Below are 144,179 nucleotides of genomic sequence, written 5' to 3'. Positions count from 1 at the left end.
CTGGAACAGCCTCCCCCAAAATATCAGCGCTGCTCCGACCTAGAAACCTTTAAAACCACCCTTAAAACACATCTGTTTGCTTTGGCGTTTGGTTCAAGTTGAGCTGCATTTTGACTCTATTATGTGTTTTTTTGCTCTTTATTTTAAACAAGCAGAAATCTCTGCAACTGCATTTGTGGTTTCTTTGTTCCACATTGTTTTACTGGATACTTTTAACGTCTTCGCCGTGTTGTTGTGGGATTCGAAGGATTTTTTATTTTTATTTTTTACTGCAGAGAGTCCATTATGGCCCTGAAGGAAGCAGCTTTTTAAAAGTAAACAAACAGCTTAAGACATCTGAGACCTACACATTTCTTCTTCTGAAATACGGAAGAGGCACTAAAAGCCCTGTACAGCTGCAGCATAGTGGAGGAGTCACAAGTAAGCCAGGAAGGGTCAAACGAGGAGGTATCTGGGCAAGACTCTAAGCCACACATGCATCTATCTCTACTATTGTTCTGGTTAATGGAGAATAAAACAGATGAACTAAGCTCTTCCCAGGAGATGGTGAAAGACTTTTGTGGAGCGGAGGGAGCTGCACAGGAGGAAGGAAGAGGTGGAGGAGCTGACCAGTGCATGGGGTCAACTGTTAGATCTCTATGCAGTCAGTGAATTCGAGCTTCAGCAGCATTTGCACATTTCAACCGTCCTTACCACCTTACCCAGGTCGGAAAACACAGGGGAAGTGACATCACCAACAGCTGTTTCAGAAAATACTACACACAAGTATCGGCCCCCCTTTAACTGTTTGACATTTTGCCATACTATGGACCATACACATACATACATAAATATATTTAATTGAAATTTTATGTGAAAGACACACACTAAGTGACACACAATTGTGAAATGAAATGAAATTTATACATAACTTAGACTTTGTTTTAATGAATAAAAAACTAAAAAGTGGGATGTGCAAAAGTACAGGCCCCTTTCTTTTCAGTGCAACCAATTGCCTTCAGAAGTTGCCTGATGATTTCTGAATGATCACATGTTGACCCAACGACTAAATAGAGTCTACCTGTGTGTAATCTAATGTCAGTTCAAATACAGCTGCTCTGTGATGGTCTCAGGTCAGTTAAGAGACTATTGTGGAGCAGAAGCATTATGAAGTCCAAGAACACACTTGACTGGTCCGGGATAAAGTTATTGAGAAGTATAAAGTTGGGTTAGGTAATAAAAAGATTTCCAAAGTTTTGAACATCTCTCAAAGTACAGTTAAATACACCATCCAGGAATGGAAAGAGTCTGGCATCACTGCAAACCTACCAAGACCCGGCCGTCCTCCTCAACTTACAGACCCTGGATGAACTGCAGAGAGCTACAGCTCAGGTGGGGGAAACTGTACACAGACCAACTATTAGTCGTATGCTGCACAAATCTGGCCTTTATGACAGAGCATTTTTAAAAGAAAACCATAAGAAGTCCCATTTTCTGTTTGCCAGAGGCCACATAGAGGCCACATGGTGCCATAAAATGCCTCTGATTGGCGGCGTGGTGGCTTATGGGATGGCACATAGCTCCTTACAGTGCCTCTCGAAAGTATTCATACACAATGAACTTTTGCACATTTTGTCATGTTTACAACCCTAAACATAAAGATTTTATTTTGATTTTTTTACTGAACGTTCACACACAAGTAACCGACAACTGTGAAGTGAAAGCAAAATGATACATGATTCTGTTATTTTTCAAAAAATACAAAACCGAAAAGTGGGGCGTGCATAAGTATTCATACAGCATGAATGAATACTTTGTGGAACCCCCTTTTACTGCAATAGCAGCACAAGTCTTTTGGGGTTTGACTCTACAAGATTTGCACATGTAGAGACTGACATTTTAGCCCATTCCTCTTTACAAAACAACTCAAGCTCTGTCACATTAGAAGGAGAGCGTTTGTGAACAGCAGTTTTCAGACCTTTCCACAGATTTTCAATAGGATTTAGGTCAGGACTTTGACTGGGCCATTCTAACACATTAATATGTTTTTATTGAACCATTCCATTGTAGATTTAGCTTTGTGTTTAGGGTCATTGTCCTGCTTGAAGGTGAATCTCCGCCCCAGCCTCAGTTCTCTTGCTGACTCCAGCAGGTTTTCCTCCAAAATGTCTCTGTATTTGGCTCCATCCATCTTCCCAACTATTCTTACAGCCTCCCCAGTCCCCACTGAGGAAAAGCAGCCCCACAGCATGATGCTCCCCCCCATATTTGACACTGGGGATGGTGCACTCAGGACGATGAGCAGTGTTAGGTTTGCTCCATACATAACGTTTTGCATTTGGGCCAAAAAGTTCAATTTTTGTCTCATCTGACGAAAGCTCCTTCTTCCACATGGAGCTGTGTCCTCCATATGACTTCTAGCAAACTTCAAACGGGATTTCTTATGGCCTCCTTTCAATAATGGCTTTCTTCTTCCACTCGTCCATGAAGGCCAGATTTGTGTAGAGTACGACTTATAGTTATCCCATGCACAGATTCCCCCAGCTCAGCGGCAGGACTTCACAGCTCCTCCAGAGTTATCTTGGGGCACTTGGTTGCATTTCTCACTAGTGTTCTCCTTGTTCAGTTTGTTAGTTTACGTGAACAGCCGTGTCTTGGTAAGTTGGCAGTGGTGCTATACTCTTTCCATTTCTGAATGATGGATTGAACAGTGCTTTGTGAGATGTTTAAATCTTGGGAAATCTTTGTATAACTTAATGCTGCTTTAAACCTCTCCACAGCTTTATCCCTGACCTCTCTGGTGCTCCTTGGCCCTCATGATGTTGTTTAGTGACCAATACACTCCGACCACAGCTCTGAGGGCCTAAAAGAACAGCTGAAATTATACTGAGAGTAGATAACACACAGGTGGCCTCTATTTAACCGTTAGGCCAAGGTGTGAACATTCTGCAGTCATTAGGAATGTTATAAAGGCAATTTAATGCACTCAGAAAATGCTGTATGAATACTTATGCACGCCCCACTTTTCACTTTTCTATTTTTTGAAAAATAACAGAATCATGTATCATTTTGCTTTCACTTCACAGTTGTCGGTTACTTGTGTGGGAACGTTCAGTAAAAAAATCAAAATAAAATCTTTATGTTTAGGGTTGTAAACATGACAAAATGTGCAAAAGTCCAAGGTGTATGAATACTTACGAGAGGCACTGTATGGCCAGTAAGTTAGCACCAGAGGTCCCTAAGCTAAAGTGGCTATGATAGTTAGCATTGAGGCCCCTTTCTCTAACTCCTCCAGCCCAATTCGGACGCTTCTTATCATGGCGGACACTGACGCACATCTGGTTTGGCGTTAGACCTCTTACCAATTTTCGTGTTTTGGGCCCCAGACAAACCCAGAAGGCGCTGCGCCGTTTCAGAGGATCAGAGGAGACTGAAGGCAGCCAGCCAGGTTTCCTCCAGGTACTACGGTTTCCCCGACCTCCAGAAACATACTGGTCAGGTTGACCCACAGTGGCGGCGCAGCTCAGGACTTAGACCTGAACACTATTTTGTTGTATGGTTGTACTTATATTACTAATAATTATGTATTCTACTTATATTGTTTATATTGTGTCCTTTTTGCCTTGCATGTGAAGCACTTTGGGCACCTAGCATTGTTGTAAATGTGCTCTACAAATAAAGTTGACATTTGCATTAGCATTGACATTGTGGAAAAACACCTTGTTTGATTCTATTATGACGGTTGGTTTAATCATTTTGGTGGCAACGTCTCAGTGCAATGAAGCGTCACCTAAAATGTTTTGATGTGTCCGACTATTGAACTGAGAGAAGGTGTAAAACACCAGAAAATAGCACAGACTCATTGGAAACAGAGCAACTAAACGTTTGCTTTATGCAAAATACAAGACAAATTACTTAACGGTTTGCAAAAGCAACAAAATCGTTTGCAAACAATTACATTTCTGTTCTGAGCTATAAAAAGAAATGCATTTAAGAGACTACGAAAATCAGTGAAAAGACGAGCGACTGCTGCGGAAGGACAGGGGAGTAAAATAATCATCCTTTTATGTGATATATTGGCTCATACTTTATGTAATTTGGCTCTGAACGTATTTATTCTATTCCTCAGAGGCGCTGCAGGGGCCCTCCAAACATTAAACACATCATTCACATAAAAAAGATGAGGCTGAAATGAGCTTTACGTGCAAGGATCTGTGTTCAGCTTATCATTCATCAATTGTTCTGTGGAGGAGGAGAAATGACTGAGGAAAAAACGCTCCTCCTTGAAAAGACTGATTTCATTTTGTTGGGGGAAACCATGGACATCTTTACAATAAGTTAATAATAAGATCATTATTTCATCCTCGATAAAACTAAAATAGAAATTCAATTTGACTGACTGTTGAAGGAACAGGACACTGTTTTTCCATACTGAGATATGTTCTTACCTGAGCATAGACGAGTTGGAGCTATAGGAATATACTAGGAGAGGCCAAATGCTAACAACATCTTTGGTCGTTTTGCGTGACTGAGGGCACGCACAAAGACCAGACAGGTACGTATCAACTCGTCTAAGCTCAGGTAAGAACATATCTCAGTATGGAAAAACGGTGGGCTGTTCCTTTAAAGTTATGTGTACCCAGCAGAGGTAGTACTCAGTTACATTTACTCAAGTACATGTACTTAAGCAAACTGTAGTTTTTACATACAGTACTTTTTACTTCCACTTGAGCAGTATTAAAATGAAGTATTTTACTTTTACTTGAGTGAAAAAAAAAAAGGTAAGTTAATCTTTAAGTGACAAATAGGATAGGTCTTTATTGTCACTTTGAGACTACTCCCTCGCATAACAGCATGAAATACATAAACCATCATTTCAAATCTGTATGAATATCATAAAAGTCATTTCAAGTGCTCACCGGTGATTTCCTCACTAGCCTCATGACATGTCCAGTTAAACTTCCAATAGGCAGCCCTGTTCTTGGAATAAATCTGCTCAAGAGAAGGTGGAAGAGCGTCAATAATCCTCTCTCCAGAGTGGACTACTTGTTGCCCAATAGTGCTATGGTAGAAGTCGGTGTGGAGGTTCTTTGGCAGAGCAGCTGGAAGAAGAGCTTCTTGTTGACCCTTCTTCACCAGCTCCTTGGTGTTTGTCCTCCATGTCAGGTCCTCGGAGAAATGGATGCCAAGATATTTAAAGTGTTCCGTTTCTTAATACTTCATTCTGTATATGTTTTCATCAGATTTTCCTTCTTTCACATTATTTCATGTTTTGTTTTTCAGAATTTATGTCACAACTGAAACATGAATCAAACATTGAAGGCCCCTGATACGAATCGACAACTTTGTGCAGTTTCACCTAAGAAACACTTTGATCGAATTGTGTTTCCTGTGGGTTTGCTTTTGATCCCAGAATGCAGTGCTTTGTGAATTGGGTCCTAATAAGGAACGTAGAGTGCGATGTTTAGGAAAAACCCGCTTTGTGTTGGGAACAGTGTCCGATGAGTTGAGAATAAGCTGATATTTGAGATCCTTGGACCAGCCAGCATGGTGGATTTTAACAGACACAAGCCACAATCCTGAACAAATAGATCATATTTCCTCGACGCCACTTTGATAACTGTTCCCCAAAAGCCTGGACAAATGATCGAATGTCCAGAAAAGCCATCCATTCTGAGCCTGCGTAGATCTTTGTACGTCCGTAAGTCAAACATGTCTTCAATATGTCAAATACGCCTGTAGTGCTCAAGAGCCTGTCTAAAGATTTGTATTGAACGAGCCAGAACGGCATAACAAAGAGCAATTCAGAGCAATTACTAATGGGAAGCAGATGGAGAACAAAGCCCATGTTGAAGAAAGAATCGATTTATTGTTCTGTGGTTTGACAAACGCCTCCAAGAGAAAGACTGTCTGTGGAACCAAACTTGTTCGAATACGTAAGACATCGCTTTGCACAGCACCTGGATCGCCTTTGTCAGCAACTTATGATCGTTAACAGCAGGGTGAATATATATAAAAGCTATTCTTGTTTTAGAGGTGTTTTGTTGGCGCTCTGACATTCTTAGTTCTCAAATTTGGCACAAATTCTGAAACTTGACACTCGAAGAACAAACACTGATTTGTGGAGCAGAAGGCTACAAAGAAGACAATTTGAATCCAAGGCCCCCCTCTTCACAAAGATGGCCTCTCTCAAACCATCTCTTTGGCTACAAATGATAACAGACACTCAGCTCAGACTAAAACTTTCAAGGAGCTTCTGCTTTTGTTGCTTCTTTACTTAGTTAATAGAGTTGAAAAAGGTCCACATCGAGACGGGACTCCACAATCGTAGACGAATTTCACTGGACTATATATAATCCATGAATATGAGGTAGGTTGTTGTCGATATAAAGCCACTAAAAGCTACAGAAGAGTAGAGGCATATGGGAAATAAATACATTTAGAGAGTTTAAATACATTTAGAGAATCGCATTTCAACAGCATTTTGCCGGTGTGTCGAAAAGTGAACCACTCCGCCTCAAAAGGAGGGGTCAAGGCCCTGGGGTCTGGAGCAGTTTGCTTGTTGGGCCAGGCGCAACAGGCAGCTACTTTATGATTTATGTTGGAGCTATAGGAATACATTGGGAGAGGCCAAATGCTAACAACATCTTTTCTGACTGAGGGCATGCACAGAGACCAGACAGGTACGTATCAACTCGTCTAAGCTCAGGTAAGAACATATCAGTATGTAAAAACGGTGGCCTGTTCCTTTAATGTTGAGCTAAATGCTTGAGAAGGGTCTGAAAGCAGTTGGAGCTCCAATTTTCCACAGGAAATGACATCACCTCCACTGAACAACGCTAACTTAAAGTATTCCAAACTAACCCTAATCCTACCCTTAAGGATAGTGGAGTTTACTCAAGGTGTTTTAATTTAAAGAAATGTTGCTTGAAATAAAGTAGGGTGACATCAATTCATGTCACTGATCACATGACTCTCCATCGGCTGCGTTTAGACCCTCTTGAAATGTTTAGTAAAACAAAGCTAGCTTATTAGCAACAGCTGTTCCTGGTCTGGGAGTCCTATGAGACGATGCATCTCTTGTTTGGAAACATTTAGAAAGAATCTACCACTAGTAAAAATCCACTGCTTTGCCTTAGGAGTTATTAAAATGTAGTATAGGAGCAAAAACTGGGCAAAAAGCTTCAGTAGCTCTCACTCTGCATTAACCGGCATGAATGTAGCCCCACAGCGCCTCCTGTTGGCCAATTCCAAACCACTGTGGAGGATGACCTCCCTCAAAACAAATGGGTCCCAAGTGGTCTGTCCTGTTCCACTCCTATATATATGGCAGGGCTCTTCAATTACTTTTGTCACTGGCCCAGATTTGTCGGAGGTCATTGGCCACTGGGCCGATCAGTCGGTGAGCCACCACTGCCACCAAACGTATTCATATTTTTGTGATAAATAAATGATAATTTCATTATCATCAATGCTTGAATAGAATAGAATTGACCTAAACACAATAGTTGTATTATATTCCAGCATTTCAGGCTTTAGAAACATTGTAATAACATATTAATACAGAATGATAAAGAGCCTATAAATAAACGAGGACTACTCAGAACTAAACCAGGATTAAACCAGGGCAAAACATGATATATCAGGGCTAAGGCAGGACTAAATCCCATAAACCAGACCAAAGGCCTGATACAGAATAAGAGAGTTACATGTGAGACCAGCTCATCTCAAACAACATGACTAACTCCTGCTCAGCCACTGCTCCTCAGCTGAAGGGACAAGCGCTGACCAAACCCCTGAGCCGCTGTTCTGTCAAGACCTCAAGCTTTATGATAAAAGTGAAAGAAGCTCATCCACATATTCAGCCTTTCTTTTGCCTGTTAACTTCACAAAGAGCATCTCTGCGCTTGTACATTTCCCACAAAGACGTATCGAATGAAGTCGGGGGAGAAAGGAAGAAAATGCACCTGTCAGATTCATGATTCAGATGTTATTTAGTTAAGTTAGAGCCCAGAGAGCGAGGTTTAGCGCTGACCGGTTAAACATGCGCGCTGCAGGTGCAGAACACTTATCCAAAACTCACGCACCATCAGCTTCATCGTCCGCTTTACAAACATCCACAACTGAACTGGTGTTTCTTACCTGGTCAAGCCCTTTGTAACGATGAAGACGACAGGGAAACATGTGGTCATCTGCCGCGGTGCGCGAAGAGAGCTGCTTCTGCGTGGGATAATCCAAACAAAAGTCCAAAAACACGCTGCACACTGTCCTTGTGCTTCGGTGTAGAAAACCTGTCAGTCCGTCCAACGCGAACGTGGCCGGGATGATGCCAAAAAATAGATTTACTTATGGAAAATGAGGCGCGGGCCAGATGTAATTGGTTGGCGGGCCGGAACTGGCCCGTGGGCCGCCTATTGAGTAGGCCTGATATATGGGGTCAAAATCTGAACAATGGACAGAAAGTCTAAAAAGCCAGCCAAGATTTTTTTGGCAGTGGGGATATTGGAAAATACCCAAAACAATATCTCATTTGGTCTTTGAGTAACTTCAAATTGAAAAGTCCTATTGCGCCTTGTTTTTTGAGGCTGAAAGATGAAGAACTCAGGCTAAGGAATTAACACTGAAAATCCTTCAACTATAACTTAAAATACAGTTTTATACAAGACTGGAATTTTGAGATGTTGTAGAAAAGGATAGAAAAATGCATTTTAAATTTAATACAAATTCCGGTATAAATCCAGGACAAATGTTTAATATCCGATATTTGAATAATGTATTGTGATCAGACCAGGTGAATGTTCCTTCATCTTGAAAGAGCAAATCGGCCCAAAACCCATGAAGGACAAGTGCGACTCGCTTTGTATATCTAAAGCCTCGCACGCATCCCTCCACAGGTATTCGCTCTCGTCTGCGGCGCATCACTCTGCCTGCTCTAAGTGTTCTGGACTATAACCAGATTACATGGCGCGTTCGTGTAAACAGCCTCCCGTATCAGGTCCTCTCCATTGTAAACACGCTTTGATCAGCCTTCAAAGCCCGTTCCATTGGCAGACTCGGTGTAATCGGCCCTTCTGCTTTTCTAATGGGGGCGCTTTAGGAACGGGAGCGCCGGGTGTCGTGTTCTGCGTGCTGCCGCCAGCCGGGTCCGCGCTGTCTCCTTCACTATAGACGGAGCTTGAGTTCGGACATCTCTGCTGCTTTTTCGATTCTCAACTTTCTTCTGCTTTCTTCCTCTGCCCGGGCTGCCAAACTGAATCCAAGCAAAGCTTCTCCTTAAATTTGTATGAGGAGAACGTTTGGGGCTTGGGGGGGGACGCTTGAGCAACCAAACATACAAACATTCCAAGGACATCACAGTTTTGCTTGATCAATGAGCTGATGTTGACCAGTCAGACACTGCTCCACTGGCTCTGAACAGAAATCGGGGGTTACTATCGTGCACTTTTACCCAAAGCAGTCTGGATGGGGAAATTACGCACACAGCTACGGTAAAAAGTGGATCTAGCTTGTTACCTGCCTGGTTAGCTAACCCCAAACAGAGTTACGAATAGAGTTAGGAACGGCAAATGTGACATAAGTTGTGTTTCCCTCACACAGATCTCACACATGTTTTCAGAAACGAGAAGGTCTTGGCCTTCAAATGAGGTGTCACACTGGTATAATAGGCTGTAAGCTCTCCCTCAAGACACTTTGAGATTTGGATATGAACAATTGCTAACCCTAAGGTGGCAGCTTAAAGGAAGAGGCCACCGTTTTTCCATACTGAGATATGTTCTTGCCTGAGCTTAGACGAGTTGATACGTACCTGTCTGGTCTTTGTGCCCTCAGTCACGCAAAACGACCCAAGATGTTGTTAGCATTTGGCCTCTTCCAATGTGTTCTTATAGCTCCAAACGGGGGTGAAGTTGTAAGCTACCACGCTCGTCCACGGGCACGCCAAAGACCAGACAGGTACGCATCAACTCGTCTAAGCTCAGGTAAGAACATATCTAAGTATGGAAGAACTGTATGCCCTCAGTCACGCAAAACGACCAAAGATGTTGTTAGCATTTGGCCTCTCCCAATGTATTCCTATAGCTCCAAACGGGGGTGAACTTAGAAGCGACCAAACTCTTCCACGGGCACGCACAATTTCATGTAGTAACTCTCTGTTTATTTAGCTTGACTTCTATATAGGCAGCAGCCATTTTCTCTTCTGCATAATTGATCATATTCAGAGCGTTATTACATAGTAGCCTGAATAGAAGATTTGAAACATTAGTGTGTGTATTCCTTCATAATAGATGAAGTAGATGTTTGGTCGAGGCGGATGTTTCTTAGTAGTCTTTTTCAGAGGCTCATTTGAAAATCTTAAATCTAATCCATTATGAATGCTAACTTTCTGATGCTATTTTGGGTCATGTCCTGTCTATGTGCAAAGAGGAAGTGAGAAATGACACGAGTCCCAGTCACTAGGAGGAGAAGAATAGCAGTATCCATTCACAAATACTCACCTGTTTGGTATGCATGTGACGCACGGAATCGCCCTGACAACACTCTGTAATCCATGTATGGTCTATGGTCTTTTGTGGAAGGCACAAAGCCCACAAAGATATAGTCAATTTTTTCAATATTTCAATATCATGCTCATATTTATGTCAGTAATCTACATCAAAAGTTTCAAATTGATATGTGTAAGTTATTATTCTCCACATTCACCTCTTGCGTTAAAACCAGAGGACATGCCCTTCATTATGGGAACTAAGAAAACTAGCAGCTGAATGACTACTGTGCCATGTAGAGCTGAAACAACTGATCGATTATTGAAATAGTTGAGAACTATTTTTGTAATTGATTAATCGTTTTCTGTTAAACACAGACTGGAAAAGAGAAACAATGACGAGAAAGAAATTAGTATTGAAATGAAAACTGACTAGGTATGGAGAATGTTTTATATATTGTAAATATCAAATATAGTATCTGTCTGTGTCTCAGGACAATTATCCAATCAGAGAGCAGAAGTAGCTCCACTCTTATTGTTGCCAGATCCGAGAGTTTAAACCAGTTTGGAAATAAACTTCCTCAATCCTCCTGTTACTGATAAAGCCCTAATGAGTGCCAGTGCAGACTCCAGTCGTTACAGCTCAGTGGCTGAACTCTGGAAGTTCTTAGCTTTCAAATGAAGAATGCACAAACAGATACTTGTGCTTGCGTTCATGTGCAGCTTTGAGCAACTTCAGCTGCAGAGACTTTTTTTCACTTTAAAGGTGCATTATGCAATTTTTTTCATGCAAAACAAGAGTTAATAGTGTGTGTTTGACTTTTCTGCGGTTGGTGTTTAGCATGCGCCTGCACTTTCCATCCCTTATATCAAGTTCTTTAGGGTTACCGGTAGATTTTCTGGACGGCATACATAACTACAGATCAACCAGCAGTGAAAACTATACCATAATCTCCACAAAACATTTGGTTCTGGAGTGTCCGGCAGGCCATTGGGATGGAATGGAAAGGCGGCATGCTGGGTCACTGAAAGGTCAATGCGCCTCGATTAGCGTTTGACCTGTCGGATCGTTTTACGCAGGAACGCACATGACCTCGGCCACATGGGCTTGATGAAAATAAAAGAACGTTGCCTTGCTAGTGGAATCTACGATCATAAAAATGCCTTTGATAAACTGTTGAGCTGCCTCGGTCAGTAAGAAGCTGTCGTTTTTTTTGTTTTTTTTTTAACTGTGTTTGCTTCTTGCTGCTGCATTATTTTCTTCCCTCGTGCCTGTCGCGCATGTGCTTGGGCACTTCTGTTGTGCCAAATTTGGACCAGAGATCAGTCATTCAGGGCCAGCTCCGTCCTGGGCTGCCCTCTGGACTCTGTGGAGGAGGTGAGGGATAGGAGGGTGTTAGCCAAGCTCACCTCCATAATGGACAACACCTCCCAACCACTGCACGGGACAGTAGAGGAGCTGAGCAGCTCTTTCAGTGGCAGACTGAGACACCCTCAGTGCAAGAAGGAGCAGGGCCTTCATCCCCACTGCTGTCAGACTGTACAAGACTGTAAAGTAACATGTGCAATAACCCCTTTACAGAATACATGCCATTATCCCTGTATTTACATCACTTATCTGCACCACTTTATCAACCACTTGCACTATGACCTAAACCTGCACTGCTAACACTGGCTGTAACATTTTTTGTTGTAGTCTGTTTACTTTATTATTTACTGCTTTTTTGTCCCCACAAAGTCCTTGGTCATTGTATATAAGATACCACTATTTACTATTTCATTGCTTTGTCTTACATTTCCTGCCTATTTGCACACCCTGAGTGTTTGTATCTAATCTTATCTGCAGATACTTTTTTTTCACTTTAAAGGTGCATTATGCAACTTTTTCATGCAAAATAAGAGTGATTAGCATGCGCCTGCACTTTCCATCCCTTATATCAAGTTCTTTAGGGTTTAGGGTATACATAACTACAGATCAACCAGCAGTGAAAACTATACCAGAATCTCCAAAAAACATTTGGTTCTGGAGTGTCCGGCAGGCCATTGGGAGGGAATGGAAAGGCAAAGGAAAATCAAGAGACATCTAAACTTGGCACAATTAGAAAACAAAACATGTTAATGACACGTTTACCTCTTTAAACTGACAGACATTCAACCAAACACAGCCGATGTGCTCAATGTGGAAATGTTGAATTATCTATTATCATCCCGGCCTAAAAACACACCAATTTATCTTTATTAATTTATCTTTATTTTACACATACAAAAAAAAGATCAGGTACAAAAAAAGTCATTTATACACCATAAAAACAATATAGAAAAAAACATTGTGTTCACCGTCAAAAATCGTTACATTTTCATTTTTTCCTTTCAGTCCAAGTCAAGGCACATGTTTCGCTTTAAGATCTTTGTCATATTTACATAGTATGTACTGTTGCAATTCAAATCTATGGGTGTCCACTTATACCCGTAGACGCATTTTTGTACAAAGACATCACAAAGTCACAACAGTTCATACATACACGGAGTACAAAATCATCCTTTGTACAAGTTCAAGTGAGCCATTTTTGAAAGATTTTTTTTAGGCACGTTTGTCTGTACACTTATAGGAACGGACAAAAATAAAATCGACAAAGTAGGTACATGGGCTTGTTTTTGTTTTCAAATAGCTACAAAAAAAGGGAAATTGCTAGCATTAAAGGTGCAGTGTGTAGCCCTTTGGCAATAGTCTAATGGCAACTTTGGGGATTGTAATTGAAAGCTTAGATGTCGTATAGAATTGGGTCAGGAAAAGAAGAGCCTTCATGTAATTTTAAAAGGCGTGCTCAAAAATGCATACGAAGATCCTTGGAGCTTTGAATGTCTGCAGATAGTTTTCACGGACATCGCTTGAAGGTCAGTAACCACAATAACACGCATGCAAGCCGAACCATAGAAATCACAAAAAGGCCTTTAGCTATCTGAGCCTTTTCTTACAAATGCACACTTTTTGTTGCCCGTCGAATCCTGGACATGATTTAAATTGTTGGCCATACAGGGGAAGCCAGGAATATATATGTTTTGTCCATTTCAAGGAATTTATACACTTTCTGTGGTTTCGTTATCATGAACATACTTTAAGATGATGTTTCGTGGCCGTCAGATGAATATCCGACCCGACAAAAAGCAGAAACGTAACTGAATTTGAGTTAGCATCTTTGCTTAGAAGCCACTTTTATACGCCTAATGTAAAATCTCAAAATGTCTGTGCATTCATTAATGATTTCTGACTAGGCTTTTACCACACATAAATGTGGTCGATGGGTTGATAACTGCTGAAAACAAATGGGTCTTTTTTTTTTATGTTTCATGGCTAATGCTAACGGCTAATTGAGCAGGCTAACGGGCTCTGAAAAGTTTCCTGGACTAGCCTACTTGCTAACTGTCCACATATGTTCGAATGCAGCTTCTCTTTTCTATGTGTTTGTTAAGTGGTGATGTCCCAGCTCTACGTCCGGGTCTGTAGATGTGCGAGAAACTACAAAAAACTCTTTAATACCACAATCAATATTTCTGAAACTCAACGGAGAGCTACTGAACATACTTATTTATCAGGCTCAGTAGCCAAAAATGCAGTACCTACAGCTATGAAAGTAATATTTACCAAAATCGCTACATCCGGGTTAGAAAAATGCTAACGGCGCAGCAGCTACGCTAACCCCGGACATAGTGACTTTAGTAAATATTACTTTTTTAGCAGTAGATGCGGCATTTTTGGCTAATGACTCTGAGAAATAAGCAATAACACTCCGTTGAGTTTAAGAAATATTGACGTTTGTTTTTAAAAGTTTTTTATGTTTTTTTTCTCGCATATTTGCCAGTCTGCTAGGACCCGGAAGCGGAAGTCGTGACGTCACACTAAACAAACGTATTTCTATGAGCCTAGCTAGCAGTTAGGTTTTTAGACGCCTGAAAAGTCTAGAAATAATACATAGAATAAACTCAATTTTAGAGTTAGAAGGGGAGTGTGACTAAATGACAGATGCAAACGGCTAGCTAGGATAATTGGTCAAGTTGAAATGACTTCAGGGGCCTTGTACGTCGTAGTCTTCCAAAAGTTACCGTGACGCCTGCCAGTGCTTCGACCTTCAAGAATGCCACATGAAAACGAACTATTGATTTCATTGTCGATTATTTCCACAGTTTGTTGTAATGTTTGGACGGGTTCTTTCATTTTAAGCAACTTCAGTTAATTTTACCAATGTACCTTAAAAGTGGACATGTGAATAACTGAGGCTTCAAAACATTCTTTAGGGCACCATAGCTATGTTACAGAAAGAAGTGAGAGACTGGGTAGGCTAGGACTTTGAGTTGGTGCCGTGATGAATAGATTTTGAGGACAGTCTGTCTTGTCTCAATGACGCAATAAAATCCAGGGCTTACAGTTCTGAGCGCTGCAGCGGTAAGAAGAAAAAAATAGGTATGTTTATGATGTGGGAGCAGTGATAGTATAATATGGTTACAATTCAAAACAGACAATTTAGCATGGTATGCCTCATTTAAAATTGGCACCAAACAATAACAGTGATTAGTGGTAATTACTTTAAGAAAATAGTGGCGCAAAACTGACTTTCACCCAGATCCCACAAATGAATGGAAATAAAATGGTTAAAAAAAACCACACACAACAACTTAAAGACGGGTCAAATGTGAAACGACAAACATGGCACTTAAATTGTCCTTTACAATCAATTACATTGCATAAAAATAAAATGTGCATTTAGACATTTTTTATGTATATCAAACGACTAAACAAACATAAGCAAAAAAATACAAAACAAACGAAAAATCAATCCTTTGTGTGGCATCCATTGTCCATCCATTATTGCTTTGAAAATGAATATCCAGTGAACCAGCTCCACATTCAGCCAACAACTGGCACACATAGAATATGAGTTAAAGTACATGTACAATTTTCCCCTCAGATTTAGTAGATTTGTGTTAGGCCATACACTTAAGACACATTAAATAGCATCTTATCCAAGGTAAAGGGGCATATTCTACTTTTTGGACACTGGATTCAATAGTTTTCACCGGGAAAGTCTGAATAGTTTCCTGTCTTTCTGCCTTTTCCAGGCAACAATGGGCAGTGGACAGAGAATACAGTAGGTGTGTTTAAGATGAAGTGTGCCTGGAATCAAGTCAGACACATCACGGCCCCAAAAACAGAGGGCCGCCTCAGATCATCTCAGGTCTCACTCAGCAGCACCAATCTTGCGTTTGTTTGAAAGAGTTTGTGAATAAAACTATTGTACAAGTTTGCGAACACATTTCTGTATCTCCCACACACACCATATGCCTCATCATCGGAACAAAGAGTTGACTGCCCCTCATACAGTTTGTATCTTCGGATTGAAATGGTTAATAAACAACTTATTTCAATGTAGCCCATATGGCGGACAACACCCGTGACACTTTCTGTCAAATGCTGCATGAAGCAGTTCTGCAGATCAAAAGCAGATCTCTGAGATGAGGAAAGTGAGGAGGCCGCCGAGCGTCAGGGCGACACGTTTCTCATCAAAACAGAAGTCAGACCCAATCATCTGTCAGTCCGCTGTCAGCGCATGTGTTAACCGCACTTCATATCCCATCACCGCTTTGGCCTTTGCAGTTCAGACAGGCGATCCCAGGCGGTGAAAAGTAACCTCTTCGCCTGACACAACTAATGCCTTAGCAAAGCATGCAGCTATAAGACGCTAACCGATACGCTAACTGTGACAGCGGCTAACAGTGTTCGTGCGCGTCCACCCAGAAAACTAGCACTGGTTTTGAAAGTAAAAGTCCTTTCATTTTTCTCATAGATTTCTTTTGTGTGGGGTGGTATTAGAGTTCAAATTAAAGATGGAAGCTAATCAGCGATGTGCTAGCTAACTCATAACCGCAAACACACAATTTTTCTTGAATATATTCGTCTTTTTCAAACAAGAAGTATTTGGTTAAGTATTTAGTCCTTTTAAAAGGTAAAATATAGTTTTATGGTCTGGAGTTAGCACATGGCTAATTAGCAACACCTTTTAGCTCATACTTGAATTTATGAAAAAGTCTATGGGGGAAAATTAAAGGGATTTTTACTTCTGGAACCAGAGCTGGATTCCACATAGGTGGTAGTTTTGAGCTCCATTAACGCACTTAAATGATGATGAATGGGATCAAAATGCTACAACAAAATTAGCATTGTTCAAAAACACAATTTTAGCGCAATGCACCCTTTGTTTTAAAGTTGAAAACATTGTTTTAATTCAAACTTGAGCTCCCATTGTCCCTTTGCCCCAGTTTTTGCTGGATTGGTTCTTGAAAACACCGGTGCGAGGATGCTAGCATGTAAACACTCGGGAACGCTAACGTCTTTCGTTTTTAAACCAGCTGCAAATCTCATCACGACACGACATTGTTCTCGAACAACTTTGCTTTGGAGTTCCTGGCTGCCTTATCCTGTCCCGGCCAGGCGTTTGTTTCCCACTAGCTAGGCCTAGCTAACAGGAAGTCGGCACAATGAGGCAGATAAGGCAGACAGGAAGAGGCGGGATGTTAGCGGACCAGATGGTAGCGGAGCGCTGGTGTTTAGTTTAGGCTTAGCTGATTAGACTGGGTGTATATGGAGTGGACAGGAAAACGCTGACGAAACTTCCGGTAATTGTTTGGAAAGTTTAGGGAAAAGAAGCTGGCGCCAAACAAAACAGAATTAACAGGAGGATAAATAAACTTAATTTAGTCATTATAACAGGATCTGCAAAAGAAAGACACCTAGCTAGCTGTTTACATAACAGTTTTTCTGCCTGAAAGTTGTGGAACGTGCTTATAAACTCATCCTCCATTAAAAGGTTGGGAAAGTTTGGAATGAGTTTAGCCCACACCTCAAAATTTTAAATGTATGCGCGTCCTCTTTAAGCAATTTTGTGCACTCAAAATGTTATATTTACAGCAGGTTGCGCAAAGACTGTAGTTGAGCAGTAATTAGCAAGACAACTGGTCGTTTTAAAGGTAATTTGATTGCTGAAATTATCCGGTTTTATTTCCTTCAACTTTTTAATCAGGAAAATCTCCCTAAGATTCATTATCTCTTAAGGAGAGTCCTGCACCCAGAAGGAACTCTATTGTACATGTTTTAGTAATAACTCCTGTGTGCCACCTAATGACATCAGCTGGAGGTACTGTTAGGTAAAAAAAAAGAAATACTACAAGACAAAGTTGACGGTCAGCCTCGACACCTATTTCTGTATTCAACAATAACTTAATTGAATACATTGTTAGGTGCACCCAGTGAATAAGGTTGGCACAATCATGATTAATGCCGGGCTATTAAACAGTGACCTCAATGAGCTGGTGTTCTAAATGCAGAGGTAAAGATTTATCTGCACACAGCCACCGGCCCGCAACCATCAATTCTAGCCAGTGTTTAAACAATTGAAGGGCAGGGGTCAGGCAGTCCTTAGAGCCATTTTTCACGGTAATTATACTCAAGGTAAAAAGGTTGGGACATTGATCACTTAGCTAACAGTGAGTTTGCCTCAGGTGCTATTTAGAAATCGATTTTTTCACCCCCCCACATGAGGCATATTCCAATAGTTTTGAAAAACAAGAGGCTTATCATTGGGGATATTTGCAGAAGAAATACAAATGTGAGAACAAATTCCTGATTAAAAGTTGGTGGCATTGCAGTGGGCGAGTTGTTTTTATAGGAGCGCACAATGGGACATGCTTGGGTGAGATTTAAAAAGGGGACAAATCAGGCACACTCACGTTTTATAGCTTCAACCATGTTATGTCATCAAAAACAATATGGTTTTGTTTCATTCACGCAGCATTAATTGTTTGCTTTAGTCATTTCTTCAACACTAATGCACTTCGATGTGCATTTCCAGGACTTAATTATGTAGTATTTAGAATCCTGAAGTGACGTCCACATTTTAAAAATCCCTAAACATCGCCGGACTAGATCTGCTTTTCCTGTATTATGGCTCCATCTATTTGTTACCATGCCATCAGCAGAGCTGTGGGAACCTATTTTGATTAGGGGGTGCTGAGGTACAAAATTGCCATCAAAAACGTCCTACACTTATTTCCCATTTATTCATATTGAATGCAATGGACAAACTATCCACCGGGGGGAGTTGCAGCACCCTCGGCACTCTGGGTTCCCACAGCCTTGGCAATGAGCAAAAAATAAATGAAACATTTAAGCAGCATAATTTACACTGCTGCCTGCAGCTGGTGTGCATTTTCACAACAAGACCAGCACAGCCCCATAACAGTAAGCCACTTTGAAGTACACACATTACTCCGATCAACATGGGGTTGTTGTGTAATTCAAATTATGGATATCATTACATTTGACCAGAAAGAAGTTGCGATAACAATGTGCATTGTTTCTTTCAGAGAACAGAATTTGTACTTTGTACTTGCTGTTGCTGACTTTCTGATCAATTCGGCAAATGTCAAAGCACCATGTTGCTCGCTCCTCTTTGTTGCTCTGGCTGGCCTAGTTTTCACAAAACTTTTGTAAACTTGGGCCTTTTACACAACAAACAATCCAACATTTTGAGAAGGAGCTTGGGGTCGTTTCTGTTTGCTTTGTGCTGCTGTTGTAGCGAACATTAAGAATATCAATTGAAACATCTTTTTAGGTATCAACTCCAAGGTCCATATTCTATATTCTATACAATCTGCGCATGGAAGGGTGTGGCTAACTTCCTGTGCGCTCATAACTGGTTCCTGTCCCCATAGTTCACGTAAAATAGGATTTAGAAGCCAAATAAAACTTAAACAAATGTCAAAATGCTTTATTAATTAATTTGTATCTAAAGTAAAATCTCAACATGTCTGTGCATTCATTAATCATTTCTAACTAGGTTGACCTTAACCTGGTCGATGGGTGACAACATCTGATAACATCGTCCATAATTTGTGATGATTGATGGCTAAATGCTAACGGCTATAGGAAAAATACATTGAACAGGCTACTGGACTCTGAAAATGACTCTGAAAGCCTTCTTGCTAACTGTCCGCATATGCAGCTTCTCCTTTTAATTTCTGTGGCTAACCTTACATAGGAATAAGACAGGGACAGGAAACAGGAAGCTAGCTAGAGTTAGCAAGCATCCTTGTTAAGTCATTAGCCTTTTAAAATCCATTGCTATAACTTAATCAAACTTAAACAAATATGTTGCAACATTTAGTGCTTTAAGTGTTTGTCATACTTTTCTATTTCTTCTCATACTGTATTATACCGCCACACTACCCGCCGCCATCGCCTAAAGCTAACCGAATTTACCACTCGAAGACACGGCGTTATTAAAAAACCTCCATCACCTGGACTTTTATGTTCCAATACTGCCCAGTAAGTTGCATATTTTTTGCATTAGTCCACTGTTTGTGCCAGAAAGGATGAGAGGTTAAAGCCATCGGGGCCGTGCACTGTCCCAACAAGCTGCAACTGCCACCGTGCGTTTCCTGCATGACTTCTGTTGGAGTAGGCCTCCGAGAATTGGAACTTTCATCTGCCACAATAACCCCGATGATAACGAAAAAAAACATGAACACGCTTGTAATTCTTTCTGCGACTACAGGGCTCTCGTTTCCTCTCTGTCTGGACCGGCTATTGTCTTTTTGTCAACAGAGAGCAAGAAATAACCTGGGAAATTGGACACTTAGGACATGACTGTCAAAGGCTGTTCAAGTTTCCCCATGTGAAAAACTCGGATTATTATACTTTCTTGAAGAAGCTCAGATTATACTAAATGGACATCCTGGAGCTTGTCATGTTATAATCTCATGAAAATAAATATTCCATGTTTTTGTGTTTTGTTTCACCCATCCATGATCCTGCATAGTGTGTCCATTGCAAGAGCTCAGGACGCTCTGTTCTACCTGCTGATGTCATAAGGTGGTTTCCCTCTTCATCCAAGGAGTGCCTTGTTTTTAGCCCTTGTACCATGAGAAAACACACCCTTATGTTAGGGTTCCCAAACATTCAGTTCAGCTTTACCCAAATCTAAAAGCTTCTCGACTGGAGTTTACAGCCTATAGGCCAGTGTAGCGCCTCATTTGAAAGCTAAGATTTTTTGTCCTCACTTTTTTGTCTGATTTTTGTCATGTTTTTCCATTGCTTTATTGTTGCCTGTTTTGTTGCGTTTTCATCGTCATTTTGTTCCTATTTTGAATTTTTTTTCAAGAAGCTTTTCGATTTGGGTAAAGTCGAACAGGGTTTATGAAGTTAAATCAAGTTCTAAAACATAGAATCAATGCTGAACATATTCTTCGGTAATGGTCACATGACTTTTTGAACTGCTTTGGCAACGGTCCAAATTGTACAACACTTGAAACCCGTGAGTTGGACCTTTTCAAAAACATTGTTTGTTATGATAATAATGAGCCGCTATTGTTTTTGGGCTTATTTAAAAAGTCTTGCTTTAGTCTTTGCGCCCTCTGCTGGCAACAGTGACTTTTTGTGTGCACAGGCCGATTTCAAGATGACTTTTTTTTAAGGACGCCACTTTAAAGGCTTTTGATTATTCAAACTGTTTATTTTCATTTGAATTTTTAAATCCTTGATTGGGTGTCCTATTTTTCCACCACTCGAAAACCCATGGACCGTTTTTAATGTTTGTTTAGCTCTGCAGTGTCTTGGCGTGTATGGCCAGCCTACTTTTTAAAGTTTCAGTTTCGCTTAGTTCAAACAAAAACAAGCCAGGGACATCTGGCTGATCAAACACCCCCACTGTCTTTGAGTAAATAAGATTAGAAAAAAACCTCCCGTGCCTGTTCAGAAACTTATTTTCTTTTTTTTTTTTACCTCAAACAATAAAAAACTCCCTATTTACAAATCCCATCATCAACTTGGGGGGGTATCAAAAAATGAAACCGCCGCTTTGTCTGTGGTCCTTTGGTTTGTAAGAAAAAAGGGAGGGAAAACATCAAAGATAAGACATGATTACAGGCTGACAATAGAAAGTTCTCAAAGAAAATAACGCGGCTTCAGAACAAACAACGACGGGGAAAAAAGTGAGGGATAAGTCGGTTTGACATGGCGATTTCAGTTGTATTCATGAAACCAGGCGCAATCACGCTTTTATGTTTGGACTATTCTGCAGGGGAAGTAATACGGTGTGACTCGAAAATAAGACTTTGAATCACAAACGAGGCTGCGGCTTTAGGTTTTGAAGACTAAGTGATTAGGGATGTGCGCTACTGCAAAAATATCTGATTGCAATGGGCAGTGTGGCATATTAAACAAGGCCAGGAGCGTTGAAGGATATGCATTTCGGAACATGTTTGTACAGGTCTGGACTTTTATACTTAATAAGACCCCATGGAGAGAGGATGTTTAACTTGTTTAGCCTTTTAGAAGTGGACAAAGCGTGCTAACAGGGAATTATCCAGCTTTTGGAGTTTCACATTGAATTACTGAAACAGATCTTAGATACGTTACGGGTTCAGACTTCATGTTTAAGAATTTGATGTCATAGATTCAATGGCATAATGAGCAGTTCACTGTTTAAAAAAAAGGCACAAAAAAAAGCAAACAGAAGACATAAACTGAACCCTTTTATTTCAGATTTTGCTCAAAATTGTACCCAGCTTTCTTTAGTTTGACCATTTTTGTGATGTTTATAGTTTCACTTCCTTATTGGACACCAACAGGAAGTGACATAGATAGAGGCAAACTATTTTAAACTGTTGCCGTGCCGACCATGTTATGTCAATGGGAGATGACTAATGGAACATTACCTCTATCTAAGTCACTTCCTGTCAGTAGCTTGATAATTCAAATAAAGATAACTTTCCATTTAAGGCACACTGCGTAACATTTTGGACTATACTGTTGCCATCAGTGCAAAACATGCTCCTAATGACTGGCTTGACACAGAAAATGCTATTACTGCAGTGAGTAATCAAAGAATGGATTTGGATGAGAACCTAACCTGTTTAAATCTGAAATTCTGCTGACTTTAGTCGACATCTCCATGGAAACGAGCTAGAGACGTGCCCACTCCCGGTAAAGTTACAGCCATGTCTTAGGAGAGCTGAGCCGCTCACAGCAAAATCACATGTTTGTTTGAAGTATTTTTCAATGCTGAAAATATCTGTCATAAAATAAAAGCTTGTATTTCAATTTTATCTTTTGGGTAAAATTTTACGTGGTGTAGCTTTAAAATTGCTGCTTCACTGAAATAAAAATGATGATTCCTACTTAAAACTGATGTTATCCTTCTAAATAACTAAGCTGTCCCAACCCCGCAACCAAGCTCCAAGAGAGGGGGAAAATACGCTAAGCTAGTTTCCCGGCCCAAAACGGGAGACTCGATAGCTATGCTAACCTGCCACCCAGGCTACTGCAGGTGTCAGTTCTTGCCAGGCTAGTATTTCACCTACAAACTATTGTTGAATAAGCTGATCATTTTTCGTATTATTTTATCAGACTCAGAAGATAAACATTGAAAGAAACGTTCCCAAAGAAAAGCCCGCGACCCACTAAAAACAGTTCTGCGACCTACTAGTTGAGAACTTCTGAGTCTGGAAGGTTTTGCATGCGTGATATCGTTAGGTCTTTGTGCTTCAGAAAGACTTATTTTTGTCAAAGAACTGGTCACTCCTCCATTTGTTGGTCTTAAATGTAAATGTACTAAATGTGGTCGCAGACGGCAATAATTTCCTTTTGATATCCCAGAATCATTCGTTCGATTTTCTCCACTTCTGCCAACTGTCACTGCCATGTCAAACCGAAACTGCCGACACCGTGAATATTAACACAAGGCCAGCGGTGGAACAAGAGTCTAATTTTCCAAGATGGACACTGATTGCCTCCAGAAGCACGCACACACACACCCACACACACACACAAAAACCATCCAAGGTACAGTAAAAAATAATTGCCTTATAGTATCTCTTCACTTGTGGAACAGAAATATATGAAAAGACGCCATAGCAAGTGTCACACCTTTCATCTTCCCGCCCGTCAGCAGACGCTTTGTGCTCGCTCCCGTTGTCGAATGTCTTGATGTTACTTGTCAACATCCAACAAGAGGACGGAGAGAGCCTTCAGAACCTAATCAGGACCCTTTGATTCAGCCGGATGCCGCTTGCTTTTGTGCGGCGCTCTAATTGGGTAAGAAAAAACTAAACACGAGGGACACGACGAACTAACGAACTCGCTCGACTTCCGCCAATCCGCAATCTCTCTGCAGTTGAAATCCTATGGCTCATTGTTATTGTTACCAGTTTTTTCTTTTTTTTTAATGGATTTTTTTGTTTTCTCAATGCGTGCGAAAATTCAGTACTGGTGGTAGTACTCGTGCGCGTTCACTCCGTACAGCTCCGCCAGGGTTCGGAAGCGAGGCCCCCAATCGTTGAGGAAATCGTAATCCAAGTTCGAACCGCTGGAGGAGCTGTCCAGGGAGCTGAGGCTACCGGCGAGCGACTCGGGGCCCTCGTAGCCGTAGATGTGCAGGGTGTCGTAAGGGAAGCCGTCCCGGTCGTGGTCGGCTTCGAACTTCTTGTCCTCGATCATGGCGGCCATGTCCCCCTTGCAGGCGGAGGGCTGGCGGTGGTGGTGGTGGGGCTTTTGGACCATGGCGTAGAGGGAGGGGTGCGGGGCGTGCTCCGGGTGGCGGAGCAGAGAGCCGTCGTTGCAGGCCGAGGTGAGGATGGAGACGTCGTAGCTGCAAAACAAAACAAAACGACGTAAATGTATTGATCTCAAACGGCTTTTTCACCTTTTTTTGCGCTCCCCATGAGAACAAAGTTGGTAATTGATTAATTACAGACAAGGCTGTAGGAACCCAGGGTGCTGAGGGTGTTGCAGCTCCCCCTGGTGGACAGTTTACGCATTACAGAAAATATGAATAAAGGTTGGCAATCTCGTCTCTCAGCACACCTAAACAAAATCGGTCCCCTAGAGCTCCGATTGGAGAGCAGTAACGTAAATAGTAAGTAAGTAAGTAAGTAAGTAAGTAAATTGACTAATAAATAATACTGTATGGATCTACACTTTCCTTGAGCGGCATTTTTGATGAGAACTTACAATACTTTGTACTCCATACATTTCTATACAAGTTCTGAAGTAAAACGTATATGCATGTGTTTTGTTCAATTCAAAATCCTCACGATGCACACGCCAGAACAGTAGGTGGCGCTGTTTTAATGTACTGCCAACGCCAGAAACGTACGACAAGGAAAAAGGTTTGTCCCTGTTGTGTTACCGTACTGGTGGTGAATTCAGTTTCTGAAGCTGCACAGTTTGGAAGAATTTGCAGAATTTGGAAGGACTTTAAGAATGAGTTTGGCATGAGTTTGGGCACAACAAACAATTAATCGACTTTGTCTTTCATTGTTTGTAAACTGAGCAACTTTTACTTACAGTATATTGAAGTAATATTTGACCTGAAGTATCTGAACTTTGAAATGGAATCAAGAACTTTTGCAGCGAAGTTCTGGTGGATGTTATCGACTCTCGCTGCTTTGTGGTGCTAAAAACAGCGCAATAAAAGCGTCTCGTGATCGAGTGGGATTTCAGGATCTACCTCATGACCTCCACCTGAACCGAGCACATTTTCTCCTGTTTGGCTTTACCCAAATCTAAAAGCTCCTTAATAAATCGTCAAGAAGAAAAAAAAGTAACAAAGAAGAAATGAATAAGAATGTCAAAAAAGTGACGACAACACAGCAACAATGCAAGGAAAAAGATAATAGAACATACAGTATTTGTTTTTTGTTTTTTTTGCTTTCGGAGGCAAATAGTAACGGCACAATCAAATACTACCCTGAACAAGAGGCTAATCGTTCTCTGACTTTGGCTCAAACTTCTCTAAAAAGTTGAGAGCGACGCTAGTTTTGCTTTCATGCTTTTGTTTTTGTAAAAGCAGCCGTTTGGTTTTGCCAAGAAAGAAAGGGTCGACGAGAGAGTCTTCTGCGTAGGCAGTTTATTCTGCATCCAATTCTGCGCTGCCCTTGAAAATCAAACACAAATCAACAAACGTAGATGCATTCTTTGTGTAGAATGACAGAAAATAAAATTGAATTCATCAATAGACTGACTCGTTTGATAGCGCACTGCTTACGAGGCTATTACAGGTGCTTTCTGCTCACAAGTGATAAGGCGTAACGGCGGCTTGTGTTTACACTTTCCAAACGCTCATTCTACCTCTACAAATTTGCTTTCACCGGGAACGCCGCCCACAATGAAGGATAATGGACTTTATTCTGATGGTTCTGAATGGGAAGGTGTTTTTAAAGGTGATGCCTGTCGGATGCGCTTTTTGTGGTTTGCAGTTAAATAAAAAGGCTCAAACACAGATGCCATTCTTAAGACGGCACTACCACCAATAAGGACTCGACTGGGGCCATTTGTTAGTAGGAAGTAGGGAAGTTTCTTCATGTTTATTTCCTTGGTTTTAGTCATGGGATCTGCTAGCCTTAAGTGTGGGCGTTGCTATGCTTTCTGAGTGCATATTTTCTGAAACATCTTCAGACTTACACACCCAGTGGTTAAAGTGGACTTTGGGAACTGGGTATAGATACAGAAGACTTTTCATATTACTTTTAATTGCTTTATTTTCATTCATTAGTTTGTCATTTGACAGAATAACACTTTTGTTTGTACTCCCTGAATGTTGTGCGTAGCAGGTGAAATACAACATGGTTCTCCCCAAGGAAATGTTTTAACTAAATAGATAGAATTTGGTGCAATCTGTGATACATATGTGATAATAGTTTGCTGATTATTTGCAAATAATTCAATTTCTAACAGAAAGACTTCAATTGGGTACCATCAAGTTTGTCCAAATTGCTGCTTGCTCCGTTGTCATTGCTATAAATAGGCGGCACGGTAGCGCAGTGGTTAGCGCCTCCGCTTCACAGCTAGAAGGGTTCGATTCCCACCAGGACGGGGCCTTTCTGTGTGGAGTTTGTATGTTCTCCCTGTGTCTGCGTAGGTTTCCTCCGGGTACTCCGGTTTCCCCTACCACTAAAAACATGTACAATAGATGAATCACACATGTGCAGGTGTATAGCTGTGTTTTGAAAGCAGACACAGAATACTCAGGAAGGATTGTTTATCTGATGTAAATGTAAAAGTAATGTCTCCCTGTAACATCATGAAATGCAAATGTAATACATGAACAAGGGGGAGGCACTAAAAAGCTTCTTGCTTCAGTCCCCTTGATTGTGAAATTTGGAGAGAAAAAAAAAGTTAACTGCTCAAAAAAACTAAACTACTACTACTATTGTACTTATTTATTGTTTTTTGTAAACTCAATCAAAAATCCTGTATGTGTTTCCCATGGGTCCCCTCAGTCCCTCCTAAATTAAATTGTAAAACCATAAACATAAGGCCGATTTCTGTGAAATAAAAAGTGGGCAAAAGCGAAGCGTAGACTCCGTTTCTGGATAAGTGTATGTCTGTAGAGTTCATGATTCATGATAAAAGCTGTTATATTGAGGTGCATTAAACCTGCAGCCTCTTCAAAGCGACCACAGAGAGTGGACTGTGCAGCTGCCCACTCTTCTTCTGATTGTTCCCCCAGAAGAAGAGGGGGATGGTGATCGTCAGACGTGATTATTTATTTTGTCACTACCCAAGGTGGGGGAAACCAGTCCCACTTTAACCCTTGCACAAGAAAAAATGTATGTAACATCATATACTGCCTCAAACTGACAACCAGGAAACTATATCTTCACAGTTTGGGCACATACATATTTCATTACTAACTGATTTGGTCCAGATTTGGTCTTTCCATAAGGAATATCTTTGCCTCCAGCTAATACATCATCATGACAGCCGAAATGTACGACTGAAATGCAGGATTATGTTTGGTTTTCGGCTCTGATTGAGATTAGATGAAACTTTAATGCATCGTTTTGCATGAAGCGGGTCAGCACACTGCGCTGTAAATAAATATGTTGAAGCTGAACACACTTACAGACTGTAGATTTAGCACAAGTGGAACGCAGAAGATCAAAAAGCCTCGTCATTAGTATTCAAGGGCACAACATGCAGTAGCCACTTCTCTGTTTTTCTATAATGGCCTTCAGAAACAAACAGATAAAACTGCCAGTGAAAGAGCCTGTATCTTGCTGAACGGACTTTTGAGCTGATAATCACGTTCTGTTGTTGTTCCCTCAAATCAAACTTAGAGTAGTGCTTGTTTCATTTTAAAGCTGTAGTTTACACGGACATAGTCTTCGGAGGAATGCACTACTCACGGACTCTCTGCATCTGCTATGAGGTGTCAACAGAACTCTCTGCAGTTCGCGCCTTTGTCCAGCAAACAGCTAAAATACGCAGCGATACCACGCGGCCAGCACTTCCCGTGTATTTTACATGTGAGAGCCGCTCCTTTTCTCCCTCTCTCACTGCAAAAGTAGATCTGAGAGCCTGGGGTTTGAGATTTTGTCTCTCAAAAACAGGATTTTTATCAAAAGATGGGCTAAATATAGACTATATTACAGAGAGAACAGCACGGCCGAAACGGTGCACAGCTTTTTCACCTGCGGCAAGACCTGTGGCCGACTCTGTGGACTCTTTTGAAAAGGAGCTTTTGTTTAGGAAAGCTTCTGACTGATGGGGTTTTTCACTCTTGTTATTTTGTTGGTATTCATTAACCTGTTATCTGCCATCTTAGGGTTAGAAATGATGCATATCCAAATCACAAACTGTATTTACAGGAGAGCTTGCAGTCATAGTGTGATGCCACATTTGAAAGCCAAGACCTTCTAGTTTCTAAAAATATGTGTATGATCTGTGGGAGGGAAACACTGCCTACCTCACATATGCCATCCCTAACCATAACCATAACCCTTACCCAGGGGTACTCAAACTTTTTTCTCTGGGGGCCACATTGCAACTACAACACAGAATTGTATGACCCAGACCAAAAGGGCTCACTGTGAAGTAGAGATCACTAGCCTGGCACAGTCATCCCCACTACTATATCCACAAGATCAACACTTGATTCCAGCCACATATTTGTTTAGCTGTAGTGGTTTCCAAAGTATTCACACTTTGTTTTAATTTGAAAAACTACAGGGATTCCATTTATTTTTATTTTCAATTATTATACGGCTCTTCACAACGTAAGTAGAACACTCCATTGATTTGAATGGGATTTTCCAACGTTCTACCGGTCATTATTTTTTGATAGAGGACCTCTGGGAAAAATAATGACCGCTGCCAAGAGCAACGGAATTCGTGCTTGTAATACAGGTCTTTCATATCGCTCCGCACGTACGTAGTAGCAGACACTATCTCTGTCCCCGTCACTGTGAGAGAAGTTGGGGGAATCGCTCGTGAACTTAACGTGAGTCCGACTTTCAACTTACCCAGAGATTCACCACCAGTCCTTAAATAAACCTTTCGGCCTTCATAAAAGTGTACAAAGTTTATGTTGTGCGTGTTCAGTTGGCAAATGGCCGTATAATAAGCGGGATAATGTATAGGCTTCGCGTCGGGGTCCGGTTCGCCCTGTCGGTACTTATTTTCCCAATAATGACCAGCGTTCTATACATCATCTCTTACATAAAACATCATTGCGCAATGTGACCAAAGTAATAACTGTTGTATTGTTTTACTTGTACTTGTAGTCATTATTCATTTACTCCACACTCTGTGGTGTAACTGCTTCATTTACCACGTGGCAATAATGTGTTGTTTACATCCTGATCTCTTATGTCAGTGCCCCTGCTGGACAAGTGTGGAATTTTTATTTATTTATTTAAGTTGCCCCCTAGTGACTGGAATGAGTATACTGGTTATTTAGTTAAAAAGTCACAGGAATGGGCTAGAGACTTCCTTTTCAGGTCGGGGGCCGGGTTAAATCATCTCGTTGTTTGAGGACCCCCTGCCCTAGCCCCTGACCCTTTACTTACTTGTACTTGCTTATAAACCCGCTCAATGCTGGCAACCCTGTTCTGAGGCGGCTCTGGTGCTTTCTAAAATAAAACTAAATCTTAACAAATGATTTACAAAAACCTATTTTACTGAATATAAATGAGAGAATCCAGAAAACATGATCATTTGGCAATCGTGAGTTCAGCCAATACGTGGCCGGTTCCCTTCAGGCCGAGCGGCTGAGAGATGATTCCACCTCCTCCCGAGTTTTGCATCTGATAATAACGTAGAATGGTTTTGCTGCAGTGTAAACAGCCCGCTAACAAGGTTCTTTGTTCTAACCGTGCCAAAAAAGCTGTGAAATGGTCGCGGCAAATCTGACATTTTTTCATTATTCCTGAGCCGCGTAGGTTTTGACGGTCACGGACTGAATGGGTAATAAGGTGATAGTGAAAAAGTTTAATGGAAAACGTTTCACTTGAGCGGCTTAATTGAAAATCGAGTCAAAATTGCCGTCACGCTGCCAGCGATAAGGTGATGGGGAAGGGGTAAAATTCCAAACTTTTGAGATTCCTCTGCCCTCGTGTGCAGCGGCGACTGACCCGTTGGTGTCCATCTCGCCGCCGCCCTCCTCGTCGTAGGTGACCAGCTGCTCGTGGATCTCGCCGCTGTGCTTCAGGCTGGACAAGTGCTCCTTCTGGTAGCGCTTCCTCATGACGAACAGGATCACGATCACTGCAACAACAGACCAAAGACATGAGATTGGAGGAGAAATATTGACTTGAAAGAGCAATAAATAAGAATAGGTAAAAAGTCATCGAAATAATGAATAAGGAAGGAAGTGTGAAAACACATTTGAAGCTTCTGTTGCTTAAGCATTCATGAGCTTTTTTAACTGGACCACATTGCTAATTCTTAATTCATTACAATGAGAATTCAAAGTAGCCCTTGATTTTTAGCTTGTCAAAATTCAGCGAATGCCAAAATACTACTGCTGCACTATTAAAGGGGGAATATAATGTATTAATTGTATAACTCGTTTTCATTGTTGTATGTCCAGCATTAAAATTGCATATGTTCTTCCTATTACGCAGCCCTAGTTCAAAATACAAACTAGGTCTCATCTACCAAGGCCGTGCAGAGACCCAGAGAGAGGGAAGTGCCACGACATTTCTCTGAATTAGTGAGTGTAACAGTTGGAAACAATAGAGATTTTCAAATTTAAAACACTGGGGTGAGCTCAATGGCCGCTGGCTGCTCTGCTTCATGCCCACGACACTAGAGGCCGCCATTCCTGTAGTACCTCCATATTGGTGCTAGTCCCCCATTGAAAAGCATTGGACTTTAGACACGTTAAAAACAACTTTATCGCCTGGTTTCTATTTTTTAAACACTAGACTAGGCTAGATATTCCTCCTGTGATAACGCTGGGTTAGTCACAATTTAAGAAACCAGGCTGGTTTTCGTAATAAGAATTTTAGAAATCTCGTACTTAATGAGGGTCGGACTGTTAGCATTGGAGCAGCGCGAGCTACACATCACGCTAGGGCCAAGTCTACAGTGAAGATCGCGCCCGTATGCCCTTTTTAGGAACATGCTTCGTCAGAGCTGGGGAGGGGGAGTCTGTAAATCCGCCATGACTTCCCCCTCGAGCGTGGTCATTATGGTAAACGGGGAGGAGTGAGCAGAAGACATCCATTATATTTACAGTCTATGGGTGAGCTGTACACTCTGTAAATGTACACATTACAGAATGTGCCTCGGTACTGCTGTGCATTTCTGTTGTTGTCGAGTGTTAACCATCTCTGACCCTCTGAAGAGGAGACATGGACATTACTTCTTTGGGATTACCATGGCAACGTCCTATCTTGAGTTTTATCATAGCCCTGTGAGCGTCTGGTCAGGTGGTAGAATGAAAGTTCCTTGGGCACTTCGGTCACCTTTCCTCCACTGGTGTATGAATGAGTGAGGGGTTCCTTGCTGTAAAGTGCTTTGAGTGCCTAGCGTAGGTGTAAAAGCACTATATATAGTATTAACTTATATATAAGTTAATACCATTTACCAAGTTCCTGTTGCTTTTCTAGCCATCACCCCACTGCAATAACAAAACATAACAAGTACAGTCACATACATCTGTCCATCCAGATTGCCCTCACTTTTAATACAATACAATATTGTATTAAAAGTGGAAACAATAGGAAAAGAAAAAGTAAAAGAAGAAAGGTTGAGTGTTGGGTTTAATACATTGTTTGGACATTCAGAAATAATTATACAAAGACGTTTTCAAAGAAGTAATTGATCTAAGTTCTATTAGCAAATGATTCCAGTAAAACATGATGACCTAAAAGAAACCATATGTTGTGTTAAATATGTAGGGTAATCACATCAAATGAGAGAGGCTTCAAATAGACTACAACAACAATGTGTTCAGTGATATTCCCAGAAGGCGTAGATGACACTTATGAACACAATACACTGTAGTTTGGCTGCAGATATGAAATCTGCAATCATGTCTCGTTCTGGGGATGAAATATTCCAGGTCGGTTGGTATATTGTTTATTACCACTGTTGCTATTAAATGTTACAATGTACTAACAATCTGTCACTTATGGTAACGCCACCAGGATTTATCTCTCTACTTTCAGCTGCTGATGTGTTAGCGTTGCTGTGAATATGATGCTAATCAGTTTGAGTCTGTGGTTTGCTGGAGAGGATGTGATGGTGAAGGTCACTGTAGTGTTAATGGGGGTGGGATTAAATACGTTTTTCTTCTTCCCACTCCCTTTCAGGCACTTCCTTTCAACCTCTTAAAGCCTTAAAGGGACTATACGGAGTTTAAAAATGTTAAAACTAAGTATTTTCATGCCCCTACATGTTCCAGCCATGTCCGAATGTGTAGAATGAGCTCAGACCTGTTCACCACAACTGCCTCTAAAATCCTGCACTGTCACTCAAAAGGTTCTTACTTCGGGTCTGAAGTGCCGTCATGCACGAGCTTAATATAGAACCCACAGTTACACGTATGACCTGAGGTGGCAGTAGTGAGTATAAAATGACCAACTTGCATCTAGTCCCTTTAAACAAGCACATTTTGTCCAGTTCGTTTTTACCCAGGTCTAAAAGCTTCTTAACTGGATAGTTTGGCCAGTGTAACACCTAATTTGAAAGCTAAGACCTGCAAAACTTTTATGTTGTGTTGTGGCCGTGTTTTTATCACTGTTTAGTTGAGCTTCCGTAGTTTTTTTGTCGTGATTATGTCACTTTTGTGTGGCTTTTTGGTTTTGCATTTTGGTCACTTTTTTGTGCCATTTTTGTCGCTCTACGTTAAGTGGTGACATCACAGCTCGACTTCCGGGTCCACAGATGTGCGAGAAACTACAAAAAAGTCTTAAATACCACAATCAATATTTCTGAAACTCAACAGAGAGTTACTGAGCATACTTATTTATCAGGCCCATTAGCCAAATATGCTGATCCTACTGCTATTAAAGTAATATTTACCAAAATCACTACATCTGGGTTAGCGGAGATAAATGCTAACAGCGCAGCAGCTACGCTAACCCCGGAAGTAGTGACTTTAGCAAATATTACTTTTTTAGCAGTAGGTTTTTGGCTAATGAGTCTGTGAAATAAGTAGGTTCAGTAAGTCTCGGCTGAGTTTCAGAAATATTGATGGTTGTTTTTAAGAGTTATATATGTTTTTTTTCCCGCACATTTGGCGGTATGCTAGGCCTCGGAAGCGGAAGTCGTGACGTCACACTGAACAAACGTCTTATGTGGCTCTTATGTTGCTTTTTCCTCACTCTTCTTCTGTCTTCTGTCGCTTTTTGATTGTATTATTGTTGCTTTTACGTCATGTTTTTGTCTCTCTCTTTTTTTTGTTTTTCAGGTGCGTTTTCATCCTCGTTTCCGTCGCTATTTTGACACTTTTAGATCTGCTTAATGGCAAACTGGAAAAAAGAACGTGTTAGGAAAGTTAGTAGTGAGTTTGGACCACGGCTAACTATTGAAAGTTCACATCTTTCATCATAAGGAAAAGAAAAAAAAATCAGGCCTTTCATTTTGAAGTGAGGCTGCAAAGCCACATCCCAACAATTACCAAAGTCTCCTAAGGCGAGGAGCCGAGCAATATGCGGCAACGTAAATCTCCGATATGAAAAATGGGAGAAAATTATCTGCGCCATTTTGCCCCCGAGGCCTTTCTTTTTTTTTTTTTTTACAAATACCTCACACAGCTCCGCGGCGCTGAAGGAAAAGAACAATCCCGTCTATAACCGGAGCTGCCGAGGTGGAGGGAGAGCAGGTGGAGAGGAAGCCAGAGAGGTTAGCCGGTGCCGGGGCCAAACAAACAAAGCGCGAGCGCGGAAACAGGATAATCAACGCGGAGGCTCCTCGGGGCGCCGCCTCGAGCTCCAGGGGTCCTCTTCTATAGAACAACTTCACCGAGACAACTTTTCTCCATCTGCTGCACGCCGGAGAGAGGGAGAGAGATTCCCCGGTGTTGCGGCGGAGAGACGTCTATCAGATGAAGATTATTAATGGGCATACGGAGAGCTCGGTAATGCGTGGGAGAACACAGACCGTGACGCAGATTGGTTTTAAAATATCGGCTTATTGTTTATGGTTGGCCCATCTGGGTTTGATTAAAGATCCAATTTAAGTCGCTTCATCAGGAATCAGGGTTTACACAGGCAGCAGCGCGTCAACTTTAATGCCGTTTCCGTGCCAACTGCTAGATGTTTAATGCCGCATATGCAAATAATATGCCCGTGTTCCTGCTCTCAACATTGGCAAACATTCCGACAAATGAATTCACCAGGGGGAAGCTTTTAAACTCAAAAGGAAAACAACCGAAAACCTTAGTAAATAATTGTGTGCAATGTGTTTGGGAGCATCATTTATGTATTCAGCCAAATTAGTCAAACAATGTTCTTATTTTCCAAGGGATTTAGATTTAACAGCAGTTTGAGTCCAATTTAATGTTTTTTTAATGGCATTTAAAGCTGCATTATGCAACTTTTTATGTGAAAAAAAAGAGTTAATATCCGTACGTATTTGACCTTGTAGTGACCCAGCGGCTGTATGGCGCCTTTACTTTCGATCATGGTGGTCCAGGATCAATTGTTTTGTAGGCTTTCTGGTGAGAGGCTCCGTCAGCTGTGGAAAACTTCCAAACGATTGATCCTGGAGCATCCTAGAGACCACTGTGATGGAAAGTAAAGGCACCATGCTGACCACTCATACAGCCACTTTTTTCCTCACATGAAAAGTTGCATAATGCAGCTTTAAGGCCTGAACTTTGCCACAGTTCATTTAATGACTGAATGCTTTTTAACCTTTTTAACCACCTTAATCCAGTCCGGTATTAAAAGCTTCTTGACTAGAGCTTACAGCCAATAGGCCAGTGTAACGCATTTGAAAGCCTACTTCATTTGAAAGCTTAGGCCTACAAAAGTGATCTAAAGTGATCTTTTTCTTTGTTGCCCAGCCCTGTTGTCGTCACTTTTTTCACGTTCTTTTTCATCTCAATTTTGCTCCTTTTTTTATTGCGTTTTCGTCATGTTTTTGCCACATTTTTGTTTCTTTTTGTCGCACTTTCATCCTCGCTATTTTTGACGCTTTTTGTCCAAGAGACTTTTAGATTTGGGTAAAGCGAAAACAGGAGAAAATATGCTTGGTTCAGAGGTTAATAGCTTGCAAAAACCGATACCACTTTTTCTAAAACCTATATGAGTACAAGTACTTTGATTTAAGTACTTACCGATACCAAATACCGATACGAGTACAAGGCATTTTCTTCAACAGACTTTGTGAAGTGAATAGACGGTTTAAAGACTGACTTTTTTCACAGCAGTTAAGTAAAGTATGCAACATTTTTAAGAGAAGTTATATCAGAAATGAACAGATGCCATTTTATTTATTTTTCATTCAATTTTATTTTTTATTTTTATTGCACTGTCCATCATAGACAGAACAGCTCATGTCCAAAACCTCCTCAGTGCCTGTGCTTTATTCATTTATGCATTTTTACTTAACAATAGTATTGAGATGATACTTATTATTGCAGCTAAAGGGTCTCTTTTCGCCTTTACTTCAGCTCCGTGTGGATTTTCTCATGTGTTTATAGCAACTTAGCGAGTATGTACAGCATTTTCATTGTTTTGCTGCAGCTCATTTTCGCTCAACGTGGACATGCTGTATGTCTTTAATTTTGTATTTTCTGAGGACTTTTTAGTCGCTGGGTTAGTTTTTCAGATGAATAAGCCCCTGGGCATAAAACGGCGTAAGAATCGCCAAAACTGTTAGCCACGAGTTAGCGGCTAGTTAGCAACATTAGCAACATTAGCCTGTATCTTATAAACACTGCAGACTCCACACTCAACATTTAGCTCTGTTTAAATCCAGCACAGACTCTAATTTGGGGAGTGTTGTCTGTAATAAAGTCAGCTCTGTGTGGAAAATTGTATTTTGTTGCTATTTTCTCTCTTCAGTGGCGCTGCGTCCTGTAGGAGCTCCGGCCACACGTCCAGTGGTATCGGTTTCTGGCATCGGGACCTCAATAATGAGTACGAGTATGAGTACAAGCATGTGGTATCGGCCCGATACTGGTATCAGTGTCGGTGCATCCCTACTTTTCTCTATTGACAAGAGAATGCCATTGACTGCAACAAACACTAACTGATGAAACTTTGGAGTCTGTATGAGCTACTAAAGTGGAAATGTTGTTGCAAGAATGTAAAGAGCCCTAAAGTTTTGTAACGTTTGAGCGTGTACATTTTGCCCGTCTTCTGCTGCGGCTGTTTCCCAGAAAGGAAATGCCCATATTCGGATTACAGCGTCATCTCGTTCACCTTTCGCGATACTCGTTGATACCAACAATGCCATTATTTGTAAATGAAAACGCGTGGGAAGTCGGAGTCGCTTCCTGGAATATCTCCGGCGTCAATGTCATAAGAAATGAAAACTAGTAAAATAATCTCAAACGACCACAGCGTGAAAAATCAGCTTTAAGTGAAAAAAATCCAGCTGTTTCAATTGATTGGACTTACAGGGCAAATGAAACTATATGCTGGAACATTTACAAAGCAGTTAACAGCTCAAAAGGAGTTGACTGGAGGAAGCAATTTCCTGCGTGGTGAGTGGGTCATTTATCAAGACATACGGAGAGCTTAACACACGGGTAAAATATAGACTTCAACTGACAAGACGCTGATATCTACTTATTGGTCCATCTGGCTTCCATTATGAGGTTTTATTTAGACACATGCACCTCCCCGAAGCTTCCACGCTGAAAGTGTGTCCAGCAGGTTTATACGTTCCTGCATTTCGAGACTCTTAGTTCAAACAGGCTTAGTGCGGTTGCTTTGTGCGACTGATACTTCTTCCCAAAACAAAATGGTTTAAAAGAGTTTTGCGGTTGGATCAAGTAAAAAAAAAAAAAAGAGCGGCTAATGCCTGTGTTGAAACGATGGCCACGTTCCGACTGAAACATATTTGGATTTAGGGTCGGGTCAGGTTTCAGCGAGGTTGGGCTGCTGCACGAAAGAACATGGCGCATGATAAACATGCCCAACGAGTCTGCAGACCATCTCAAAGAAAATGACGACACCAAAAGAGATATAGCACATGTTTTGATCACTTTTTAAAAAAAACTGCCACGTTAGTATAAATCTTCCTGCCAAAACAGACAAATAGTGAGTGGAAATGTCTTCGTAATGGAAGAAGGGATGCGCTACCCAAATGCCAAAACAGCTTGTATGGTGCAAACATGATTGACAAGGGCACTTTCGCAGATCAGGAAAACCAAAACACGCAGCTGACAGATGTAGTATCAAAGCTGGGAAGGATAAAAAGTGCTTTAATAAAAGACAAAATCACTTGATAGCCATCTGTTGCGCCGCATCGGACTGACTAATGGTGGTCGCTTCCCCATCGCATTGCTTAAACACTGGATTCATGCTTTCCAATGAGGATGGATATCGCAGCAAACAGGAGACATGGTTTTGCCAGGTTTGGTTCCCGGATTGTGTGTAGTGCCTTACATCGCGGAGTGTGTCCTGTTCAGACACACATGTTTACTTTCACCATTTTGCAAACAGTCTCACAAACTGCGATGGTACACAAGAACCACAGTGGATGGGTGAGGTTTGAACCAGAGACTCTCTCATTGGTGGGTGAAATCTTAACCCACTGCGCCGATATCTTCCAAAAATATTTAATAAAATTTGCTCTCTGACTTTGATCCGTCCATTCAACACAACTTTGACAATCTTGACTTTTTCTCGTTAGTACCTACTTCTTAATATTACTTTGAGCTGGAAGTTTTTAGCCTATTGTGCATGTTTTAGCGTGAAGTTGGGTCACACAGGAGAGCATATGAGCCCCACGCAGAAAGGCCACACCTGAACAGTCATTTGGACCAGAGACTTTCTTACGATGAAGCGAGAGTGTTTGCGACTTTGCCACTGACACCAATAGTTTCTTCTTATGACCGTTTACATTTCCCGGCTGAACAAAACGAACCGATACGAGCCAGCTCAGCATTTGGCCCAACAAAATATCAGTGTCCGAACTGATTCTTTGATAAGGATAGAGGAAGTGCTTAGGACTTGGGAATCATGAAACAAAGAAACTTTTTTTCCCCATTTTTATTCAAACAGCAAAGTTTCACAATCTCTTTTTCAGTGGGCGCCATCACTCCAGAGGTGACCCTATTGTACATGTAATTAGTCTTATAGGAAATCAGTGCACCAACGCAGACACAGGGAGAACATGCGAACTCCAGACAGAAAGGTTCATGATCAAACCGAGGACCTTTGCGCTAACTTTTGCGCCAACATTCATTTATTTATGTGATTGTTTCACAAAAATGTGTTTTGAGAAGGTCAATTCTTTTAAAGGAACGGGTCACCGTTTTTCCATTCTGAGATATGTTCTTACCTGAGCTTAGACGAGTTGATGCGTACCTGTCTGGTCTTTGTGTGTGCGCTCTGTCACACAAAATGATCAAAGATGTTGTTAGCATTTGGCCTTTCCCAATGTATTCCTATAGCTCCAAACGGGTTGACGTTAGAAGCAACCCCGCTCTTCCACGGGCACAAAGACCAGACAGGTACGTATCAACTCGTCTAAGCTCAGGTAAGAACATATCACAGTATGGAAAAACGGTGGGCAGTTCCTTTAAAGGCCATATACCCGATTTTCGGTGGGGGTTTTAGGGTTGGGGGCTTACAAACAAATATCTATACTACCAAAACGCGTCACACATATTAAAAGCTTGGGTTTATTCAGTATGCCGTTGGTTAGCTCTGTTGCCTCATAGCAATGAAGGTCCTGTGCTTGATTCCTGCTAACACAAAAAGAGACCCTGAATCGCAGTGGGACTTTCCTGGAAAAATCCCAAACAATCAATCAGGGGTAGGCAAGTTTGCTTGATAAAGGGACGATTTTCTTCATCATCAAAAGACCAAGGGCCGGATCCTCCAATTATAGGCCCAAGGAAAACATGACTTTCTACAAATGTCAGTGTTGTACATTATATTATGGCCTAAATGGGTGTTCTGCTTGAAGAATTTTTCACATTTCTAGTGTACTTTAACAGGCATTTGATCTCTGATTTGTGTAATTATGTTCCTCAAAGTCATCTCGAGGGCCAGATGTTCTATGATTTAGGTCCGGTTTTGGCCCCTGGGCCTGACGTTGCCTACCCCTGCAATAAACATTAGCCTTCCAAACAGGGTCCACTAAATCGACACAGCTGGACATTTCTCTACTTAGAAGGCCGACGTCTATCGCTGTGGATGTTTGAGAAATCTTTTTCATTTCTGTGCACGTGTTCAGAGGGCAAGACTTTTTCCCTGGGAAGTTGAACGTTGGTGTGTCTGTGACTGAAAAGAAAAGAAATGGAAATCATCTAGAGCTTGGAATTTGTTTCCATATTTCCATCTGTCATTTGTTCGTTTTGGCAACATTTTCTGGAGATACGGTCTTAGCTACAGTCTCCAGGAATTCCTTTCCGTGCCGTTTTTGCATCGTCGTCTAAGTCGACAAAGCATCCCGTTGACAACAGCTTTGATTGAAAGCATTTACTGAAGGAGAAAAAAAAGCGACGCTGAATCGCGCACCAAACGGAACAGACGTCCAAATGGTCCCGCAGCAAAGGCATCCTTCATCGTCTGAACTTCTTGGACAAGGACAGAGGCGGCAGCAGAAGGAAGGACTCTGGGAGAGAGGAGTCTTGGAAGGACGTTTTGGACACGCCGCCTCAGTCCCGATACGAACCGCCCATTAGCCATGCCTTTTAGCACATGCAGCCTGACGAGGGGCACTCATTTCAAACTTTCGCATGAGAAAACCGAACCTTTTTAATCTTTTAACAACACATGCTCCCGAGTTTAATAAGCTGGAGAGATATCAGTCGGGGGCCAAATACGACGGGCTTTCTTCCGCGACTGGGAAAAAAAAAAAAGAAAGAAGAGGAACGTCTTTCTTTGGCGTGTCCGATTCCGCTCCTTGTGAGAAAATTCTGCCCGCGCTAAATTGCTCCGGGGCCGCGCGGCGAGATAATGGCGGGGCGCGTTAAATAGTTAATCGGTCCCGCGTTGGAGGTGTGTGATAAAGGGAACAGAGGGGAGACCCAAAGGGAGAGGGGAGATAGTGAGAGTATTAATAGTTAATGGTGTTTGGTGCCGCTCGATAAGATAAACTTCTCATTAGCGCCGGGGCCGTTCCCACATTTCCGCGCACCGCCTCTACATTTTAATGTTTTATTTTTTGGAATGCCGGGAAGTTGGGAGGACTAGTATTAAAGCCTGGTTAGTGTCATGTGGTCACTGGAGTTGCTTAATGGAGGGTATGTGGCACCATTTTTGTAAACATGACCTACCTTGCGTTGAAGCAAAGCACTTAGCACAAACCGAGCCAAATAAAATGGCTTAACACCTGTCTCCATATGACAATGCAACTATACAGCTACCTAAGACAATTTATCATTTTCATGTACTTTAACTGATATTAAAGGTGAACAATACAACTTTTTATGCGAAAACTTTCTAAACAATTGATCCTGGAGTGTTGGAGAGAACACTGTGATGGAAAGTAAAGGCGCCATGTTGACCACCTACACAAGAAAGATCAAATGCGCAAAAATATCAACTTTTTTTTTTCCACATAAAAAGTTACATAATGCACCTTTAACTGTAGTTGCCAGATCTTTGGGCAAAAAACACTTTGCAAAAAAGAAAGGAAGGAAGAATAAAAACACTTGCTCATATCCGGAATCTTTCCTCAATAAAGTCCTCATGCCACAGTGGTTCCCCTTAAAGCTCAGTAAATTCTGCAGGTTCTGAGCTTGAGTTAAAGTGCATCCACAAACTTGTTCTTGTGTCTTAAGCTTAAGACACAAAATTCAGCTTAAGGGGGTTGATCTAAAGAGCTTCTTTCGGACCGGGCAAAACAGAAGCAGCTCCAATAGGTTGCCTTCACAAAACGTCAAAACATTGTATACAGTGTAGTTTAAAGTGCATATGACACATTAGTCGTTTTTTTGCTAAAACATAGTTGACACAGTTATATTTATGATATTAGAATTACCACCAAGAGCTTCCAACAAATATTCACTTTAAGTTTGCTCCATCAACACAACACGTCCTCAATTCTCAATCCTACAATTTTCATACACCATTCACACCATTCATTGATGAAAATAAGTTGCAGCCCTAGACATATGGTGCGTTCATGTGGCCTGGGGTGCTCGTTTTCCTGAGATGTGACATAATTGTCTCCAGTTGGTTTGTGTTCATGTGGTTTTTATGTGGGAAAGTGGGGATTTTGACGTAATGAAATATTATTTATTACTTTTTATCACTGATTAGTGCTTAGCTCAGTTAATCATTTAACTGTGTTGTTAGCATCTCAAAAGCTGAATATTAGTTTGTTATTTAAAAAATATCACGTAAACTTTACTTTTTACTTTTACAAGGATGACGACAGCTAACAAAAAAGTAGCACTGTTTAATTAAAAAGCTCACATTGGGCGATATAAGAACAAATGAGCTGATTTCCGCATCAGGTGAGGAAGTCGGGAAGCTCATTTTGACGCGAGTTCCCAGTCGTTTTCCCCAGTTGAGCGAACGTTCACGTGCATTCCCCAACTGGGGAAGCCGTTCCCCGAGTTCTCCGGGATCACATGAATGCCCCGATATATAGAGGCAAACAGTTTAAAGCTGTTGCCGTGCCAACCATGTTATGTCAATCCGCTACTTGCACATAACCCATATATAATAATGCCTGCGCCTTGGGAGGTAGCTACGACCTGGAGGCCTTTGAGTGCGAGTGAAGCTACGGCCAAACAATGATGAAAAACAACTTCTGCTGTGCTCGTAATTGCTCCAACAATCGAAAACGTAATCGGGAACTACAAAGCTCTGCACACGAGGTTAACGAGAGCTTTGAACCCGATCGACTTTTCAAAATCAATAGATAAAAAGGTACAGATTTTCTTAAGGTTAGTTTTTATGGTATTTGGAAGATTAATATTAGTCTCTTCGATGACAGCTCACAACGCCATATTGTTTACAGCAGCGAACCCTCCAAGGCGCAATGCATTATGGTATTGTGCAAGTAGCGAATGGGAAACGAGTGTCAAACTGCTATGCTAACTTTACGTCTAGCAAGTGGAGACAATAGTCAAATGATAAGCTCGATGTTGGTCAGAAGAAAGGACTTCCAGCTATAAGACGAACGCGGCAGGTTTGTGAATCCAATCACATCCAAACAATTATCAGGGAAACATTTGGATATTTTCTGTGATTTCTTTCCAAAACTGTGTCATTCAGTTATATTGGCCACTGCTCGGACTGAAAATTGAATGAAACCTTTTGAGTTTCTGTTGTACTCCGGAGCGGGCAGGTTTAGAGTGAAGGCTGACGACCTACGGCTGACAGTGTTTTCCCGTTTCATTCCACTTTTGGAAGAAGTGCTCGGAGCGTGTATTTTCTTTTAATGAATGCGCACTGACCGCAGGGTTAGTAATACTAGTCTGACGAGGCAAATTGGACCTAAATTGGATCTAAATTCTCAGAAAGCGCATCAGCTCCACTGCCTGAAAAAAAAAAGAAGACCGCCACATCAACGAGGTGTGCTCATGCATGCGTGTCGCCGCATTGACAGGTATCTGTTCTTTTGGTGCATGTTGTCATGGGAATAAGTTCCATGAGTAGCTGATTGTTGTCACATCGCTGATGGCGCGGCGTTTAGGCGCTCGCACTCGCGGGAAACGCCCGAGGGACCCCAGGTTTTCAGTCTTGTACTTCCAATATTTTGAAGGTTTTTCCAGAAGGATTTTTCTATATCAAATTTCTGCTTAATTGAGCTTTGAAACCCCCAAAAAACAACAAATACATCTACTGATAACTAGCTTATTCAAAACCTACAAGAGATCCAAAATCCCCTGTGACTAATATGTAGGGCTACAGTACTAAGTAACTTGTTTACCTTAATAAATCCTTTCCATTGTCCCTCTGGGGGTAATACAAATGTTAATGGGATGATTGGGGGGTCTTTCATCTTCCCCTGGTGTCTCTGGCCAGAAAACCACAATTGCAACTTCGCTGCCACCGGGTAGGCGTCACCAAAACACACTAATTGAATCACGAAGAAGCAAACAGGCTAACGGGCAAAGCTAACTTTGGGCTAGCACCACTTAAACAGTATATACAGCCAAGTTTGAGTGACAAAAATGATCTCCATTGTGTAATTGGATGTACAATATCCCTCTGTCCCTTTGTCTTTTCTGTCAGCGTAGTATTTACTTAATTAATGAGTAAAAAACAGCAACATGCTACCACACCTGCAGTGGCACTGATGACCTCTAGGGGCATGAGTTACTAGTACTGCTTTAAAGTACTGTATAAAAAGCAGAAACCAAAAAAAAACCTTCTATTTTTAGATCCAAGTTTTGATGCTGTTGGTCCAGGGACAGCATTAAAGGAAGTGACTGGTTGTTTCAGATCAGATAAATGATTTTTTTATCGCCCATTTTTCCTAATTTTTGCACAATTGTTTTCCCCATTTCCCCCAATTCTTTTACACATTTTTTTTTAATTTTTTTTCTCATTTTCCAATTTTCCCCCCTCATTTTTATTACTAATATTTTCGCTCATAGGTATTCCCAATTTCTATACCTATAATATACATATAAAAAGGTATTGTTCAGGTATCAGTATCGAAAACCACCAGTACTCGTTAAAGTACTAGAATCCGGAACGTTATCCAGCCCTACTAATAATGTCAACAACAATATAACCATACATTTAAATCTGCCTCTGTTGCTATTGTTTTACACATGAAATAGCTGTGTTACCTTATGCCTACAATAATTGCCGCAGATGAATCTATATCCGTCCCCATTGTGTAATTACTAAGTAAATGACACAGTGATTATACACTATATCTTGCACTATGCTCATGTCCCTATAGGCCTACCTCTTCATCTCACACTCAAGCAACGCTGTAGCAATAAGAGTGACACTCTTAATATAACTGCCATCGTGGTTCTCCAAAAGAAACTTTTGATTGGCAGCTCAGAGAGGAGCTTTACTCTTTTATGGCGACACTTTATGAGAGAGAAAATACGGCTTTTTTTTCTGTTACAAGTTAATTCCAAGACAGGCAAATAAAGTTTTGTACATCTTTATCCTGAAATTGCAGTTCTGAATAGAGAGTTAGGCTTTTATTGGCAGTTACAATTTCACAGTGAGGGGCCACACTCACTTTCGGCGACGGTTTGTGACAAATAGGATTTCTGTCATTCTGTCACGGAATGTTTTTGTCTAATTTCCTGTCGGACAGTGTACGGTAAAAAGACTACTTCCTGTCCACATTTCAATGTAAAAACAAGATAGTATGAATGAAAAACTTTTTACATAAAAAGTTGCATAGGGCACCTTTGAAGTTCTATTTTTAATCATTTTTATTTTTATGTTGAAATGTGGACAGGAAGAGGTCTTTACCCTATGCTAGCCAACAGGAAGTTAGCCAAAAACATTCTACTGTGGCTCTTAGGATATTTGTTCTGTGCCTTTTAAAGCTGAGACAATAGAAAGTTGAAGATTAACTGTTGGTTGCTGCCCCAACTTGTTTCTAGCTCTCATAATACCACCTACACATCTTGATTGTTCATATCCATCGATACATGTAGCGTTGTCAGACAAGGGAGCGAAGCAGTGCCGACTGCCGTAGACTCTTACTGAAGATAGATGATAACGTCCATAAATGCAGGCTGGTATAATTAACCCCACGTATTGCTTCCTTTACAATATTGTTCATTTGCATAGCTTGAAAAAAAAATAGTACAGCATCTCACACTGCAACACCAGTCTCAATAACATTCACAACATTCTGGCTCCTCTCAAAACTTGATCTGTCTCTTTCACTTACACTGCACCTTGGTTCACTCCCACTCTTGGCCAGTTAAAAGGAAAAGGCCGCCAACTCCAAAGACTGTACAGAAAAGTGGACTCTCTATTCACAAGGACATGCACAGTACACAGAGCACATCGCCCAGTACAAGGACTCCATTTCTAAAGGCAAATCCACATACCACTCCGGTTTGATCAGTTCAAATGAAGAAGATTCCAAGGCTCCTTTTCTCCCTCATCTCAAACATCACATACCCTCCCAATTCACTTCCATCTCTATTCTCTATTTTTCCGATGTCCGCGGATTTCCCTGGCATTGTTCTAGTAAAGTAAAGTAGAGTAATATGCGTTTTATAGGTTTGAATAAATATGTGTATTTGGGGCACAGCTTGGGGGTAATGATGGGTTCCGATCCCATACCAGTGGAACCTCTGGGTACCTCGCGATTCGATACGTGATACATCACTCATGATATGCTGATACTACAGTAATCAATATACTGCACATTATAACCTGCAATATTTCCCTCTTTTCAAAGAAATAATTATGTGCAGTTTTTAACCTTTTCATGATGACTTCATGAACAACTATGCTCAATATTTTTATGATTTACAGCCGTTTTTATCCTGTACCTCAGCTCCTTTGTTCTTAAAGTGATAGTCTGTAAGATTGCAAAATGAGGAAAGAGAGAGAGAGAGAAATTTGAAACAATCAAGTCCCACCGTCTTCCCCTCCTTATTGGACCAGAAAGCCACTCCTAGTTTGCAAAATGACGACAGCGAGAGCAAACTTTCAAATGGAAATGTTCAAGCTCCGTCCCTCTCCTCTCCTGATTGGACCAGACAGATCAGTTCACAGGAACGCTAATCTCATTGGTCAAAGTTACGGCACTGGGGATTCTGATTAGTTGCAAAGGGAAAACGATTACTATTCAATACTTACAGTACGTCATATTGCAGGCCCAGGCACTAAATACATATACCCAGTCTTTTAAATTTGTAAAATATTCACAGACTATCACTTTAAAAAATAAGTAAACAAATGATCCCCGACTTACTCAATGGCCTGATTAACCGTCTTTTGTCAGTGGCATCACTTCATTTACATTTGAATACACAAAAGGACAAAAGGAATACATTAACCAGGGGACTTTTTGAAAGTTGGTCTCTCCAAACTCTTTGAAATTGAAGTTGACAGAATTGGTACAAAGCCGTGGTGGTTGCAGATGTTTCACCTAAGATGTATTTTTGTATTTGTAAATCTCAATGAGTTTTTACCTGATTAAAGCAGTACTAAGTAACTTGTTTACCTTAATAAATTATTTCCGTAGTCTCTCGGGGGGTAATACAAAGGTTAATGGGATGATTGGAGGGGGTCTTTCACCTTCCCCTGGTGTGTCTGGACAGAAAACCAAACTTGTAACTTCGCTGCCTCCGGGTCAGAGGCGCAATACACACAAATGGAATCACGACGAAGAAGCCAACAGGCTAACGGGCAAAGCTAACTGCAGTCGAGCACCACTTAAACAGCATTTACAGCCAAGTTTGAGTGAAAAAATGATCTCCATTGTGTAACTGGATGAACAATAACCCCTTTGTCTTTTCTGTCAGCGTAGTATTTACTCTCAAGGACAATTAATGAGTAAAAAAAAACTAACTTGCTGTACACCTGCAATGACGCTTATGGCCTCTAGGGGCATGCGTTACTTAGTACTGCTTTAGATAAAGGTTAAAAATGTTTTAACAAAATTGCTGTACTTTTTTTCCACACTGTTTTGGCAAATGTTGCTCAATGGCTGTTATTGCCTTGCGCCAGTATAATGGCAGATTTGTATGGTATGGTATAACACTAAATCTATGACTTCCAGTTCCGAACTCTGAATCCAGATTGATCAGTTTAGATGGAAGACATCTGGATGTGGTTTAAAAATGTGCAGATGTCTTATATCTTTACAATTCCCTCCGGATGCGGCGCTTCATTTAACATCACGCAGTTCGTTTTACCATCAAATTCTGTCAAAACAAGACATGAAAAATATCAAATAAGGACCGAAGCAGAGCTAAAAGGCTGCATCCAAATGCATCACCCCACGTCTGCTCTTTTTTCTCTCTCCATTGTTTCCCCAGCCTCCCGTAATATCTCTATTCTACCAACTATATCCAGTCTGTCGCCCTGGCAACATGACAAGAGTCTTTTTTTTTTTCAACCCTCTTCCATAAACCTAACCAGAGCAGGGGGCTAAGGTGCGGTATCAAAGAGAATGCTAAGCTGTTCGACCGTGGGCATTATTTCAACATCCGCTATTGCATTATTCATAAAACTAACAACACCAGGAGCCAAAAAAAAGTTCCAGGCAAAAAAAAAGGAAAATGTATTTATAGCAGCACACAAGTGAAGGAAGGAGCGCGTCTGCGTTTTGCCCTTCGGTGTTTTTGAAGGAATAGCTTGAGCACAAAATATGACTCCATTTGATTAAGTCAATGAGTGCACAATGTGAGCGGAAAACATGATAATTATTTTGATAAATAATGTGTTGCTATTCAGTCAAACCAGGATATTTTTCTTACCTCCATGTGTGTGTCTTAGCACGCACAACATCTCATAAATTTGGCCCTATTTTGCTGTTCTAAAAAAGCCAAATTATAAGCGGGAATGAGGTTCAGTCAGCTATCGGGGAAGCCGCCGGCGCTTATGCTGCGTTCCACTTGATCTGAGGTCGGAATTTCCAGACAAATCCAGGAAATTTCAACAGGAACTAATTCGAGAAGGTGCATTTAAAGATGACTGTGCCCTACCTGACATGTAACAAGTGTAAAGCTTCAATAAACTGCCTTATTTAGCTATAGTTAGCGGCAAACAATTTGAAACTGTTGCCGACCATATTATAGATACAGACGGCATTGCGTCATAGAAGGGGGCGTGGCTTCGTCGAGGGGAAAACAGAATCTTTAGGGAAACACAATTTTCCACTCTTTTTAGCCATTTTCTGGTGGAATATGAAATTATTTATCACATACAAATAAAGTCAAATGTAAATCGGGTCCATATGGGTATTTTTCCACAGCAGATTGTTCAGTAGAAGTGAAAAAACGGCAGTCGTAGCTTGTGCTAGCTAGCGTTAGCATTAGCACGATGCTAACATGTAGCATCATGTTAGCATTCTCCGTTATCTATGTATCTATGGACTGCTGAACCACTTTGCTCCTCTCCATTCCTTTGTATCTTTATTGTGTAGAAAACTATATTCATAATTCAGCATTTGTTAAAACACTTTTTGAATAATTAGAGAAAGTTTAGATTTTTGTCCAAATTGTTTTCCCAATAAACTGTTTTCAAACATGACCATATATGGGCGAGTTCAGAGATGCCGTCTGTATCTATGTCAATGAGAAATTAGTCAGACTGCTATGCTTTAACTCTATCTTTGTCAGTAGCTTAAAAAGATCGAATAAAAATGACTTCTTCCCAACATTTCTTCGTTAATTTGCTGATTCACTTAAATGAAATGACAATTATTACTTACTAGAGATCCATCCAAATAAGCATTCAAACGTACTCAAAATAATGTCGAAACGGATGAGCTTCACTGCTCTGTTGCTAGTGTCTCAATTAACAGTTAAAAGGAAAATATGAAACTGAAATATCACTGCAGTTATAATAAATACATTATACTACCATTATAATAATAACCGTTCTTGTCTGACTCAATGTTATTATGAAGCATCCATCTCCAATGTTTCCAACCTGGACAAATGGAACGCCACAACTCACCAAAACATTAAATTTTCCGACTTAACTGGAACGCAGCATTAATCCATCTTTATTAATCTTTATTCTACAGTCTATGGTAGCACCCTATGCGATACAGTTTGCCCATCCCTGCTTTATGCACATGCTCCGATGGGCGGGAATGAAAAAATGGGTACATGATTATTGCAGTAAATATATGTCAGTTCGCTACCTGTAAATGCATTAGTGATATGGCCTTGCATCTTGCCTTGTACGAATGCACTATAGCGATGAGAGGGTTATATAAATGTGCATCATTTTAAAGCAACAAAGTCAAACAGCATTTGCATATAAACTAGGCAACAGGTTTTCTTATTCAAATTCCATGCTTTTTAATGCCATTGTTTGCCATTTCTTTAGATTTGCAAACATCCTCAAACTGTAAACTGAGGAAATTGAAAAAAAAAAACAGGAGCAATGCCATTATTTTACAAGAAATTGAAAGTGAATGACCATTTTCATCCAATGTAATAATGACATTTAAGGCCTTCAAGAACCACCAGCACAGCCCTGTATGGCCTCATCTGTGACAGTCATCGGCAGTCAAACAGACAAAACACAGTCGAACACTCCTTACCCAGGATGGTGAGTATGCAGAGCAGGATGGCGATGAGGGCGTGTACGCTGACTCCCATCCTCAGAGCGGCCGCCTTACACTGGGTCGGGACTCTCCTGTGGTCACAGCGACACGCCTGCAACATGTATGGTGATCAGAGGGGGAATTTATTCACAGGATGCATTCGTTGGTATTGATATGTCATGTTTTATAGTTTCCAATATTGTCTGTGAATGGGAAATAGACTGGATGAAAAACTAAATACAACCCGCCATGTTTAACAACAGGCATGCTGACTAATCAATGGTGCCTTTTGCCACGTCAACGAACTTCATGCCCGATCTCGAGTTTTATTAAATACCTTTGCCCATTACGCAACAGAATCCAGGAAACACCGACTTGTGCTTCAGTAGTTGAAGAAACAACCATGAAGCAAATTGACAATGGAGCTGGAAAAGGTTTGGATTTTTCGTATCCCTTTAAGCTCTTGATAGGAACTTGTCCATTCAAGGTCAGTGCCCTGTGAATCTCCACATTTTCAGCTGGGTTTGTCCAAGTGTACTTGCTATATGATAAGTTTTCGATGTATGGCAGAAACTAATCCAGACACAGAGAGGACCGGCGAACTGCACGTTACTGTACGTCTACAGTAATTGGCACCCCGGTGGCTTCACATATTTGAAGTCAATTCCGGGGAGCGCGGTATTGTTTTGTTGACCCTTTTGTCAATGAACAGGGAATATTCTAACTAGGGCTTTGCGGCATCAGGCTTTTAATAACTGGATTATGTTTTGGAATTAGCATAGAAGAGGACGGGGGTTAGAAGGTTTTATCAAAGACCCCATGGAGCGCACAGACCAAACACGGCGTCTCTTCAGTGCGCTGCCTTCGGGGGCTGGACTACGGAGTTTTCGGATTGTGTCTAGGAGACGGAAGAACTGTTTCATTCAGCAGGTTGTCAGAAAGCTGAACTCTCTCCATCCCCTGACCTCCCAAACCGTGGTCCACCCCAGCCTCTCAAGGAAGCTGAAATGTCTTGTAAGTCCAACACTCAAGACTATGCTCTACTTTCAAAACGCATGAAGCTTTCTGTCCGTCCACTCCGTCGGTCACTTTGTTCACCCAGAGCGTGACGTGCGCAATTTGCAACGAAACCATCACTGCTTTCACCTCTTTTTCTGGACTATTTTGGTAAAACAGGCTGAGCTTTAGAAACATGGGGAAGCACAGATACAGGGACGATAATTACACTTGGATCTCTTTACGTACGAAATGGAAGCGTAATTGAGCCTTTTGTCTACTTCACACAGTGTGATGACGGCTCAGGAACTTTTGTCTACGATGGACAACTCTTGTACAACTGAGACTTTGACATAACAATTTCAATTTGATTATAGTTATTCGTACCGCTCTTTCTCAAAATGTTGCAAAGGCCTGACTAAAGCTTTTACATCTGTTCATATTACCTGTTTTTCTAACTGTTTGACTGAGAGTCTACACACCAACATATCAATTTGTTTGCCTAGAGCACATACGAACCTTAATGGCCACGTAGGTGACACTGGTCAGCAGGGGCCTCCCTCCGTCGCCCACCCTCACTGCCACGCTGTAGTCCCGGGAGTCGTCCAGACTGAAGGGGCCCTGCTTCACCACGATGTCGGCCGAGTTATCTGAAAGAGACAAACATGAAATCAGCCTTTTTTTTTTTTGCAAGTCCCTCGGATGAATGAAACGCAAGCCCAAACGTTGTACGAAACTGATGGACATAGACATAGACACATTTACAACCTAATCGTTTTAAAAAGGTCAACGTTTTTTTGGGACCTTGTGCGAGGCATAGCGATGTGTTTGTGAAGGCCAGTGTTAGGAGAGTGAGGCGAGCAGCATCACTTATGTCAACTTTTAAGGCCGTAACGTTTAGTCGAATAATTGGGGCGTCGAGAGTCAATCCCTTTCGGGAGGTGTTGGGGGTCCTCCCACAGGAAAAACTACCTAATGCGTGCAATTTCCTGCATTCTGGTGCATTTTCGCCTTGTGAACAGGTAAAAAATCACAACAGTGCGTAATAAATATACTGTATTTCTTTCCTTTACTTACTCCTTTATTTATTTAATGCTACAACAAATAAAGCACAGAATTACAGGGTCCAACGAAGATAAGTTTGGACAAAAATACTGTATTTTACACCAATGCCAACTTCATTCATAATTTCCAGTGATGACGACATGGCATTTGTCGTATATTGATGAAGTGTATGTCGGATGAATGCAACCTGGCCGTTGAGATGCTTTGTGAAAGATTAGGCACTGTATGACTCGGATTTACCCCTCCTGGAACAGCCACTTTAACTTGGTGGAGGGGTTTGAGCGCCCGAATGATCCTGGGAGCTCTGTTGTCGGGGGCTTCGTGCCCCTGGTAGGGTCTCCCATGGCAAACAGGTCCAAGGTGACGGGTCAGACAAAGAGCGGTTCAGAAACCCCTTATGAGAGACCAACAGGCCTGAGAACCATGAGGAGCCATAAGGGGCTGGTGCAATGTGATTTGGGCAGCTCCAACGGCTGCCCCCAACGACCCGGCAAAGGAAAAATGGATGGATGGATGGATGGATGGATAGACTCGGATTTCGGAGCACAAAGTATAAAGTATAATCCATGGCAAGGGGGGAAAATGTTTTCAATTGCGTTGTTTTTGGGTCTCTCTGTTTTTTTTTTTTATATATATCTCTGTGGACGAGAGTTTTGCTCGACCTGAGATGGCAAAAACACATAATTTCAGGGAGTGATGGGGCCACAGGAGAGATGTACCTCGGTGCTATAAAGTTGGTCCATTTAGCCTTGTCACGATAACATACAATCTTCCAGTCCTGCAGTGCGTGTTCAATAAAAGTAAGTCCTTTCTTTGCTCAAAAACTACAGTCGATTGCACCGAGGGTTCGACAGTAATGTAGTTTGGATTCTCTGTACGCGCTTAACACGCGGTGACAATAAAGCTAACTTGGGTTGTTTTTGAACATTAGCACAGATACAAGTCACATATGGGAAAAAAAAAAAAAAAAAGGATGAAAAATATCGGATTGGGTCCACTTAAGCCTGAAGTCTGAAGCCTGAAGTTCACCAAATCTGTCATCCGCCCCCACAGTATAGCGGCAGCAGCAGATGTAGCTTTTCCTTTAGCAAAACGCATGTCTAATTGGTCTGAATCATCATGTGTCCTCAGCGGAGCGCGGCTAATGTTCACCTGCTCAGGCGGTGAAAGCGCTCAGCTATTTATACCGCGGCACGGCACCGGGGGAGCGCCAAGACAAAATGATTCATTTGGGGGAATTAGAGCTGCAAAAAAAAACACATGCGGCGCAAAAAAGTTATGGTAATGTGCAATCTGACGGATTATGAGGGGAGGAGGAAATATGTGTACAGAAATAACTTACTAAGATTAAGTGTAGACGTTGTACAGTTTTTTTCCCCCCTTTCTTGGTCATAGCTTTGACTAAATCCAACTCAAATTTTTTACATTGTATTTTTGTATTGTGTTTTATATTGGCTACCAGTTACGTGTGGTCAAGGGAAAAACAACAAAAACAATATGAATACAACTAAATAAATTTAAAAAAAACTTCTTTTTTTGATGATGATAGGGATTTCCAATGATTTGAGAGACTCCGGTGTCCCGCACACACTGACCTGGGCTCATTCATTCTGTGCCTTTTTTGCCCCAATACATTTTTTTTGTATAGGTTGCTTTGGTTTTCTATCATCTGGATAAAGTGGGCAAAAGTGGGCACCGGCGGGGCTGAATAAGGTGACTAGACCGACTGCAAATGAGGGCAGCAGCATGCTGTGTCCATGTGGCACATAAGGACTGTAACTTACCTGATAGGCGGGTGGGGCACGAGAGGTATGGCCATGCGCATTGTGTTCTCTCTATATTTTTAGTTGGAAAATTTGCTTTTAATGGAAAATGCTGTTTCAGTGTAAGGAAGATTCACGCTGCCTCCAGACACAGTCGGTTACATCTTCCTCCAATTTTGTTGACTTTAGTGCTGGGGGTAACTCGCTACTTAGTCAATCAATCAATCTTTATTTATAGAGTGCTTTTCATACACAGGTGCAATATATATTCCAATATATATATACAGTTATCACAATACACACACACACCTACACCCCCTACCCTTTACTATGCACTCACACTCACACACAGAATAAAGATATCCGTCCTCAGATTACGTTTTCAGAGTAACGAGTAAAGTAGCAAGTTACTTTTGCATTTGCAGGTAATAAAGTACTAGTTTCCTTTTCAAATCAGTAACACGTTAGTTTGCGTTCACTGACATTATGGAAATACTTACATTATTTTTAACTTACTGGAAAAAAGGACAATACAGATGAAGCTAAAGAGAAAAACCATGATGAAGCTAGCCCTCCCAAACAACAACACAGCTTTTGGCAGGATCAGTCTTTCCAATAATCAACAAACTCGTAGCTGTTATGTGTTTGAGGAAAGCTGTACAATCAATCTAAATCAAGCTGAAAGTGCATTGAGTGTTCAATGCACTTTGTAAAGCGTAAGAGCTCCTTTACAGACATCCTTTTTGTTGAAAAAACACAGTTTTTGACAAACTGTTTACATAAAGCGAACAAAGCTAAGCTTTTATACGTAGACAGTTCATGCCTGTAGTTCATGCTCATTATTGTTGCCTTTAGCAGTAATTTGTCCACATACAAAATAAAGCTCAGAAGCAAATTTATTGGAGCATTCCACATCGGAAAAAAAAGATCGACAAATGAAGGCAATATAAAGATGTTCTTGAAGTAGCCCTCGGCTGACCCCTGCTCTAATGCATTACCTTCATAATAAAGTAACGCAAACGACTTTTCCAGTTACCAGTAACTTTTAAAAGTAACGTTACTCAACACTGCTGTTGTCTGTACTACTTGTGCCCCACCAGCTGCTGCGTCACCGTTGGATACTGACATGACTTGCCGTTCTAACCTTTGGGTGCGCAACAAAGCATTGGTCAAAATGGTTGATTTTGGTTCCACATTTGTATTTCTTATCCATTTGAAATCTTCTGTTCCATTCTTCGTATACTGTTTTCCCCGCCTTTGCTTCATAGCTGGTCAGACTTACCCGCTGCTCTAATTAAAGGGGCTGGAAAAAGTTCTCACAACACACTGACCACTATTTAAAATGCAGATTGCAATATCAACGCTCTTTATCCAAGCTTAACACGCTCCACTAAAAGACTACCGCGCACTTTGGGTGAAGTCCGGGAGACACAGGGGGATAAACCTAGCTCGCGCTGAAATCAGAATATGAAGACCTTTTTTAAAGTAGCAGCGAAACCACAGCACAAAAAAAGACTACAGAGAACAAGTGTCCTAGTGTGATCCAGAGACTCCGCGGTACAGCATGGAGCAGCGACGATATGCTATGGGTTATATTATTATAATCACATAAATAAGGTAGTGTAAAGTTTTCTGCGTATTTGCTTCACCCATGAGTCTCTTCGTACCTTCCAGGACGCTTCGAAGAGTGTGTAAAAGTTGTCTTGACGATAGCTTGAACTTTTTCTTAAATATAGTGATTGTGTTTCAATTTTAGCCAACAAACCACCAACACTTACAGGCATTTTGTCATCTCGAAAGAATAGAAAGCGCAATAAATTAAAAACATATTGTTGGATCATTGGTCAAGCAAGTCTCAAGTCCCAAAAATTCCGACTCCCACCTCTGGTTATGTCAAATATGTAAGGAATCACTCACTCTTTCACATATCACGAGTATCCTTCCACTATTTACTTCACTTACTCTGTCAGAGAGACAAAAAAAAAAGTTTGAAATTGGACACGAGACCGCCCAGAAACGCGAGGCAGCAGAAAATGGCACCGTTTACCAAAGAAGTGATTTAAGAGAAAGCATTTTCAAACCGAGCGCAAACAACGACTCCAACAATGCAACCATTTGTCACATCCAGCCGGGCGGTCATTTCCTGTGGAGACGGGGAACGCTTTATCCGCGACGTCCTGCTCGGGAGGAATTTAGCTGGCACACAATGGCAGGAAGAAGGAGGCTTGTGTACGTTTGAAAATATTGGTCAAGAAAAAAAAACGACTCTGAGGCAAAAAGGCTAAGCTCGCAACGTGGAGCATGGAATACGAATCGAGTTTTGACCTGTTTGCCTTTTACGACGAATGCACTTCCAACAGTATACATTTTTGACATTTTTTAGTCTTTTGAAGTGCTTTTGGACAGCTTGGCATGGTTTAGAAAGAGCTAACAACAGTAGCTGCAAACGATTAGCAAGGAACGATTTGTAGAAGAGGAAATTTGAGCTCTGAAAGATGAGGATGAATGAGAGGATGAATCCAAAGATGTCGCTGGACTTTAAGTGCCCCATATCATGCTTCACTCGGGCTTGTAGTGGACATAATTATGAAACATTGTAGAAAATACCCCTATGTCTGATGATATTATTGAATGCAAATGTTTGACTTGGACAGGATCGGGGCAACATGCTTGTAAGATTGTAAAACCGTGGTGCCCAAAGTGCGGCCCTGGTGCCAAACGCGGCCCAGTTTTTGACGGCCTTCAGGCTTCTTGCTTAGTTAGCACATGTCAGTTACACAATTAGTGGTTGCACGGTTAAACCCCTGCTACAGTGGCCTTCCACGACATTCCAATACGCGGCCCATGATGAAAAGTGTTTGGACACCCATGACAACATCAAGGGAATCTCCACGTGACGTCAAGAGTGTGGGCCGACGTTTGAAGAGCAAGGCGGACTGAATAAGCAGGATTAACGAAATGACATGTTTCTGACAAGGACATGGTACAATTCTGCGGCACATCTTTTAACTGGGAACAAAAAACATGAGCACATCAACTCGGTTTTAGCTTCTCGGCACCGGTTTGTTTCAAAGTTGATTTTAAGGTTGTATTGTTGTATTGTAAAGTTTTAAAGCCTTGATTGGACAAGAACTTCTAACTGCCTCTAAAAGCCTGAGGGTGGATCAATCACCCAGAGCTGAAGTTAAGAAGTGGATGGCCTCTACAAATGGGTAATCATCCCAAAGACACAGCAAAATCCACAATGGACGACGTAAAGAAGTGCAGTCTGAAGGTTTTCCCGTGGCCTTCACAGTCTCCTGACAGTCTCCTGACCTAGACATCAGGCACGAGCTGACTCGAGGATAGACTACTGTAACGCCCTCTACACTGGACTTAACCAATCACTCTTCAATCGACGTCTCCTCTCCAACACCTCCAGACGCTCGCACATCACCCCAGTCCTCCGCTATCTCCACTGGCTCCCAGTCCGGTTTAGGGTGGAGTTTAAGGTCCTAATGTTTGTGTTCAATGGTCTGGCCCCGATCTACCTCACCGAATTAGTAGCGGCCTACCAACCAGCCAGAACTCTGCGCTCCTCTGAACACACCTTCCTGGTCACTCCCAAGTGGAAATACAAAAAGCTTGGAAGCTTGGAAGCATCACTGAGTTGAGTGTTATTAAATCACGGTTGAAGACATCTCTTTTCAGACAAGCTTTCGTTACATAGCCACTGACTGCTGTTTTTCTGTACATTTGTGTTTGTATTTATTAATGTCTATTGTGATTGTTGTTCTTGGTTGGTTGGTTGGTTGGTTGGTTGGTTGGTTGGTTGGTTGGTCATTGAAGACCTGTGGATGGACCTCAAAAGAACAGTGTAGCAGCAAGACCGCCCAGAAACCTCTTAGATCTGGAAGACTTTTGTAAAGAAGAAAAGGCAAAATTCCCTCAAGCTAAAATTGAAAGTCTGTCTAGAAAAGCATTTAAAGCTGTGATACTTGTCATATTGACCACTAGGCCTTAACTCTGCATGACATGGGCACGTGTCTTCTGAAACTTCATGTCTTCTGGAGATCATTTCATTTCTTCCCCTTGCTTCATTGTTCTCATTAATAGAACTTCTGATCCGAGGTGACGAAACCTCTGCACCCCACTGTATATTCCCTTTAAAGCCCAGTATAGTATAGTAAGTGTTGGGCAAGTGTTTTTACTGAATACGCAGGTCTATTTAAACATGCACAATTAAACAAGGTCTTTTTTTTTTGGTGAGGGATCAACAAAATTGGTTAAAAGCTTGACAAAGCGTTCAGGGCCCTCTGGCTATTCCCGTTTCCAAAAGCAAACCTCGGACGAAACTCAAATCAACTTGTTCCTATGCGCAGCGTGTCGCGGAAAGCCAACGCTTATTATTTAGCACGCTCGGCTGTTGCGTCTCTCTGGTGACCACTTCAGATCAGATCACAGCAGAGCGCTCTGTATGCAAATAAACAAGCCCCCTCAAAAGGCTCGCAAATAATGATTGGTCCTTTCATCTCCACTTCCTGAGCCGCTCGGGATCCAAATTAACTGGCCCTCCACAATACTCAATCTTCCGGGGCTCTTTCGAAAACGACGGCGAGTTGATTTCGGTTATGCAAAGCGGGCCCGCGGCACAATGGGACAATGGCCGCGGAGCTACTAACGGGCTACAGCGTGGACGGCCATGCTAATATTCTCTTTCCACTCTGAAAGAAGAAGAGTTGGTCCTGGGGGGAATGGATTTTCACAAGGGGCAGCGCAGACAATAAGTAAATATGAAGAGATGCAAAAAAAAAAAAAAACAGCTTGGCCGCATCGGAACACATTTGATGCACTTTGAGAAACAAAACATGGTGAAGAAAAATTGGAATTCAAGAGTCATTTCACGGCGTGGCGACGAAAGATGGTGTACTTTAAATGAGATAAATGGACAGAATGAAGGCTTCAAATTGATTTGACACAAATATGAGTAAATATGTATATGTATGTTAAGTGTGACTTTACACACAATATTGAGCTACTCCCTATTGACAGTTTCATTGATAAACACAGCAAAAAAAAAAGCTGAAATAACAACAGCTCCACTGCATTCCAAATGATTATGCAAATGATATTTCAGCACCATAAAGGTGAAAAAAACAAGTTTTTCAATTAAACTCATGGATGTTATTGTGTCTCAGGGTTCTTTGAATCACTGACATCAATCTTAGACGCCTGTGATGATTAGTTGTCAGGTTTAGCCCAGTTAAGGGAAAAACTACTGATAAAAGACCTTCCACATTATTAAGCAGACCAACAAGCAATATAGGAAAGAAAAAGGATCTCTCTGCTAATGAAAAGCGTGAAATAGTTGAATGCCTTGGACTAGGTATGAAAACCTTTGATATTTCCTGAAAGATTAGCATAATCATCGTACTGTTAAGAGATTTGTGGATGATTCAGAGCACACGGGTTTGTTCAGAAAAAGGCAACGGCTTCTGCCAGACAAACACATCAGATTAATAGAACAGCTGCTACAAAGCAGCAAACAGGTATTTGAAGCTGCTGGTGCCTCTGGAGTCTCTCGAACATCAAGGTGTAGGACCCTCCAGAGGCTGCAGTTGTCCAGCCTCCCCCAAACTGTTAATTGAAGCTCATGAACAGAAACAGTTGCAACGGGCTCAGAAATAAATGAGGACTCATTTTCAAACAGTGTTGTTCACTGATGAGTGCCGTGTAACCCTGGATGGTCAGATGGATGGAGTAGTGCAGGGGTAGGCAACGTCAGGCCCGAGTGCAAAATCCAGCCCTCCAGCATAGAAGCTCTGGCCCTCAGGATTTTTTTAATGATTTTGAAGATGATATTATTACACAAATCAGAGGTTAAATGCCTGTTTGAATACTCTAAAAATGTGCAAAATACTGTCAAATCTTTAAAATTCCTAAACAAGTCCCCCAATTAGGTCACGTATAGGGCTGGGTACCGTTCAATATCTGAACAATGCTTTGTAGTGGATGGTTGCTGAATGGCCACCATCCACTACTCCATCATCAACAACTCTGTGACGTCAGTAAAGAGGGGGCGGAGTCATGTTTTGGGCCAGAATCATGAGGAGAGAGCTGGTCGGCCCCTTTAGGCTCCCTGAAGGTGTGAAAATGACCTCTGAAAAATGTGAAAAATATGGGGAGTTTCTGACTGACTGCATCATTGACTGCTATGGGCATAAAAAGAGAGAAACTCATGATGTGGACCCCATCTGACCCTGACCTCAACCCTATTGAGAAACTTTGGAGTCTCAAGAAAAACATCTCTGAGGGTGGGAGGCGGTTTTCATCCAAACAGCAGATCCGGGAGGCTACTCTGACGTTCTGCAAAGAAATCCAAGCAGAAACTCTCCAAAAACTCAAAGGTTTAATGGATGCAAGAATTTTGAAGCTGCTATCAACTAATGGCCCTATGTTAAAGTATAACTTTTTGTTTTGATTGAAATAGCTTTTGATTTCCGTAAATATGACCTCCTAATGCTCCTTTGAAAAAGAGATTCCTAATCTCAGTGGGACTTTCTTGGTTAATTAAAATGTCAAATAAATAAAAAATAAATAGTTATTAGCACAAACATCTGTAAATATTCAACTTTGTTTTTTGGCCGGTATGATGGGCCGAGTTCCTGAATTACAAAAAAGAGCAAAGAGTGACTTTTTTGTTTTTACTACTGACATATAGTAAGATGTGAGAAAAATCTTAACATTGACCATTGTGTGAAATATCGATGTTTTCGCCTTCCCGGTGTCACCCAAAGGTGTGCTTTTTTCGTGTATTGCTGCTAATCTGCGTCATCATTAGACCAGCCCCGACCACTGCCTCAGAGCACATTTACACATTTACACTAACCTTTGAATACGTGGGCGAAAGACCAGGGGTCTCGCGGGTCAAATTTGTGCCTTCAAGGAGTGTGATTCAGCCCTCGATGGGGGACTGAGAGCTGTAAGGGATCTCTGTTTTCATTCAACAACGCACGGAATAGACAACAAAAAATATATATTCTAATTATCCAAAATCATTACAGGACATTTGATTAGTCAGCCGTGTCACTGTTGTAACATCAAAACATTCTTCTTAAGGAGAAACACCACAGGTGAAAATATACAGAGGTCAATGTTGAGAGTTTTCTCCCTTGACGTCTTATTTTTAAATCTACATTATAAAAAAGTCGAAAGTCAAATTTTCTCCAAATGAGCTTTTCTCTACAGTCTTGCAACAACATATGCACTTTAGTAGTTCATACAGACTTCATGCTTTAACGGAGAGCAAACTCCAGAAAAGGGAATTGAACCCGGGACCCACCATGCCACAATATTTACATTTCAAAGATTTTTCAGAGGATTTTCTTAATATCCAATTTCTAGCCTGATTTAAAAAGCTCTGAACCCTCCTGTTTTTTTCACTAATAACTTGCTTATTCAGAAACTAAACAAGGTCCAAAATCCCCTCTGAAAAGAAATCTTGGTAACTAATATTTTAACAAAATAAAACCATACATTAAAACATGGGTCTATGCATTATTTAGATTTCATTCCTTATGCTTAAAAAGTGTAGTTTTTATATGAAAATATAAAATGGCAGCAATACACAATATTTCTATCTACACAAAAAGTTTCAAATTGATATCTCCAAAGTTTTTATTTAACAATCAATTCTATCCCACCAATACTTAATCAACATCAGACATTTTTTTGGAAAAAGTTTGGTTCATCCTAACCCATGAGCCATTGTCGCTCCATGGCTGCTTATCATGAAAAGGCACCGAAAGAGATGTCTGGAGGGTTCTGAAAAAAGCGATGTTGACAATGCCCTATGACACTGAAAAAGACAATCCAATCTCGTAGAGGGAATAAAGGTGAAGAAATGTCCTATTACGTGGCAGCAGATGACATTAGCCCCGGCCTGTCGGGACACACTGTTATGAATAATGCAGGTCAGTGGCAGACTCCGACAGGTCTGCAGTCCATTCACACCTGCGGATGATGCCGTCCACTGGGGTCCACAACGACGGAGGACACTGCTACTGTTACTGCGAGGGGACAAACTCTGGACTGGACTCTGAAGGTCAAGGAAAAGGCCAAGGAAGGAAAGTTTGTAAGAGAAACAAGCAAAAGTAGAGACTTAAGGCACTTGAAAGCAGGCCTCCACTAAGGCAACGATCAATACCAAAACATTGCAACCCTAGGCGCATTGAGTTGCCTTGTGTACGAAATGCGCAGAATAAAATAAGTTGCCATACCTTTCCAAGAACCAGCATAAAAAGCTTGTAAATGTATATAAATATCAATCTGTTCATTTTCTGCTCATTTGCAGATCAGTATTTAGTACGTACAAACTACCTTTCCTTACTCCACTTCATTCAGCTTCGATTTGTTTGAAAAATAAAATAGTTTCTCGGTGTTTCGTCTCTCGCCTCAAGAGCCTACGTCAGCAACTGATTATCTCTTGCAGCAGGCTGGATTTATCCTGACCTAGGGTCTTAAACATTAAATATCATGGCTGAAAGCAAACCAAAAGCAGGTTCGTAAGCCACAATTATGCACGTGTCCACTTTGAATTGTAAATCGTAAATCTATGCTTGCAATCGCAGTCTTGTCTGAAAATTTGCCTATCCTATTGAGAGTCAGGAGGTGGACGGAGAAGGTTTCGTGGAGACCAATAATATATATATATAATAGTAAGACCAAGCTCATGCCCGGTGCACATTTTACAATTTCAGAAGATAATTGGATGGGGAAGAAAAAATGTGCATAGTTCAAAGAGAGAATCGTAGCTATGAGCAAAGTTTTGTCGAAGCAGTTTCCGGAGCAGACGGCGTGTGTTTAGCCGAGGCAAGCGCCGCATGCGAGTCCTGTTTTTTTTTCGCGGAAAAGTCCAGGTAAAGTAAAACGCCCATTCATGTCTGGCATATATTATTGATGTAACAGTCCGCTGACAGTTGGCTCGTCCTCAGCCAATGCAATCTCAGATCGTCCGACGCAGGTGAGCTAAATCCCCCGACTGCCCAAACCATACAACTCCCGGCCCCCGAAATGAGATCCCAGCAGGGACACAGCGCGCCGTCAAACCGCAAAACCCAACCTGCTCTGAGTTCTGTTTCTATACCGTCTCTCTGAGCAAAAGTAAACCACACGTCAAAACTTCTTGGACTGCTCTGTGACAGAACATCTCCGAAGTCGCGCATCACATCTCCTCCCCGATAAGGTTCGTGTGGGCGGACAGTACAGACGGCGCCTTAACTAACTAAATAAAAGATTAGAAATGTCCTCCTGTCTTCTCCCTTGCAGCCTGTCTGTTTGCAGCCCGGCCCTCTACGGATTCCATTGTTTGTTGACTGTCCCGTCACCCTCTTTTCTACCCCCCCCTTCCACCCCACTCTCGCTTTGAATCTCATTACACCAGTGTTTTCCATTGTCTGTCTACGATATTAATGCAGCCGCCGCCTTGTCCTGTCACTTCGCGGTCTGGGATACATGCGCTTTTTAAGTCTCTAGCGGGAAAACGGAAGCGTGTGTGCGTGTGTGTGTTTTTTGCTGGTTTTGAAAAACGCCGGTCGAGGAGGATGAATATTTTAGGACATTTCACTTTGCAGACGCACGTGTTGGTTCGGTTAAGACGGGGGGGAGTGAGAGACTGAGTGAGATAGAGGGAGAGTGTGGCGGATTGGGAGATTTCAAAGACTCTTGAGGGGGGACAAGTTCACACTGTCACCGCGAATCAAAGAGGGGGCCGTTGAGTTTTAGCACCTCAGACTGTCGCCGTTCTCGCGTTCGCCGTCTTGCACACGTGACAACATTGATCACTTGCGTCGAAGAGTGCGTTCTGGTCCACTTTCAAGGCCGGAACATTTCACCCACGACTCAAAAGAGGGGCCCGTTTGAGTTTTATACTTTATTGTCCCCATAGGGAAATTTGTCCTCTGTATTTAACCCATCCATCGATGCCACTGGGGCAACCCGTAAGGAGCAGTGGTCGACGGCAGCGTCGCGCCCAGGGACCCATCTCCATGATGTGGAGCCAGGCTGATGGTCAGAATCACCTGGCTGGAGGATCACCTATTGCACATGTTTTTAGTGGTAGGGGAAGGAGGAAGGAGGAAACCTACGCAGACACGGGGAGAACATGCAAACTCCACACAGAAAGGCCCTGTCCAGGTGGCTAAAATATTTTTCCTAGGATACTTGGTAAATGGTGGACATTCATCATCCAATCAGAGACGTATTAAGATTAGGCACCAGCCCACTATCCTTAAGGTTAGTGGCTAGGGCAGGGTCAGGGTTAGGCTGATTGGTCGATATATGTATGACGTTTCACTCTCATGACTTGTGACTGGTTGATCTGCCAACTATCCTAGGAAAAATATTGTCACGTCCAGGTGGGAATCGAATCCAGGACCTTCTAGCTGTGAAGTGGAGGCGCTAACCGCTGCGCTACTGTGCCGACCTAAAAAGCCTTACAGCCAAAACATTTCACCCTGTAAACGAAAGCAAGCATTTCACGTGTCTCAAACGAAATGGGAGATTTTAGAGAAACAAACATGAAGTTAAGAAGCTGCCACTGTGAGTGTTCTAAGTCTTCGCAACCACTTTCAATCCCACTTCTCAGACTTGAGATAAAACCGAGGCTTTATGACATTTTTCTTCTGTCGGTAAATGTGTCCTTTTGTGACTTTGACAGGAGTTCGGCAAATACGCTCCGCACATTCAAACGTTGATCGAACATTTTCCGAGAATTTAAAAGCCTGCTCTGTTTGCTGGTAATAAAGCGAAGGCTGTACTTTGAACCTCATAGAAAATAAGTTTAGCCATCATTTCAAGGGCTCTATGTTGAAGAAAGTATGTTTATTTGGGTCAAGGTTCTCTACTGGGAATGTCTCAAGTGAGTTTGGGTCAGGATCGAAGTGACAAGACTGCTGATACAAGTGGACGGTTTGGGTTTCCTCTGCAGGGTGGCTGGACGCGCACTTAGAGATGTGGTGAGGTGCTCAGTCGCCTGGAAGAAGCTCGGACTAAAGCCGCTGCTCCTTCTCATCGAGCCCCTGTGACCTAATAACACATGCCGGTAATTGAAATCAAATGGAAAAAGACCGTAAGCAAAGACCGTATTGAACCCTAACCTCTCGTAACACATAGCTATTGGATTCCAGATCAATCAGACCTTTAAATTATGCAATTTAACTCTCGCAACTTCACAAACAGGATCCACGGGTATGTGCTTACATTTCCAAGTGAACTGAAATGTGTTTTACAACCAATCAAACTGAACATTTAAAAAATGAAATATGACACACACAAAAACGTTGTGCTCTACATGTCCAGGTGAAGCCAACTTTTGGGGCTATAAACTGTCTAAAAGCCTGTGTTCGCTTGACTTTTGTAGCAAAAGCTGCACCTTGGAAGGCTCCTATAAACTTCTACCACAGGCTACGAAAATAAGTCCATGGGTTTTATGTAAAATTCTAGGATGTATGTTTGCTCTGGTCAAAGTTTTCTGGAGCCTATCACAGTTGTCTCAATCCTGGTTGGACCAGTGCCAGTGAAACACTGTGTTTAGACAACCGTTCAGGCTCACATTCCTACATATGTGAGGTCAAATTTAAGGTCATTCATATATATGAACGCTGAAGAACAAACCTGTTACTTGGTTCAGAGCTATGAAAAAAGTTTCATATCATTAGGGGCAAGGTTGGATTAGACTTTTTGTTGATAAATACTCTACTAATAGTGATATGTTTCTTTTAAGATTTATTTTTTAAAACAATAGGATAGAAGATAAAAGCTGGATGCTTTTGAAAAAGACAATTGCATTTTTTGTCACTCAAGTTCTGACCCAGGTAACAATTTTAGATTTTTAGAACATTTTGGGTACGTTTTTTCCAAGTAATGGGAACGTTGCCTGTAGGTTATGTTTAGTTATTTCGTGGTCATGATGGAAAGTTTTCTGTACATTTATAAAAACCTTTTTTTTTTTTTTGCTTAAATTGCCATTTCGAAACTGCAATTAGTATTTCAAACCTTCCAACTATAATACAAACTTATTTGTCGAAGCTTGTCCACTAACTAGCTTGCTAAAGGGCAATATCAGTGTAAGCCAACATTACATTACCAAAATAATTGAAGCTTTTTCAATTTACTAATTGCCACAATTCAAATTAGAATTGCGATTACCATGTACAACATGCTTTGGTGATAGAACTTGCCAACGTTATTCACATAAGTTGTGGCTTTTTACATTATAAACAAATATGCTTTTAAACTTAGCTGTATTTTGTTAAAGCCTTTTTCTTATACTTCATTGGAAGGCTGCCACAAACATATGGTAACTTATAAAAGTGCAAAAGTTCAGTTTCAGTCGTGATTTTCCTCATTTTGTTTCCTTTTTGCCTGGTAAAGTTTGCTGGAAAAAAATGTGTTGAAATGGTTTGACGAAATTGTTGATAACGATATTACAATATTTAAACTATTATCAATATTTCATGGGATCTGAGTTCAAGAAATTAAGCTATTCAATCCTTGTTTTTCTCGGTCCGTCTCCCTGAATAAAACCAATCCATGTGCCTGAATTTGTTCAATTTAAATGCGCATTTTCCCGACCAAGGAATCAAATCTTCGGAATATTGCGCGGTAACAATGTTGTGGATGCATTTGGGAGATGTGTGGCGATGTGGAAAGGGGGCTAACACTTTTGGTAAAACAAAAAAACAACAAAGCCTTGTATAAATAAATAGCAACTGCCGGTTTATTGGGGAGAAGGCAAGACTAGCAGACTGCGGGAAAAGGTTGGCTGCCTGTAATTACGTTGTCAGTCAAAGTACACGGGCATCCATTTAAAAACTTGTGCCCGCAGCAAAATGTGCTCAAGCGCGGAAAATACAACATGTAATTTATCATACACTCTGATAGGACCCACAGCGCTGAACAAGACTGAACCTTTTTCGTTAATAAGACGCCGAGATTAGTATTTCTGTGAAACCGTTTTTCACTGTGAATTTCTGGAGAATTCTTTTGACAGGCTGGGACCAAAGGAAAATAAAGTTGAAGCGTAAATTCAACGTGCTAGCAACAGATCTATGACTGAACCGAACAGATAGGACATTGATTGGCACGGTAATCCAACAAAAACAAATTTCTACCCCAGGCGGCCGAGTGATTATACTTAAGAACTTGTGAATACTAATATTTGGCTGTTAAAATCTTTCCAAGTAACATCAACTTTTGTCCATGTCAAAAACCAGTTGCCAAAAATATGATTCAGTACTTTAAAGCTGAAGCAGGTAGGTTCAGTATGTCGTGGGCCAATTTCCTTCCATGTCAAAGTACTAGGGACCTCCCAATCGGCCCGAAAGAGTACCGCATTCTCCAAATCCAAAGGTTGTACTTCATATATGACCTAAAAGTTCCCGTTGGTGCTGCCATTGTGCCCGTCCCTTCACTCGTGGGCTATTAGATTCCATTGGACTTCCAGACAGTGCAGTGTTCAGCTTTTAGCGGCAAACGATTTCCCTCGATCTCCAATCAGTGAACGGACTTCGCGCTCTACCGGGACCACGGAAGTGTCGAAACAACGGAAGTGTCGAACCGTGGCAAAAAGATGCAAAAGTGGGCACGGTGGCATATTTATGAATTCCATATACTTCTTTTCTGGCCGTGCTTCCTGTCCTCAATTAAATGTAGACTAAAAGGGACACTGCACAACATTTTGGACAATACTGCTGCCAGCAGTACAAAACATGCTCCTAATGACCAGCTTGACATAGAAAATGCTATTACTGCAGTGGGCAATCAAAGAATGGATCTGCATGTGAACCTAACCTGTTTAAATCTAAATTTCTGCTGACTTTAATCACATCACCATGAAGACGCGCTGGATACATGCGGCCCGTGAGATGATTGAATGTGGCCATTTGAGGAGCATGAATTCCTGAGCATGTAAAAAAAAAAAGTTAGTCTCTAGCCAATTACTGTGCGGAGTTATGGATTTTTAAAGAAATAACCAGTTTGCTCACTCCAATCACTAGGGGGCAGCATACTTTTTTTTTTTAAAAGGAAAGAACTCCACACGTGTCCAGCAGAGGGAACTGACAAATGTGAGATCAAGATATAAACAGCATTTTGTAGCCATGTCGTAAATGGTCAGTCTGCCCCAGGACGGCTGTGGCTACAATAGTATCTTGCTGCCATCGAAAGTGGAGTGAATAAGTTATGACGTCATGTAGCACTTTGAGAAACATGTGACACAGTCTGATGAAGCGCAATAAGTTTAAGCCGTTATTTATGAGGCAACAGAATTTCGGCCCACGACCCTTCAACACCCCTGTTCTACATGGGGTGGCTTTAAAACCTGAAACATAATTTAAATAAAAGCCAAGTTGATTATTTTTCAAGCAATTTGGGCCACTCTTTTAACATTTATTAGCATCCAATTAGCATTAGCTTTTAGCTCCAAGACAAAAAAAACCCCACACATTTACAAACAATGACGTATCAATGAGGTTCCTGTTGTAATGTTGTATTGTTGCGTGACACCGCTAACTCCCCATATGAATAGAAATACATCATGGACAGGAAATGGTTATAAGCACAAGAAGTTTAGCCAATACTAGCATTATGTCGCAACACTCCATGCCCAGATTTGCTATGCTCTTTGATACTAAAGCGAGAAAAATAATTACACTGAGGTTTGTGTTTATAGGGAAGACCTTTTATGCCAGTCTTTGCCGTGTCACAGCCCCAGCAATAACAAAGAATATTGGCCGTAAATCCTACCTCTCCAGCCTGTCCATCTGTAAGACCTCTAGGCTGTCTTGCCATCAAGTGAACGCAACCTCTTGACACGGTGAGGTGGGATAACTCGGAAATTGCTTCTCCTCTCAACAATTTCCACTCCGGACAAATCCTCTCGGGCCAATCAAAACACCGTCCAAAGTTTCTGACACTTACTGCATCAAACTGCCAATGAACATCTTATGAACTCTCTCGAACTCCAAGGTGAATAGTGACCGAGCAATATGTTTTTACAAAACTGCTCGTTTGACACCTTGATTTCTGGGAAAGCATTTTTTTGTCACAACCTTCTGATCCGCAAGTCATGAGATGGAACTTGGAGGATTAGCTGTAGGATATTTCTTGTCATTTGCAACACCGCTAGCTCTGTTTCTGTATACCTAGTAATCAGGTTAAAAGTGTCTGATAGTTAGCGTTAGCATAAAGATCCAGCATTTTCCTTGAGCATTGCAACAACTTCCACAGATAAACATTAGCCAAAACACTTTTAACTGAAAGTGAAAAGAAAAAAAAATAGTAGAGAAAAGATCTGTGGAACAGCCCCGATAGCCTGGTCGCAACTTTTTAATCGACCCGGCTAAGGGTTCTCTTAGTGTCCAAATGCTTTTATGTGAACAATAACTCATGTATTTTTTTGTTTTTTACATTTGGAAATCTCCATTTGTTTGATATAATTTAAAGTTGTTTAAAGCGACACAATCCCAAGCTCCATTGGCTTAGCTACAAGCCAACAAAGGAGTGAGGTCGTTTTGTTTGTAGCCATCATGCTAACTTATAGGTCCAACCAAATGCCTCTGGTATCCATTTTATTAACTCGATTTTATGGTTTCCTGGGGGCAATTATGATTACCAAGGGTTGCGCCTGTGTCAAATCAGATGAATTTGTAGAGTGTTTCCTTCATCCAGAAGGTGAAATTAGCTCCAATATGACCGAAAAGGCAAATGAATGATTAGCAATTATGATAAGTTTAGCCTACAGGAGCAATAACGCACTGACCACATATAGAAACATAGCATGTAATTGTCTGGAATCTTATGGTACTGCATTATAATGTAAAGTGATTTTCTTTTATCCACTTTTAGAGCGAAATGTGTTTATTGGCTACTCTTCCAAGGGTTCTCTTAAAGGCCATATGCCTGATTTGTTTATTTTGTGTGTGCTTACAAATAATCAAAGAGGAAGCCACTAAATGAAAATGTTAGTTGTGGTCTGAACTTATTCCTAAGTTTCCTAACATATTTGTAGCATCCTAATTCTTCACAGGGACGGGCTTATAGACACATTTCACAACTTACTGTGTCACTTATCAGGGTCATTAGTTGCGTTTCCATCAAACAAAATGTGCATCTCTTTAAAATGTGGATAATAAGGCCCTGTCCATACGAAGTCAAGCTGAGGACCAAACGCAAATATATTTTATCAATCCAGTGTATTGTACATACGAGCCCGGTGTTTTGGGGGTCTGTAAAGGAACATTTTCCAAACTAGGTCCCAGAGTGGAAAGATCTCAAAACGCCGTTTACATGGCGCCATTGTTACACAACTTTTACTAAAACGATGACATCACAGCTATCCATAATCTACTGACCTTATAATGAGCTTATAATGAGTTTTACTCATGGATCTATGACGGTTTTAGAAGTAGAAAAACAAAACAAAAAAGTCAGTGTGTGTTTTTGGACTGACAGTAAAAGTCACTGACAGGTTTTTCTGCTTTAGTTACGTCTGAAGAATAAACTCGTCTCTTCTGTAGATCGCAAATCCTTGAATCAGTTTCATTTTCACTGTTCACATCACTTTTTCCACTTCAATCTACCTTGTTCCGAAAGAGTTGCTTTTTTATCTACCTGTAAACTAAAGGAGGACAAAACTAATTTAGCTTCAGTGCTAGAAAAATATCAGGTATAGTGCCTTTAAGTAAGTCTATACAAACAATAGACATCAATACATTAATCGATTATTTGTATATTAGCGTCGACAAACGGGTTAGCTGAAACTCGCCACATGGCTATGGACCGTCCCTTTCCCTGGACAAATATCCCGCCGAGCCGCACTCAGCTTGTGTACACATAAACAGGTGCTTCACGCATGATCCGTCTGAGCGTGTTTGTAACAGGATTGGTACTAGCAGTTCATAGCAGTTTCAGTCTTCTCTCAAATGTTTATGCGCTTCTGGATGTGTTTGGACGTGTTCGAAATGGCAATGTGACCAGAATCTCCATTTCAAACCATAAATTGCGAATCTAAATTGTTGTGCCAACCATATCCCATTACACATTCGCAAAATCGTATCAAAATGCAGTGAGCCAAAAGGAAAAAAGTCCTGTAGTACAATCAAATGGTGTTTTGGAATGGTGTTTGTGTGTTGGTGGGCGTCACTGTTTTGTATTCCTCTCACAGTCTCATTGTTCTGCACTCGCTCCTTTGTCGTCTCTCACATCTTGCCTGCTCTATTCCCTTGTTTATAGCGCATTATTATTCCGTCTGCTTGTATTTAGACTCCTCATCTCCGCACTTTCATTCAGCCCTGTCTTCTTCTATCCATCACAGGAGGCTCACAGGTCCAGATATCAGTGCTAATCGCTAAACAAGGATAAAACGAGCACTGAACTAGGACTATACAATAGGGCGAGGCCAAGACTAAGCCGACCAGGACTTAAAGCGAACTAAACTGGATCTGAAGTAACCAAACCAAACCAGTTTGAATCACACTCACCAGAGCACCAGCAGAGCGCAATGAAGCTAGTTGAGATGATCCAGGATAAGTTTCTCTGGTTAAACTAACTCAGGCACAAGCACATCTAGATAAGTGGTACTAAGACGCTTGTTAGCAGCTGGCTGAATTAACACTGGGAAACTTCACGGAGACAGACTGAAAGTCCAGACCAGTAATCAGATTAAAATTACTAAATCACTGTGAGTGTGTGTACTATTCTGTCATTTTCACATATGTGTCACGTATGTGACAAGTCACATTTTCAGCATGAATAAAACTCATGACATAAACAACAATAGAGGAGAAGAAAGATGGAAATGATGGAATGATCTATGGCAGCATTGTTGAAGTAACTTGTTTGCCTTATAAATCCTTTCTGTAGTCCCTCTGGGGGTAGTACAAGTGTTGATGGGATGATTGGGGGGTCTTTCATCTCCCCCGGTGTCTCTGGCCAGAAAACCACAATTGAAACTTGACTGCCACTGGACCAGAGTCATCAATACACACAAATAGAATCACGAAGAAGAAGCTAACAGGCTAGTGGGCAAAGCTAACTGCGGGCTAGCACCACTTTAAACAGTATATACAGCCAGGTTTGAGTGAAAAAAAAGATTCCCATTGTTTAATTGGTTGAACAATATCCCTCACTCCCTTTGTCTTTTCTGTCAGCGTAGTATTTACTCTCACGGACAATTAATAAGTTAAAAAAATCGCAACTTGCTACGACACCTGCAGTGGCGTTTATGGCCTCTAGGGGCTAGATTTACTTAGTACTGCTTTAAAATGCACATCCAATAACGCTAGTGTTGGCAAAACCGGTTGTCATTTTCATTTTGAGGCGGGGAGGGGATGTCGGCAGCTGATGAATATAACTAATACTTTTAAAATTAAGTAATCAGTAAAGGAGTTATCAGAAATCAGTAATCAGATTACTTTTTCAAGCAATCTGTGGCAACACTGACGACCAATACGCCATCGTCGTCAGTACCATGAGTGTGAACCAAGCAGGGTGTATAAAATGTAACACTCAGTATCAAGTTGAAAAACGTGTTGCAAATGTTGCTAATTGATCAAATCCATGCACACACTGATATTAAAGAATTCTCGGCTTTTTCCTGTTCCACTATTCATTGTTTCCCTTCACACACCGACAGACTTTGGCTAAAAGAGCAGGGGATTCTCTCCTCTGGTCAAGAGGGAAAATAACTACTCTTTCACCTGCCTACGACCACTACTTCTATTTTTTTGGCTCTAAATAATAATAATAAAAAATCGGTTCCTGCTTTCGATACCTTTATATAAAGAAACATTTTATATCACTATACCTAAACTTTTTTTTTAGGGCATAGTACAAATTCCGCGTACAGCCTTAAAATCCATCCTTCCTAATCTCCCACCTCCTCTTTCATCTTTCCTCTCTTTCCTACCACAATCGCCTCACCTTGTCAATTCCCCCCCAGGCGCCAGGAAACGCGCGAGGCCATTTTTCCTTCTGTTTATCTATCTCGGGGTAGAATGAAATAGTAACACTTCACCTAAATGTTCAATCCCGGGCTTTCATGTACGGGTATTTGACTAGCACGCACGCCAACACTTTCCTGGGGCCTTTTATGTACGACAAGGTTAGAGCCTGATCAAAGGTGGTGAAGAGTGCTTCTACTACTGCCGCTGCGGCATGTGTTCTGGGTAGAATGAAGTAAATTTGCAATCTGATGCAATAACGCGCGGAGGTTTGCCTGAGTGGTGCTGGAATGGAAACAAAAGAGGGCTGAGTGGGTGCCCTTGATGCCGCGCATAAGTTTAGATTCACAAAAGAGAATACTGAACATTGCGTACTGTTAGTTTGAAATGGGTTTGTTCAGAGGAAGATAGAGGTTACAGTATCAGCTAACACATGTAATTGAAAAGCTAAGGGTATTTGTGAAACAATGCAGGCTGTATTTAAAGGCACGCTGTGGAAGACTTCACCAAATAAAAGAGTTCATATCCAAGCATTACTTTTATTGCACATGGCTTTATTCGTGAAAATGTCTCATGTGGCTTTACTGTAAACTGACTTGTCTCTTTCTTTTTATTATTGCTACATTATAAAACATGATCAAACAGAATCAAAAAGTCAATAAGGACAATTTCTCTCTCTCTGGCGGGAGGGTGGACCTACTGCGCATGTTTTGGGTTGATGGGCGAAACCGGAGCACCCGGAGAAAGCCCATCCAGACGCGGGGAGGGAAACATGCAAGCCCCAAACAGAAAGTCCATCAAGCCATCATAACACTTATGAACAACAGCTGCCAGCTTTTAGAATGAAAAGCAATGTACGTAATGGAGGCAATTTGCGTGTTGAAAAACCGAGACGCAATAATCAAGCTTATACCATGGTCTGGGTGAATACTCGATTCTGATTGGCTGGTGGGTGCTAACATGCGTGCATTGTTTTCGTATAGACACAGACGGCATCTCGTCATGGAAGGGGGCGTGGCCTCGCCGAGGGGGAAAATAGAATCTTTTGGTTGAATATGTGCTTATTTATCACATACAAATAAAGTCCGGTGTAAATCGGGTCCATATGGATATTTTCTCACAGCAGATTGTTCTGTAGAAGTGAAAAAAAGGCAGTCATAGAAAGCGCTAGCTAGGATTAGCATGATGCTAACATGTAGCATCATGTTAGCATTCTCCCATTTTGACTTCCTTTTTTGATCCAGCACAACAAAATAAAAGCATCATCTTATTCATTAGTTCAGTAGTTCATTAGTTTTCTTTTCTTTCTGCCTAACTATTAACAGACAAAGCACTTAAAATGTGTGAAATTGAATTATATTCTTGTAATGTTGCAAGTGCTGGACTAATCAATGAGACAAGCTGTGTGCTTTTATTTTGACGTGCTGGATTAAAACAGGAAGTCGCTTCTTGGGCGGCGTTGTTATGATTTGACATTATGCACAGAGTCAAATAGTGACTGACAGGAATGGGAATGCGAATGAGATGGATTTTGTGAATAATTTCAAAGCTTTTGGCCAAAAGAAAACTTTGGATGAATGGGAAGTAGAGGAGAGTAAGCAGCTAGGTTAGCCTACTGTTAATAAAATATGAGCTTTCCATTTCTATTGAAAATGGTTAAGGCACTGTTCATTATTTTCAGACGTACACAAAATGCTCACTGCACTTAAGCATATTTGGCTGGATTAGTAAAGTCAAACATAAAACTTTCAGGTCGTGGGACCAAGGTGTAATAGCTGTTTCCTCAAATAGTTCAGCTTCAGGTAGCTAACTAGCTTCAGGTTAAACAGTGTAAAAGTGAAAAAACTCCTGCCCAGGAGTGCTGCAGATCGATGTTTACTTCCACGGAAAAGTGCAGGGTTAGTCCTGTTGTGATTCTGGCGATGTTGCCGATGTTGTTTCGTTGAGCCTGACGGAGATCCTCATAGCAGCGAGACAATGACTCGCTCTGAGACCTTCAGACAGTGTAAGACCGGCTAAAAACCCAATAAAATAGTCCCTGTAGTTTGGCATATTCAGTGAGTTTAGTAAATGAAAAAAAACAAAACATTTGTTATAAAATGTTGCGTTTGTGGGACCGTGGTAAAAGTTTGAATGGGACTAAACTACACATATATGTTCTTTATAGATTTTGTGAGTCAAAAACATAACACAGGTTTAGCTTGAATGGGTCCTGTAACACGTCTGCACCTTGTACACACTACTTCGAAATAACAGTAACCTATTTCAATGATTTTTTTTTAACCAAGTCAAGACTGTAGCGGCAACTCCGTGACCCATGTATAATTCCAATCCTAAATCGTCGTTTCTAAAATCTTACATCATGTCAAAATTGGTACAGACCCCATTAATAACACCAGCAAACTTAATGAAGTCTATAAATACTTTGTAATCTATACGTCTCGCAGCAGCCAGCGGAGTTTCATTTACTCTCTCCCTCTTGGAACACTTCACACTTTCTGTTGCCAGTTTGTTTTTTGCTGGGATGACATACGGGCGTTTCATTTTGTTTTATCATACAGAGCGCAGTTTATTTGAGTTGGCTGCTGCAATACAGTCTTCCTTTGCACTGGCCTTTAATCATTAAGTTCAAGTAAAAAAGTTTAAGTAAGTGCTATGGTCCTGGCCTTGATCTAAAGCAGCTTATTCCCCTCTCGTGGCTCCCGGTACGGCATAGTATGTTCCAAAACGCTTGTTGGAATGGACTGCAGCATGTACAGTTTTGTCGGTGGATATTTTTGCCTCCAGTCGCACTGCGGCGGAGAGGTGAGCTAAGCTATGGATCGGGAGCCTGGACGGTAGGTTAAGAACAGCACATCCTGGTTACGCAATATGGTGGGGGAATGAGGGAGGCCATAGATGTACGAATTAACGAAGGCAGGCGCAAGGGCCCTTTGAAAAGTTTCTGAGAGAGTGTCAAAGATTACTCAACTCTAGGTATGCTTTTGATGAAAGAGCTACATTTTAGCTCAGTAGAACTTCACATAATATCCTAATTAAATGGCCATGAATCCAGATGAACACCCAGCACCTCCTATGCAAGAGCGCAAACTACTCAGCCCCTGTGCCACCAGCCCAACAGATAGAAATAGTTTCTGGTAACTTGATAGACCATGCGCATAGTTTTGGTCAATGCAGTATATTTAAAACTATATAAAAAGTGTGACCAGAACTTTTTTCAATTAATTCCGATTAATTATATATTTATTAGGGGTGGGAATTTCGATTAATTCATTACAAAGATTTTAACGCATTCATTTTTTTAACTCAAGTAATCGTATATGACCCGAAAAATCGGGTCATATACGAAAATATAAATTAGAATTTCTTTCTATTTGCGTGTTTCTGGTACGCCCGTATATCTGACGCACATCCGCCCACAACAGCAATCGGCCCGTTGGGGACTCAGTTTAGTTTTAAAAAACGTCCTGATGGGACAATAGACGGCTGTACTGCTGTGTGCAGGTTGTGTTAAAAAGAGTTCTCCTTCCACCGTAGTTACTCAAGTCTGAAATACCATCTCAAAGCAAAACATGTTGGACAAACACAGAGACGTCCTCGATGCTAAAGTTAGCGTTAGCTCCAGCCAGCGCACTCTGAGCCACAATAACCCGAACACTGGTCAGGATAAGAAATAACACTTTGATTTCTGTTCACAGCAATTGTTAAACACTTAAAGGCGGTGTTTTATGGCCCTTTTGCTTTATTTATTTATAACCTTTCTATAAATGTGGCATTATTATTACAGTTTAATGAACTCTACAAGTTACATGAGTGATCAGAGTTCCTAAAACACCTAAAAGCTAAATAGCTATAAATGCACTTTGCCTCTGTAACTTGAATAACTATACAGATTAACAATAATACATTTGTTGTTGAACTCATGTTTCCAATTTTTGAGTATTTTAGGTGGGAAAAAATTTGTTTTTTGTTTTTTGATTAAATGCGATTAATTGTGATTAATTAGTTACAGACCTGTAATTAACTCGATTAAAAATATATATATATATATTGAGTCCCACCACTAATAAAAAGTATGGCTAGAACTAATTTTCAGTTAATTCCGATTAGTTACATATTTATACATAAGTATGAATATTAATCGAAATTAATCACACTCATTTACTTTAGCGGTTCCGACACTTTTTCAGTTTTCTTTTTCCTGCAAGACGTTGCTCAGGGTTGAAAAAGGCGTAAAGCCAAAAGCCATTATACTGTCAAACTTGTTTATTCCCACAGTTAAGCGTCGACATTTACTTACTGAAAAGGACATTCTCCAAAATACATCAGACTGCTGTTGTCTTTGAAGTGTTTGAAATGATCACACAGGCCTCAGCTCTCCACCAAAATCAGTTCAAATGTAGCAAATACAAAGAAGCATCTAAAATATACCTCTAAAAAATAAACACAACCCCGAAATATTTTATGCTTAAATGCGAATGATTCATTCATAACAAAGGCCATAAATAAATCGATTAAAAATGTCCTATTGGGAGATCGAAGGCCTCAAACAACACCAGCGTTTTAAAGCAAGCTGTATTTTACTGATTAAAAAAATCACAGAGTTACGAGGTGACATTCTGTTGATTTGCACGGACGGGCCTAAAGTAAACCGGGCGGTCACCCTATAACAGGCCACAGTGGCTGCGAGCTAACATTTGCCTGCATGAGCGCAGCATACGTAAGGAGCTGAGAGCATCCGCCGCTTCCCACTTGTGTTATTTAGTGTTTGCTGTTGTCGATTCGAGGCAGCACTCCTTGTCCCAGACAGCCTCTAAATCCCCGTCTGCCCGAGCGCCACGTACGCTTTGAGAAGTTTAAAATCATTTCAACTGCACCAACAAAGCTCCGTGCTTCAAATAGAGCAGCGGCAGTTGGCATAGCAACAAGTTCACAGCCAGCACCTCCTCAGAGCGGCATTTAGAGCAACAAGCAACACAAACGGCAAAGTAAACATATACATGCAGGGCCGTTCGTAGACTTTGGGGGGGCCTTGTGCGAAAGGTTGTCTGATTCTATGATTGTGACAATGTTAACTGCTAAAATAAACTATACTACTACTACTACTACTACTACTACAAATACGAGCAGTAGAAGAAGAAACAACCAAAGTACTCAAAACTGGGTGAATGATGCAAAATACAACTCTCGGTCCGTTTTTTTTCCCATTGTTATATATTTTAACGTATTTTTTTCTATACTTTTTTAATTGTTACTACACTACATGAAGAATTACTGGTTACATAGTTACAATGACTTCAAAATTTGCAAACAGAATTTTAGAAAATAGAGTTTCTTTTTAATAGTTTTTTTACTTACTTTTTTATTGAATAAGATGTACAAATATATACTTTGAGAGACTATGATTCAAAAACTTGTCACTGTGGAATGTGGCACAATTTCTGCCTCAAATAGCAGTAGATATTCAGTTTTGATGGGGCCCCCTAGTAGATGTGGGGCCCCGGTGTATTCGCCCAGCCGGCCTGCATCTTAAAACGGCCCTGTATGCATGCACATATGTAAAAAACAGGAGCACATATAAAAGGAGCTTACTGCCGTGGTCTTTGATGGAGAAGTTGGAGCTGGGGCTGGCCAGGCTGAAGCTGAAGGAGGCCGGGTGTTCGTCCTTATCTGTGGCTCTCAGCGTCCCCAGCACCTGAGCAGGAGAGAAGCAGAGGAGGTTAGAGTACATTTAAATCAGAACATAGTCAACACAATTTTTCACTTCCTCATTGAACATGGGCACAGGATTTAGTCTTTCTTCTGTTGCCAACGATATGCTCAAGATTGAATGAGGATTAGAGCCATATTATTTCTTAACATGCTAAATAATATTGACGGCCACCACCAAAAGCAACGTTCACTTTTCTTTCTTTCTTTCTTTTTTATTTGAGCAGCTGAGTATTCACTGATGCAGCAGTTTTGTTAAGTTTTGTCATTTGCTGCGCTCCTCTACTGGGAGAAGTCATTACTGTCTTCATCTTGCATCCGAACTCGGAGCAATCTGGAGGTCTCCGAGTTTACAAGTTGTAATTACAAGTTTGATCGGCGTTCCAAGGCATTTTTCCATCGGGGCAGATCGGAAATGTACCAGTTACTAGTTGCCTGGAAGCGGGTCTTAACTACAGTTAGGGCTTTTCCACCAAGGTGTTGGTTCTGGGGCTGGTTCAGAGCTGGTTCTGGTGCCGGGTTGGTTCCATACTGACTTGGTTTTCCACCAAAATGAGAGCTGTGCCTATTGTCATCAACGCTTTGGGAAGTCAACATCAAAAATGGAGAAACATCTTACTACAGCCACTTCTGGTTATAAAATACAGAAAAATAAGTTTATGTTTCAGTCACAGCAGCCGTTAACATTTTGATTTCTTCTTTCTAACTCTTGTTTTAGCTAAAGAGCATAAAGCAAAACAACAGTTTCCTCCACAGAGACTGTTTTGGCTTCTCCAAGAAGTTATAAGCACAAACTAAATAATATTGATTGTTTGTTGGAGGAGAGAGCCACGCCCCCAGCTGCTGACATCACTGGTGCTCGTTTCTTGGTCCAGAACCGGTTCTGAAATTGGAACTGGCCCAGAACCAGCACCGGCACCAGCTTGGTGGAAAAGAGCTAAGTGTGTCTAAACTGGGACTACAAATAAATCCTGGGTACCGACCAGGAGCGGACAGAAAGACAAGAAAAATGAAAAGGTCAGAGCATTGCACATTCTCGAGCACTACGTCTCCCTCCATCCACTGGCAGGCGGACTGGAAGCAGCCGGCAGTGTGGCGGCCAAGTGTGAGTGTGCTTTCCACTGGGGAGGAATATAGTGAGCATATGCAGCAATTACCACGCATTTATTATCCACGCCTTGGACCAGTGTTGCATGTAAAGATACGGTTAGGGCCAAAACGTCCACGAGCCAGCGTACAGTAATGAGCTTGTGTCCTGACCAACAGCGTATAAATACGAGAACACATTTATATCAGCTTTGGGATTACGTGGGCGAGACTAACTTGACTTAATTTCATATATATATATTTTTAGTATGCCAATTAAGAAAACGATCCCTGTATGTTTACTTTTAGTTTTGTTAGGATTGTGTGTCACAAAAAATAAACAAAAAACAAAAAACTTTTTTCTTTCTCTCTCTGCCTTTTTGACTATTTCCTGAAAGTAGTGACATACTTGTTTGTCAAATAAGAATACGAATAATACAAATAAAATTGATCCACTACATGTCAATTTGTTGTCTGTACTGTCGCCACAATCTGAGAAAAATCTATTATACAATATTTCCCATGCATACACTGTATCTATGGAGGAACTGATTCAGTTCAGTAATAATACCGTATAAAGTGAAAATGTCTAAATTTAGGTGATATGTTACACTGGGTTTACACATAAGCACGATGCGTTAAGGCATTTTTCCATCCTTATTGACATTTGTAACATTGCTTATTGCATCTTAATAGGGTTCTTGGTCTGACATTTGAGATGTTCGTGGAGGATCTTCCACGAATTCACCCTCGTTCACCCTCAATTCGCGGACAAATCAGAAGCAAAGGCATGAACCAGTCACAGTTTCTCAATATTTCAATATTGTTGTAACAATATGGCCAAATGAGAATGGGAGCAATTTTAATTATATCAATTTATATCTGCACATTCACTTGATTCTTGACATACTTAACACCGAATTTACACCAGAGGTGTCACAGCGCGAGATTGCGCCTAAATTAGAATGGAGTTCTAATTTGGACACGTATATGCGGCAAACTCCGGAATTATAGACGGGAAAATACAGTCTTTCAAAGTAAACCGACACCCTGTCAAAATTAGCTTTATTTGATCTGTCGAAGTTCACAACACGTGCAGCATCCTCGTGTTTGTGATGGACGAGGAAAAGTTGATTGTCGAGGTGGAGAAGTAGCATACTTTACAATGCTCAACACATATTTTACAGAGACATGAAGAATATGCAGGCATGGCGCTCAGTCGCCACAAGTTTAAATTGCGGTGTTAAGTAAACATAGCAATAGGTAGCGTTCACGTGACATCACAACATTCTAAAGAGCCAATAGTTTAACATTGAGGTGGAGGTCAACTGACGGTAACTATGGTAACGGTGGTAACTGACAAAATGCATATTTTTATGTCTTTGTTTTTTGGCTCATATCTCAGTCGTGACTGGAGGAATCCACATGAAACAAAAACTGTCACAAAGTTCATTGTCTCCTCTGTCGGCACATATGAACTAATGTCCAATTATTATCTCTAAAAAATGTCAAAAAGTGGTGACAATATGCGAAAACATGACCATGATGTTGTCCAATAGAAAGGACTTTCAGACAAAAAAATAATATCACAGGTTTGTGAATCCGATCACGATCAAATACTGACGAGGAAAAACATTTGTCAATTTTCGTTTTGGAGATTTCTTCCAAAAACTGCATTTCTCCCATAGAGTTGTATTGGCCCTGCCCTCCACCTGACATTATGACATCATCACATTCTAAATCGTGAACGCCACCTATACAATAATAGTGGGAATAATAAAGAAATGAAAGCTCCGCACAACTGTGTAGCTCCCAAGCTTTTGTAATGCTCACTGAGTGATGTTTCCTTCTTTAGACGTCTGCTTGGGAGCTACACAGTTGTGCGGATATTTTATTTCCCTTATTATTCCTGCTTTTTGTGATCCTGCACACTGACTCAGACCTGTGGATGTGCGTGTTTTCACCCACAAACAATACAATAATCATACTAGACCAGCTCTATACCCTCCGTCGGGTGCTCGAGGGTTCATGGGAGTTTGCTCAACCAGTCCACATGTGTTTTGTGAATCTGGAGAAAGCGTTTGACCGTGTCCCTCGTGGTGCCCTGTGGGGCGTGCTCCGGGTGTATGGGGTCCGGGGCCCTTTGCTAAGGGCTGTCCGTTCCCTGTATGACCGCAGCAGGAGCTTGGTTCGCATTGCCGGCAGTAAGTCAGACCTGTTCCCGGTGCGTGTTGGTCTCCGCCAGGGCTGTCCTTTGTCACCGGTTCTGTTCATTACTTTTATGGACAGAATTTCTAGGCGCAGCCAGGGGCCAGAGGGTGTTCGGTTTGGGAGCCTCAGGATGTTGTTCTGTTGGCTTCAACAAATCAGGACCTTCAGCTGCTCTGGGGCGGTTTGCAGCCGAGTGTGTAGCGGCCGTCATGAGGATCAGCACCTCCAGATCTGAGGCCATGGTTCTCCACCGGAAAAAGGTGGTTTCCCCTCTACAGGTCGGTGGGGAGTCCTTGCCTCAAGTGGAGGAGTTCAAGTATCTCGGGGTCTTGTTCACGAGTGAGGGACGGATGGAGCGTGAGGATCGGTGCGGCGTCAGCAGTAATAAGGTCGCTGTATCGGTCTGTCGTGGTGAAGAGGGAGCTGAGTCGATCTACGTTCCCGCCCTCACCTATGGTCATGAGATTTGGGTAATGACCGAAAGGACAAGATCGCGAATACAAGCGGCCGAAATTAGTTTCCTTCGCAGGGTGGCTGGGCGCACCCTTCAAGATCGGGTGAGGAGCTCAGTTACCCGGGAGGAGCTCGGAGTAGAGTCGCTGCTCCTCCACGTCGAAAGGAGCCAGCTGAGGTGGCTAGGGCATCTGTTTCGGATGCCTCCTGGTCGCCTCCCGCGGGAGGTGTTCCAGGCATGTCCTAGTGGGACAAGACCTCGTGGAAGGCCCAGGGCACGCTGGTGGGACTATGTCTCTGAGCTGGCCTGGTGTCGCCTCGGGGTCCCCCCAGAACAGCTGGAGGAGGTGTGTGTGGATCGGGAAGTTTGGGCATCTCCAGATAAAGCGGAAGAAAATGGATGGATGGATGGATGGGATGGATGATGGATGGACAATACAATAATAGCGCCCATCATTTATCAAAAGCTAATACTTCACATCACTTTTAAGTTGTAACATCTATACACACTGCAGCAGCTAATAGCTGTATCTATGTATCAATTCATATCTAAAATGCTATAAGTGTGATGTTTTTACAGTTATAGCGTTTAATAAACTTAAAACATCCCTCCTGGAACCGCCACCTTAACGTGGTGGAGGGTTTGAGCGCCCGAATGATCCTGGAGCTCTGTTGTCGGGGCTTCGTGCCCCTGGTAGGGTCTCCCATGGCAAACAGGTCCTAGGTGACGGGTCAGACAAAGAGGAGTTCAGAATCCCCTTATGAGAGACCAACAGGCCCGTTTAGAATCGTGAGGCCGTCCTTCTGTGGACCCACCACCTGCAGGAGGAGCCATAAGAGGCTGGTGCAATGTGATTTGGGCAGCTCCAACAGCTGCCCCCATGACCTGGAAACGGACATGTGGAAGAAAATGGATGGATGGATGGATAAACCTATAACATAATAAGATAATTATAAGCAAAAGTTTTCCAAGTATTTGGGGAAGAGACACTTGAACACAAGCGTAGCTTAGTTGCTCTGACGCAGTATGTGTAAATTTGTGCTATTAAGAATGTGAAGTGATAGCTCTTGGTGTAAATTCGGTGTAACAGATTCCTGACTGACAGGACGCGACAGTTCCCAATGGCCCATAGCAGTGCAGCGCGTGACAATATTGGTGACTGTGGGTAATAATTCGTGCCATTAATCGTAACACTTGGTAACAGTTTGCAACAGTTTATGATGGCGCGCGAAGCCTCTGCCCTGAATCAACTCATTCCATCCACATTCGTGATCCTCGGTGACACATGTGGCGTTGGTGACGTTTTTTTTTTACCATTAAGGAAGCAAACCGGTCCAAAATCTGAAAATTGAAAAAAACTAAAAGCGTTTTGCCTGCAGTGACTCCTCTGGAAAACGACTTTGCAATGTAACTCCGTACAACCCAAAGGAAGCGACTGAAGTAAAAAGAAATGAATGACTCATATACATAATCTGGTAAGAGTTTCCTCACAGCAAAAACTGTTAGCGATAAACCACATGATCATTAATGTGACATTACATTTATGCAACATGCCTGAAGACAGATTTACAGTGAGGCCCTTACCGTGTTGGCTGGGTCGTTCTCACACACGAAAACGTCTTCTGCGACCAGCTCCGGTTTGTTGTCATTGATGTCCTGAACGATGATGTCCACTTTCACAAAAGTCTCCAATCCTGCAAGACACGAATAAGACGATCACTTCTATGCGAGCGCGAAAAGTTGACTCTGTAGTTTATACTCCAAACTCATTCTGAACTTTCCCCCAACATCACAATTCTTCACAGGGATGAGGGTGTAAGCACGGTTTACAACTTTCAGGCAGCAAAGGGGAGCTTTCTTACACGGTAATGCAGCCAACAACCACTTGCTTACTAGTTTAGAATTGAAAACTGAATTAAATTGAAAAACAAATCTAAATGCAAGTAAAATGTTCTCTTTTGAATATAAAATTTTAATAACGCCAGCCAGGTAACTCACAATATCTAAGAAGTGATAGATAAAAAGCACTTTTTTTTTCATTTAAATGATCTAAAATGACAATGGGGATGGATATTTACACTTTGAAAAATGTGTTTGTGAATAGAAATTAATAAAAAGAGGCTGTAACTGTCTGTCATGTCATTTTAGTGCATTAAGCTTTGGCTTTAGTGCAAAAAGCCTTCACTTGTGTTGAGCTGATTCTGGTGTTCGTTCAGGCGAGTTCTGAACTTTTACTTATAATTCCAATAGATTTAGTGATCTTTTTCAACCTGTTCCTTCCAGCACAGTTTATCGTCAATCTGAACTCCTAAAAATCATGTAAATGTTTATTTCTTCATTATTAATGTACATTTTGATTTGAGCTCTATCATATTTTTATTACCAGCAAATAACATAAAATTAGATCTTTTTTTTTTTTTACATTTAATGACAATTTATTCGCTCTGAACCACTCTGAATAATTTTGAAGATCATGATTTAAATCAGAGCCTTTAAATCCCTGTCAGAAATAAACAGATTGGCATCATCAGCAAAAAGAACTGGAAAGGTGGTCATAGAAACAGAGGCAAAATCATTCATATAAATAATAAATAATAATGGTCCCAACATTGAACCTTGTGGTACACCAACGCTAGCCAGGTAAGTCACAATATCCAAGATGTGATCGATAAAGGGCACTTATTTGAATTGAAATAATCTAAAATGACAATGGAGACGGATATTTACGCTTTTAAAAAAAATGTGTTTGTGAATAAAATCTTGCCCCACAACTAATTAAAAGACACAGATACAGCCATCTGTCTGACAAGTCATTTTAGTGCATTAAGCTTTGGCTTTAGTGCAAAAAGCTTTCAATTGTGGCGTGAATGATTATTAAAGGGGGCCCTTGTGTGATCTTCAGCTTGATAAGGGCACTCCAGAATTTACAGTATGACTCGCTGGCTTAGAATAACAAAAAGAAATCTTACAGCACTTCAAAAACATGTAAAAGTAGATTCCAACGTACTTGAAAAAAGAATAAACAATCTTTAATCCTAAAATTTCAACTCATTACGATACCATTCTTTGAAGCATAATTTCAGGCAAAGTGTTCTTTTTCCGTCTTTTTTATTTTATTTATTTTTTTCCAATTTACTGAAATAAGACATAAAACCAACACAGAAAAGTGGATAGTTTCTGGATAAACTTTGGGCAGGTATGACATCAACAATGTGAAGGAGGGAGGGGAGAGAAGTATCAATAGCCTTCCGAGTGTGATTTACGCGTCGGCTTTGTATACATAAGCCAAGATACGGCAACCGCATAAAAGGTTAATGGCTTTTTTTTTTCTGCGTTCGAATGCAGTCAGCGCGGTGCAAAGTTTGGGTGGACTTGGAGGGCTTACGGGAAGACAAGATAAATTATGCCCCGACTGTTTTTCTTCGCGTTGTACATTTCTTTTTATTGGCCAGAGACCCAAGGAAAAGTTTTCGAGCATTTTACAAGCAAGACGAGGCGTAAAGTGTAGGTATTACGGTGATTTATATGGAGCCTAAACAGTGATAAAGCATTCTAATGTACACAGTCAAACGCTAAGTACAACAATAAATAAACGACTAGACTGAAGAGTGTAACTTGAAATACTTTATAAGTGGCTGAAAACTAAGCGCAGTTTCTCCCCATAGCCTTAAAGATCATAAAAGTTACATTGTCGAATATTTTGTTTCCCAGACTTTCCATTTTGTGAGACAATAAACAGCATTTAACGGAAACTCCTGTAATTTCAAAATGAACTGTGTGGGTATGAGAATATCTTTTTGTTTTAGAAGCTCAGAAAGTGGCGAAACGGCTCTGCTACCATCGAGTCTGCATGCAACAGTAGGGTTGTTTTAAAGCGGGCTCTGCGCACTGAATGTTTTTTGGCTAGCTTCCTGTTAGCCAGTGTATGCTAATGACCTCTTCATATCCACATTTTAACGTAAATTCGAAATGAAATAGTATTCATAATCCGAAAGAAAACAGTCAAGCAAATTTTGTTCAGATTGTGGTGCTAGCTTAGCATTTATTAAATAAGCGTTAGCCGTTAGCTTCAGGGCTTAATCATTGAGTTCTCCTTTGTCAAAGTATTTACACCAAGAGGAAAATTATAAGTGATTATCCGACATGCATGTTTTCAGCTAGGTGTTATTTAAATATTTGATATAAAAATCAAAGTTTGTCTTCCGGTTTAGCAGGCGCAAATTGCCTCTTCCGAGCTCAAAACTCACCTCTAAATGTTTTGATGAATGATCAACATTGTAATATGACACAAACTCTAAAAAGTCGATTTTGCATATGCCATTTGGAGATAGTTCCATGTATTATTTAACATAAGCTAGGTCTAGGCTAAGCTAGGTAGCATTCGATAAACATGAATGAAGAAAACGGCTTGGATTATTCCCTTTTTGTCTAAGAGAGGAAGCCATCGATCATTAAAGGAACAGGCCACCATTTTTACATACAGAGATATGTTCTTGCCTGAGCTTAGACGAGTTGATACGTACCTATCTGGTCTTTGTGACCTCTCCCAATGTAGTCCTATAGCTCCAAACGGGGGTAAAGTTGGAAGCTCCCACGCTCTTCCACAGGCACGCACAAAGACCAGACAGGTACGTATCAACTTGTCTAAGCTCAGGTAAGCATATAGCAGTATGGAAGAACGGTGTGCCCTCAGTCACGCAAAAAGACCAAAGATGTTGTTAGCATTGGCCTCTCCCAGTATATTCCTATAGCTCCAAACAGGGTGAAGTTAGAAGCGACCACGCTCTTCCACGGGCACGCACAAAGACCAGACAGGTACACATCAACTCATCTAAGATCAGGTAAGAACATATTTCAGTATTTAAAAATGGTGGCCTGTTTCTTTAACAACTCAAGCTGAAGTTTAGCCGCTAACGTTAGCCACTTTTCAAGTAGTTTGTTCGAACTAAACACAACACGTGAATAAAAAAGCTGTTTTCACACGTGTTATGTTTAGTTCGTAGATCTGTCGCTGTCGGCCATTCTCCTCCGACTCTCGCAGTGCATTGTGGTCTATATTGACCCGTCTAGTGACCACCGCTGCAGTGCGCACTACTTTTCAGGATGCATTGTGAGAAATGTTGAGTACTCTACTTTTTTCTCTCTGGACATTCGTACACCATGATATAGTTCACTACATAGGGAATAGTGAGGACGTTCAGACACAACCAAGACAAACATTTCAACTGACTGACTAGTCGCGGAACTAACTAACTAAGTACTAGATACAAACATGCAGAACATTATAACCTTGCATATTAAAGCCACACTATGTAGTATTTCACCCAATCAATACCAGAATTTATGCCCAAAGGACGTTAGGGCATAAATCGTTTCCCTGGAGATGATGCCACTATACCTGAACATAACGCTGAAATACTGTAAATTAGGTCGTCTTTGATGTTCCGCAGTGTGGCTTTAATGAACAAACATGAAACACATACATGCCGGATTGTACTCAAGGCCTCTGTCGTCCTGATTATACATATCCAAATGAAAGGAACCGAGTTTCTGCACATTTTAAAACCACTCCTTATTTTTGACACAATATTTGCAAAGATTTCCAAGACGCGCGCCGCCCACGTTCCATCTCTCTCAATAAGTCGGCGCCGAGGAGAAGCTTTTGATCACAAAGTCAGGTCTGAAGATGTAGAGATGCTATTCATAAGCTCCTTGTTTTTCCCGCTCCCCCAGATCTGCTTTTACATCCACTTTACATTGATGTTCTTTTGCCAACGCGTCTCCTTGAACTTCTATCTTTAGCTCAATAGAGGCACTGTATACAGGGACCTTGTCAATGCACTGTTGTCTTCTCTAAACATCCTGACAACATTCTGAAATAGATCTTTGGTGTCCGGGGTTCACGCGAGTTTGATTTAAAGTCTATTCAAGACCATTGCCAGACCTTAATTTGATTTTGCTGCCTCTATGCAAAAAAAAAACAAGCATCGTGTCCATGATAACATTTACAAAAGGACACTCTTTACAAATCATCCTCCAGAAAGGCTGCGGTGCCGCAAAGATGTTGTGAATGTGACTTTGGAGCAAGGCTTTTGAGTTTTTATACAGGATTTCCAAGGCCTGCACAAAATCATTTTTTTGTAAAAATAATGACCATAATGAGGTGTGTCCAAACATCTCAGCCAGTCGGGCGGCATGGTGGCGCAGTGGTTAGAGCTTCTGCCTCACTGCAAGAAGTGTGATTCCTTGTGGGGGCGGTTCTGTGTACTACTACTACCACTAAAAACAGTAATAGATGTAGTATGACAGTGTGGATGATATTAGTAGTTGTAACTTTACTGTGGATGATGATGTTGATGATGACAATGATATCAATTATTGTTGTGTCCTCCATTTTTTCATTAGATTACACACACACACACGCACACACACACACAATCGTGTACTTCTATCTTAGTGAGGACACGCATAGGCATATGTATTATCCAGACCCTAACCCCAACCTTAACCCTAACCCTACACCTAACCTAAACCCAATACTAACCCTAACCCTAAAACCACGTCTTGACCCTCAAACAGTCCTTCAAATAAGTGAGGACCACCCAAAAATGTATGTACAAAAATGTCCTCACTCTGTTGGTTAAAAACACAAACTGGTCCTCACAAAGTTGTAAGTACAAGTGTAAGTACACACACACACACACACACACACACACACACACACACACGCTACCGCACAGTTTTTGTAGTGAAAATAAATAAAGAAAAGAAATAAATAAAATAAAATAAAAACATTAACAGGTTCTCATTTGGAGACAGGGCTTTCCTGAAAAAGAAATCCTCAGGGTTTCCGCGGGGCACTAAAACTAATTAAAAGAATTTAGCCAAAAGCAAGGCCTTAAATGTCATTCGAACTGGCATTTAAACTAAAATTATTGGAAAATTATGACATTGCGTAACTATTTTTACTGTGTAAGTTCTTCAAAATTCCCAACATGATGGTCTAAAACATATCAGTTTTGGATGAAATTGACCACTTTTGCTCCAAATTTTCCCATTTGGTCTAATTCTCTTTCCTCTGTTTGGCGAATCTTAAGAAATGAAACATGCACAGACTTTTTTCTGTGTTTGAGGCATATTCGGGCATTAAAATTTTGACTTGCTTCTGCCTGTATCTCATTGGGACTTGATTAAAGATTTGACTTTCCTATGGTTACACATGGTTCCAACAGCAGAGAATTCCCAAACAATTGATCCTGGAGGCCACTGTGATGGAAAGCAAAGACACCGTGCTAACCACCCACACAGTCAAACACACTATATATGCCATACCCCTCCCCAAATAAAAAGTTCCATAATACACCTTTAAATAAATAGTTTCTTTTTTACTATAACAAGCAAAACATGCTATCCATACTATGCCATTATAGCAAAAATGTTTTTCTAAAAAGTTTTATTATGAGGGCTCATTTTTGAAGTCAAACTGGCCAAATTTGAAATGTGGACAACACAAAGATGCATTTTGGAACAAACAAATTGGTTTGTTTTCCTAAAATGAATGAAAGGCGTTATGCTTTCCACTGTAAAAAACTGTACAGTTCATAAATACAGTCTGCGGACATGAAAGCTTACGCCCAATTACAGACGCTATAATTTTCTGCCTTGTTTAACACATTTATTGCATCCTAATGTAATTTAGTGGTGCTTTTTTTTCATCATCATGAAATGCATGATGTACTGCTTTTTAATAGCCTGCTAATACCATTTCCAGAGAACAAAGAAGTGTGTTTTTTTTTAGGCCGCTTCCAGGTGTTAGAGTGTGATGCGTTCACAAAAGGTCCCCTCCCTTCTCTGTGATGCACGTGAATTGTTGCAAAGAGAAAGCAGATGTTCCCAGGGTGTCAAGGTCTTATTGTCTAAGGAAGTGCCTTAATCAGAGCCGTACGTACCGCTCCCATCCTCCTGCGCCTTAACCTGAAACATGTGCGTGGCCTCCAGCTCGCGGTCCAGGGGCCGCACCGTGGACAGCACTCCGGTCCTGGGGTTGATGGAGAAGGGGCAGTCCTGGTCCAAGATGGAGTAACTGGAGGGAAGAAAATAAACGTGGCTGTGAGTTAAGAGGTGGTTTTACATCCAGATGGTTCTGAGCTCTGACTGGTAGATACCGTCGTTAAAAGAAATAAATAGTTTTCTCTTTTTTGGTCAATGCGAGGCCAACGCCGCCTCCAATAAATACAAGTCACCGAGTCCGTCAAAGTCAGCACCCCACGGGGAAGAGAACGCCGACAACATCCAGAAGTATATATCCTCTACACGGACTTTATTTTCACAAAGATTTCATTATTTTACACAATATAACCTTGGTAGTTCCACAAAAACAATAACACGGCCTGATAAAGCTTTGATTGCACTCTTTCTCGTTACTTTTCTCTTGTGGAAGAGAAAGGGACTAGCTCCTGCAGTGGCGGAGTGGTGCCAGGCAGACTAAATTGTGGATGCTGTAGGCGTTGACTTCGCACCCAGAGGCTGGAGCGGCTTGGAGATCAGCGGACATTCGGATGTAGTGGACTGCCCCGGTTAGAAGGCACAACAATTTCTATGCCGGGCCGAACTTTAGCTTCACCGTGATTCCCTAACCTGTAGTGTACATGGGGTTACAAGCGGCAATTACGATGAACCCGCGAGTGAAAATTGCTAAGTCGCAGGTTTTTTTGGGGGGGGGTAATTTTTATTATTTAACATTTTTTGAATAAGAACACTTATGAGAAGAGCACCTTTGCAGAAATTGTTTCTATTCACTTAAAACAGCAACACTTACACAAAGTTTGACCTTATGGGTTTGACAAACTCAGTCCACTTTGTCCAGATTATGTAAAACATGAGTAAATGAAAGTTTTTCCATAATGCAGATTTCTTGAATTATGTCTTCGATGGTCGGAGGGTCCGGTTTAAGCCACTTCCTGGTTATGGCTTTCTTACTCGTCGCCAGTAGTATCAAAAGCAACCTCTTCTCCTTATTTCTCCAGCTGGTAACATCACATCCACATTGCCCAAAGACACATTTTCAAAATTGCAAGGTATTTTACTGCCAAATATACGATTCATATGCTCACACATCTGTGACCAATAAGGGCTTAACACTGGGCAGTAAGCCGCAGGGTTTTCTTGCATGTTTGATATTTGTTGTCAGTCTTGGGTCCTTCTGAACATATCACCACAGACACTTAAGTCTGGAAACGCTGAGTGGTCATTGGCTTGAATTTAAGCTAAGCTACTTGTCATTTGTCGCTGAAGTTAGCTTCACCAACGGTAAATTGTCGACTCCGTTGCACAGTGTGAGTTAATGACTAGTGTGGCTTTGTTCAAAATCGCACACGGTATGAATGTCAATGTCAACGTCAGCTTTATTTGTATAGCACGTTTACAACAACACTAGGTGCCCAAAGTGCTTCACATACAGGTACACAATATAAAATTACAGTACAAAACAAAAAGAGCTCAGCTTGAATTGAACGCCAACGCAAACAGGTGTGTTTTAAGAGCAGTCTTAAAGGTTTCTATGGTTGGAGCAGCTCTGACATTTAGGGGGAGACTGTTCCAGAGTTTGGGAGCAGCCACACTAAACACTCGATCTCCTCGCGTCTTTAAACGGGATCTGGGCACGTTCAAAGACAGCTGGTTCGCAGACCTTACTGATCTGACTGGGGCATAAACAGACAAAAGCTCAAAGAGAGATGAGTGATTGGAGGTGTTTGGGGAAACCGTTGGCCCAGTCGACCCCAAGACGCCCCTTGAGTGTGAAGTGAAAACATAAATTGAGTGTGTGTACCGTATGACGTTCTTGGCCTTGTCGGGGTCGGTGGCTAGGATCATGCCGATGTTCTGCACGACGCGCTCCTCCAGCACGGTGAAGGTGTAGCTGGGCTGAGAGAAAACCGGGGGCTCGTCCACGTCCAGCACCTTTATCGTTACCTGGTCAAAAATGAAAACATTGATTGAACATTGTTATGTTGTTCGTAGTGCACATTTTAAACTATCTAAGAAGCAATATGGAATACGAACAAAATAACTCATTATTACAAGTGATCATTCATTTCAAACATGCCCATTTGTTATACACTGTAACAGTAAATGTAAGCACGTGTACACACTTTTGTGTTTACATGTCAGCTTTCACAGTGGTGCTTAAGTAATTAGATGAACAAAGCAATAATAATGAGCTTGTTGGTTGAAAAGCATTTCTAATTAAACTGTGTGAAGTTTCCATTGGCAGCAGAGGAGGAGAGTGTAACACTAACGCTGCACTTTTGGATTGTCTTTTTTTACTTACAATCAGACACAATCTGTCTTTTTGTTCTATAAAGAGAATTTGTTCTGGTCGTTCTGCCCTACACCACATTCAGGACAAAAGGAATAATGCAATTATAGATGTATGCCAAATAATGGTACAGACTAGGGATGGGTAGTGGTGATTTTGGAATAGATTTGGAATCAATCGAGACCAATACTTGGGCTAGAATTAGCATAGAAATGAGGGAAATTACCAAAGCCATAATCTCGCCTGCTGCTCACCTGCTTGAACTGATTGACAGGAAGTAGGTAAAAGTAATTTCAATGTGCAAAACACTGAAAGTACTAAATAAGAAATGAGCTGAAAAACAACCAATTACAGTAGATGTAAATCATAATGATAAAAAAAATCCATGTGTACATGAATAATAGAGAATGTAATAGAGAATGATAACCTGGATTCAAGTGCCAGTTTTTCATTTCAGCAGGACAATCTGGCAAATTCATGAATGTATTAATGAGTCAAAAACATTCACAAGGACTCGCTTTTGACTCCACTTCATTTGACTGTGCGAAATGTGAATAGTTCGCCAGAAAACTTAAAAAGGTAGAAAAATAGTGTCTCCAATAACATCCCATAACAGGAATAGAAAAAAAGACAGTGATCATTACCGTTGCCGTGGTGATGGCGATCCGGTTGTTTTCGGGCGTGCGAATCGCCAGGTCCTCGCGCACCTCCACGGTGAAGGTGTGCACTGGCATGGTCTCATAGTCCAACGGCTGAGGAGGAGAAAGATAAGGGTTCAATTTTCTATCCAAGATTTGACTTGTTTGTTCCTCTTATGGACCCTCTTTTTTTAACCCTTAACTTAACTATGCAACTTTTTAAATGAAAAGAAAAACTTCATATTTGTGTTTATTTGACCTTGTAGTGACTCAGTGACTTTATGGGTGCAGCATGGCACCTTTGCTTTCCCTTACAGTGGCGTCTATGATGCTCCAGAATCTGTTGTTTTGGGGTTTCTGGTACAAACCCATAGAAACAACTGATCCTGCAGTGTCAGAAAGGCCACTGTGAGAGAAAGCAAAGGTGCCATGCTGCACCATAAACCCACCGAGTCACTTGAAGGTCAAATATACACAAGGAGGATTTTTTTTTTTTCACTTCAAAAGTTGCATTGTGCACCTTTAAGATCAGAACCCCCTTATAAGTAATCAGTGAGGATTTTCAGGACCCAAAGCAGGTTTCGAGGTAGGCGGGACTCTTGAACTCTATTCTGGTTGTTGTTTTATGCTAATAAACCATAGAAATCACAGAAATGCCTTTAACTATCTGAGCCTGTTCTGACAAATGTGTACATTTTGTTAGCCATACAAATGAATGGAGAAGCCAGTCATGTGGTTTCTTTATCCATAACATATAAGCTGATGTTTATTGGCCCCTGGAAGTGTAACCGCTTCTCCTTTTCATTTCTATGGTCAAAACATTTGCATTTTGTCAGTTAAAAATAGAAATTCTGACACTACCAACTCAGTACTTAGGCTATGGCTCTTATTTAAATGTTACATATTAGGAGGATGACTATGCTGTAAACGTAGCATATTGTGTTCCTATCATTCTGCTGCAGGCCTTGCAAGCCCACAGGCCCGTGGAGAGAATATATTTAAAGATTCAAAACATTCAAAACAAGACGGCACAACATCTGAATGCATTATTCATCATGACTCGCCCAAACAAAGAAGTGCTTGGTTTTCAATGTTATAGCAGCACAGAGTACAAATTATTTGAACTTTGTGTAAGTTAGGAATACATTTTGGCAAAGATATGCAAAACAAGTGCTTGTCCAAACATTAAATCTGCATAAACAAGGTGAATGTAGAAAAGGAAGAAAAAGACTGAGTGGTGTACTAACCCGCGAGGGTACATCAGTAAGATATTAAAGACAAGCTATTGTTCCAGAGCAATGCTGAACTGATTTTTTGTGAGTGTGGAATCTTAAGAATGCTAAAACAATGTCAGCTCATACGATCATCCAGGTGGTGAATTAAACCTAAACAAACGTTAAACTTGAACTAGAATACTGTAGTTCCTCAAATACAACACAGATACGATTTAAATTAGTTTTTTAGTTTTGCCATACTGTATAACAAACTACAGGTCCAATACTGGGCATAATAATTGGTAAATATAGCAATAAACCAAGTCATAAATGAATATGTAGCTGTGGAGCACCACAAGGGTCAGTCCTCAGACCCACATAATTCACAGCTTAATTTCAATATTCTTGCTCATTTACAGCTGGAACCATACTTCTTTTCCGTTTATGATCTCTTGGTTGTATTTGCACGTGAACGAGACACGTCACTCTTTTGAGGACAATGACTCATTTCGTGTAGGGGTGTAACAATTCATCTATTTAATCGATATATATCGATATGCTATGTCTTCGATTCGCTACATCGATCGTGCACGGCTAGTTTGCATCGATCCTGGCCACACATTGATATACTTCACATTATTTTTGCTTCAATATTTTGGTCTAAATGTCACGCACGCTAACAGTGTTTATGTCCCCGTACAATTTCAGAAAAAGTAAAATGCAAGGCCTCGTGGAAGACCCAGGACACGCTGGTGGGTCTATGTCTCCGAGCTGGCCTCGTGTCGCCTCAGGTCCCCCCCAGAACAGCTGGAGGTGTGCGTGGATCGGGATATCTGGGCATCTCTGCTGAGAAGGATGCCCCCGCGCCCCGGATAAAGCGGAAGAAAATGGATGGATGGAAATGCAGTAGGGTTATTAGCTGAGTATTGTTGCTTTTGACTCTGGCACTACATGCAGAGGTAGTAGCTGCAGCAAGAGGATTAAGCCCTCTGCAGTCAGTGTCAGAAATATAGACACCACAGTCTGTGTGTGAGACCGTACGGTCAAAATCGTGCAGTTTACACCCAGGTAACTTTGCTAGGTAACTTGTAATGTGACAAAGGCCCGTTATTTATCGGTGTCGTTTTGCACCTCCTGGTCTGTCACCACACACTGAAAAGCTGTATTTGGGAACTTAACTCAAGAAGATCTAATGCCAAAAGAAGAGAGGTCTCAAAGGTAAACAAAAACACAAAAACAGCGCTGACTCTAAGTGAAAATAAAGTGGAGAAAAGCTCTTGCTCTTTATCTTAGCTGTTTATTGTAGGCTTTGCTGGGATGTTATTGGGAGTAATAATAGGAGTGTTAATTGATCCAATGACACTCGCACTTCAAACAGGCTTGGAGAGGCCGTAGGCAAATGCTCTTCAACATTAAGTGTAAATGAACATTTGTAGCTCTTTATAAACAGCCTTAATAAGCAAGACCTGTGGAGGAGTTTCTTCCCTTTTTGAGTGATAATATGCTCCTCAGGCGCAATAAGCTTGAACTTCTGCCTATTCCATTTCAGACTTTATGTTTATTTATGTCGTTATCTGCTAAGTGTTTAAATGTCTGAATAAATAAAATCTTAGTCTGTATCTGAAACTCCATTTAAAGATTTTTATTTCAAAGCCTATAACCAGATTGTTTGAAGTCGTTATTGTAATTTCTAATTAAAATGTTTCTGTTCTCTGTTCGTATCATTTTTTTTAAATTAGACGGCAAGGCAAAGCACTTTGATTAGCACTAGTGCTCTACAAGTGGAGCTGAAATAGTCAAGACTTCACCAGAGGAATCGTCGGAGAGTTCATTATCAAGATAGAAGCTTTTATCTCAGAGCTCATGGCTAATGTTAAATCGACCATATCGGGCAGGAGGCTACGGTCCATCCATACCTTACCCCACTACCATCACACTCACCGACACTAAATAACTGCTACCTGCCATTTGTTACATTTCCATGGTTGGTAGTTAATCACATTTGCTTATGTTTGTACTTTTGTAAATCCACCATTCATTCATGTCGGAACATGTACTTTATTGCGTACTTTGCATATTTGTTAAAGGGACTATACAGAGTTTAAAAATGTTAAAACTAAGTATTTTCATCCCCCTACATGTTCCAGCCATGTCCTAATGTGTAGAATGAGCCCAGACCTGTTCACCACAACTGCCTCTAAAATCCTGCACTAAAAAGTTGTTAATTCGGGTCCGAAGTGCCGTCATGCACAAGCTTAATATAGAAGCTGCAATTCCGCGTATGACCTGAGGTGGCAGTAGTGAGTATAAAATGACCAACTTGCATCTAGTCCCTTTAAGCTAATTTGACTTTTTATTCTTTTTTTTTGCATGCCCTTACAACTTATAGTCCTATTACCGTAAATACCGGACTATTGAGCGCACCTGAATGTAAGCCGCACTAACAAAAACATTTATAAAAGTTGAACGTGCAATCTGGAAATACTGGACTTTATTTCAAGAGAATGGGTCCATTTACTTTTGTAAAAGTGTGTTAAGAACTTAAAAGTGTATAATTTAAATTCTTTAAACCCATGTGGTCGGGAGGGTGGCCGTGTTTAGAGCAGACAGACATAGAGGAAGACGGCGATAGGGCTGTCGCGAGCTCTCCGTCGTCTCCATAACTACAATTCTGGTTTGAGAATGGATCTTCACTGACACTGACACTGGCGATAAAACCTATTCTGATAACGAAATAAATATTAAACAAACATTATCAATTAAAGACAGGAACTTTTTATTTAAAGCAGTACTAAGTAACTTGTTTACCTTAATAAATCCTTTCCGTGGTTCCTCTGGTGGTAATACATGTGTTAATGGGATGAGCCAGAAAACCACAATTGCAACTTCCCTGCCTACGGGTCAGAGTCACTAATACACACTAATGGAATCCCGAAGAAGAAGCTAACAGGCTAATGGGCAAAGCTAACTGCGGGCTAGCACCACTTAAACAGTATTTACAGCCAAGTTTGAGTAAAAAAAAAAAATCTCCATTGTGTAATTCAATGTACAATATCCCTCTCTTGATTTGTCTTTTCTGTCAGCGTAGTATTTACTCTTACGAACAATTCATGAGTAAAAAAACGTAACATGCTACGATACCTGCAGTGGTACTTATGGCCTCTAGGGGCATGAGTTACTTAGTGCTGCTTTAACCATAATAGACAGGCATCTACAATAATGTTACACATGTTTCCAGTGTCTGCTCATCTGTAACTCACTGCCCACTGTGTAGTTTTGAAATATTTATTCATTTGTGCGAGACACAGCTTATCCCTCACAGGACTAAACAGGATTGAAGCAGAAAACCGGCTTCTATTTGAAGGTCCAGTAAGAAGTCATGTGTGTGGTCATGTAAGTGAAATCCTCCACTGTTAAAGTCTAGTCACTAAAGAGAACTTGTTAGAAATTAGCACCTATGTGTCCAATTAACTTGCATATGAACGGAACATCCCACTTTTCCATCTTCACCTTCGATTATAATTGAATTCACAGCTTTTTCTAACCGAGGTCTGAGAGTTCACAGCTCTGAGAGGAAGCTGCCTAAAATTGATCTCTATTGATTCTAGTGGCAGACATTTTCCTCACTGTTCCTCGCGCTCATCCCTTGCATATTCACACCTGTTCTTCTGCTGCGACCGCGGTGTAAAAAGCATTTTCAAATGTCACGACTCCAGCTCCAGCACACGGCTAACGCGCATGAAAAAACACCTCCCCGCTCTCCTGGGCTAGACGCGTTAGCGCAGCGGGAGCGACGTCGACTACCTTTGACTGTTTTATCGCCGCAGTTGTACTTAAGACTTTCAAGTCGACAAATACGTGGTAAGGGAGAAGCTCTTACTGTCACATCTGGGTTGGGATTAGTGCGCTAACGGAGCGCCAAAGATAGCTACAGCCGCATTGTGCGCGTATACAGGCTAGCGCAGGTAGAGGGGTGGGGGGGGGATATTCAGCTAACGGGATTAGGCACGCTAACAGGGGTGCCGGGGCGCGGGCTATCAAAGGGAATGTGTAAACAGCTTAGCTGCAATAAGACCTCCACCGGCGTGTGACCGATAGCAGGTTTAGCCCAACGTGTAAACACTGCTACTAGCCGTGGAGAATGAGAGAGGAGCGGGCCGCTATTTGGAGGCACCGCGGCTGGTGAGAGCTATTACACACTCGATTTGAGCCTCTTTTGGATGTCCTAAATATTTGGATCAAAAAAGTTCAAAGCATTTGAGTTTGCTTTTGGAATATATACATAAAAATACTTCCAAAATAGAGGAGGTAGTTCAATTTTACTGTTCTTTGTGTTCATGTAATTTGTAGTTATTTGAAAAAGTTAAAGCTTAGGACCACAGAATGGGGACTGAAATGATCAGAAAGTGTGACATAATGCCAGTAAGAAGATGTTGTGCAGTATGGATTGGTCCAGCAGAGCAATATACTATGATTAAGTTTTGGGAAATGTTTTTGGAGAAAAACAAAAATCGGATTTAAAACTTGTCAATTTTTCTGTCCAGAACCTTAGTTACATAGGAACAGGCACAGTTCCACACGCTCATGGCTTATTAGTACAATATAACAAATCCATGCTCAAGGATCAATGAACTAGGGCTGGGTACCGTTAAATGATACCAGTATGGTATTGGAAAAAGTTTAGGTACTACCGTTACCAAAAAAATGAAACTGTCGAAAGCAGGTCCTGAAACCCAGACTTGGTTGTTTCAACTCAAATAAATGATTACAAACCCCATTTTTGCCCAATTTTTATTATTTTTCCCCCCCTATTTTTTACACATTTTTTGACATTGAAACAAACCAATATTGAAAATTTGCGGATCTTCCAAACATTATTGTTCTATACACTATTTTAGTATCGATATCAGAAAAAGTATCATTCAGGTATGTGTATCAATCGTTAAAGCAGTACTAAGTACTTGTTTAGTGTTTAATAAATCCTTTCCGTAGTTCCTCTGGGGTAACACAAGTGTTAATGGGAAGATTGGGGGGTATTTTATCTCCCCCTGGTGTCTCTGGCCAGAAAACCACAAGTGCAACTCTGCTGACTACAGCTAAGCTAACAGGCTAACGGGCAAAGGTAACTGCGGGCTAGCGCCACTTTAAACAGTATTTACAGCCAAGTTTGGGTGAAAAAAATGATTTCCATTGTGTAATTGGATGTACAATATCGCTCTCTCCATTTGTCTCTTCTGTCAGCGTAGTATTTACTCTCACGACAATTAATGAGTAAAAAATTTTAACATGCTACGACACCTGCAGTAGTAGTTATGACCTCTCGGGGCATGACTTGCTTAGTACTGCTTTAAAGTACTGATATTGAAAGGATTCTAACTGTACCCAGCCCTAGTAGTAACCTGTCATGTGCTCTTAAACTATTCATGTAACTGTTCTTGGATCCTTTTGACGGCCTTTTCATTTGCAAAACTTGGAAGAAACAATATTTAATTGACACATTTTGTTCAATATCACTATGAAACAAGCATATCCATAAACAATAAATAAAATGAATGAATGACATGATCAATAAGTGTGGATGCAGTGACAGTGGTGTACCTGTCTGAGCATGAGGTTGCCGTCCTTGTTGGAGTTGGTCTCCACGTTGAACATTCGGGAGTAGTCTCCAGAGATGGAGATCCTGGGCACTTTGTTCTGGACCTGGTCTCTGTCCTCCAGCTGCAGAGTGGTGATCTTCTCATTCAGCTTGTGGTTCTCAGGGACTTTCACCTCAAAATGATCTGTAAATAGGACATTATGGATTTAGACCAGAAGCCCCTTATGAGAGACCAAAAGGCCCGGTTAAAATCATGAGGCCGTCCTTCTGTGGATCCACCACCTGCAGGAGGAGCCATAGGGGGCTGATGCAATGTGATTTGGGCAGCTCCAACAGCTGCCCCCACGACCCGGAAGCAGGAAAATGTAAGAAAATAGATGGATGGCTTTAGACCACGTAGCATGCAGCACAAGTGACCAGAGGAAACCCAGCCAGTCGCGGCCAGAGCTTACAAAGTCCACTTAGAAAATCGTATCGGGGCCTGACTGACAACCATTCATTCTGTTAAACTGGCTGAAAGCCTTTTGACAGCATGGCAAGGCAAGTTTTATTTATACTGCACATTTCACACACATGGCAACACAATGACACTAAAATACCTCATAAAGCTATTGTGAAACCAATCTAAAGGTGTACTTTATTGTCCTATGGGCGATTTGGTTAGGAGTACCAAGCTGGAGGATTGAGTCTATTGTGCATTTTGATTGGAGGAAACAGACATAAAAAGAAGAAATGGCCTAAGCTAACCATAAGCTAAGACTAGGGAAAAAAGAAAACGTGATACATGGCTTCTTTCTGGGTTTCTGGTAGGTTTTTTCTAGAAGTGAAAACCTTCCAGAAACTCTACAAACCGATGGGTCACTAAAATATCAAATGGGTTATTGCATAAGGATTATTATACAGTAGGCTATAGCACCTGGAGGAAACCCAACCAGACGCGCTAGAACCTGCAAACTCCAGAAAAAAAAAAGGCTCTCGTGGTCTTGGAACTGAACCAAAGACCTTGTTGCCAACCACTCAGTCATCATGCCGCTGAACATGAGCTTACTTGTGGTGAAAGAGGCGATGTTGTCGTTGATGTCAGTGATGCTGATGGTCACCGAGGTGGTGGCGGTGCTTCCTGAAGGCTTGCCCCTCATGTCCTGCGCCCGGACCACCAGCACATACTGCCCGACGCTCTCCCGATCAAGGTCTCCTCTGCTGCAGCTCAACATGCCTGGAAAAAAAAAACGGTATAATCTGGATGCGCCTTCCTTTCAGTCAGTGTTGAGCGGTTAATGCTGTATCTCTCTACCTGTGATTTCGTCAATCTGGAACTTTCCGTCTCCACCGCGGATCAGGGAGTACCGAAGCTCCCCGTTGGCTGTGGTGGGGTCATCGGCGTCTGTGGCCTTGACCTCCACAATCTTGGTCCCTTTAAGACATAAATAAGACTTGTCAAAAGGTAGTCGTGGAAAGCTTAGTAGTGGGCTTGTTGAAGGGATTTATGCAAAAAGAAGGTCGCAAAGAGTGTGAAATATCAGGGATGGTCAGTTGCAAAGTACATTTACTTCAAGGGGCATTAAAGACAAAATAACACTCCTCTAAAGCACTCCAAGAGCAATCATTTTTCGAGTTTCTGGTAGATTTCAACTGCTGATAGATACAGACGGCATCTCTGGAATAGCCCAGTTAAGGGGTAAAACAATTTGGAGAAAAATCTTAACTTTCTCTAATTATTCAAAAACGACTTCAACAAATGCAGAATTATGAATATAGTTTTCTGCTAATAAAGATACAAAGACATGGAGAGGAGCAAAGTGGTTCAACAGCCCAATAAATACATAAATAGCGGAGAATGCTAGCATGGTGCTTCATGTTAGCATCGTGCTAATGCTAATGGTTAGCTAATGCTAGCTACGACTGCCGTTTTTTCACTTCTACTGAACAATCTGCTGTGAGGAAATATCCATATGGGCCCGATTTACACTGAACTTTATTTATGTGTGGTAAATAAGTTCCACCAGATATTCCACCAGAAAATGGCTAAAAAGAGTGCGAAATTGTGTTTCCCATAAGATATTCCCCCTCGGTGAAGCCACGGCCCCTTCTGTGACGCAATGCTGTCTGTATCTATGGAGCCATCCATGGTTACACATACATTCCATCCAGAAAACCCACCAGAAGTCCGAAAAACAATGAATCCTAAATTTTACATAAAATGCTCCTTTAAGCGCTGTACATAAACTTTACTTCACGACACTTGAAAGATAAATATAATACTCCACTGCATTTCTATAAAGACGCAAAAGTAAAAGGTAAATTTTGGCCATGTGTTTTGTTAATTTTAAAAGCCATTGCATGCGCCCTCCAGAACAGTAGGTGGAGCTGTGCAGATGTGCAGTCAAATCCACTGACTCAAGAAACCCAAGGACGGTTTGTCCCCGTGACACCTCCCGATCTCCGGCAGCTCAACAGTCCCACCCACTCCCGGTCACGTGTCTTTGGTCTGGATATAAATAAAAAAATAGCTGATTTGCCGGCGTGCTTTTAAACTCTTAGTAACTCTTAGTAACCTCTTTACCCAAATCTAAAAACTTCCTCAAAAAAGTGTCAAAATAGCAACAGTAATGTAATCAAAACAAGGATAAAAATTCCACAAAAGAGCGACAAAAACGTGATGAAAAAGTGACCAAATTGTGACAAAAACGCAACAAAAGAGCGACAAAAACGTGACAAAAAATAGAAATTCTAGCAAAAATGTGTGACAAAAATGCATCAAAAAAGCAATGGAAAAAATTGTGGAAAAAGATCCATTTACACTGCGTTCCAAATTATTATGCAAATGACATTTTTTTAAGATTTTCTAAATTGTCAACTCAAATGAGAGTCAGCATAATTTTTAAGTCTTTAACTGGTAGAGGATCATTTAAATGTGGTGGAAAAAATTTCCTAGTGATAACAGTATTTTTTTCAAAAATAAATATAGTAAAAACCTCAAAATCCACTGTTCCAAGTTATTATGCAACTCATCGTTTCAATACATTGTAAAGCTTGTAATTAACTGAAAATGGTCATTTGTTGTATTTGTAGCATTAGGAGGTCATACTTACTGAAATGAAAAGCTATTTCAATCAAAAAAATATTAACAGGTCAAGTTATATTTTAACATAGGAGCCCTTGTGTGATAGCAGCTTCAAAATTCTTAAATCCATTAAAATTGTAAGTTTTTGGACAGTTTCTGCTTGGATTTCTTTGCAGGATGTTAGAATAGCCTCCCAGAGCTGCCGTTTGAATGAAAACTGCCTCCCACCCTCATAGAAGTTTTTTTTGTTGAGGCTCCAAAGGTTCTCAATAGGGTTGAGGTCAGGGGAGGAGGGGGTCCACATCATGAGTTTCTCTCCTTTTATGCCCATAGCAGCCTGTGATGCAGAGGTATTCTTTGCATTAGGACATGGTCCGTTGTCATGCATGAAGAGGATTTTGTTCGGGAAAGCACAGCTCTTCTTTTTGTAGCATAGAAGACAGTGGTCAGTCAGAAACTCCACATATTTTTCAAAGGTCATTTTCACACCTTCAGGGATCCTAAAAGGGCCTAAAGGGGCCGACCAGCTCTCTCACCATGATTCTGGCCCAAAACATGACTCTGCCACCTCTTTACTGACGTCACAGCCTTGTTGGGACATTGTGGTCATTCACCAACCATTCACTACTCCATTGAGTTAACCATCCAGGGCTACACGGCACTCATCAGTGAACAAGACTGTTTGAAAATGAGTCCTCATGTATTTCTGAGCCACTGCAGCCGTTTCTGTTCATCAGCTTCAATTAACCATTTAGGGGAGGCCCGGATAGAAGGTTTTTGCACAACTGCAGCCTCTGGAGGGTCCTACACCTTGATGTTTGGGGGACTCCAGAGGCACCAGCAGCTTCAAATACCTGTATGCTGCTTTGTAGCATCTGTTCTCATAATCTGATGTGTTTGTCTGGCAGAAACCGTCCATATTGTGCCTTTATCGGCACAAAACGGAGTGTGCTCTGAATCATCCACAGATCTCTTATCTGTATGATGATTAAGCTTAATCTTTCATGAAATATCGAAGGTTTTCATACCTAGACCAAGGCATTCAACTATTTCACACTTTTCATCAGCAGAAAGTCACTTTTTCTTTACCATATTGCTTGAAAATGATGATCTGCATAATAAAGTGGAACACCCTTTTTCAGTAGTTTTTCCCTTAACTGGGCTTAACCTGACAACTAATCATCCCAGGTCTCTGAGATTTATGTCAGTGATTCATAGAGCCCCAAGACACGATACCATCCATGAGTTTCATTATTATTGCATTTTTTTTTACCTTTTTGACACAAAAATCCAATTTGCATAATAATTTGGAACGCAGTGTAGATGAATTTTGTAGGTCTTAGCTTTCAAATGAGGCGTTACACAGGCCTATTGTCTGTAACCTTATGGATTTGGGTAAAGCTGAACTGGAAAAAATGCACTTGGTTAAGAGGGTATTTATTGATTTATTTTCGAAAAATCTCTACTGAAAAGTGAATGGGATTCTTTTTTTCACATCCAAACCGTGGCATGTGAGCTCTATTTTTTTTTTACAATCCCGAGTGAGAGGCAGAGCTGCAGCATCTAGCTAGGCTAAAAGCTAGCAAACTTTCTAGAGGAGACTTTCTAGAATACTGGTTTAAACTTATGATCTGGAGGACTGATAACAGAATCAGAGGCTTCAGGCGAGTTGTGAATAAGTGATTTTTTTATTGAATAAGTACATTAATGCAAAGGCCGCCGATCGTACAGCCGTAGCCCGTCGTGCTGCACATGAACAAATCTGCAAACTCTCAGTCTGTACATTGGCCTATGGGATTAGCAGCGCATGGCGAACTTATGCAGCTGTTAAATTTCTAATTAATTCCAATGACAGATTTATATTCAGACTGCAGATGGTAATGTGAACAGGCCTTAATATACGCCTGCCAATTCTCAGTGTAATGTCGTGTTTCATTATCACTTCTGCATTTGTTTCCGCTAACTGAACACGTACGGCATATTGATTCTTTGGGGATTTGCATCGAGCTTGTGCGATATTTCTTGCGGCATTTTCATGCTATCGGCTGAAAACAATATGTTCTGCTAACTCCCTTACATATTTACATGGAAGTATTTTTTCCCCTCATTACACCATATTATGTTTGTTTTGTTAATGACTTTGATGCCATATTTAGGTAATGTAAAAAACTGAATTGCATAAAGTGCGCACAATCACACAATTTTGTTGTATTAAAAAAAAACTTATTTTTTATTATGTGTAATAAAAATGTGTTGTGTGTGCATTTACTTTTTATTATTATTATTATAATTTTTCCTTTCAAAACAATTTTGTAGAACTTTTCTGTAGAATTTGCAAAACTTTTTATTTTATTTTTGCTGAACAATTTAGTGATTTTTGCCTTATTTTTTTTTTTGGCTGAACATTTTTGCATATTTCAAACCTGTACAGAAAGTTTTACAAAATTTGGTTCAAATTCAGTTTCAAATTTCAAAAGGAGCAGGCCACCGTTTTTCCATACTGAGAAATGTTCTTGCCTAAGCTTAGACGAGTTGATGCGTAACTGTCTGGTCTTTGTGCGTGCGCTCAGTCACGCAAAAAGACCAACGCTGTTGTTAGCATTTAGCCTCTCCCAGCAAATCAGTACTCAAAACTCACTTCTTCAAACTGGCTTTATCTTCTATCGTCAAGTGTCTTTGAGTGTCCAAAAAAGCGCTGTAAGTCTGATGTATTATTATTATTATTGTTATTATTAAGAACATATCACAGTATGTAAGAACTGAGTACCCTCAGACAAAAAGATGTTGATAGCATTTAGCCTCTCTAAACTAAGCTCAGGTAAGAACATATCTCAGTAGGGAAAACCGTGGCCTGTTCCTTTGTGTATAATGATAAAACAATGTTGGCGTTGAAAGCGCAAAGACACTTGTTCCAAATGCATCTCCCTCATACATTGTTTCTCACATGGCCAACTTTTACAATATCCTCAAGGACATTTTCATTCCCTTGGTAGAAAATAATCAGTTATGGGTCTTTAACTATATCTTGACACAAATATGTTGGCAGTGTAAGAGCGATCAAGCCTCGATTCAAGGTAAAATATAGTACGAGGGGGTTCTTGTCTTGCATCCACCTCACAATTATGAATGACCAGCCTGAAGCCAAGATTAGCTTCCCCCTAAACCGTAGTGATTTTAAACACTAAAAACTAAACATTTCAACTGGGTCAAGTCACTCCTTTCCCTTCTCTTTCTTGCGTCCGCTTGTATTTTATTCCTGTCAGCAGCGTTAGTCACTGTTGGGTGCGGGCTTACACTCTAAATATACTTGTTTGGCTCGTCTTGGGGAAGATAATGATGTGGGATTGTAGGGATTCTCTTTACAGTGTCAAAAGTACCATTTCTGCCAAATTCCCCTAAAGGCATCACGTTCTCCCCGATCCCCCGAGCCTACACCGAGGGGATGTTGTGGGGGAGTAAAGGGGGGGGAAAAAAGAAGAAAAATCTCAGAACTAAATTTAGAGCCTGGTCCCCAAGCTGGAAAAGCACTCGATTCCTCCAGAGGTTTACAGTTCTACAGGGGAAATTGGAGACCGGATTTTCAGAGAGCTGTGGCAATACGGCGGCCCCAGAGGTTCAATAAAAATAGAAAAGTCGCAAACAAATAAATCCACGGTGGAAGCGGGCTATTTGGCTTGTCCAAGTTGGTGACGCTAGAAATCTGTCAACACGCTTGGTGTCCTCATTTTATTTTTTTGTAGTAAAGGCAGAAAAATAGCAGCTTTGCACTGGCTGGTCATGTAATAGAGAAAACACAATCCTAAAGTGAGCATATGTATGATCTATATACTTATTGAAGAAAGATATATGGTAAAAGCAGCTCCAATTGTTGCACTTTTAAACAGCAGTCTTTTCAAAAACAATTGGAATAAATTTAAATAAATGTGAAATCTTTAAGGTTCGGGTTAGCGTTTCCAACCATGTTTGTTTGAGATAATTCCATTCAACTGCTATACATTTAATTCAGGTGTTTTTTATGGTTTAAATACGGTCACCCCAAGTTTAAACATGACTTTTAAAAGTCTATTTAAGATAGGGTGACCAGATTTTCCAACTTAAAAACTGGGACACAATTCGGGAATTTGCCGCAGGGATTCCAATTCTCGTCTCCTCCTTACCCCTGGCTCTATGATAAAACTGCTGACATCTTAATAAGGCAATGACATGCACCCATCTGCATTGAGGAGATGCTAAAATTTAGATTTGTATACTGTCAACAACTGCAACTCCCACACTTCTCCAGTCACCCATGGTGTCCCCCAAGGTTCCGTGCTCGGCCCCCTCCTCTTTACCATCTTCATGCTTCCCCTCGGTCAGATCATCCGCCACCATGGACTCCACTTTCACTGCTACGCCGACGATACCCAACTCTACATCTCCACCAAATCCATCCGGTTATCCTCTCCACCATCACTGAGTGCATCTCCGCTATCAAAACCTGGACAATAACTTTCTCAAACTCAACAACAACAATAAAACAGAACTCCTTATCACTGGCCCCAAATCTCTTCTCTTCTCTGTCCAGAACTTTACCCTCCTCATCGACGGTCACAATGTCACCCCCTCCCCCTTTGTACGCAACCTCGGCATCATAATGGACTCCACCCTCTCATAGCAAACACACATTAACCACATCACTAAAACATCCTTCTTCCACCTCCGCAACATTGCCCGCCTCAGCCCCTCCCTTACCCAGTCTACAGCTGAAATCCTCATCCACGCATTCATCACTTTCAGACTCGACTACTGCAATAGCCTTCTCTACGGACTTCCCACCACTCATCTCCAAAAACTGCAATACATCCAGAACTCTGCTGCCCGCCTCCTCACCCACACCCGGTCCAGAGAACACATCACCCCTTTCCTCCAGCAGCTCCACTGGCTCCCCGTTCAATATCGTATTCAATACATGCGCCTCTTCCTCACCTACAAATCATAACCTGGCCCCGCCCTACCTCACCAAGCTCCTGCAACAACACCAACCTACCCGCCACATCCGCTCAGCCAGCACCAACCGCCTCACTCCCATCACCCGCAGTAGTAGAGCCCCCACAGCCCATTAGAAACTCTTCACGTAGAATCACTGTAAGCGCCTTCCACCCACCCCTCTCCTCTTGCTCCCCTTCGCTGTGCAGCTGTTTCAATAAAGCCATAGCTTCACTACAGCTTTCAAGTGTTTTTACTCCGCTATGAAAGGATTAAGCTTAGCGAGAGATGGAGAGGTGAGGACCATTAATCCCATCACTACTTGGAGCTACAGTCCCCCACTCACCGACGGTGGCCCTCTCCATGACGGAGCCGTTGAGACCTTTGGGGAACACCGGCATGTTGTCGTTGATGTCGTTCACGATGACCTCGAACTTCCCCGAGTCCTCCACCATCTGGTTGTTCCCGTCGTACATTTTGGCGCTCAGATGGTAAGCGCTCTTCTCCTCGCGGTCCAACGACCTGGTCACGAAGAGGTCCCCTTTGTTGTCCACCGTGAAGATGGTGTTGGCCCCTTCGCCATCGATGGTGAACTTCTTCACCTCCACGCGCAGGGTGGACTTTAGCTGCAACACAAGGAAATGACCATTTAAATGTGCGACTTAATGCTTTGTGCGGGGAAACATACGCCTAACTGATGACAAAATGATGACTTTTTTTAGCTTTTACCCAATTTATAACATTGTTTCCTCATTAAAAACATGCCATGAGTAGTATGTTACAGTTTTTATCAAGGTAATGTGGATTTGTTATCATGTAGTTGAGTAAAAAAAAATGTAGGCCCGCATAATGTTTTTAACGTTGAGTCTCCTCTCCATACACAGTTATTCATTCAAGTTATGTTCAAGTTCTTTCAAGGTATAATACATGAAATCACAACCCAATATGTCAAGTTTTCAAAGTCTCTGGAAGAAGGAAACTGAGTGGCTATGCAGAATTCATGAAACAAAACCCCACTCCAGGTTTGCTTTTTGACGAGGATGTGACATAACACGGATAAAAGTCAATTCTGCATAATATTTGCGCTTTCAGAACGCACATAAACTTGAGGGGGGGAGCGGTTCTGGGGCTAAATTGTTGAGATATTCATCAAAGAGCTGATTTGCACAAGCTAAACCCCGGGGTGTGCACCATCAAAGTGAATGGAAGCGACAGTGATAACGTTTAACTAGAGACGATCAGTGGGGGACCGGAGGAGCCTTAGACAATTTACATTCTGTTTACATGCACAAGATGGAGGCACTGCTGCATTCAAATGACCCGTGCTCGAAAGAAGAACTTGGTTGCATCAACGACGAGTTTCTCAGACGAAAACATGAGGGCCTTTCTGATTTTGTTCAAAAGGGTTTGCTGAATGTTTGGCAGGTTGCCCCAGTGCCTATGCATGATGGAGACATATCATGGAAAATCTTTATTTTTAAACTTCACACCGTGTTGTAATGTCGTTACAAAACACAGACCTGCAGTTGTATTTCGCTTCATTCATTTCACACAGTTTGGAGTAATCCTCGGTTAGTCCTGTTTAATTTACCTGTTTCTCTGTTGTGTGCTTCCAACATTTTATCGGTTCTGAGCTGTGTTTGTCAGGCCGCGCTGAAACCACGGCATAAATCGAAACTGAAAATCCACTTTATCATAAGTTATACCCACAGCTGCCAGGAGGAGGAGCCCCAGTCAAAGTCTTCACCAGCTCTTGCCGTATTTCATTGTATCTATTCAATTCTAGCCGCACCTACTGCTAAAAACGTAATATTTACTAAAGTCACAACTTCCGGGGTTGGTGTAGCTGCTGTGCCGGTTGTTTTTTTCGGCTAACCCGGATGTACCGATTTTGGTAAATATTACTTTTATAGCAGTAGGTACAGCATTTTTTGCCGATTGGGCCTGATAAATAAGTATGTTCAGTAACTCTCTGTTGAGTTTCAGAAATATTGATTGTGGTATTAAGGACTTTTTTTGTAGTTTCTCGAGTTCGGGAAAATCCACTGTTACCATTGAGATTCGCCAATTGTTGGCAAACATTTTCCATAGACTGACATGAGCTAAAAACAGTATTTAAAGTGAAGAAACTCTGCTGAGTCATATCTATCTAACTCACTGTGAAGTGTGTTTGTTTTGATGTGAACAATAACTCCAGTATTTTATCTTTCAGAATCTCCATTAGTTTATTATTGCTGCTAATCCCACTCTATTACACTCAGAATGACTACGAAAAGGATTTATTATAACAAAAAAAATAAAAGTGACTTAGTTCTGCTTTAAAAGAATATGATTTATTACGTTTTTACTTGAACAGAATCCAGAGTTTATGTCCCAATATTAAACGTGGCTAGGTTTTATTTGCCCAAGGCTTCAGCCATTGGGAGTTTCGGCTGAGACTTTGGTATTACCCACGTCTGAGAAAGATTAATTGGCTGTGACAGGATGTTTTATGAATTAAAATAACATATTATTACCAAATGATCAAACTGCCGAAATTCCCAATGTCTGAAGCCTAAGGAAATATAAATCTACATTAAATTGAATATTTTGGGCAGAGATGAAATGCTGTGCTCATGCAGCATCTGCTCAGTGCCATCTACTCCTCTCTAGGCAATTGTCTGAAAGCAAAAAGTTATAAAACAAAGTCATAAAAACAAGATTTATTTTACACATTCAAACAGAACTTTTTCCCTCGGACCAAAAAAAAAGTACAAAGGCCCTGTACTCACTTGTCCTATCTTATACGGGACAGGCGCGGGTTTCTCCTCCTCCACGTACAGGGAGTTCCAAATCCAGTCTCTTTTGTGCCGGAGCAGGACGGGGTGTGACTCCTTCTTCACGATGGACCCGTCCCGACTTTGCTCCTCTGCTCCCACCACCGCCGGACCGTAACCGACCGCCACCACCACCGCTACGCACAGGAGGGCCCAAGTCGTACGTAACAGAGCCATCACCTGGAACGAGACAAGAGGAAGGACGCACGTTTTAGACGAGAAAGTAGCCAACCGAAACAGTTGTTCCTTGAAGAAAGAATTTATTTTGTCTGGGGCTGGGCGACAATGAATTTAATCCAGACCATTTCTTAGTACAATGGTTCGTTGCCAGCAGTAAGTAACAAAGTAATATACTTTAGAGCGTATATCTGTACTTTCCACTAACTTAACATGATAAAATACTTAGTTAAAATGCATGAATTTTCACCGTAGCCGCTCTTGAACAACTGTTGAACCTAAAGCTGCAGTGAATTCGTTCTGATCAGAAACATCACAATAAAAAAGCTTCTGAAAACACCAGCAGCTCATCTCATTCAGAGCGTTTTCAGACTGGCTCCGGTTAGGGTCAACCTAAAGGGCCAAGTGACCCGAGAGCGGATCAGTGGGAATCGCTCTGTAAAGCCACCCTCCAAGACAGTTTAAGTAGTTTATTCATGTGAAATACGCAACATTCGATTGAAACAGCTGATTTCATGAAGTCGTGTTGCGTCTAGTTCAAAGACCTGCTTCTGTCGGCCGTTCTCCTACGACTCTCGCAATGCATTGTGGTCTATATTTTTTTTAACTTTATTTCTCTCTGGACATTCGGACACCTCTTCAAAATGGCGTGACCAGTAGTGCCAGTAGTATAGGGAATAGTGAGGACATTCGGACAAAGCCCATGAGCCTTCACTCGTCTCCACTGTGCGATGGTTCAAAGAGAGAACCATGACTAAGACTAATGCTGGGCGATTATGGAAAGAAAATAATCACGATTATTTTCCGCATATTGATCGATCTCGACTTTCGATTAAATTTTTTTGTTTAATAGAAAAAAACAATAAATGTGGTATTTCCTGGACGAGCATGTTAACAGACGCTGCATAAACAAACTCCACCCTTCTTGTGTCACAGTACAACATTCCCATGTCACCCCTTCACCTGGACAAGCAACACACAGAGCAAAGGAGATGCAAAAAATTGGATTTTTGAAGATTGTCAGAAACAGACAATGAGCACATGTTTGTTTGACCACGGAGCCTCAAAAGGCCACGACGTCAAGGGGTGAATCGCTAACCACTTATTATGTACATAAAGAAACGAGTAAACCGAGTTTTTAGTAAAAAAGACGATCAAACTTTCAATTCACTGTTAGAATTCCAGCTAATCCACAGACCACATGGTCCAAATAGCAATGATAGCTTTCCATCTTCGAATGTTTAAACTCTTCATCCCCGTACGCGTTGTGGTCCTCTGAGGCGCCTCGTGTCATCAGGTCCTCTTCTTGTTGCCGCATGTGCCATCCTGTGCTTCCTGTTTATTTGAGCCAAGTGTTTCCCTGGGATTGACCTGACAGGCGCTGCAGCATTGCGCCTTCCATATTTGTTTCCAGACTGCGACAGGACTGGCCAATTCTCCTCGATTAAAACGCACCATGCGATTATCGTGATCTACCTTTATTAAAATCACGATCAGATTAAAATTAGATTCATTTCCCAGCTGCAGCTAGGAAAGAAAACGAGTCCCGCTCATGCCCGGCCTCTGTTGCTTATAACTCCAGCGGTCGACGAGACACTTGACAGAGATCCTTGTTGCAGCAAGATCACTCTGCGACTAGAATGTCAAAATATCAGATGGCCGTACGATGTATTAGTTGTCCTTTGTCCTTGTTTCACTGTACGACCTACGACCTGTGATTTTGAGCTACGACCTCAGATGATTGATCGTTCGTTGCAGACGGCCCAAATCGTGCAGTGTCCACCCAGCTTTAGACACGGTTTGGATTTGGTTTCAGCAACTTCATCAAAATACAGCACAATTAACTCTTTAAATAGTTTGAACATCCTTGTGAACTACCTTTCTTCATAAAGGACATCTCAAAGTAAACATTTATCCGATACTTTCAATCAAAGGCTCCATAATGGGTTTCTTTTGTTTGCAGCAGTCAAAGAGTGAGAGAAATGTAAGTGAAAGTTGTGGTCCAAGCTGATTACCAACAATCCTAAGGCATTTTAACATCGCACACAGGAACGCGTTTAAAAGCCTGTTTCACGAATTTCACAGTGACAGTAATGCTAACAAAAACTAGCCTGCAAGCTCACAATGAATAATAATGCTTTATAATTACATGCACAGGCTTTTTTCACAAACCACAGCATTTTCAATACACGGAATAAGGACAAAACAGCTTTCATTTCAATATGCTAAAGAAATATCTAGAAATGTAGACACAACATCTCTTTTTTCCAGTTTTTGCGTCATTTGACTGAAGAATATTAGATGCTGGAAATCATGACGAAACTCATCGGTCGCCGAAATCACAGCGGGACTGAATTAAGAAGGGAAAAGGGGGAGAGGAGATCACGTTAAAGCCACTTATCAGCCGCGGACAGAGAGCGTCGCAGAGTCGCCCGGGTGACGACCAAGGACTTAGCCTCCTATCATTCAAGAACCAGCGCTCTTAAATCGCGGCCGCCTGGGACCTCCATGAAACATTTAGCTGCTCTCGTCATCACGCGACAGGGCGGAAAGGGTACAGGCGCGGGATGTATTAAACATAAGACCCAGTGTGACCCAGTTTAGGTCCGGACCTTTGGGGTGTGGAGGTGTGGGACGAGTGTGGGAAGACATAGACTCAAGTGGGAGAAGTGTGGACAGATGTGTCAATATGTCTGACCGTATCAAAGCAATGGGAGCGAGGGTTGGGGGTGTCAACTAGCATTCACAATTAGAAATGTTCACTCTTTTCATGGGATGCGGTGTATCTTCTGCTAATGTTCTTTTGAAATGCTATGGGCAATTCAGCAGATCACAAGCAAATACAGCAATATTTTATCTTTATTTACTCATTAATTGTCCATGAGAGTAAATACTACGCTGACAGAAAAGACAAAGGGAGAGAGGGATATTGTACATCCAATTACACAACTCATTTTTTTCACTCAAACTTGGCTGTAAATACTGTTAAAGTGGCGCTAGCCCGCAGTTAGCTTTGCCCGTTTCTTTGTGCTTCTTTGTGATTCCATTAGTGTGTATTGGTGACTCCGACCCGTAGGCAGCGAAGTTGCATTTGTGGTTTTCTGGCCAGAGACACCGGGGAAGATGAAAGACCCCCCAATCATCCCATTAACACTTGTTTTATCCCCAGAGGGACTACGAAGGATTTATTAAGGTAAACAAGTTACTTAGAACTGCTTTAAAACAAGCCCATTCATCATAACAGGACCTGCAGTCAAAGAGAGTGTTCACCACGCTATCATTAATATTCCAGCATGCCGTTAGCGGAAAGTGGAAGCTTGCTTTCACGGTCTTACCGTCATTCCCACTGCTGCCTGCAGAGGGAGCTCCATGATTGGTAACCCTTACTCTCACTTAGAGTCACTCTTTTCTTTGTCTTTTCTTTTTATAGACATTTACATTTTTCAAAAGCGCAACATCAATAATGAGGTTCAAGAAAGAATATATTAAAGCCTCAATGAAGCATGAGGTGTCACATTTAAATTGGTTTCTATCCATAACTTTGATGTTGTCTTCTAAATTATGTACAGTTTTCACCATTTTACATGAAATATGCATTATTTCTGTTTCTATATGAAATTATCAAAGGACTGAACACTTTTATGCCAGTAATCTGCTTTCAAAGTAGGAAACGATTCATAAAATCTATTCACCTGCAGTGCTGCCTTCATTCCCGACTTTGTATGTTTTAAATTACATGCTGCCTTTCAAAACTGAGACGAGCGTTAAAGCGGCATAGAAGAATGAAGTATGCCAAAGTTTGCCTGCACTAACATCGATTAGTGTCAGACTTTTTAAAAACCTAATAGCATACTTCAAACCTATAAGCCGTGCTTTCAGATTCCTTTCGCCCATTAGTCGGGGATAACTCATGAAAAGTACAAGCGGCTTGATTAAAATGACAGTCTCCGTTGCTCTCTGCTTGCCTCGCGCAGAGTGACGGGCAGGAGGCCGCGGTCCAGTCAAAACGCTCCCAGCAGTCAATTACACAGCAGCAAGCATGTAGTCGCGTAAACTACGGTACGCTCTGTAACGTCCAGATTAAATGGTCAAAAAAGGGAAATATGAAAGTTTCTTACATTGCACATTTGATAGCAGAAAAAACGGCCAAACCTCACGGACATGCGGCACGGCTGTGCTCCACTCCCTCTCACTGAAACAGCAGCTCTGATGGCCTTGGATTTACAATTTACTCATGCGAAATAGTGATTCTGAGCAAGAAATACGCCAAATGAAGCCCATTTGACACATAAAACAGCATGGCCAAAACCCGCAGACAGCTTTATTCATCCCCGGCAGTGGGGGGGCTTTTATGCATGGCCGCGGTTTTATTGTGGACCTGGAATCCCCTGGTGCACCAGCTAAAAAGGTTGAACGACGCAAATTTTTTCACTTACACAAAGAAAAGGCAAGTCATAACTGCTCCTATTATGTAGTTCTTCATACGTATTTTAAGCTTGTGCAGTTTCGTTGAGATTTACACTAAACAATGTCTGTCCAATTAACCCAATCAGGTTACAATGTTTATCCGTGAGCTAGGTGAGTGACAGGCTAACCACTCTGCCAGCAAGAACTTGTAGGAATCTATTTCTCACTCTTGTGTTTCCTGAGCACACACAAATAAGCTCCTGTACTGTCCACTTTTTGCGCCAGGTATGACACTGAAGATTGCAAGGAGCGCCACCCGTCTGCGTACTCGTCTTCTCTACAGCCTGCGCTATGAACCACAAGATCTGGCCCACAGTATATCACGCTATCTAAAGAAGGCACATTGTAACACCGGTCACAGCTTCCAAATGAGACATATGTATTTTAATATGCGTGAAATTAGCCATATGTGTGTGTGTGTGTGTGGGGGGGGGGGGGTTCAGGGACAGAAAACGCATTTGGCTGAAGCGAGTGAGCCTATCCGACTCTAGGACAGTGCGCTCACATCAGATTTTAATACGACTCTCCATTTCACATCTCATTTATAGCGCCATATTACCTTCCCTGACATTCACTTGACATTCATGCGCTGAACATATTTCCAATTATGGGGCACCTTTGATAAGCCGCTGCAGTGCATTATGGGTAATGTAGAAATTCATCTCGCTCGGGTCAGGAATGACTACGGCCAGACGACGACGCGTGTTTCCGATTCTCTGCCTCCAGTAAATGCACTTGTGCTCGACACGCCGAGCCGACACATATGAGTAACGTTAAACTCCACCGGTCTGATCCGCTCTGTCCAAGGGAAGAGCTTGGGAATTAGCTGGAAGTCCAAACAAATCTCTTTCTTAACCATGTTTTGAATCTAATCTCAACTGTGAGCTGTCAATGGGAGAGAGTGAAGAAAATGGGAATGGGAATAAACTAAAAAAAGAATTAAAAAAAATAAGTGTGTCTTGCGTCAGGCTGGAATCAGAGTGGGAAGACGGGATGACAAAATATTTTTAGTGATGTTTTTTCTTGCTTTCTTGTCACTCTGAGTTGGCTGTGAGGAACTGTGAAGGACCACAGCTGATCATTATTCACACAGCAGTATGTCGGAAATGTCACATGCTACGTAGATAACAGCCAGGCCTTCAGTTCAGATCACGAGTTCCTGAATAAGATGAAAAATCTAGAATCTTAGAGTCTTATTGTTGCTGTAGTTTATTATTGCAGTGTTCATATCAGGGGTGTCAAACTCATCTGGGTCGTGGGCCGAAAGGACTGTGGCCTCATAAATAACGGCTTACACTTATTGCGCTTCATCAGCCTGTGTCACATGTTTCTCAAAGTGCTACATAAAGTCATTATTTATTCACACCTCACTCAATGGCAGTGAGTTACTAATGTAGCCACAGCCGCTCTGGGGCAGACTGACCATTTACCACGTGGCTGTAATGTGTTGTTTATATCCTGATCTCTTATTATATTAGTGCCCTCTGAGGGTATTATTTCCTTTTTTTTAATTTAAGCTGCCCCCTAGTGGCTGGAGTGAGCATTCTGGTTATTTTGTTTAAAAAAAATCATAAATCTGCACAGGGATGGGCTAGAAATTTATGCTCTACAAAGGGCATGTGATTTAGATGTTTGCTGTCATGGAACTCTACCTTAAAGAGACGAGATGCAAGTTGATCATCTTATACTTACTACTGCCACCTCAGGTCTAACACGTAACTGCAGCGTCTATATTAAGCTCGTGCGTGACGGCACTTCAGACTTCAAACTTTTTGAGTGACAGTGCAGGATTTTAGACGCAGTTGTGGTGAACAGGTCTGAGCTCATTCTACACATTAGGACATGGCTGGAACATGTAGGGGGAGGAAAATACATAATTTTAACATGTTTAAACTCTGTATAGTCCCTTTGAATGTAGAAGCTATCACTTCAGTACAAAAACAAACATTACAAAACAAATTGTTTTTTTATGGCTTTTACTGCATTTACAAGTGCATTACCAGCCACCCTTCTGCTGTCCAGTCCTATGCCTATCACAATAAAGATTGAATTGAAAATAAATGTCCTAAAGTGGTTTCTTTTCAGGTCACGTCACGCAAAATATTGACGCGAACCACTGGGGGCCCCCACGGTAAAAAGAGAAATTTGCATTTGTACAAATTAAACAACTGTATACATAGTATGGTCTAGTATTATAGTATACATTGGCTCTTATTGCTTTAAATGACAAAACATCACAATTTCACAAGTTTGGACATTTTTTACTCGAAATCATCTCATGATTCCAATTCGTTAAACTTGATTTACTTTTTCCTCTGAATTCTTTCAGAATACTTTTACTCAAGTAACGAAATGTGTAACTATTATAAAGTGTGACCAAATAGTCTGATCCATTCTACTGTGTATGCGCTAGCAAGAACTTGTGAAATAGCCTGCCCAAACAAAAGGGGGAAAAGTTATTTTGTTTTATCATATTTTAAAAGAGAACCAAATGTAATATGGAAATAAGGCTTTTACCAAATTCCATTTTTTTTTTTTTAAACATCACGCTGGATTAGGGCAAGCAACTTCTATCATAGATTAATCCTGGATTAAATAAAAAATCTTCCCTTTTTATGGTTAATCATTTGATCTTTTGAGATGCTTTCTAGCAAGACAATAAAAGGAGATTAGAGAAATGATTCATTTATTTTCCAAGACAATTTTGTTAAGCGTCAACTGCCAGCTGCTCTCAAGGTTACTTGGCGACAATGAGGCAGAGAGCCAGTTCCAACAAACTTTCCTTTCATTGTGTTTGGCTAATTAGGAGCAGATTTGGAGGTTATGAAGTTGGGGCTAAATTTGGCATTAATATCGGAACACAAAGGAATAATAAGCTCTTAACTTGATCATTACAAATAAAGAGCTAAAAGCCTTTATTCCTGTATTAGAAAGTGGACTTATCCTGCGTAATTGAGACATAATTAACTTATTTGGAGACTTTCAAATTTGACGTTTCAAATGAATTTGGGTTGGTCAGGGCTTCGGATTGGCCTGGCGCTCCCTCAGCAGGCTGTAGTGGGAATGACATGTGATCAAACGCCGAAAACAAGCTCTCACTTTCAGCAAACAGCACACTAGCAAAATCGATGGCACCGTGATGAAGGCACTTTGGGAGCGGAAATGGTCAGAACAAGTCCGGTGATGGATTATGGGGTTTGACAGTTTAGTGGGAGCGCTACCGCAGTAGAGGAAAAAACCCTCGGATGAAGAATATACTACTCTTGGTACGTGTTTTGACAAGGGAAGAACACGTCTCCAATAAACTTAGTCGAACTTAGTTTTTTTGTAATTATCTTGTGCCAAAAAGAGACTGATTTGTTCATTACCGTCCTTTGATTGCGTTGCTAACAGACCAAACAAACTTGCTGTCAAAACACATCCTCCTCCGTGGCTAATTGCTTGTTGCTAATGGCTAAAGTTGCGCACTATGACAGAGGCTTAGAGAGAGATAAGGTCAGTTATCTAAAGCAAGGAGGCTGCGCCAAATCACCTCTTCCTGTCTACATCTAAAAATAGTGTCCTCCATTTTCTTGCCATTGTGCAAATGCAGCTCCAAGTACCCATCAACTCATCTCTTTGTGGTAACAAGACAAAAGACTCTAAGGGTTAGTTAGGATTTAAGATTAGAGTTATGTCTTATTACATTATGTACCTCCATACTACTAATACACATCATTCCATTGTGTACGTGACCCACAGGTACACATTACATTGCACTAAATTTGGTAGGTACAATGTGTATCAGGGGTATTGTGAAGTAAAGTGTTACCAAAAGCAATATGTTCCTTTGTAAAAATCCACATGGTGGCCCTACAGTACGCATCCTTTGGCTATTCGACGAAGAGCGAATCCAATTACGGTCAAAAACAGTTCCACCGTGCAGTAGTGCAGGGCAGAAGAGGAAAATAATGACCTCAATTCTGCCCCTTTTTTTCACTCAAACTTGGCTGTAAATACTGTTTAAAGTGGCGCTAACCCGCAGTTAGCTTTGCCCGTTAGCCTGTTAGCTTCTTCTTTGTGATTCTATTAGTGTGTATTGGTGGCTCTGGTCCGGTGGCAGTCAAGTTGCAATTGTGGTTTTCTGGACAGAGACACCTGGGGGAGATGAAAGACCCCCCAATCATCCCATTAACACTTCATCACTTCTTCATCAGTATATATTCAATTTCGTTTGTTTGTGGATGACGCCTCATAGTGATGAGGACTTTTCACCTCTCACCACTAAAACAACCACCAGCTCAGATGACGGCTTAAGAACATCTGCCCTTTTTCCCGATTGGACGAGTTGTAAACCTAAGGCCCCATGAATTCCCGGGTGGCTTGATTTTACTTTTTCTATAAAATTAATGGTCAAATATCGCCGATTCTCAAAATCAATTCTCAAGGAGAAATTGCGCTGCTACAAATGCCGATCTGCCAGAAAACTCGTGTTGCCTTAGATCTAATTTGTTCAGAGGTTTGCATTTTCATGTAAAAGCATTTCACTTATGGCTTCTGGTCTCCTCGTGTGCCGTTTTCGCGTCGGCTCAGTTGCATAAAAAAAACGTCATATCAACAACATTCTATTCCATAAAATCGCCCATCCCAAACTTAAGACACTGTTTGGCAATGTTCTTCCAATGTTGCAAGAAAAACGGACAGAATATCCCAAGGACTTTTCTTCGCCTCACGCCTTAGGAATGCGTTGGAACACATTCAGATGATGAAACCGTCTTGGAAGGACCACCACTCCACAGCTTCGTAAACTCAAGGGTGTGGTCACGTGCTGGGTCAAACCATGAACTCGGGCTGGGCGTTTACGAACCGCTGTTAATTAGAACAATACGTCGCCCCGAGCAGTGTGTTACTCGGTCATTCGGCGGCCCCTGCTCTGTGCCAGTCCAGCTCATGTTGCCTCCACCTGCAGAAACGGCCAATAAACTGTTGGAATTCCCCTCAAGACTGGCACTTGACGTTACGATATTTGGACTGATGAGCGCATTTCAATGTGTTGCATCACTGGCTGGTGCCCAGGAGGCGTTTTAGCACAGTTTAAGATGAGTACACATTACGGTTATTTTTAAAACCATCGCAGCGAGTAACAGGGAAAGGTTTGGATTTGGAAGTGACAGTGATAAGGTTAAACCAGGAGATAAAGTTGGGCTGAAGGGATAAACATCTTAGTCAGGTAAAAGCTAACTGTAAAAAGGACCATTCTGGTAAAGCAACTGCAAAACCCCTGATGCAAATTTAAGTTCAGAACTAACTAAGGCCTGAAACTGTCTTCTCCAATGCACAAAGACGCAATGACCATAAAAAAAGAAACATCCCAGAAACATTGCCGTATTTCACAAGAAAAAAGGCATAAATTGCACATAAAAACACTTGAGTTTTGGAAGAAAGAAGCCTCTGCAAACTCATGCCAACAAATCAAGTCAATCATGAGAAAAATAAAAGGCAAATTCAAGACTAAAAGAGGGCAAATCGAGCAACAAAAACACTTATTCTTCAAAGACTCTTGAGTAAAATGGGACTTTGGCGGAGTTCACCCAGGGTGAATTAGTTCAGCAAGATGATATTTCAAAGAATATCACTTGAGTTTTGTCCCAGATTGTATGGAGAGCTTCCAAGAAAGGGATGGAGATCTACTGTTTGAAGATCCCTGGTCTAAAGTGATGAAAAAAGCAAGACTTGGGGCCTGAAGTAAAGCACCATTTTATCCAAGTACGATATTGCTGAACATACATGACAGAATGGAATGATGGATTAATCGCAAATGAATGCCTGACGTTGTGCCCACCCATACAATTTTAGCATTCACCCAAATCCATGTGCATACAGCAACTACAGCTAAATCTATACTAATATAAGAGATTTGGACTTTTTCCGATTCCCTTTTTGATATCTGATACATATACATAAACTGCTAAAAGAGTGAAGGAAGCAACAACATTCTTGCTCAAATTGCCCCACATTATTGGTTTTACGTGAACAGCACCCTCTTCTGGAAGCAGGAGTCCTGCTTCCACCTACCACTGGGGGACAGCCACGAGACTAAAATAAATCAGATGGAATCACGTTGCGTCTATCTAAATACTTTAGAATCTGCTTTATGAAAACTCAAACCGTTGCCTGTCGCTGCAGCTGAACCTTCGATCGCAAGGCTCGACTATTCTGATTGGTGAGCATCTATAGGACTTTATTTGTATAGCGCCTTTCACAGTCACAAAGCGCTTTACATGGGACCATTTACCTTCACACCATACTCAGTGGTGGTAAGTTACCTTTGTAACCACAGCTGCCCTGGGGTAGACTGACAGAAGTGTGAGGCCGCCCATGTGCGCCATGACTCCCTCTGTCCACGACCAACCACTCACTGTCACATACATTTTTAGTGATATAGGGGAAACCTACGGAGACTCCAAACAAAGAAATGTCTTGCTTTGAGGCCGCGGTGGTGCAGCCAGAGACAGACAAAAAGAAAAAACAAACCTCGGCCTCCTGAGGTTAGGTTATTGCAGTAGTCAAAACCTTGTTTGTCGATATCAATAAACCTTGCAGCCTCACTCTGTAACAATTAGATATCCTTTCTCCGTGAGTCATATCACCGATCCTCCAAAACCATTCAGCCTTTGTCTAAATCATCACAAATAGGTACAGATTTTTATTTATTTCATATTTCTTACAACTTCCTCATCTCTGAATCACTAAAACCACCATTAAACATCTCAACAGCCCTTGAGTAACATCTTGACTGGTCTTTTGACAACACTTAGAAGCTCGCCTCTTAAACCACACTATTACCCGGAAAACTCCCCCCAATGGGCTCTATCTAATCACACCGAAATGCCAGCCTATATAATCTCCAAAACATTTTTTTATTTTTTATTTTCTGCACCCCCCTCTTTCGCGCTCCATCGGATCTCCTGTTATATCCTTCTCCCTTGGCCGCGGCTCGGGCCAGCTTAAGTCCGTCTTATTGTCTTGGCGCTATTAGCATCGAGGGGGGAGCGGAGAGGGGCGATTATATAGAGATGGGATTATGCGGCGGCGCAAAAGTCGCCCCCCCTCCCCCCCCCCCCCGTTCTAATGGCCTAATCTCGCGTAGCGCTGACCTCTGCCGACCGCTTCACGCCGCGCCAAGTCCAGACAAAGACGTCGGGGCTCGCCTTTGATTTCCGAACAATCAAATCTGTTGAAAAAACAACAACAGTACAGTCATTTACCGTGTAATAGGAATGAATGGCGGACTGATAAGTGTTATACAGCAACAAGTTCTGTTCTCTCGGGCGACAGAAAGAATGCGATATAATGCCGTGTTAATTATTTTGAGTGGAATCAAAGATGTGTAAATTGGTCACAGGAAAGCGGCCGATAATGACGAGGGATTTTCAACGGGAGGCTTTTAGTGGTAAAAGGATTCTTAAATGTTGTTTGCTTGGCAGTTTCTAAAGCTTCGGTTCAGCCCGAGGAGCTCAGGGCAGACAGTATGTTCCAATTAGATACGACGCCAGATAAAAAGAAGCGAGCCGCGGTTCAAAGTACCAAAGTCGGGTTAAGCCCCAGGTTGTTTGAGTTTCTACAGACTGACGAGAAATTAAGATATATAACGCTATACTCTGCCGGCTCAAAGAGAGAGGAAAAGAGCGCGGCGAGAGTGGAGGGTGGCGGATGAGTGGTTCGCGATCCAGAAACAAGACTCTGGGCTAGGGATGGGCAGTTTTTGGGCACAGTTTTTTTCTATGCCAGCACTGGAACGATACTTGGTTTACGATACCGATATCTGAAAGGCACTTTTTTCAATGTACTAAATAATAACAATAATGTGTGGAAGATGTGCAAATTTACAATATTGGGTTCATCTCCAATGTCAAGAAATGTGTGGAAAAATAGGGAATAATTTGGGGAAAACTGGGAGGAATTGTGGGAAAAATAAGGAAAAATTGTGCAAAAAATTGTGGGGGAAATATTTAGCAAAAATAGGAAGAAAATGGGGGGAAATAGGGAAAATATTGATAAAAAATAAGAATATTTTTATTTTAAAAATTTAGAGGGGGAAAAAAAAGCATCCAAGGAAGTGACTTGGTTGTTTTAGCTCAAATAAAGTTTTTTTCCCCTCAATTTTTCTAAAAAAAAATTCTGAATGGTCGCCCCATTTTTCTTGATTTAATCTATTTATATATAAAGAAAAAGAAAAACATAAAATTTTTGCTCCATTTTTTTCCTAATTTTTGACAATTTTCTGTTACTTTTCGATACCGGTGGTTTAACAACACTTGGTTTTCGATACCGATACCTGAACGATACTGTATACTATTTGTCATGTAAAAGCAGAAAACAGAACCATAATGTGTGGAAGACCAGCACATTTACAATATCGGGCAGAAATGTTGAAAAATTGGTTAAAAAAATAAAATAAAAATTGGGCAAAATGGGGGGGGGTCTCTTCCTTTAATGCTGTCCTTGGACCAACACCATCAAAACTTGGATCATAAAGCAGTGCTAAGTAATTCATGCCCCTGGAGGCCATAAGCGCTACTTTAGGTGTTGTAGCATGTTGCGTTTTTTTACTCATTATTTGTCCGTGAGAGTAAATACGACAAAGGGACAGTGGGATATTGTACATCCAATTACACAAAGGAGATTATTTTTTTTTCACTCAAACTTGGCGTTAAATACCGTTGAAGTGGTGGTAGCCCGTGGTTAGCTTTGCCCGTTAGCCTGTTCGTGAACTTCTTCGTGATTCCATTAGTGTGTATTGGTGCTCCGACCCGGTGCAGCGAAGTTGCAATTGTGGTTTTCTGACCAGAGACACCAGGGGGAGATGAAAGACGCCCCAATCATCCGATCAACACTACGGAGGGACTACGGAAAGGATTTATTAAGGTAAACAAGCTATCTAGTACCTGTTTTCATTTTTCGATACCAGTAGTACCTAAACTTTTTTTCCGACACCTAACTGGTATTGTTTAACGGTATCCATCCCGAGTCACCAGCTCAACAATTCTAAAAGGTTCACATTTTCATTTTCATTAAGAAAAAAACAAGCACAAGTGAAGGGTTTTTTTGGGCCGAATGTGTTTTTAAGCCACTCTTTGTGAAGTTGAAGTTCTCCAGTTGGTTCCGAGATGTGTCTAATTTGTCCCAGTGTGCCGTTACACTCTGTTTGGGCTGAAACTCTGTCCTCATCTTGTTTGTTCAGAAGTTCCTTGAGATAATCCCGGCTGCACTGTGAGATCAGGTTGAGTTAAGGTTTCCTCTGTAGTGTGTGTGTCAGCCGCATCCTTCCTCCGCACGCTGAACAAACATCCTAATCACAGCCAACCCCGGGGTAATAAGCGCTCAGCGGAGGCTCAGGCATCAACACTGTGCTCCGAGGAACAAGGTTAATCATTAGATCGAGGGGCAACAGCCAGGTCTTCACTGTCTTTATCGTCTAATCCCAAGGAAGAAAGTAATAATGTAGTCGTTTTAGCTTCATCAATGGAATAATGTGAGTCTACTTTGAGTGCCTGAAGGCATCCAGAAAAAAGAGGAGACCCTTTCTTGCGTGTGTCTTTTTAGGAAACCGGACAATGTGTACGGAAAGGAAGTAATAAGTTAGAGCGCACTGTCCAAAAAGCATTGGGAAATATACAAGCAGTCATGTTTGACTAACAGAACAAATCAATGGTGCTGTAATAACAGTAATTTGAGCACAAAACTGCACAGAACAGATTCGGTCTCGATCAGTGGGTCTGAGGCCTTTGCATTAACCTCTTAGCCTCCGTCTTAACCAAGTGCATCTAAAAGCCTCTCTACTGGAGCCTATAGTCCTTATTTGAAAGCTAAGACCTACAAAGCTGATTTTTTTCCTACGGTATTTGTCACATTTTTGTTTGCGTTTTTTGGTGCTTTAGTGTTGTTTTTTCATCACTTTTCTTCTTATTTTTGATGTGTTTTTGTTCACTTTTTTGCCCCTTTTTCATCCTCATTTACATCTCATTTTTGTTGCCATTTTTGACGTTCTTTTTAGTTGATACCGGTCATTTCATATAGATGCAGAACTAAGTAACTTGTTTACCTTAATAAATCCTTTCCATAGTCCCTCTGGGGGTAATACAAGTGTTAATGGGATGATTGGGGGGTCTTTCATCTACTCCTGGTGTCTGTGGCCCGAAAACCACCCTTGCAGCTTTCCTGCCTACGGGTCGGAGACCCCAATACACACTAATGGTATCACAAAGAAGAAGCTAACAGGCTAACGGGTAAAGCTAACTGTGGGCTAGCGCCACTTAAACAGTATTTACAGCCAAGTTTGTGTGAAAAAAATGATCTCCATTGTGTAATTGGATGTACGATATCCCTCTGTCACTTTGTCTTTTCTGTCAGCGTAGCATTTACTCTCATGGACAATTAATGAGTAAAAAAACGTAACATGCTACGACACCTGCAGTGTCGCTTATGGCCTCTGGGGGCATGAGTTACTTGGTACTGCTTTAACTTGCCAATTTAATTAATGCAAAACTAATGAAATAAGTAAACAAGTAAAAAACAAAACAAAGATAGACCTTTTTATGTGAAAAACAAGATGAGAATTGCACGGAATCTGCCTTTTGTGACCCAGTGGCTGTACTTTATCAATGAAACGTATGTGCAACAATGGAAAGAGTAACGACAATCGATCCACCCATCCCTAATTTCGACTTTTAAAGCTGCACTACCTGAATTATCCCATTTTATAACCTCTAAGCTGCTGCCCAAACTCATTTATAGCTCTCACAAACCCTCCCCCCACGCATCTGAGTTGTTTACATGAAATAATAGGATGCATTCAGATGTGTTTAGGTGACTGATCAAGACAATGCTGCGCCAAGTGATTTGTTCATTTAGACATGGGTTAAAAGGTGCTACATTTAGATGCACAACAGCGCACACCCACTGTTGTTCTTTGAAAAAAAAGCATTAAAATAGCGACACAAAACGAGACGAGAACGAGGATGAAAGCGCAGGAAAAAACAACAAAGAAGCAACAAAAAATGTGACCAAAAAAATGAAAAGTAAAATGAAAGTGACGGCAACAATGCAAGGAAAGAGATCCGTTTAGATCCGTTTAGTTGGTCTCAGCTTTCAAATGAGGCGTCACACTGGCCTACAGAAACTTTTAGATATGGGTAAAGCCGAACTGGAAAAATGTTCTCGGTTCAGGTGGGGGTTAAGAGGTTAAGAACAAGTGATGTAGAGGTCATGTCCGCGTATCTACTATCAAACTCAACACAAAAACAGGAAACATGGAACACAGTGCTCAGCAGTCGTGAACAGGACCTTTCAAACCAACATGAACAAAGCCAAACATTACTCCAGGTTATTGATGAAGGAACAACGTGACAACATAGTGGTCTCGGTTGAGTTTCCGAGCCACTCACATCTAAAAAGCCATTTCCCCCTGTTCGCAGCGTTAGTATTTCCTTACAGTATTTATTGGCTTTGACGTGTGTGCGTATTATGAATAAATGGCAGGCTTCCCTCCCCCTTTGAATTAATAATACATGACGTCTCAGAAAATATAAAAAATAGATCTTTCCTCGGGCCGATTCATATTTTATTACAAATCTATGAGATTAGCACACTTATGTCAAGAAATATCCCGATCACGCAACACTTGACGTCGGCCCGGCCCCGCTTCGAGCCCCACTCAGGTACTGACTCACAAATGAGACGGTAAACCCACCGCGGCCTCTTCCCAAAAACGGCATTTTTCAACAGACTAAATTTCCGCCTTTGAAGCCGCGCGTCCCCGCACTCCCGTTTTTATCAGCAGGAAGTGTAAACACAAAGCCTTGTGGGAAATGGCGAGGCCTGATAATTAAGGCTGTTGATCACACACCCTTCCTGCCATTCAGCCGCTGCCCTGGGTCTGCGGAGAGGCCGGGGGGAGGCCGTACCTGCTCACTAATGCAATAACTGAGAAGCTATTCGCTCACTGTTTCATTTTAGCCTCAAATTATCCGCCGCTTTATGTCCTTTTATTTTAATCCAGGACCTTGTTTTTGCCTCCCATTTTCAAACAGAGGAACAAGGAGACACACTGTTAGCAGTGGTCGCAGCTCATTTCTAGCTCTCACAAACCCTCCGGCGCATCTGGGTTCTTCAGACCTTTATGACGGCAGACCAGCTTTGCTCTAATTTAGGAGCCAGACATTATTTAAAGGTTAGAAGCAGACAACATACGTTTGTTGGATTTACAATATACTAGTGTGAAATAAGTAATATTTTTTGTTTACAAAACAATACACTTGCATTACGCATTTCAAGCCTGTGTTACCAAGTTTCTCAAAGCGCCGTTCTTGAAAGCAAGGTTGACACATTCTACCCATTGTCACCTTCCTTTGTACCTCCTGGTAAGCGCTCAAGTGCCCGCAGGTGCCTGTACCACTGGTTGGGAAACACTAGTGTAGACAACAACAATTAGCTGCTAAATAAATATTGATTAAAATACATAACCTCTGAAAGGAACAGGCCACCGTTTTTCCATGCTGAGACATGTTCTTGCCTGAGCAAAACGCAACATGACCAAAGATGTTGTTAGCATTTGGCCTCTCCCAGTGTATTCCTTTGGCTCCAAACGGGGTGAAGTTAGAAGCGACCACCCTCTTCCACAGGCAAGAAGCTCAGGAAAGAACATATCTCAGTATGGAAAAATGGTGGCCTGTTCCTTTAAACTTTTCATTTGAAAGCTAAGACCTACAAAAGTGATCGTAGCTTTGTTGTCACATGGTCGCCGTGTTATTGTCACACTTTTTAAGCGTTTTTGTTACTATTTCCAGCCAAACTGGAGAAAATGTGCTCGGTTCAGATGGGGCTTAACACTTTCATGAGTAGATACACAGCACAAAGCACAAAGCCAGCAATGTCATTACCGCTCGAAAACATTAAGGTATAAGGCCTGTAACTAATTTTAGTTATCTTTGCTGAATTTGACTGAAATGAGTCTGGCCTGTTTGTTTTCATTGAATTACTTAGTTCTACCAATTGCCACTGTTGCCCCAAAGTGCGTGAATACTAAATTAAAATCCTGTGCGATCTTTTCCGTTAGCCCCCCTAGATTATTTCAGACATGTTTTATAACCTCTTGCATTAGATACTTTGGAACTCCACTCCCCATCAGCCCCAGAGGCTCTCAGTATGCACTAAACCTACATTTGACACCCCTGCTGTGGCGTGATGTTAATTGCCGACAGAGAGCAAGCAGGAAGAAAGGACAAGCCCTTAAAGCTCTAGCCCGCTGGCGGTGTTCCGTCGAACAAATTCTGGGCTCAAGGTAAAAAAAAGAAAGAAAAAAGCTTGAGTCATACTGACACAATAGAGCAGGAGCGGGAAAGGTTGTGGAGGACTAATAGAGTATTGTGCGCCAAAAAGAGAGGTCGGGGGGACCTCCCTCAGGAAATATTTTAACTAGTTGACAATATTTCAATTGTTTAGTTGTGGTTAGCAGTTGGATGTGTTTATATTTACTTAACTAAATTTGAAGTTCGATATGTTGAGGCAGGAAGATATAGCACCAAACGATCTTATTGAAGATCTTTTAATACCACAGAAACTAACACGAAAGCTTAAAGGACCAGGCCACCCTTTTTCCATACTGAGATATGATCTTACCTGAGCTTAGATGAGTTGATGCGTACCTGTCTGGTCTGTGTGCGTGCCCGTGGAAGAGCGTGGTCGCTTCTAACTTCCCCACGTTTGGAGCTATAGGAATATGCTGGGAGAGGCCAAATGCTAACAACATATTTGGTCATTTCGCGTGACTGAGCACACGCACAAAAACCAAATAGGTACGCATCAACTCGTCTAATGAAACACAACCTACTTGGGGTAAAAAAGTATTGCACTGGCAAAATGGCAACAACAAAAAATACAAATAAATGTACTGACGATAATGACTGAGCCCAAAACTGTATTGTTCCTGTCATTTATTGAATGGTAAGTCGATATAGAAACTATCATGACAGCCCTATTTGGGGGCATGAGGTAGCATGTTAGTGTAAAGATAAGTGTTACTAATAACAAGTTAAATCCCTCTCTACCATCTTAGCTAATGAAAAAAGACATTCATTGCTGATGAAGCCACTTATCTTCCATCAAACTTTCACAGACTTGTCCCTTCTTCTCATCGGCTGTTCCGTAAAAGCGCCAAGGTTTACCCACTCGCCGCGCCTCACCTTGCTTTTCCCCCCTCTTCCTGTTTACGTCTGGTCATATCAAGGTTACATTAAAAACATGCCCGTTCCCTCCCTGCTTGTTCCATCTCATCCTTGTGGACAGGTTTTATTTTTTTATTTCTCCTTTACTTTCCTTTTTTTTTTTTTTATGTCTGCGGCGGCTGTGACTGGCCCTTAGTCAGTCTCACCTTGTCTGCCTGCGCCATGCCTCATCCGCCGCGTGTTGATTCTGTTTTATTGCCTGCTGTCACGTCCGCTCTCCGTCATGCGTCTGTGCGGCCCGCCCGAGCGCAAACAGGGCATCGGCTTGTTTTGTTTTTTTATCCCCACCCCCCACCCCAGCCTCACCCAAGCCTCCTGACTTTCACGACACCACCGCAAACACCTGCAGACGTACGACGCGGGTTCACCCACCGACTGTCCAAACGTCGGATAAAGCGGATCTGAAGGTGTTTTTTTTTCTTCTTACTTTTATTGTGTGTTGACTTTTTATTTTTGACTTGCTTCCACTTTACATGATGTGTTGCCATGGCGAACTAAGGGTCATGTTCGAGCGGGGAAACAAATCAAAAATGACTACAAAATAACTCCTGGAAAGCTGCAAATGTCTTGAACATTGATCTTGCAGTGTCTTAATTCTTCTAGATATCTATTTATAATCTTTCAGAAACGATTCCACAGCTACTTATACATATTGTGAAATATGGATGTATTTTCTACCAAATAAAGATACAGAGGATGGAGTGGAGCAAAGTGGTTCAGGCAACAGTATAACCCAGGGGTCCTCAAACTTTTTTTCTCTAGGGGCCACATTATCATTCCTGATCGGGCCGGGTTGGTAGAGATTACTCGCCTGGCACAGTCGTCCCTACTACTATATCCACAAGATCAACACTTGATTCCAGGCACATATTTGTGTCGCTGTAGTGTTTTGCAAAAATAGTAATCAAGTCTTCACACTTTGTTTTAATTTGAAATACCACAGATATTCCATTTATTTTTATTTTCAAACAAAACATCATTATGTAATGTGACCAAAGTAAAACTGCTTTAACACTTGTATTGTGCTTAACAAGCCTCACAAGTTTCTCAAAGTACTGTAGTCATTATCCATTCACTCCACAAGGTAAGCTGGTAAGCTTCATTAACCACGTGGCTATAATGTGTTGTTTATATCCCGATTTTTTTTGTCAGTGGCCCTGCTGGACACGTGTGGAATTATTTCTTATTTATTTAAGTTGCCCCCTAGTGGCTGGAATGAGTATACTGGTTATTTACTAAAAATGGGCTAGAGACTTTTTTTTTTTTTTACATATTCAGGGATTTGTGCTCTACAAGTCAGGGGCCGGATTAAATCATCTCATCTCGGATTTGGCCCGCGGGCCGTAGTTTGTGACCCCTGGTATAATCGGTAAGGACATAGGGGAAAGCTAACGTTAGCTTTGCTTCTGCTACATGCTAATTTCCGTTTCTACTGGACAACCAGCTGTGTTACGTCCAAAGCGGATCCTTATTATTTTTGACTTTATTTGTTTGTGCTAAGCAAACTTCTAGTCCGCAAGAAAATGTCTAAAAGAGCCATGTTTTTAAAAGCACCACAGCATTTCTGCCCAGGTGAGTCTTCCTCAGGGTTCATGCTCACCTGAGCAGAAACGTGTTGGTGCTTTTTTTACACACAGCCACGCACAATTAAAGCTTTTAAATGTAGCCGTCCACAGTGCCTCAAGTCTGTTAGTCTGTTTATCCATATGGCTGGCTATCTTTATACCTGTCTCAACTCTAGAATCCATGAAGCATTACAATTAGAAGGAAGGAAAATAAAATGAGTAACTGAATCTGTGTGAAGATATTTTCAAAAGCATGGTCACAAAAGTAGGCAAGAGAAACGGTCATAGCAAACACTCAGATTCAGATTCAGATTCAGTAAGCTTTATCTATCCCAAGAGGGCACTGCCCCCCTTCCCATCGGCGTTTCACTCCTCATACACAATGGTGGCAAGTTTCTGTTGCCAAAGGTTTCCTGGGGCTGACTGAACGTAACATAGAGTCTACGACGCCTCTATGACCAGGGCTGGACAATATCAGCGATTGTGGATGCAGTGAGTAGTAGAATTTAGATCGATCCGATACAGGCCTGTTTCATTAAAAAGGCATTAAAAACAAGAAAATGACCCAAAGCCATAATCTCGCAGTATTGATGAGAAGTAAATAAAAGTATTTTTTTTGTAAAGATCTTTAAAAATGAGCAGGAAAACAAAAATTCAGTATGTCCGTCTAATGCATTTTATTTGTAATATGAGCATAAATACTTTCAATACTGGCTTCAGTATGGCAGTATTAATATTATGGATTGATCTGCCCTTGCGAGACCAGTGCTGTACTACATTCTTACAAACAAGGTGGGTGACGTGTCTGAGCCAAGGACTGGCTGACATACAGCCACATGTCAGCTCTCATTATCCATCGCTCTTCACCATTACCGCCAATGTTCCTGTTATCTCCAGGATTTCATACAGTGACCTTTTATGTTCAAGTCCCTTTGCAGAAGTCGTACCTCAGATCTCTGATGACTCATTTTGTCTTCTCTACATTTATTTCATCCATGTGTGCTGCGCTTTTGCTGTTGGATTACGCTGCTATTCTCTATTGCGACAATATGGTGGTAATTAGTGTTATGTTGTTGTTATAGTTACTTTTTAAATTCTTCATCATTACTGCACTGAAATGGCCACGACTAATAAACTCTTGATGGCGGATTTTTAGCTTTGTTTAAACTCATTCATTTCCTTCTGTGGAAGCAGATGGTGAAGTGTTATGTGAGCAGAAATACAGGCGGTGCGAGCTTTGCCTTGTTTCCCATACATTATTTGAAGTTCTTATTTGAGGAGGACCATGCAATGTTAATTTTACTACAGCATTTACCCCTCTTTCCTGCCGTCCTCCCGTAAATTTCCCGTAATACTACAAAATACAAAAAAATCACTCTCTGCCCCTCCAAACTGAACTGTGTCACGAGCCTCGCCAGAACTGCCACCTGCAGAAGCCTGAGTCGCAGTTGTCGTGAGGTTTGTGTACGGGATTGGGAATTCTGCCCCATTCATTTGTATGGAGAATTCTACCCATTCATTTGTATGGAGAATTCTACCCATTCATTTGTATGGAGAATTCTACCCATTCATTTGTATGGAGAATTCTACCCATTCATTTGTATGGAGAATTCTACCCATTCATTTGTATGCAGAATTCTACCCATTCATTTGTATGGAGAATGCTACCCATTCATTTTGACAGGATGTCAAAAAGGGTTTGTTTTTTACCTGCGATTTCTGCTGTTCCTGCATGTCCAGCTCCCATCGTTGGTAGTTTTGCAGCTTGATTCCGCGTTGAGGAATGGGAAATTCTGCCCATTCAGTGTAAGGGGAATTGTTTGCCTGGCCTGCCAGACACTCCTACTTTCTGTTCAAAAGAAGAACCGTCTGGACAGCTCCTTGCAGCCTATCATTTCACGATTTTACCCACTTCGGTCCAATCACGCACCGAGAGGCGGGACTTCATTCCCCCAAGAGGCGGAAGCCACACTCTACCAAAACAATAGAGATGGCGTGTGCGGCGAGTGATACGATGTTTTCTTCTGCTCTTTTGTCTGTTTTAAATCGTAAAAAAAAAAATGTAATCCCTCAAACCGGAGCAAGAAACAGAGTTCGAAGCGTTCCTCGTAAATAAGAACGTTTTTGGAAAGGCTTCCTGCTGCTTGTTGCTGCGACGTATCTAGCGTTGCTCTGATTGGTTGATGCCATCTGTCAATCACGCCCACCGGGAAATCTTTGAGATCATGTTTGCTCCCAGACTATATGTCTTTGAAATATCTGTGAAAAACATGTAGTTTGCCAGGCAAAGGAATTGTATGTGTGTCTTCACAGTTTCTGCATTTTGTGTTCAGCTTATTAGTTTATTTGTTCATTTGAGCAGTTAAAATTCTGCTCAAAAGGAGTGGGCCGAAGCAATGGCTTATGCCATTGGTATGTCTACCATGTATTATGGGAATTTCACTCATTCATTTTAATGGGATTCCAATCTCACGCATGTGTTGGTTTTGTTTTTCCACATTTTGCATTTCGTGTTCAGCTTTAACAGGCTTACCGTATTTTCCAGACCATAAGTCACACTTTTTTTTTTTTTTCGTAGCGACTAATATGTGTTTTTTTCTACCCTTTTTTAAATCCAAATATATATATAATTTCACATGCCGCTAGAGGGCACTGCAGGCTAATCGAGCAGTAGAAAACAAAACAAAGTTAATCACGGGCTATAAGCGAGATGTCCACAGCCAGAGGAACGAGTTTGCAAATGGGCGCTTAAACAACGTGCTGTTGTCAACGGTGCAGTTACGCCTCCGTGTCCAGGTGTCCTCCGTGTCAAGGGGATTGTTCAGAAGTGACACAGAGGATGAAGATTTCTATGGATTTAGTGATTTGGAGGGAGATTGAGAGTTTGGTAAGTTCTTTATGCTGTAGTCATCGGAACGGTTTATGTGACATTGACATACCAGACACCGATTTAGTTCATTGTTTATGCTTCATGTAGCAAACCATCAATGTGTTACATTAGCATACCGTTGTTTTTTTCATTAGGCAATGTTTGGCTAGTGCGTCTTATACTCCAGAGCAATTTATCTATGTTTTTTTCTTCATTACGCATTTTTTGTGTGGTGCGTCTTATACTCCGGAGTAACGTATAGTCCGAAAAATACGATACAATCGCCTCGGCAGGTTTTCCAATTTGTTGTTTAGGGAATGGGAATTTTGCGAATACTGTCTAATACTGTGCTAATTATACCTTTGTTCGTCTTCATCTGTTTTTTCTCATTTCTATCCTTGGTTTTGGTGTTTTAGTAGAACAATGTGGTCAGCAAAATATTCATAATCACTTTTTGTCATAATAATAAGAATAATAATAATGCATTGGTTTTATATAGTGCTTTTCTGGACAGTCAAAGACGCTTAACATTGCATTATTCGTTCACACCATACTCGGTGGTGGTAAGCTACTATTGTAGCCACAGCTGCCCTGGGGTAGACTGACGGAAGCAAGACAACCAGTCTGCGCCATCGGCCCCTCCGACCACCACCAACCACTCACTCACTACATTCACTAGGCTTCCTGGTGTTCCCAAACAGTCTCCCATCCAAGTCCTGCCATGCCCTTCCCTGCTTAGCCTCCAAGGTCTGACGGGATTGGGCAGAGCAAAGGCGGTATGGGTAATAATGAAGAACCATGTGGGAGCCATAAGGGTTAAGCAAAAAAAATAAAAATAAATAAATCCCATCACCATTTCAAATCATAAAACCTAAAATACATATACGTGAACACATTTTTATAGATAAACGGACTTCCCGGTGCCAAACCAAGCCTGACATCTAACGCTGGCCTTCTCCCAGCAAACAAAGTGATATTTACAAAAACATAAAAGCCTGTCATATGCTCTTGAAAAAGTGCATTATTTATAAATTCGCACTCGGATGACATTTTGCAAGAATCCTTATGAAAGGTCAGCGAATCTAATCTTACGTGGGAAGCGGACAATCCATTCCGTCGCTCCAGAATGGCCCCTAAATCTCCCGTACCGCTAAGTTGATGTCCAATCTCTCCGGCTAAAAGCTTGTCATTTTTTGAGTGCTCCTTCTCCACGTTATGAACCGTGGGCACACACTCTCCAAAACGCCAAATCTCCTCCTCTCTCTCTCGCCCCGACCTCTACCTTTCGCCGAGGACAAGTTGCGTTACGACTTTGTTTACCGCCGACTGCGCCAATGACCTTCTTTTTTTTTTTTTTTTTATGCTTCTTTCGACCGAGAAGTCAGGCCGGGGGATTATGTACAAAGTTATGCCTGTTGTCGTGAATCAAAGTCATCTTTCAAGGCGACGAAGAATAAATACGTTCCAGGAATATCTCTTAATTGCATCTGAACGGTGTCCGCGGGCGACGGAGATACGGCGTCGTCAGTTTGCAGAGAGGGAGTTTGACTGGCAGACAAGTTTGACCTATTTTCAGCTGTGTACGGGAGAGAGATAAACACCAAACAAGACTTACAGTGGGTTCAGGAAACATATTTATCCCTCTATTTATTCCTTTAAGCTTCATGATGAAAAAAAATTAATCCTAAAGCCACGATATGATTTTTTTACAAAATGAATAGAAAAAATAAGAACTGTCAATTTCATAAGTTACAGTTTAGATAGTCAAAAATACCTTAAAAAATAACTTATCTTGCATAATTGAGGTGAAAAATCCTTCTTTAGGGCATCACAGTGTCAATATCTTTTGCTTTGAAATTTGAAATCAATTCCATGGAGAGAAAAGACAGTAAGGAGTTGGCCTGGAGCTCCCTCTGCAGGCAATGGCTGGAAAGACAAATGACCAAATTGCCAGTCCAAGAGCGTCTTTGAAAAAAAAAAAAAAAGCATCAAAATAGCGACAAAAACGAGGATGAAAATGCAGCATAAAAAGTGACAAAAACGTCACACGAGAGCAACAGAGAAGTGACAAAAAAGCGATGATAAGGTGATAAAAAATGTGTGACGAAAAGCCACACAAACGCCACAAAAGATCAACAGAAAAGTGACAAAAAGTGATGAAATTGTGGTGAAAATGTGACGAAAACATGAGGAAAAAGATCAGTTTAGATGAGTTTTGTAGGTCTTAGCTTTCAAATGAGGCGTCACATTGGCTTATAGATTGTAAGCTTTTAGATCTGGAGAAAATGCACCTGGAATACCCATGTTATGCCCAGTCTGGGGACCATGGCCAAAATTTTCGCATGGATTTGGGAACCAATCACAGAGCGAGGACGGACGGCAAGATGATGACGCGCTATTCGAATATACGGAAGCTTGTAGTTTGTTTACGGATAAAAAAATATGTTTATTTACAGATCCAACATGACTGCAGAGACGCCATATTTTGATGAAGCTTTAGATCATGTTCTAAATAGTTTAGCTTGAAAGTTTTCAGTAGGTACGTCATATGTCATCTGATCAGATGATACAATTGGTTATGGCTACGTGCAGACGCATGATAGACATTCGTAGCACCCAATAAACGGCTTTGGACGATCGTAAACCACACCTCTCCTACATGGACTAAATATCACTTGTGATATTTTGTCGGTTAAAGGAACAGGCCACCGTTTTTTCATACTGAGATATAATCTGACCTGAGCTTAGATGAGTTGATGTGTACCTGTCTGGTCTTTGTGCGTGCCCTCAGTCACGCAAAACGACTAAAGATGTTGTTAGCTCGAAAACAACGGTGAAGTAAGAAGCGACCACGCTCTTCCCTGGGCACGCACAAAGACCAGACAGGTACGTAACAACTCGTCTAAGCTCAGGTAAGAACATATCTCAGTATGGAAAAACAGTGGCCTGTTCCATTAAGGTGGGGGTGTTATGCTTTTTGTTAAAGGGACAAGACAGAGTTTAACATTTTTAAAATTATGTATTTTCCTCCCCCTACTTGCTCCAACCATGTCCTAATGTGTTGAACCATAACTGCCTCTAAAATCCTGCACTGTCACTCAAAAAGCTGTTAATTCGGGTCTGAATTAACAGCTTCTATATTAAGCACGAGCTTAATATAAAAGGTGCAGTTACACGTAAGACCTGAGGTGGCGGTAAGCGGTAAAATTAGAGCTTTTCATTCATTGTTTGCAAGCAGGTGTTGGAAGATAGAAACATAATTATTATGAATAATATATATGGTATCAAGGGGACATCTACTAACTAAGGCTTAGCCCACGTGCTAAATGAGTAGCACGTGCCAAAGTGGAGCAGCAGCAGAGTCATGGGTGTTGTGTTTAGTTTAACTCACAAAGCATTTTCTCATTTACATATTTCAGCAAACTCATTCCGATGACATAAAACGAATGCAACGACCGCAAAACAACAGGGGAAGCTTGCAGAAACGCGGTTAGTCAAAAAAGCAAGCCTTAACTTTCAACTAAGGGCTAGCTGGTGAATCAGTGGCGCCGTGATGAACACACTTTGAACGCAACGGAACGGAATCCAGGACAAATAAACTCAACACCAAGAAGAAGAAGAAGAAGAAACAACCAGAGTGAAGAGAATTATTCTATTCTATAACTGCGTGAATGAAGCCAATAAAGGCCTCCATAAAGGCTCGGCGAGTTTGTTTCTGCTGCTTGTGATATAGCAGCATTACTGTAAGGCAAGAGAAGGGTAGATTCTATGTCGAGGTGCTGTTATGGGACTCGTGGAACATTGTATGTGTATTTTGAATGACAGTTTCTCATTTGCCTCAGTAATGGCTGCTCCCGAAGCAACATTTGCAGCACTAGACGGAGAGTGACACTGGGAAATAAGCACCGCCTGAGCAATAGGGTAAAAATAAAACCCGCTGTTGTTATTTGGTCAACAGACTCGAACCATTTTTCATAATGAGCCCTCGTCATCGTATTTAGATGCATCTATACAAAGTTTTATTTGGACTTTTAAACTGCTTTCCGTATCTCTCGCAGTATGCCTCCACTGTGATGAATTTACTGTGTACAAAAACACTAGTGGGGGTTACACAAGTGGCATCTGGTGCTTTGTGGGAAACAAAATGGAGCCAACAACAATGGTTAACGAAAGCTAAAGTGCTCAGCAGCGCAGGGAAGCCTGACAAAGGTGTTGAGGCTTTCGAAGCTCATGGAGGGAAGACAGGACGGTGTGGTGTACCACTCCAGGCAGAACGTCAATTTTGCATATTATCAGCCAAAATGGAGTGGTAAAAGTACTGCGGGTTGATGATAATCTCAAACACTTCTTTATCACCGTCTTGTTGGTTCAAAAATGCAACATTGATCTAAAACGAAACTAAATATCCAGTAGTTTCATTACCTGATTCAACCGCAATCTCACCGTAAGCCCCTCCCATCCCCTTTGAGAGCAGCCACTGAAGAAGACTCAAAGATCAATCAAAGATACGCGGGCGGCCCGGAAAACAACTCCAGATCTGTTTTTGATGACGGACAACATTTTAACATGGTCAGTAAAGTCCATTTTGGAATGTGTAGGATTGCTCCAGTGAAAATGAAAAAAGACAATAGATCCAAGAGGGATTTTCCACAAGGTTCTTAAAATAGATAAAGAAAGAGGTCAGTGGACATATTGCCAAGTCTTTACTCAGAATTGTAAGAGTCGGTCACAGAGAACTGCAAAGGTCGTCAAGGAACAAAACAACAAACCAAAAAGGAAGAAAGATTCGGTGATGCAAGTAAGACTTCTGCTGATGTTGTTCTTGCAGCTCCATTCTTGTCGTGTTAAAGTATTCATAGCGCACATAACATAATTATCAGTTAATGTGTGGTGGTGAGATATCTTCTGACAGGATGACAGCACGTCGCGACATTCAGGGCTAGATGTACTTGACACGCCCTGTATGCATTGTAATGTAAATTATAACTTAAATAAACACCAGGTCAAGTCTGTTTTGTGAAAAATAGCCGAAGCCATTTTAAAGCTCAGCAAAACACCAGTGCCCAGCCTTACTGCGCCCACAACAACAGATTGAAAATTGTATCTAAAAGGGGTGTTGCTCAGCGGGTCGGGGACGAGCAAGGGAGATTGGAGTTGGGCGTGGTCTGGACTGTGACTGACATCGGCATTGTCGCTGTGACGGAAGCGTGACAGCGAGCTAATAGTAAATATGGAGAATGACAGTGAGCGCTCTTTGAGGGGGAGGATTTCTCTCCGCCTTCATCCCCAGAGGTGGAGGTGGAAGAGGTCTGGTTTATTGCTCTCGTTTCATCTACAATTGGCCGTGGCTGATATCTTAGCATCCAGAGTAGCCTAACCAGTGCTAGCTCGCATCGATCCTGTGAAACAAAGCATTATGCACTAATAACGTCAATAAAGCCGGCAACTACATAAAGAAGCCTTAATGGTGGTCACACACTGAGCTGGACTTGATCCAGTTGTGGTTTATTGCACACTTTTAATCAGCAATTTAGTTAGCCTTTAGCTTCAAGTTAGCCACATGGAAATATGCATAAGTCTCCTCCAGTATTTATATTCTGAGTAAAGTTTTTAATATCTTGGAAGTAATCACGGCTAACTCTAACTCTAAATAAATCACAGACAGGACACTCGGGGAGGTTAGCATCATGTTACTGTGCTACAATCCGTGCACAGAGCCATTAAAGTAGAAGTAAAATCAAATACTACTTTATGAAAAGTATAATAATAATAATGTTGTGTGTATCTGAAACCTCGTACTTCTCGGGAAAAGTAAGCAGATGTCATGATGATGCAAATGCCATTTTGAGAATACTTTCAGAGAACAGAATAGTTTGTTCGGAATTCTTAATAATGCTGGATAGTCAGAACAGGTGGGCCGGTCTGCTGTGAAAACCTGAAATTTCATGATGAAAATGAGGGACAGGGATATGGGTAAGGTTGAGCAGGGATTAAGGTTAGTTATACTTTCAGACAAACCAACTCCTAGGATTTATCCAAAGGCATTCTTAATCGTCTGTGGATACGGTCCTCATGTTGCATCACTCTGGAATGAACATTGCATTGAATATGTGGTAGGCGCACATACATGAGATTTCTTGGTTTGGCCTTCTCCTTTTGAGCCTCCATAACTGTATGATAGGAATTTGTTTAAAAAAAAAATCAACTAAACTAGACATTTCTCTGCATGAGGCCACCTCTTTGAGCATTCTAATGGGAATTAGAATGGAGTAGGAGTTGAATAAGAGCTGCTTTTTATCCCACCCCTGCACTGCACTTCTCAGGTGGTGTTTCGGGGATCCAAAAGCGGATCGCAGGATCACTTTCAGTGGGTCACAGGGCTTTAGATTTGGTAGGTTTTGATAAAGCTTTGAGTATACTTTAAATTTTGATATTAAAACATCAGCAAACTGCAGATTGAAGTTCAAATGAAAAGGAAAGTGTAATAGCCATGGATAAAACAACACATTTAAGGCGGAACTGAACCGACCAAACTCTTCATCAGGGAGAACATTATTTAACCCACTTCACTGCTGCTGCTCCAAATGGACAACAAACTATACTTAACTATAACTATGCATGTCTTTAAGGTTTATATAGTAGTGCATTTATGCTAAAAGTAAGATTAGCATAAATATGGGCTTAGTCTTCCTGTCTATACTAGATACTATCTTCCACTGACTGTGTTAAACCACCAACAGATTGAACTCCTTACTCAAAAACAAGACTATTTCACAATCCATGGCTCGCACGCATCTCCACCCAAAAAACTTCACTCTCTCTCTGCCGGAACACCGGCCAGATTCTCACTCTGACACACTTGTCTGATTCCGTTTGTCCAGCCTGAACGCCGGGCTGTGTTTATTTGTGTTACCCAGTCGAACCTCTGCCGCGGCGCTCTCTCGAATCTGCATGCCGCGCGCCTGTTGCCGAGATTAAAACAAGTTTAATTACAGCGCTGCCTCTAACAATCTGTCTCCCAGTGAGTCACACCAGGCTACAGCCCTCCCCCACCTCCCACTCCCCCCCGTACGTGTCCTCCCTGACTTTGGGTCATGCTGCCGGCGGCGGGGCGGCTCTTGATCTGATTGGTGCCGAAAGCGTTTGCCAGATAATTTTATTGTCACACACAATCAGACAAATCGGGTTTAATGGCCGGGGAACGGCGGGTGAGTGATACGAGGCAGATGTGGGAGTGACAATAACGACCGAGAGGAGTTCGGAGATCATTTTAACCGCGGCCTTTTGGCAAACGGGCTCGGGTTGGGCAAAACTACGAGCTGGACTTGAGAACCAGAGAAACCCACTCTTAACCACAGCAGGGTGCGAAAGTTGTCTGGATGTTTGTCCAAAACCTTTGCATGCCGCCGGAAGAACATTTTGGCTGAAATGAGCAAACTTCAGTCGGAGAAGAAGGGCACAGTATTGCAGCCGGTGGCACAGGGAGCATTTCATGAGTAGAACGAAGAATTGATTTGATTTAAAATCCAACAAATTCTGAAGGAAAAAGTAACACCATCAAGTTTAAAAGCAAATAGCTTCTAAAAATGCATAATAATCGTAAACACACTTCAAAATCCACAATGGATTGCTTCAAGAGGTGCAGTCTGAAGGTTTGACCATGGCCTTTACAGTCTCCTGACATTGAATATCTGTGGCTACAAAGACTAGTGTGTGACAGACAGCCCAGAAATCTCCTAGTTCTGGAAGACTTTTGCAAGGAAGAATGGATAGATAGAAAACCCTAGACTAGAATGGGAAGGCTCTTGGCTGCCTAGAATAAAAGCTGGCTACGTAGTTTTAACTATACAGGTACCCAAATTATATAGTCTTATAGCTTATTATTTTCGAGATATTATGTGTGATATGTTTTCATGTTTTATTTTGCACGTCAGCACAGAGAAAAATTCCTAGTTTGTGAACCTGTTCTCAAACCATGGCAAAAAAACGATTCTGAATCAGATTTGCTGTGGCTCTTTTTCCCATTTATGTTAATTTGGAAACGTAAAAGATGAAAATAAAACCAGCCTCTTTTGTAAATGTTATGAAAGTCTGTAACTTCATGTCTTCTGGAGATCATTCCATCTTCACCCGTTCATTGTTCACATCAAAATACATTTTGATCCATAGGTCTGACTCAAATGACAGTGGATCTTGCCAGGAAACCCAACCAACATGCAACCTCTGGGCATGGAATTCCCCCACAGGCCTTGAAATTGAAGCTGAGACCTTCTTGCTGTGGTGCGAAGGGGCTAGCCTTTGCCAATGAGATGAAACCATGTCTTAACCTACATTACTAGGTCTTAAAAAGGAATAAACTATGGGTTGGGTAGTGTTACTTTAAAACACTTCATAGAGTATGCATGTGTTACCAATAATAAACATCTATCTTGCAGCCTGATTTGCCGTTCATGGTTTCCAACACAAACATTTCCTGTTCGGTAAATGCCTGACCAAAGGTGCTTTATGTGTTCACACTAACAAACTACCACAACAGGCCACAATAAGAGGCACCAACACAATACGGTGTCCTTCAGAAGCAATGAAACAGCAAGGAGTCTGAACTGGGGCTGAATCAGGTCTAAACAGAACTAAATCAGTCAATAACTCTGAAAACCAGGTCCGAACAAGGACTTCACCTTATCAGACAGGACAAAACCAAGTTCAGAGGTCGACTTAACCGTGACTAAAATGATTTTAAAATGATTACAGCAGTCTCTCAAGTGCTGCCAGTTGTGTTTTGGAGCTGAGCCTAATTCATGCCGCCTCATAAAGAGAGGCCCCGTGGTGAGGAGTCAAGTTTCGTGGTGCGTTTGTGTTCCAATTATAGTAACGTACACAAACGCACACACCGGACTGCGATTTCTCTCTCACGCCGAGCTATTTTACAAGTTTAAGTGGTGCCAATTGGCTCTGGAAAGTAACAAAGCTGTTTACCTTGTCTCCCGAACCGAACTATGAGAAGTGACATGAGCTTGATTAGCAAAAAACCCATCTGAGATTTGTTTTGACTTATCTGAATAAAGGTCTGTTGACGTTTTAAGATTGTCCAGGCATCTCTTCCTTCTTCTTTTGGGCTTGTGCTCGTCTTCCACGTATTTCTTGGACGGTCTACAGTTTGCATACAAGTCATAATCTCAATTTGGTCAAAGATCATCAAGGACACAGTTAAAGAAAATATACAAAGTCTTCATACAAACCGCGGAGAGTTGGCAATTGCTTAAGTAAGATTGACGAAACGATCTACCAGTTTTAGATTCAATTTCTTTTGCCTCCAGACAGATCAACACGGTGGAAACGGTGTTTGTGAAAGAAAAACAGACCGCATTCGCCGAAAGTTTGACCGATCGTTCAAGCTGAATCTAAATTAGCGGAGCGTTCTCTTGGGCAGCCCAATCGAGACGCGCTGGAGGGTCTTGCGAGATCAAGAACTTACATTAGGCAACGGAAAAGAGATTTTACTCAACTGCCTCGGCCTTTACCGGCGTGAAAACCCGGTAATTAATGGAGAGCAGCTTTAAACATACAAATTGAGGTCTCGAGGCGAAGATTTTCAGGTAATGAGTTCCGTAATTAGGATGCATGGAATCTTGCAGATGGAAAAGCTTCGTGCCAGTTGATACATAAACAAGCGTTGGCATATTTCCAAGAATACTGTATATAATGGCAAAAATGAGTGAAGGTACTTTGTGAAGAAGGCACAAACTTATTTCCGGTGAGGCTTTTGTTGAGAGTTTTTAGTTTATTCCCATTTTAAATCCTTCGCTCTCTTCAATTGACAACAATGGACTCCCTTGCCAACAGGAAGTGCTTACAGAGAAAATGCTTTTAACAACAAAAGTGGGCGGGGCTGAATAAGGTGAACAAACTCACAGGATTTTCCAACTGATGAACTGACGAAACAGTTTGATTGGGGAAGGGGGGGGGTGGGTCAAAGCTGAATAAATCAGGCTGGGTATTAGATATTAAAAAATCCCTCTGAAAAATACTTAAGGATCTTGTTAAGCCCAAGACTGGAAAGTTTGGAGTCTGTAGGTGCTGCTATAGAGTCTAATTTGTTGCATGAGTGGAGCAAAAACCTCAGCCCTTAAAGGAACAGGCCACCATTTTTACATACTGAGATATGTTCTTAGACGAGTTGTTGCGTACCTGTCTGGTCTTTGTGCGTGCCCTCAGTCACACACAACGACCAAAGATGTTGTTAGCTTTTGGCCTCTCCCAGCATATTCCTACAACTCCAGACGGGGGTGAAGTTGGAAGCTACCACGCTCTTCCACAGGCACAAACAGACCAGACAGCTACGCATCAACTCGTCTAAGCTCAGGTAAGAACATATCTCAGCATGGAAAAACGGTGGCCTGGTCCTTTAAGTTTTGTAACATGTGTGCATGTTTTTCTGCTCTTCTGTACCGGGTGTCTTGTAAAAGGAAAAACACCATATTTAGATTATAGCGTCATCGCAGGACATATAGATGTAAGATCTGTCAAAATTTGTGAATGAATGCGCGATGGAAAGCTGGCTTTGCAAAGCCGGCTTTGTCCACTCCCTCGCGGACAAAATATCATACATTAAGTATGGGGTAAGTTAGTCTTTTTTATACTCTGAAACATGAAAACTAAGACGTAAAGGGAGGATACTAGCTAAAAATGTCCATTTTGACCACTGTGTGACAAATCAATACTTTTACATGTGTCTCGCTTTAATTACTTGCTATTTAGCACCTGGTTTGGTGAATCATTCTCAGTGTGCTAAAACTGTAATAAGAGACATAAATGATGTGTGTGCAGGGTTAGAGGCCAGCGTAGATTGGCAG

At 41.4% G+C, this 144,179-nt stretch overlaps 1 protein-coding gene across 1 annotated transcript; it reads right to left on the bottom strand.

Annotated features, from left to right (window-relative positions):
* Positions 1-23,029: 23,029 nt before the first annotated feature.
* On the bottom strand, positions 23,030-129,056 carry cdh5 (cadherin 5; the record flags this gene model as incomplete). Its single annotated transcript, XM_079559328.1, has 15 exons — positions 23,030-24,156; positions 29,924-30,056; positions 49,107-49,221; positions 50,625-50,755; positions 77,506-77,608; positions 82,958-83,067; positions 89,323-89,456; positions 91,203-91,345; positions 92,336-92,443; positions 99,142-99,323; positions 100,188-100,355; positions 100,434-100,553; positions 107,515-107,794; positions 109,940-110,164; positions 129,039-129,056. The coding sequence occupies 15 exons, from the start codon at positions 129,054-129,056 to the stop codon at positions 23,769-23,771; spliced, it is 2,358 nt and encodes a 785-aa protein (XP_079415454.1). The 3' UTR covers positions 23,030-23,768.
* Between the last annotated feature and the right edge of the window lie 15,123 nt (positions 129,057-144,179).

This window comes from Gobius niger, assembly GCF_951799975.1.
Source record: "Gobius niger genome assembly, chromosome: 7".
NCBI lineage: Eukaryota > Metazoa > Chordata > Actinopteri > Gobiiformes > Gobiidae > Gobius > Gobius niger.
This window is presented reverse-complemented; position numbering and strand designations above follow the sequence as displayed.